This window comes from Ceratotherium simum, chromosome 8, assembly GCF_057802395.1.
Source record: "Ceratotherium simum simum isolate JZ-2026a chromosome 8, ASM5780239v1, whole genome shotgun sequence".
In the NCBI taxonomy this organism is placed as follows: domain Eukaryota; kingdom Metazoa; phylum Chordata; class Mammalia; order Perissodactyla; family Rhinocerotidae; genus Ceratotherium; species Ceratotherium simum.
In genome coordinates this window covers 38576126-38720304 of record NC_141907.1, presented here as the reverse complement: position 1 = coordinate 38720304, position 144179 = coordinate 38576126, and the positions used below count along the sequence as shown (strand labels likewise).

At 36.3% G+C, this 144179-nt stretch overlaps 1 protein-coding gene across 1 annotated transcript; it reads left to right on the top strand.

Annotated features, from left to right (window-relative positions):
• The first annotated feature begins 43176 nt into the window (after nt 1-43176).
• Nucleotides 43177-127381, top strand: COX7B2 (cytochrome c oxidase subunit 7B2). The gene is made up of 2 exons (XM_004419029.3): nt 43177-43232; nt 126974-127381. The coding sequence occupies exon 2, from the start codon at nt 127033-127035 to the stop codon at nt 127276-127278; it is 246 nt and encodes an 81-aa protein (XP_004419086.1). The 5' UTR covers nt 43177-43232; nt 126974-127032; the 3' UTR covers nt 127279-127381.
• The last annotated feature ends 16798 nt before the right edge of the window (nt 127382-144179 follow it).

Genomic DNA, 144179 nt, shown 5'->3' with positions numbered 1-144179 from the left:
TAGGTTTGTATAGAGGTACAGTTTGTGCCTTGAAGGAACATGTCTATGAATGAGGACTCAGGGCAAGGCTCGGCAAGATGCGGCTTATAGAAAGGAGCCAGGCAAGAAGATGAGTTAAGTCCAAGCTTAGATGGGCTAGATGTTGGTCTGATGGGAGAAAAGTTTCCTGTGTGGAATTATCCATCTGGGGAAGTGGGAGAGAAAAAATTTCTTTAAATGATAGATGATTTTAGTAAACTCACAATTTAGTGATTTCATAATTAGTGGTAGAGAAGATTCTGGAATTTAAGAATAGAGGAATATATTAAAAAAAACTACTATGTCTGGAAAAGATAAGATGGAAGACAAGTATTTATTTTCCACAAACAGCAATAATCCTATATGTTTTGGAGAAGAGACCAAATTAATAAGCGGGTTAAGCAGTTAGAAACTCAACTTCTGAAGCAGATTAAATATTTAAAAAATTAACTAAAATTTTCTGAAAGGTGTAGAAGGATAGAAGAAAATAAAAACTAGAGGGGTGTTTCATTGCAGCAGAAAAATATGTAGCAGAGAAAAATGCTATTCAAGGTCTGAACAATTCAGTGATGAAAGACAGTGCCAAAAGGAGCACACGGAAGAGGCATTAGTTCTCACTGGGCCTCTAGGGGCTCAGGCTTCAGAAGCATCCATTGCAGCTTTAGTTCAGGAATCTGTTGAGAGTGATTTTCCAGCCAAAACAAATGGGATAAGAGAGAAACCCTCCCTAAGAGGCAGGTTTCACCAGTTTAGCAATTCCGTGTGAAGAGGTGGTGGAAAGAGCCACTGTGGTATAGGATTGAGAATATCTGCTTACTGGAAATAGTAGGCCCTGTTTTGTAAGATAGAGTCCACTTCCAGCAGTACCAGAGCCCCAGAAACTGGGGGCTCAAGGAGGGAATGGAAATGAAGAGGTTTTTAGAACATGTGGCAGAGGAAAAGATTTTACTTCAAGTAAAATCTGGTGATGTTGACTGCAAATTTTTAAACTTTTCTGAAAGGCAGAAATGTTTCAAATGTCATTCTTTGAGAGGCACCAATGTGCTAAGTGTGTTTTGCTCCCAGATTTGGTGAATGCATAGTGTCAGAATTAATGTATTGACAGAGGTTTTCTGGAATCTATGTACTCACAAAAACTAACAAGCATCTTGGTGAAGCTGAAACCGAGAATATTTCCCTGTCCCCTTCTTCCTTTAGATGCCATTCAATTCTAGTTTCTAAGAACACAATGTGTTTTGGGATAAATGTTCTAGGATCTGGGAATGGCTTGAGTTTAAATTTCATGTGTGGGGCCAGTTTTGTTAAGTTTGTATATTCTTTTACTATTTTTTTGGAACCATACATCCAAAACTCAAACACTAATAGTTCAAAAACTAAAGTGATATAAAAAAGTATAGATTGACAAAGCTTACTTCTATTCTGTCCCCTACAGGTTTTAATTATTTAGTTGTTTGTTTAACAAAAGCTTCTGTAATACTTATTAAGTGCCCAATACTGTCCTATATACTTTGCAAAAGTTAACTATTATTTCGTGTATCAACTCTATGAGGTAAGAATTCTTATATTTCCCATTTGGTAGATAAGCTCAAAGAGGTTAATTAATTTGTCGGTGGCAGAGACAGACCAAGGCAGTCTGCCTAGAGTCAGACTAGGCAGGTAAACTATTTAGTAAGTCCTATACCGTGTATGCCTCCTGTGTCATTTTTTTAAATGCAAATGCATATGCATATGAATATATATTCTTAATTTTTCCCTTTTGCTACAAAAGAAAGCAGACTTTATACACTGTTCTGCACCTTATTTTTTTTACTTAACTGCATATCAGTTATATTTATTTCCATATCAGTATGTAGAAAGCTTCTCATTCTTTTTTACAGCTAGGTAGTATTAATATTTTATTATGTGAATATATTATAGTTTATTTAAATAGTCACCTCTTGATGGACACTTGGGTGATTTCCATTCTTTTGCAATTACTAATAGTGTGGTAATAAATAAACTTATATATTTGTCATTTTTGGCAGGAGTATCTGTAGTATAAATTCTTAGAAGTTGAATTGCTGGATCAAAAGATAAATGCATATGTCGTGTAGTTTATATAGTGCCAAATTCCATAAGTCTTTTACCATTTTGCATTCTGCTTATGACATGACAGTTCTGCTTCATCAGAGCCTCATCAACAGAGTATTATGAAATGTTTAGATTTTTGCCAGTCTAATAGGTGAAAAATATTATTTCAGTATTGTTTTAATTTGTATTTATTATTTAATAATGAGATATGAATAAGTTGAATATCTTTCCATTTGTTTAAGGCCCATTTGAATTTCTTTTTCTGTGCGCTGGCTCTCAATGTTCTTTGTCCATTTTCTAGGGAGATTTTAGTGTTTTATTTCCATTCAGTATCTAGGTGCTCTTTTTATATGAAGGAAATGGACCTTTTGCCTGTGATGTGAATTTCAAATATTTTTTTGGGGTCATCTGTCTTTTGACCCTGCTTATTTTTTTAATGTAGTAAAATATATCAGTATTTTCTTCTGTGGGTTTTGAGTCATATTTAGAAATGTGTTTCTCACTTCAGGTTTATAAGGAATTTGTGTGTTTTCTTTTAGTACTTTCATGGTGGCATTCTTCTTTCCTTTTTACATTTAAATCTCTGATTCCTTTTGAGTTTATCCGTGGTCACGGAGAATAATATAGATTCAACTTCGTCTTTTTCCGGATGACTATCCTTCAGACTCTTTAAAATGTAGCTAGTAAAAACTTGTCTTTGACATGATACAATTTCTGAATCCCTGAAGGAACTATACCCATTCCAAGCATTGGGAATGCCTCTGACTGAGAGGAAGTAGGGGAAATTAATCAGGATGAGTTTTGGACTTTCATCTAAGCAGTCTGATTTTAACGTCTTCAAGCTGTAGTTCACAAGGACGTGAGAATTTGACTATAAACTTTAATTCCTTTGACCCTTAATGTCTTTTTGTATTTGAACTTTCAAGGTGATTTAGTCTTTGTACTTTAATTTCTCCTTGGGAATTTAATAATTTAAGGAGATTATTTTCAAATTTGGGGTATTTCTATATTGTTAGAATTTTAATCTTAGAATTTAAGCTATTTGATCTAATTGCGGGATCTCTGATAGAAATGGTGGACAATATCCTGGTCATAATTTGGGATAAGAAATAGAATTAGGAATAAATTTTTAGCTTTAGATCTAGAATGACTACAGATTTAATTTAATCAATGTGTTTTTTACCTATTTTGAAGGATTCTGGGCTCAAACATTTCAACTGCCAACAGTGGTCCCAGAAGGATACCCAAAGTCATAGGTGGGGTAGGTGACTCGTAAAGGTGGGAGCAAGATGTCTTGATAGGCTGCAGTTTCCTTTCCCAGGGAGGAAGCCACTTCCTTGGCTGAGCTTAATGATTAAGCCCAGTGGTTTAGGAGAATAGAATGCTGGAGAATATTGGTGTATAGGAGGGATTATAGACTGCTTCCTCCCCACTCTGATGTTTCCTTTTATGTGTAAGATCCATTGTCATAACATGTCTGGCCTCTCAACCTAACTTCTACCTAAGTAGTAGTTCAGGAAGTTATTTGATTGTTGAATGGAGAAGAAGAAACTGGGAGCCCCTTCTTCTCCCCTTGTTCTTGGGATTGAGCTGTCCTCAGGAAGCGGCATGCTCTCCATTTTATAGGGGTAGAAGGACTGTTCCCGTACTGTCTTCCTGAGACTGAATGGAAAAGTCTGCCTAATTTTGGATTCAGTACTAGAAAACACATTAATAGATGAACTGCACTTTCCTCTATCTGCTTTAATCAGACACAGAGGTAATGTTTTGATCTCTCAGTAAGCCAACTCCTTTGTATCTCTTAATTGTTTGGACCTTGAGTAGGAGTGCTAATCATCCACCTTTTTCACCTCCAACTCCATCAATATGGGAAGCCAATGATAAGGACAATAGGGTGATTCAACTAAAATTTCAGATGCTTGATTATGCCTCATAACTGAAGTGGGAATCAATTCAGCAAGGACATCACCATTTCAATACATGCTCCAATAGCAATCTGTGTTTAATATCTGTGTGGAGGGAATATATGACAAGTTATATTGCCACAAGATATCTGAATAAAAATGAGCAAGGACCATATGCATACCACCCTTGACACCTCAATGTTACATATACTTTTTCTGAAACCAGAGTGAGATATCACAGGAAAGTCTAAATTTAAAAACCAAGATTGAAGTTTTGTATTAGGCTCAGTTACCAGAGGCAGAAATTACAGTGAGATGTAGAAATACAGTGAGTTATATGTTGAACACCTGAGTTTTCAGAACTGCTGAGACTATAAAGTTCACATCATGTTGGGTTTTGGGTTTTTAGTATTTATTTTTATTAATTTTATTCTGAATGCACACATGAGGTGCTTTGTATCAGTGACAGATTTTTCTTAATAATTAAAGCACTACCACTCCTGTCCCTGGCCTTACATTTGTGGTGACACAGTAAGAGCCAAGTCAGTTGTTCTACTCAAGTAGCCAAATTGTCTATAGGTGAAGAACGTAAAAAACCACTTTTTCTCTGCTTATGAAGGGGTGAGGAGGCAGCCTTCTTCCTTCCTCCTTGCAAGAGTTTCCTTGGATGAATGATGGGCCTGATTCCTAACTGTAACACTTTGGTATGTAATAAAGGCTCCCCAGAAGTCATACAGATCCCCTGTGTGTCTCAGACCTAGAGATGTCTCTAAGTCCTGGGTCTCGTTCCTCCTTGAAATGTAAATACCTAGGAAGAGTCTCCCCAGTACTTTCACCCAGTAGCTGGGTACCTATCCCAAGAAGTAACCTTTTGGCTTTGTGGGAGATAAGTTTTATTATCCTTTTGGATCAAAGCAGATTCTCTAACTTTATCATGAATACATTTCCATGTTGCAGGAGGCTTGCACTTTTTATAGGAATAATGAGAAATCAAAGAATGTTTTATTTCCCCACACATCCATTACGTGAATTTTTGTCATTTCTGCTGGTTGAAGATGTTAATGCCGTACCTGGGGCATAGCAAATACTCCACAAATGATAGCTATTGTAATAATTATTATGCTTATTATTTTAAGATCTTAAAAATGCCTGTGTCCATGTTGCAGAAAGAATCATGAAAATGGAAATTACTTTAAATTCACTTATTTCACTTAGGAAATGAATTTGTGGCTGAAATTTTGCTTGGCTGGTGTCTATGATAGCTTGAAATCTACAGAGAGGAGTCTACATTTTCCTCATGGAAGGCCACTATTTAGCTCACAACTCACTTTCCCTCCGTGGTGAGAGTACCCCCAAACACACATACACATATGTCAGATATCACATACACACACGCATACACAGATGTGCGTATTGACTTGAAGTGCACTTAGATTTCCATTCTCTTCAGAGCTTTATCGAAGTGGATTTTATGCCTACTAAGACATTGAGACTTTATTCTCTACTAGTAGCTAAACCCAACAGTTGAGAGATAATCTCTTATTCACTGCCTTTCTTGGCTTGTCTTTTAGATTCTAGTTGTAAGGATTCAAATTCTTTTTATTTCCTATCTAATACTATGATAGTTTTAAAATAGACAGGGTACTGTAGTGTCTAGCTGGAAAGACAAAGCTACTTCAGATGAAGTACAATATAGGATATTGTAAAACCCTAGTAGTAGAAAAAGGAGAAGGATCAATACAGGTTGGAGTGTTGATAATATTTAGTGGAGGACATAGTACATGAGTTGGACCTTGCTTTTTATAAGAAGCAAAGAAAGAAGACAGCATATCAGGTATGGAAACTAATATGAACTAAGGCCATTTTTTGAACACGTTTAACTTTTTTCTCCAAGTATAGTGAAATGCAGTGATAAACAAGAAATAATGAACAGCTTCTTCATAATTTTACAGTATAGTAATTTTATGGTATTCTGTGATTCGTTGATGACTTCTATGATTAGAGAACAGAAGGAGATATGCTGTCAGCAATAAGCCTATAAGGTTAGACCAAAGAGCTTAAGTTAGATTCTATGGGCAATGTAGAATCAACATAGTTTTTAAACGAAAGTGAAAGAATGAAAAACAATATTTTAGGAAAATTGGTTATTGGTAAGTTGAATGGAGAGAGACTTGAGTCAGGAAGACCAATTAGGGAAATACTGGAATAATCTAAGCAATAATTAATGAGAACATCTATTTTAATTTTGGCCTTTGGAACAGAGAATTCAAAAGAAGAATCAACAATTCTTCTAGACTTAATTTATGAATGGAAGGAAAGAGGTAATTCACAGGAATTGGAAAAAAGAATATAAATTTGGAAGGGAAAGTGGCAAATTAATCTTTATGCATATTTGGATGTTGGCCAATGACTATATCCAGGAGAAAAATTCCTATACTGATATTAAACATATGTTACTGGAATTCTAGGCAAGAGACAAAGGTTTAGAATTCGCCAACCTAAAGGTGATGAGAGTGAGTAAGCCTTCTGAGTTATAAGGCCAAAGAGTAGATATTAGAGGAATAGCTCGTAGAAGGTTAGAAAGGGAAGCAGAGAGGGGAAGGTCAGAGAGCATAGCCAATATAGTTAGGGAAGCTGAAGAAATAGTGATGTCAAGTTAATGTGATGTTGTATGCTGGTCTCAGTCTATCGATAACCATTGTTGTGGCTGGACCAGCCCTTGTGCTTCTTATTATGATTGCAAGATGCTCTCAGCAATAACCATAAGAAAACTTTGAAAAAAAGGTTTATTATTTACAAGTCTTAGAAATTACATGGCACAACTGGAGCACACAGCAAGGTCACAGGGACAGAGACTGAGAGAGAGGGCAGGCCTGGGGTTCTGTTTTTATTGGGTTCGAGGGTGGGGACCTAAGGTTTTGAGGGCTCACACTTTTTTAGTGAATTTAAAACATAAGAGAGGGGATTCAAAGTGCAGGAAGAGAAAAAAACAAGCGGCCGAAATGGTCAGTTGTTGAAATCAACAAAGATCTCTGAAACAAAGGAGCCTGGGTGTGGCTCTTGATCTAGTCCTGTGGCTGGCAACATGTTTACTGGAGCTAGCCATCTTTGAAGTGGATGCCTCTTTGAAGTCGATCCCTCACAATCAAAGCTTAAGCCAGGCACTGGCATTACAAAAAAGAGAAAAGCCAGCTGTCAGGGCTTAGACTACTTGTGGTTAGCTATAGCGAATTTTGATGTGAGGTAAAAGAAAATGAGGTCTGAGAAATCCTCATTAATCTTCTGGTTTAAAGTGTTACCCAGGGTGAGGTGGGTGTGAAATGAAGAGGCCTGAACTCTTATATCCATGTAAATTTGCACATTAAACCACTCACCCATTATTGCAGAATGATCTGTCAGATAAATTGTGAATGTGAAAATGTGAAATTAAAAGCTATTTAATTTGAGCAGTGGAGAGGGAGGTGGGGTAGGAGTGTGGGTGGTGATGGGAGAGCAGGGCTGAGTTGGCAGCTGTAGGGGTTCTCCTGAAGGGTGCTTAAAAAAACAGAATACTTGAGAGGGGATAATAATGGGCTGGTTCCTAAAGCAGTGTCTTCTGGTACTATGGGGGGCAAATTACTACTGTTTCTTAGCAGAAGCCCAAGTGATGTTTGTCTAGTGAGTGGAGATAAAGTAGAGATGACACAGAGAAATACAACTATTCCTAATACTCAAGAGGGTGAATGCTTAGCATTCTCCTGTTATCGGGAGAAAGAATCCAACTGAGTTGGTGTTGGATTGAAATCTGGAGAGAGATCAACTCCTTTTCTGTCTAAAGACCTGAAACAAGAGTGGTGGTAGGGGAAGGCAGGGGAGAAGGGAGTTGGAACCTTAATTTTACAAAAGAGCTAGCAGTTCATGACAGGGCCTGCAGCGTGAGTGACCTGTATTTCCAGACAGTCGCCCCTGTCTTGACCCTGTTTGTTTCTAGTTCTGTTGTCTGTGCCCCTGGGGTGAGGCTAAGGACAAAGGACAATTGAGAAGCCAGCCATGGCCTACAAAATAAGCCTTCAATTGTCATTTTAATGGGTCTACCATTTCACCTTAATTTAATTTCCCTACCTCCAAGAATATATCTTGTTTTGTAAGTTCACAAGCTGACACATCATCCAGAAAGACTATTTATTTTCCCTATCTTCTTCTCACAAAGGCTGAGATTATTCTTGCAACAGTAATCAAGATCTTCTGTCTTTGGGTTGCAAAGAAAATGCATTCAACTGTACTTGAAAGAGAAAATTGAAATTCGGCTACAGATGATAAAGCACATTCTCCTTCTCTTTCGGTTCTGTCTGCTCATATCAGCTGAACTGCATTAATAAAAGCAAAAGGTGCCTGTTGCTTGCTATTGGCAAAAAATACAATATTCAATTGCCCAAAACTGTGTATTAGGTGTGTTGAGGTTTACTCCTATTATAGAACCTGTGCTTTTAGTCTATTTTTTTTTGTTAGTGCTAGCATGGTACAAAATGAACCAGGAAAATAGTCCCCAGAGGAAGATTGTCTCACTAGCTTTAATAGCAGAGTAACTGTGAATCTTCCAGAAAACTGATTAAATCTCAAGTGTGATTGGCTTGCCTATCTGCCTGTTGTAACCTTTGTACGTTACTGGTGTAATTGTTTTAGGAAACAGTCCTGTAGATTTATTAGCATGCTTAATGATAGCTTTAATTATTTATTGCATTTATTGAGTATGCAAGTCATGAAGTTGCCACTGGGTACTTTACCAATAATAGCACAACCACCACAATAATAAAAGACATCCAAAAATAAAAGTAGATTGGTACCTCTGAGATAGAGATTTCCATAAACAAAGAATGTACTGCAGATTTTTCTTTTTCCCCATCAGACAATCTCATGGGCGTGCCAATTGTGAAACCATAGTCAAATTTATAGAAATGCAAGTGCGAGGACAAAATAAAAGCTCATACTCATGTATGCTCGATAAATAATTCTTTTTAGCCAGTCCTATAATGGCAGGCCAACCGCACACTAGGCAAAATTGTGAAGTAGGAATGGTTTATCTTTAAGTGTCTCTAGCCTCTTCTTTGTGTGCCTAATAATATCCCCTTCTTTAGAAGCCTCATCGATTTTCTCTCCTCTCCAAAATTATTTATTCTCAGGAGGAGATAAAATCCATTCACACTGAGGTTTAAATGGTGAAGGTGGTGATGGTGTTGTAGAAAGAACTCTTTGAGACCAAACAGTCCTAGCTTTAAGTCCACTTTTCATCATTTCCCAGCTATGTGATTTTAATGAATAATTTCTACCTCAGGGAGGTGACGGTTTGGTGCAGCCTGGAGTTTATATAATTTGGGGGGAACTTTTTTAGAAAATACAAAACTATGTGTATAAATTTAGGTAAGAAAGTAAATATTTTTAATGACACGTTGAAAATACAACAAAATTCAGAAAAATAAACTTTAGACATCCCTCAACCTTATTTGTCCATAAAAAATTTATTTCCGTCCTTGGTAAAAAAATTTTACCAAGATAGCTAGTGCTCTGGGATACAATGACCTATTCTGGTCCTTCTTTTCCAAAGATGTGGGGGCTACTTTGATTTTCTCTCCTTCTCATGAGTCATTTTTTCTGATAATAGAAATTGATGTGGGGGAAGAAGCCCGAGGTTTGGGGTGAAGGAGTCAGGCACCATTGAGTAAATCACCTCTTCAAGTGCACTAAGCTCTACCTTCCATATAAACTGACGGCAAGTTCCCAAAGAAACTCAGATACAAGGAATGCATGTCCTTGTGTGCTTCAGTTCTTGTGTCACGATCAAGCCAGTAAACACCTCTTGTAAGAAGCGTCATAGGGCCGGCTCCGTGGCTTAGCGGTTGGGTGCGCGCGCTCTGATGCTGGCGGCCCGGGTTCGGATCCGGATCCCGGGAGCGCCCCGAGGCACCACTTCTCCGTGCAACGCGAGGCCGAGTCCCACGTACAGCAACTGGAAGGATGTGAGCAACTAGAAGGATGTGAACCTATGACATACAACTATCTACTGGGGCTTTGGGGGGAAAAAACTGAATAAATAAAATCTTTAAAAAAAAAAAAAAAAAAAGAAGCGTCATAAATTCCATCATGGATAATAGAAATAAAGATACATGACAGTGATTTAAAAGATGTCCACTTATACTGTCTACTTGTGTTAATTCATGTGACATTCCTGATGGACTTGTCCCACTAACATTATCAAAAATATCAGTGAAGTCCAATAATCAATGTGTGATATTGCCTTTCTTTTCTTTTTAGTCTATACTATAATCTATAACAGTAACGCCGATAGTCCCTGCATTTAATGTCCAAGTCAGGAAGACTCCCAGGGTACTGAAGTTAGCAAAAGGGAGTGCTTGACTCTCCTGAGAGTACTTTCATTTGACACTGATGCGTTAAGTAGGCTATTCTTTGGAACCTTTGGGTTGTATGCGATTATAGTCCTTAGTATTTGCCTCTCCTGAAGGATGCACAGCAATAGCTAAAAATAAATTTAACTGAATAGGGTCAAAGAGCAAGGAAATAAATGAATACGTAAGAGGTTTATTGTATAGAACTGGAACAAAAGAAACCTACTTGCATCTGAGACTCATTTGCTCTTCACTGCATCAGAATAGCATGCCTGCAATTTAATTTGGTTTTACAGTGCTCACAGTCAAGCTTGGCTTTCAGTATGTGTTACCCTGAAAAATCTGTGGTCTCTTCAGTTTGTGCTGAATCCACTGTCATTCCCTAGTGACACAGGCTGGAGGAGAAGGGAAAGAAGCAAGAGTGGGCTGAGGGCTAAACAAACAAACCCATAATGGAATGGCCCGATGTTTGCTAGTCTACTACATAGATTTCAAAGGGATGTGGAAAACCTAAATTTGATGTAAGCTAATGTCTTTTCTCCAGGGCTCTGAGATCAGAGACAAGACGAGGAAATTTTACACGGTTGTGGTATTCAAAGTGCATTCTCTTAGACATTTTGTTCTCCTGGTTTTGGGGGCATCTTTCTTCTGATCTCCTCTTTGTCTCATTGCTCCTCCCTTTCAGTCCTCTCTGCTGGATCCTCTTCCTCTTTCTGACCTTAAATGTTAAGTGTCCTAGGACTCTGTCCCTAGACTTCTTCTCTTCTTTAGATGTGTTCACTCTCAGGTGATTTTTAATTACCATCCTTACACTGAAAGTTCCCCAGGGTCTATCTCTGGCCTGAATCTTTCCCTGGAACTTCAGACCCATATCCAACTGTCTGCCTAAACCTAACATATCCAAACTTGAGTTCTTGATTTTTTCCCTACCAAACCTGTTTCTCTCATAGTATTCCACTTCAAGTATATGGTAACATCTAGTTGCTCAGGTCAAAAATTTTGGGGGGCCGTCGCGGTGGGGTAGTGGTTAAGTTCATGCGCTCTGCTTTGGTGGCCCGGGGTTCTCAGGTTCGGATCCCAGGCATGGACCTACGCACCACTCATCAAGCTATGCTGTGGCAGCATCCCTTCATACAAAATAGAGGAAGATGTGTACAGATGTTAGCTCAGGGCTAATATTCCTCAGCAAAAAGAGGAATATTGGCAACAGATGTTAGCTCAGGGCCAATCTTCCTCAGCAAAAAAATAAATAAATAAAAATAAAAATTAAAAAATTTTGGCATCACCCCTGACGTCACTCTTCATTTCACATCCCACATCAGCAAAACTGTTGCCTCTACACTTTTGAAATTTATTCTTCAGCTGACCACCTCTCTCCATTTCTTTGTCATCATTTTTATTCAAGCCAGTATCATCTCTAGCCTGGACTCTTAACTGTATCCTCCTAACACTTGTGCCTACTCTTTCCTCCATTTAGCTATACTTCATGCATGGTCAGAAAGACCTATTTAAAATGTAAATATGCTGTTATCCTCTGAATAAAACTCTATAATGATTTCCTATCACACTCAATAAAATGAAAAATCCTTACTATGGCCCAAAGGCCTTACATCATCTGACTCCAGACTAACTAATTTCTATCCTTACTCACTATTCCCCAGCTGCCTTGTAGTCAGTGCTGGAAGGACTCTCTCTCAGAGTCTTTTCCCTTTCTATTCCCTCTATCCCGAAGGATCTTCATCCAAATGTCCACATGGTTTGCTCTTTTACTTCTTTCAGTCTCTGTTTAAGCATCAGCTTTTCAGAGAAAACTTCACTGCCTGTCTGCTCGAAGTAGCACTATTCCCCTGCTTTATTATTCTTTATATCTTAGTTTATTGCCTATGTCTCCCAGTAGAATGTAAGATCTACGTGGGAAGAGACATGGTCTGATTTGTCCTCTTTTATATGCCCAGAGTCTAAAATGTCCTAGCATAGGGTAGACAGTGAGTAAATATTTAGGGAAGGAATGAGTAAGGCATCATTAATGTCCTAGGGGCTCCTAGGACATTGCTTTGCGGTAGCACCCTTTCTGTTGGGATAGGCAAAGGGAGCATATCCGTATTCAGATCCATTATAGTTCCCAGGCAGTTGCCAGACCCAGCTTTTAGCAGCTAATCTGTACTAGAACAGAAGCCAAATCCTTGTGATTATGAAAACTTGGCATGTACTAAGGAAGGCCTGGACTTAGGCTACTTTTCTACTCAGGCACACCAGAGTAATATAAAGCTTCAGGACTCATTCCAGATTCTACTTAGTAGGGGCTTAAGTCGGCTGTTCTACTGCCTTCAGCTAGATCCATTATTTCTGGAACTGGGCTCAGTTGGCTGTTCAGGTTAGAGGTTTCAATGTTTAGGTAAATTTCCTAGCATTCATGCTTCTGGCATTTATTCCTTTGTATGAATCATGTTTTTCCCTCATAATAAAAGTAACACGGACTAGATTAATGAGGAAACATTGGAAAAACAGCAATTGTAGAAAAAAGCAGAAAAGTAATTTTTCAAAATTCCTCTTCTCAGAAACAACCATCTTAACGTGGTTTTTTTTTTTTTTTGAGGAAGATTAGCCCTGAGCTAACATCCATTGCCAATCCTCTGCATTTTGCTGAGGAAGACTGACCCTGGGCTAACATCCGTGCCCATCTTCCTCTACTTTATATGGGACGCCGCCACAGCATGGCTTGGCAAGCAGTGCATCGTTCTGCACCAGGGACCTGAACCTGCGAACCTCGGACCACCAAAGCAGAGCGCGAGAACTTAAAGACTACACCACTGGGCCAGCCTCTTAACATTTTAATGTATTTCCTATTGGTTTTATTTTAGTATGTGTGGGTATGTGTGTGTGTTTTTATATAGTTGGGGTAAGCCAACAATATTTATTGAATACTATTTGTGTTCAGAGCCCTTTGTTCCTGCCTGAATAACCTTAATAAAAAAAATGAGGGAATTTAACTTTCTATCCTCAGTTTGAACTACTACTCAGAAGGCATTCCTCTCACATGAAATTAGACTTCACTCTTTCCATGTTACCATTATCCTGTGCTAGAATGTACATTTGTTCTTTTTGTCGTACCTATCTAGTCTCGCTCTCTCTGAGAGGTAATGCCCGTGGTAGCCGGCTCAGACACACCAGAGCAACATTGGAAAACACAATTCAATCAGTGGAAGCAACAGAGTTCAAGTGTGTGAGAGAGTCCCTGACGTGAAGAAGAGTGATGTGGTACTGTGGTGTCAGGTCTGGTGGAGATGGGGAAGAGTTGAATGCTAAGACTGTTTGTGACAGAACCTAAGTCCAGGGAGCGGGTGGCAGGTGTCTAATAGAAACACACTTCTATATCCAAGGACAGACCTAACAAGGAAGATGTTAAGTCCTAGCCAGAGAGAATGCAGATAATGAACATAGTGAGTGATGAAAATGTGGGAACTTTTTATAAGGGTGGTTTAACTAGTTCTACCAAATGGGTCTCTCTCCCTGGGTTTGTTTAATTAATTATTACATGATCATTATAGGAACACTAGAAAGTACAGATAAGTAGCTGCCCACTTACCTTAAAGATATCTTTTCATGCTTGCTTTGTGGCATCAGTGGTATCTAGGGTGGAGGATTAGGGGAAGAGACAGAATTGGGAATTGGAGGAAGTAAAAATAAGAGACAAATAGGGAAGATATAGCATTGCAATATAATTATTCAAGAAGAAATATAGTAATCTGTCATCTTTAGAAATATAGTAACCTGTCCATAGCTGTTACTTGACTTATGTATTACTTTTGTGATTTGAAACAAATCTATTATTTAAAAAAAATACTTAAATTGGCATTAACAAGCTAGAAATAGACCAGGATTTAAATGCAGCTTATTTCCTATAATCCTGAAGGAATTCATTGAAGTCTTGGTGGAACGCAGTGTTTATTACCTGAAGGCACCCCTTTGAGATACCTGGAGTCTTTGCCTCCAAGGAAAGCACTGAGTTCTTGTGGCACTTTCTAGGGGACTCCACTTTGCTACTCCCATTGTGCTCCTAATGCACAGTACGCAGCATGTGAGTTACTGCTTATCAGGGAAGTTCTGATCTTCACTGTGACATGTTGTTTTCCAGATGTTTGAGTCATTAAGGGTGGTATCAGCACAGCAAGCGGGCCTTCTGTTTTGGGCATCGATGCCTGCAGCAGGGGTTTGCAGCCTACTGGTTCTAGCCTGATTAATAGCTCCAGATAGGAGTGAGGCACATCCAGGTGGCAAAGGAATCCCTGGACTAGGCCAAGTCCTGCCTTTGTTTTCATTATCCAAGCTGCCTGCAGGGTGCAGAGGCTAACTCTTTTGCTGTGAGGCGATAGGGGAAAAGTCAGACAGTAAGATGGCTTGCCTGCTTGGTATGAGTTGTCGAATAAGACCTGATTGTCTTATATCTCCATGGGATATTGACTTCGTAGTTTGAAGTACATGATCTTAGATGAAACCTCTGAGCCCTGGGTAGCAGACAGTGTGCAGATGAAGGACATAAGGCAACCTTTCTCCGTTTTCTCACACATGTCAAACTGGCTAGGACTAGAATGAAGCTTTGCTTCTTAAATGAGTGTATTTGCTTTTTTTAGCTAATACCTTTAGGCTAGGAGGACATAGTATCTTTCTGTGGAAAATGAACCTGAAAGTCTATACCCTGAAATGCTTCTCAGGAAAAAATGAATAAAATGGAACAGGAAGATTAGGAAAAAGAGATGGGATTCATTCCCTTCCTCCCTTCCTTCCTTCCGGTAGATTTGTATTAAGCCCTTCTAGATGTGAGGCACACTTAATGGTTCCAGCTTCTTTTTAGAATAGTAATGCTAATTGTTAAAAGAAAATCCAATTATATTTTCATATTGCTGAGAAGATTTCTGCCTAGAGTATAAAACACCTGTTGGTGATTTTTTTCCCACACCAATTAACAGTTCTGTCCAGTAGGTGGACTCCTTCATGTACACATACGTGTTTTCTTTTTCCTTTAATCGAGTGTTCCTTAAATCTGTGAAAAGGCATTTCCTCATATTGAACTTTTGGTTTCACCAATTTATTATCTGAAAGGCTAAAAATAGATTCTGGAATACTGCTTGTTCCTGTTTGAATAAACTTATCTTTAGTTATTTTTTCTATTTCGTTTTTGTTTTAGTTTGTATCTTGGCATTTTTATTTATAAATCAGGGCTCCTTTGCAGTAACTAAATTTACCATCTGCATTGGATTCTTTTAAAATAAACTGCCTTTCTGAGCTTATATTCATCACAGTATACGAATATGTGAATAATTATAATTAATATAATTATAAATTGACACCAAGGACCAATAACTATATTTATTCTGAGAATTAATTTTTTTATAGTCTCTGTAGTTGTTTTCTTCATATCATTGTGGAGTAAATGTTTTTTTTATAATGCGTCATTTAACAAAGAATTCAGCACATGAGTCATTTTTAAGCCAGTCCCTGCAACTTACACTAGTTAATACTTCTAGATTTACCGAAGTCGATGTCTTTGGCGATTTCTCTGTGGCCACTGGGACAAGTTCAGATTCTCATTCTAGGTTATCAGTTCCTTTGTCCCCAAATCCTTACCTTTCACCTCTATTCTTTGAAAATCTTATGTCATCATGGGCTTATAAACGCTGAGATGTCTGCATGGTGAAATTTCCAATAGTTGATTCAAAACGTTTATTCCAACATGGAAAAGAAATCTCTTGACCTGGAAATCTAATTTATAGGAAAAGCCTCACTTAGGTAACCTTTGTGGACTATTTCTCTGTGACTGGGCCTATGATGATAGCATGTGATCCAAAACCAGATTTTTCTAACAATTCATTACTTTCTCATATATTACAGGTTCCACCTCCAGAGAAAAATTTAAATGTTGAGATAAGTGAAAAAAAATGGCAAGCTCTTTCCCGAATAATCAGGCCAAATCTTGCTGTTTTTATGCTAGATTGTAAATTTGTTGAAGGAAAGGGTTGTATCTTATTCATCTTTATATTTATCATAGTATCTGATATCAAACCAGGAGGCATAGCTGAACAGAATGTATTCTGTTACTTCAAAAATTGAGATTACGTGGATTAGAGTCTTCTGTTAAGCAGAATAATTAAGGATGTAGTTATAGAACGGAAAATTTAAAAACACTCCATACACAGATATTTGGAACAGGCAGATATAGTTTTGGATCATGACTCTTTTTTTGTTAGCTGTCTGACCTTGAGCAAGTTATTGAACCTCTTGGAGCTTCAGGTTTCTCAATTTCTAAAATGGTAATGGCAATACTTAGAAGCAATTGAGGACAAGATATTATATAAACTTATCCAATAATATGTTATAAAAATGAAGACTCAAACCCAGCTCTTCTGACTTCTACTATATAACACTGAAAATATCATGCTATACTAGACACTTGTAAAGTAAGGACAAGAATTGAAAAACTCTCCATGCTGGCTATGATGATCCTGTTCCAGGAAGATATACGGAAAAGAAAAAAGACAGTGCTGGAAATTCATTCTGAAATATATTTAAATTTTGAGGCCCTGCTGTGGTCTCAATGTGTCCCCTCCACATTCATATGTTGAAATCCTAATGCCCAATGTGACGGTATTATGAGGTGGGGCCTTTGGGGATGCTTAGGTCACGAGAGTGGAACCTTCATGAATGTGATTGATGCTTTTATAAAAGAGAACCCACAGAGCTCCCTACACCCTTTCACCATGTTATGATACAATAAGAAGTCTGTGACCCAGAAGAGAGCCCTCACCCAACTATGCTGGCACCCTGGTCTTGAACTTCCAGCCTCCAGCACTGTGAGAAATAAATGTTTGTTGTTTATAAGCCACCCAGTTAATGGTGTTCTGTTGTAGCAGCCCACATGGATGAAGACAGACTCTGACATGAATTTTAAATTGATATTTAGACAGTGTAATTAAGTGTTTAATACTATATCAGTTGGTAGTTAAGAGTTAATTTTAGAGAAAATTTTAGTGAAAAAAAAATGTGGAAAGATAGGGGATTCTGAAAGGACCAAATTAGAGAGATTATTTTTTAAATTAAGTCAAATGACAAAGACATATACCAAAATATCAAATCTATGAAGTAATTTTAAGAAAGCATGAAGAAAATAAACTATTGGAATTGTTAAAAGACTTGAAAGCAGTTGATAATGTCCTTCATATGGTTAAACATTTCTTTCTAGAATTAAAAAATTTAATCTAGATGTGGTGTCAATTTGAGTATACTCAGGATTGGTACTAGCCTTGAGTATGAAAGTATAATGCACCGTGATTTTTTTTTTAATCAAAAGTTTAAGGTGGAGATTTTATTTCCCACTGTCTATCAAAAATAAGAGGAACCTGGCCTTATTTTATATAAAATTATAACCTTCAAATTAAGTTATCCAAGAGCTCAAGTAAAGGATATTCATTAAATATCTCTTCCCCATTGAAAAATTCATCACAGGTGGTGCGGACTAGTACAGGTGTACAGTAACAATGATGGTTGCAGGCAGAAAAAGGTTAAGAACCATTAAGTACTATTCAAGAAAATGACAAAGGTCTGCTATTTGATTCTTACTGTACTCTGCAGGCCACTATATCAAACGGCATTCAAAGGATTACTTTCTTTTAGGCTCTACCTAATATCTTTTGGGCCTTTGCAAATCTGCATGCTACGTTGGAAAAACTTCAGCTTGCGAGATGTCCTGTTCAAGCTGTACTGTAAAAGCAGAGGAAGTAGCAGCCCCAGGCTCTCCATCTTTGTCAGGACTCCTCTTGAGATATTAATGTAAAAATTTACTAAACCAAAAATTGAATTATAGCCCAGGTTCAATTGGACCCATTAAAATGGTTTAAGGTTCAGGGTAGTTTATCAGATTTATGTATCTATTGGCAGAGTTTATAGTGTCATATAGACCACATACAGGTGGAGTTGAGGAAAGAAATCAATCTCTGTCATCTCTTAGTCTCTTTTGTCTTTGAGTTGTGGCAGGAGTAGTGGTGAATAAGAGCCAAGCAAGCTGGAATCCATTCTTCCTTTTAGAGAGATTTGGGATAAGATCTCAATTCTCACATAGGTGATATTTATAACATACAGGGTTTAGAAAGAAGAGAGCTTCAGTTGTCAGAGAGATATTTTTGCTATCCTGGGATACATGCATCTAAAATTCCAGAACTTTCGGTAAAATTTTTCTGTATAGCTTTCAATCAATTGCACCAGCCACTTCTTCAGAATCTCTCTTGATCAATAAGCCCATGAGACTGGAATCAGTGGAGAGAAACTATCTGTGTAGTAGGAGTGGAATCTATTAAGAGATGTGTCTGGTTGCTGGCTCAAATTTTTGAACTACTCCATCTTTTCTAGTGTTTCTTCTTAAATTAAGAATGTCTATTTTTAAGGTAGTATTTTATTTATTTAAAATTTTTTTTATGACTCTTCTGGTTAGCAAGGACAAAGTCAGTCCACCACATTTGAACTTCAGCCAGCTATTACTCAGACTAACTGCCTATCTGAGATGATTTTTAAAAAGTAGATTTCGAACAACCAAAGTTTTACTTATATCATCAGTTGCATTCAGCACTAATTAGGTGTAACAGCTCTTCATAGTACAAACAATGGCAGATATATTTTCAGCATAGATAACGCTAGCTCCTTTTTGGTACTTGTATCAACCTTCCCTGCTCTAGTTTATTTTATATATGTGTGATTTTACATTAACATATTTTACACATTTTAATGATTTTCAAAGTATCTATTGTTAATAATTTTCCTATGGAATCCCAAAATTATAGAAAAATTGGAAGCATAGTACAAAGAATGTTTTTTTCCCCTGAACCATTTGTAAGTTACTAATTTAACTCCCTATCATTCCCAAATACTTTACTATTTAAACCCTAGAAACAAGGACATTCTCACACATAATCATGATACCACCATCAAAACCAAGAAACCAATTTTGGTACTTAAAGAGAAATCTCAGATTCCATTCAAGTTTTGCTAGTTGTCCCAAATATATCTTTTATAGTGAAAAGATCCAGCTCAAAATCACATATTGCATTTGGTTGTTTTGTCTCTTTTGACTTCTTTAGTCTGTAACATTTCCACAATTTTTTCTTTGATTTTCATGACCATGACACTTTCAAAGATGCAGGCTATTTTGTAGAATGTTCCATCAATATGAATTTGACTGATGTTTCCCCATGATTACAGTCAGATTAGGCATCTTGGTCAGGAAACCACAGAAGGAATGCTTTCTTCTTTTCATTGCATCCTATCACATGGTGCATGATTTCAATTTGCTCCATTACTGATGATATTCACTTTGATTACTTTATTAAGATGGTGTCTGCTAGATTCCTCCATTATAAAGCAATTCTTTTCCCTATTGTAATTAATAAATGTTTTGTGGGAAGGTACTTTGAAACTATGTAAATATTCTGGTCCTCATAAATCTTTTGTTAAATTTGTTAATTTTTATATATATAAACTAAAGGTTTTCTATTTTATTTTTATGCTCAAATTGTTCCCAATTTGGCAAGCAGTAGCCCACGTAAGCTGGCTTCTCTGTTCTTAGAGTATGTCCCATTATTTGAGCATTTCCTTACTTTGTGGCTTATCTTTAAAAAATTTTCTCCCAGCTTTATTGACGTATGATTGACAAATAAAAATTGTATATATTTAAGGTGTACAATGTGATGATTTGGTATAAGTATACATTGTGAAGTGATTGCCACAGTCAAGCTAATTAACATATCTGTCACCTCACAATTAACTTTTTTGTGTGTGCTGTGAGATGACTTAAGATCTACTGTCTTAGCAAATTTCAAGTATACAATACATTATTATTAACCACAGTCACCATTCTGTACATTAGATCCTCAGAACTTACTCGTCTTAAAACTGAAAGTCTGTACCCTTTGGCCAACATCTCCCTATTTCTCTCACCCCCCAGACCCTGGTAACCACTCTTCTACATTGTGTTTCTATGTATTTGACTTTTTTAGATTCCACATATAAATGAGATCATGCAATATTTCTCTTTCTGTGTCTAGCTTATTTCACTTAGCATAATGTCCTCCAGGTTCAACTATATTGTTGCAAATTGCAGAATTTCCTTCTTTTTTATGACTGAATAATATATATTTTATGTATAAAAATATATATAGATATAAATGTATATGAATGGATAAATAAAAATATATATGTGTGTATATATATATATACACCAAATTTTCTTTATCCGTTCATCCCTTGATGGACACATAGATTGTTTTCATGTCTTGGTTATTGTAAATAATGCTGTAGTGAACATGAGAGTGCAGGTATCTCTTTGAGATACTGTTCATTTCTTTTGGATTTATACCTAGAAGTGGAATTGCTGGATCAAATGGTGGTTCTATTTTTAACTTTTTGAGGAACCTCCATACTGTTTTCCAAAATGCACCAAATTACATTCCCACCAACAGTGCATGCACAAGGGTTCCCTTTTCTTCACGTTCTCACCAACACTTATCTTTTGACTTTTTGATAAAAGCCATCCTAACAGGTATGAAGTGATCTCAGCATGGTTTTGATTTGCGTTTCCGTGATGATTAGTGATGCTGAGCACTTTTTCATATGCCTGTTGGCCATTCGTATGCCTTCTTTGGAAAAATGTCTATTCAGGTCCTTTGCCCATTTTTTTAAATTGGGTTATTTCGTTTTTTGGTATCAAGTTGTGTGAGTTCCTTATGTATTTTGGATGTTAATATCAGATATTTGTAGCTTATCTTGTACTTTCTCTGCCTCAGGCCTAGAATTGGCCATTTCTTTAAGTAGCCTGATTCCTTTGAGCAGAGAATGGTAGAAGCTAAGACCGGGGAGCTAGATGTATTGATTGCTTCTGGTGTGCCACTACTTCCAGGCCTTACAGTGGATAGATCTAGGGAATATAGATATGTATAACACACGCGCGCACACACACACACACACACTCATGTCAATTTTTCTTTCTATATAGTGAAAGCCGTGAGTTCTCATTAGTTCAACCAATACCAGTCCAAAACCACAGGATTAATTCTAGTTTTCTCCTTTTGCAATGTGTAATTCTCATCTCTGATTCTGAGAAACGTGTCTTCTAGGTTTCTCCTAGGAAGTATATTATTTTTAATATACCAGTCTCCCATCTTCCCTTCCAACTCCTCCCCCACACACATGCCCTTCTCACCCTGTTCCAACTCTGACTCCCCATGTGTGGATGTCCTCTTCACTCCACTCAGGATCTTATACCCTATCCTAAGTCATTCTATGTGGGAATGACCTCCTCACCCTGTTTGGACTATGACATCCAGTGCTAGGCTTCTCTCACTTATAAATGTTCTCCTCATTCCATTTGAGCTCTTGATTCACCCTGCTGGACCACCTACACGCATGAAGATTCTTCTCACCCTACTCGAGCTCTGCTGCCTCATGCTAGGCCACACCCATGCATGGATGCCCTCCTCATCTTGCTTAGGTACTGACATCTCATGTCAGGCACCTTTCCACAGGGATCACTTCTCCCTCTGCTTGTTCTGAGTGCTGATGCTGGGCTTCTCCCTCTTGCTTGGATGCTTTCCCAACTGACACCTCACTCCAGTTTGCTCTCCCATGAGGATGCACTCCTCCCCCAGTTCAGACTCTGACACTCATCACAGGAGACTTCCTCTGTGGACACCCTTCTCATTTCTTCTGTGCTCTGGTGGACTGTTCTGGGTTACTGTGGGTATCCTCTCACAGCCAGCAAGCATGTCTACTTTGCTCTCCCCTACCTGTTTGTTTTTTTTCAATTCCTATTTTAGAAAATTAAACAGCTTTCTTGTTAAAAGAACAAGAAAGAAACCTGTGTTTGAAACTCCGAAAATCAGGTGATCCTCTTCTCTTTATAAAGAGAGTCACCAAAAGATTATTTAAATATCACCATCCAGTAATTTAACCTCTTAATTGTTTTGTAAAAGTTTGATCTCTACTAACCCTTTTTCACAGCACATGAATGTGCCCCATTCACGTCTCTTAGACAATCATCCATCTATCCTTAGGTAATAGTACAATTAGTAGAATTGCATTTTGTAAACCTTTTTTTTTTTTAAAGATTATCATATCGAGTCCACTTTGTGTCCTTGTATATCCAGTGTGTTTCCAGCAATGAAAAAAGCACAATGGGTTATACAAGGGAAAGACAGAATAGGGAATATTCCATGACTTCAGGCAGTTTATGATCTACTTGGACTAGCAGTAGTTCCAAAGGAGAAACAATGCAGCACAGCATATAAACTTCACTGAATTATACAGTCAGATGGTAAGTTTAGTGTAAATTCAGAGAACAGTATGACTTGTGGGCTGGAGCAGTTGAAATTTTTTATAGGATTTATGACACTTCAGTTGGCCCTGGAGGATAGATTGGATTTGGACAGCTGAAGAGATGGGGAAAAAAGAAGAGGTGAACATCAGAAAAATCACTGAGGCAGAATATGCAGTGGCACATGGGGGATGAAAAGGGATTTATTCTGATGGGAGAAACAGGAAGTTGGGAAGTGATAGGCAGTTAGATTGATAACTAAGATGGGATACTATTTCCTGGGCCTTGGAACCTGTCAGCAAAGGAGTACGGGCTTTTTCCCATGGTCGCTAGAACCACAGAAGGGCCCTGAGCAACACTGTGACATGGTGAAAGTGGCATTTAGGAAATTTAATCTAGAGGATGTTTATAGTGTGGATTGGAGGTGGGGAAAACTGTCATCTCGGCAGTTAAAAATGAGCAGCAAGTGTTCAGGACCTAGAATTGAGCTATGATATGGAGGATTGAAAAAATGAACAACTCTGAGCTCTTTTCAAGGACAACTGAGAACAGAGTGAAACAACAAAAAAGTGAAAGGTGGAAGGTGGCTCCGGAAGACATTAGGCAGTACCTGAGTGGGCAGTGCATTCTCTCAGAGAAACAGTGAAATCTAATTTAATTTTGCCCTTGCTCTTGAATTTAAAATGACTTTCTTTAATTTCCTTGTTTAGTAATTATTTTGTTTCATGACTTCTCCTGAAAATCTACAAAATGCCCATTAAAAAAGCAAAACAGAGAGAAAAATTAAAAAGAAGAATTAATAATGAATGGTTAGAAACACATGCTTGTGCAGAAGATACCTCTATATACAGTGTAGCAGTTACCCACAGGCAAGTACATGTTCTAGATAAGTTTGGCAGCCTTAATTCCCAGCCGTAGTCCTGGAAGCAAAGGGGATATTTGAAGTATTTTTAATAAGCAGTATTGGGAGGTGGGAATGAGCCTGTAGTTTTCAGAGAATACTTAGGAGACCAGCTGGTAACCACAGATATATCAGTTAGGGAGTACTTTGGTTAAACGGTACTATGGTTATGTCTGTATACAAACCAACACATAACAGAAGAGAAGCAACCAGCATAGACTTGCATTTGTCAGTCTTACAAAAATATCAATGTTGAGAGAAATTTCCGAAATCATCTGCTAGGTTTGCAGGTATTTGGCCAAGTTTACGATTTTCCTGATATTTTTAAAGCATCATTTCAACGTCTACATAGACAAAAAAGTACTGTGTGCTTTTAGAATACTTCAGAGACTATATAAAACCTACGTATCAAAACATAAACTTGATTTTGAAATATGATTAATATAGCTAAGAATACATTTTGCTCTTGGAACAAAAAAACATACACAAAAGAATAAAATGATTGGCCATATGTTCTTTGGTAGTGACAGAAATGGAATATAACATGAGGACCCGATCAGTTTCAGCTTGTCATTTGTTTTTCAGTTTTGCACATTAAATGTTGCAACTGAAAAACTATAGCCCCAGTGAAGATTTCAGGGGTGAAATTCTACTTGCCACTTCATTCCTTTGGGATCTTCTTGTATCTTCACTGCAAAGAAGAACACCTCAGCTTTGCCTTGTATAGTATATTTTGTGAATCTTAAAAGTATCACAAATTTAAGCAAATTCTGACTTTCCTCCCCTCTCAGCTATGTTGCTTGCTCTTACTTGAATAAAACATAAAATCAAATGTTGGGTTTTAGTTACATGTTGTAAATTATGCATTGAATTTAGTTTTCACAGAAATCTGAGCCAAATGTCCATGCTTTTTTAAAAAAAAAAATAGATGGATAAGCTGAAGTTCATAGACTAAGAGAAACTTTGCTTTAATTTGATTCGAGACACAAAATAAATTGTAATCTGAAAGCAAACATAGTTTTCTCTTTAGGGTCCATAGTATTTTAATCCATTTACCCACTGGACATCAATTTCAGTCCCTGATAATTTGACCAGCACAATTGACTGTGGTTTCAATGAAGAAGGAAATGATAATACCACTCCTAATAATAGCAAAATTTATTGAGCTCTTATAATTTTCTAAGTGCTTTCTCCTTTATTTAATGCCTATTTAATTAAATTAACACCAAAGCCATATAAGGTAGGTAGCATTGCCATCCCCATTTTAGGCAGAGTGAGTCACTAAATTGTCCACGGTTACACAGCTAGGAAGAAGTAGGATGTGAACTCAGACTCTGACGTTCTGACCTGAGTTCATTTCCTTAACTCTATGCTATGGAATTGCTCATTGATGTAATTTGTGAAGAATTGCCTTCTTGAGATAGAAATAAGAAACAAAGATATGTATTCCCAAAAGTCAGATAAGGGAATTGAGTGTACAAAAATGTCATTAACACATAAAATATAATAGCAATAGCTATCAGACAGACCTCTTAGGTTACATTTAGTTAAGTTTTTCACTTATTTCTCCCCCCCAGCACCATTTTCCAGATGAGGAAACTAGAGCTTAGAGACGTTAAATGCCTTCTCCAGGATCACAGAGCTTGTAAATGTCAGATTCAGAATGTGAACACAGATCTCTGACTTCTAAAATCTGTGCTTCTCATGATAGGAAGCTGCGAGTCAAAAAAGAGGGAGTGGAAGGAGCGGTTGAGTCAGGATTAGGAGAAATGGAACAGGCTGTACCTGTGACTAAGGCAGTAAGAGGAAGCAGGAGGCCCGGAAGGGCTGGGGTCTGGAGGTTAAGGTGGAAACAACCTCACTGTCAGGAAGAGACCACATTTGTGGTGAGAGACAGAGGTTTCAACAATCTCAACCCAGGGGTGAAGGCTTGTTCATCTAACCGTGCATTCCTCATCACAATCACCCACAATGCATGTTAAAGACCACACACTATCTTGAAAGAGTATTTTTTCCACCCTAAGTCAGCAGATCTAAGTTTGAGGTTCTAGCTCTGCTAGCTACTAGAAGAATAATCAGAGGAAAATCACGCACACACTCTTTGAGCAGAAACACATAAATCATCTCTTAAGGTTGTGGTAAGAAATACTCAATGATGTCTGTAAAATGGCTTTACGAAAGCGGTGCACCCTGCCCTACACACACATGGCACCCATCAGAATCTTCAGGAATTGAGGGAAGCAGAGCTGTATTGTTTGAAAAAGTTTCCTGCCCCCAGGAAATTCTTAGATATTCCTCTGGGGTGTGCCAACCTACACCAAACCAAATAATTAGATCAGGTTTAACTTTGATATGTGGTATTTTTAAAACCCTAGAATAATCTCTATATATTTCCTCTTTCTTCTCTCTAATATTTAAAATGTATTTAATATAGAGCTAATCTTTTCATGACTGAAAAATGTCTGAAATTCACATGCTGCTTGAGTTAGTCTATTAAAATATCTTAAAATATAAGTGATGCTACAATACTTTCTTCACTTTGTTGGGAAATTGTGGGGAAGGGGTGTGGTAAGGAAAGTCAAAAAGTGACAATTCTGGTTCCCACATGTAGTTAGCCGTCTCTTTCCTCCCCACCTTTGTGTCAGCCGTTTCTTCTGTTGGAACATTGCTGCAATTCTACCCCACTCTGCCCCCAACACTGGCTAATTCCTACATTTCCTTTAGGTGTCAGTGTACTGGTTGGTGGCCTTGGGAAGCTTTCCCTCTTCCTTAAGTCTAGGAGGGTGATCCCACCAATCTCTTGTTCTCAAATCATCTTTTATAATTTTAGTATTTCAATATTTTAACTGCCTACAAACATCTCTGTATCTTTCACTCAACTTTATGGCTTTGTGGGCAGGTCCTGTGTTTTGCTCTCTATTGTAGTCCTTATCCAGAGGTTACAAACTGTGGAGGTCTGCAGATTTTTTTTGCTTATAAATTATTTTTTTAAACTGAACCAAAATTTAAAAAATTAGGATACTTTACATTAAAAACGCCCAGCTTCTTTTGAAGAAAATAACTATCAGAAGTTCTAGCAACACTGGACCATTTCTCCAGTGCTAGTTCCAAGATAAATGACCTCCTTACTCATGTTTTATGTTGTTTATAATTTTCTCGCAAAGGGAAGTTTGTTTTAATGTTAAAAATGCAATTTGGATTTTTAAAGGAATCAGAGTCTTCTTTTTGTGGGCTTAAAACTAAGCAAATTATTTGTTTAAGAATGTAGACTAGTTTCTTCACAGTGATCAAGGCAGGTTTTTAACTCCTTTGAAGAGGAGATTCTTTCTCTGAGATGTCAGACAAGGCATTTTGTAGGGAGACTGAGTAATCTTCAGGTGAAATTAAGGAATGTAATTTTGTGGATAATTCATCTAAAAAGGACACTAATTTTTATTTGAAATATGGGATAAGTGTATTTTGGGATTGCTTTTGGATGTCTGAATTAGCAGGGCAGTGCATTAGATAACTTTGCTCATGTACATGTGTCAACATGATTTTCACCTTTTTTAATTGTCATTGAAATCTGTTTCTCTTAGGAAAATAGTAAAGACAATAAAGGATGTTGTTGATCATTGCTTGACACTGGAGATTAACATGAATAAATAAAAGCAATTTCTTTAAGTTTGTTAGCTTTTAATGTTCTGTTCTGTGGTGAATGTTAAATTAAATATTATTTATGTATTATAATCCATTTTCCCTGGGTTTCCCAATATGAAATGTCTACTGTCACCAGGCAGTTTCCAAGCTATACTCTAAAAATGCTGTACTCATTCCTTCCTCCCAGGGTTCACATATTGCCTCTGAGACCATTTCATATCTCCCCTTTGGTTGCCCACATCTTACCTACCCTCCCAGATCTAACATTAAGTTCCCTTTTTTCACACATCCTTTTTCGATAAAAAGAATTGTATATTAGAAAGGGTATGGGCATTGGAGTTGGATAAACCTGGTTTTGAAACCACATCTTCTGCTTACTGGATATGTGACTGTGTAGACATTACTTAGCTTCCCTGATCCTCAATTTCCCCACAAAATTGTAAAAATTGATATAATAGCTCAGGTTTTCATGAGAAAAAAATGTTATAGCATGCTAAACGTCTGCAGCATCATAAAGTGTCAGCAGATATTTTTATACAGCACTTAATAAACCAAAGATTGTAAACTAGCAGCTCACAGGCTGCATGTGCCTCAGAGATGTGTCTATTTGATTTACACGGCATTTTAAAATGTTTGAATTAGTTTCCAATGCTGGAAAAAAATAGAGATTTTACATAAATGTCTAGATTCTTGTTTCTGTTTAGAAAATTAGAAGATCTGGGAACCCTGGGCCTCCATTCATCCCCAAATGGCAGCAGTCCACGGGCACTTGGTGGGCAGCTTTTCCGAGAAAGCGAGCTTCTGTTTGCCTCAGCATCTGCTTTGCCCATTGCACTTGTTTACTTGGCCTTCTTGGACCTGATAATTATTTGAATTTATGATCCCGGAGTTAAGCCATTTATTTTTGTGTTTGAATACATTTTACCATTCATCTTTAACTGTGTGTATATATCTTATTCTATAGTATATAAAAATACCATATTTTTTATGTACCTGATTATATATAACATATATATCTTATTCTATGATATATGTGTGTGTGTATATATATATGTACTCCTAGAGGGCAGACATGAGATTTAAAATGAAATTTAAAAAAATTCTTCAAGATCTCTGCCAGCTTCTAATAGTTAAATTATCTAAGTTAATTAATACTAGATAAATTAGATTATGAGGTGAGAAGATGTACCTGTGTCCATTCATTTTATCTGATATTAGTATTTCTTCCATCTCTCTATGAAACTATGAAGGAAGAGAAAAAAGAAAAAAAAAAAAAAAAAAACCTTTGCTTATTGTTTTATTCCCTCTGCCCTTTCCAAGACCAGGACTGGTTTTTCAGGACTTTTGTTTTGTTCGCTGCAACTTTAGTACTGCATACATTGTGAAAACTCTTTGTTTTGATCAGTTTTTACTTCTGTAGCTCTCCCACTGGGAAATTGTACTCGCTTCTTGTTTAATTTAGCTGTTACATAAATATGTTGAAATGCTGCACTATTTCAGTTCCTACTGTGAAAATATTTTGTAAGCAGCAGTATTAAAACTTTTTTCTCCCAGCTATATAGATCATAGGAATTTGAAAGCAGCAAGAGAATGTAAAACTTATTCAATGCACCTCCTCATGACACACTGGGGCTTAGAAAAGAAAATGATGTGCCCACAGTTCACCTCGAGGTAGAAGAACCCAGCATTCAGGACCCCAATTGAAACTGATGTTTAAATTTTAAATAGAAATTCAGCTTTTTATGATGTTTGTAAACCGAATAAAATGGATTCCACTGAAATAGTTGTTCTCCACCTCACAAAACAAATCAACTCGTCCTTATTAAACTTACTATGTGGTATAATTTTATTCTCCTAAGAGCCGTATGGGGTAAGTATTGTTATTATCCTCATTTTACAATAGGGAAATCTGAGGTATAGAAAGGTTAAGTAACTTGTTGAGAGTTAGCTAGTGATGGCTGAAGTGAGACTTCGACTGTGGCCGTCAGTCTTCAGTTTCTGTGTCCTTAACCAGTAGGCCACCTGCCTCGTCATCATGCGCTTCTTTATTCTGTTCTGCACTTGTCATGTCCACGTGTAAGAACTAGTATAATATTGACGGCGTTTTTAGGCTTTCCACCTGTGATTGCTTGAAGTTTAGCCTTTATAAGGTTAAGACTTTCTGCCTGGGCCGGCCCTGTGGCTTGGTGGTTAAGTGCGCACGCTGCAATGCTGGTGGCCCGGGTTCGGATCCCGGGTGCGCATCGAGGCACCACTTCTCCGTCCATCCTGAGGCCGAGTCCCACATACAGCAACTAGAAGGATGTGCAGCTATGACATACAACTATCTACTGGGGCTTTGGGGGGAAAAAATAAAATAAATAAAATCTTTAAAAAAAAAAAAAAAAAGACTTTCTGCCTTCATTACACAGTTCTATCAAACCGCATTGCCATCGTTCCAACTATTTCTCTTCCTAGTCACCATTTCACCTGTCTCTGAAATTCTGAAGTTATTTTAGTTGCGATTTTCTTCCACTGCAAATATACCTTACTGATGCTTGCCTCTTTAAAAAAAAATAAAAACTTCAGCTATGATGACTTTGGATGGGGAAAAAAATTCTCTTAATAGCTTTGCCTCAAGATTTTTCTCAATTACTCAAAAAATCTCTTTTCCCTTAGGAATAGTTTTGGTCTTCAACTATTAATTTCACCCTTTCTATGAAAAGAGTGCTTGCTGGGATGAAAAATTTTGCACTTTCTATTCAAGGGAGAATATCCTGTTCAACTTTTTAATGTCCTTTTTTTGAAAAAGCTATATCCAGTACTGGATGAGGCACCACGGAAGGACACGAAAGGAGTGGAAACTGGACTTTGCCGTTGAGAAATAGAACATATGAACAATGTGACAAATAGTTGAGTCCATGCATGTAAGACAATCCTAGGCAGTGAAAGTCAGGGTCCCAGTCCCCCAGTGCTGAGCTGAGGTGAGTGTGTGGAGCAGAGCACAGCTGAGTCAGGTGATGTGAGTCAAGGGCTTTGGAAGGAAATTCTGTCCAATCCTGGTCCCATAGTCACACCCTCTGGCTGGCATTCGTTCCTCACTGATCTGTAGGAACTTGGATGAAGCAGATAGTTCAGAACTTGGGGCTCTTTTGTTTTGACATAATGTTTTATTTTTCTGATTATAGAACAAAACCAGACTTAACTATGAATATTTTAAAATCATAAGAAAAAGTATGAAGAAAAAAATTGTCACCCAACACCCAGAGAAATCCATTGTAAACAGTTAATTATGTGTGTCTCTGCGTCCATGTATTTAATTGCCTAAACACCTGTCTGTTGCCTCTACATTATATAAATAAGTCCAACAAACTTAGGATTGTATTGTCTATGTAATTTTCAGCTTATTTTTTCTCATTTAACCCATAAATCAGAGTAGCATAACATCTATGACCAATCTGCCATACATTTAATATTGTTCAAAAGCATGGTTTAACACCTTCGTTACGTTTTTTCTGTGATGTTTATCATATATTTTGTTATTCTCCTCTTACACTATTCTCTCTTCATTTTTGATTAGGAATAAATCAACATTCTTATACAGAAATCTTTGATTTCTTTCTTTATAATGAAATAAAAATTAAATAATTATTTTTGATACATAATATTTCATTAATTTCTTTAGGACTCAATCCTAGATCTGGGCTTTATAGGTTAAATGTATGAGCTTTAAGAAACAAAAAGTCTGTTTTTTTGTGTGACAAAAGTGAGACACATTTATACAAACTTTAGGAAGTACAAATTGACAAAATGAAAAATAAAATGTAATCTGATATCTAGATTCGTCTCTAACTCTTGGTGTTTATAGTTTCATAATTATTTCCCATTAAAATGTTACTATGGCTTATTTCACTGAACATGACTATCTTTCCAAGTCATTAATTTTTTCTAAACACCTATTTTAATGGCTTTATAATATTCCATTATAAGAATATATTATTATTTTGATGACTGCATTTTATTGGATATACAAGTTATTCCCAATGTCTTATATTGCAAAAATTCTGTAATAAAAATCTCTTGCTACATGATGCCAGATTTTGTTCCTGATACTATCTTCCATTTATTCATTCCTTTCACCATTATGCCTTGAGCTGGCACAGGAAAAATAGCCAGTAGCCTCATGGAACTTATACTGTCCAACATTGCTGTCCAGTAGAACTTTCTGCAGTGATGGAAATGTCTGCCCTGTCAAATGAAGTTATTTTATTTTAACTAATTTAAATTTAAATTTCAATGGCCACATATGTCTGTGGCTACTGTCTTGGATAGAGCAACTGTAGAATTTATCTATTCATATTCTAAAGTCTGCCAGCTATCTTGACTACTGTACTATAAGAACTTTCATGAGATTTGTACTAAGATTTCCTTTCATATAATCTGTGAAGAGAAATACCTTCACAGAATTATTCTGTTGCAGAGGTTTTACTAAATTCAATGGTATTTTTTTTAACTCAATGTTAGATGGCCAGTTACCTAAAGTAAATGTGAAAACCCAGAAAAGCTGTATGTTGATACACATTACTGCGCATGTTAACATAGATTATACTATATTAGTTCCAAATGATTGAGAGGAACTAGAAAATTAATTAGTAGTCTAATTTAAAAATAATCACCCTACACTCTACTCAGTATATCTTGCTTCTGTGATTGATATGGTTAAAAAATAGTTTTAAAGAAGCAGAGTTGACTTGAATTATCTAAAAGTAAGATATTTGATTCTGTTGCTTTTAAATTTTCTCATTTCACCTATATAAAAACCTATAGTTAGGGGCTGGGACGGTAGCATAGTGGTTACGTTCTCACACTTCACTTTGGCAGCCTGGGGTATACAGGTTCAGATCCCGGGCACGGACCAAGCACCACTCATCAAGCTATGCTGTGGCAGCATCCCATATACAAAATAGAGGAAGATGGGCACAAATGTTACCTCAGGGGCAATCTTCCTTAGCAAAATGAGGAGGATTGGCAACGGATGTTAGCTCAGGGCTAATCTTCTTTACCAAAAAAAAAACAACAAAAAAAACCCTATAGTTAAATAGAATTACATATAACAAACCTAGGTTCTAGAACTGAAATGAAAAACATGTAAATTCACAATTCGTAAATAACACAAATTCAATTGAATTAAAATATACCATAATGACACTTCTATGGGTATATCATCTTTTTTGTATAACTCTGACTCTTGGAATTAGAATAATATTTTATATATCCCTAATATAACAAATATACAATTAAGACAAGTGAGGAGGGGGGGAAGGCCAAAGTAGAGGACAAATGAAAAAATAAACCTAACTATATTACAAGTGAATAATATAACCACACTGCAGAGAGTAGGGAAGAAAATTAACCAAAATTACCGTGGAAAACAAAATCTTAACTGGATACTATATGGCTGAAGACAAAGAAAAAGAAATTGTACATAAATGCTGTAATCTAAATAGTAAAGGTATTTCTAACAGGGTTGGGTTGGCAAAGCATGTATTTTATACACACGTTATATATACTAGAATTTTTATATATATACTAGAATTGAAGAAATAAATAGATTTTAGATAATGAGAGCTGGGTTTCTCACTGTTGCAGAAATAATTACAAATAAAGAAAGGGAGAAAGGCTAAAACAAATCCTGTGGTGTTGGATTGGAATCAAAAGTATCAATATAAACTCACTGTTTTTAATATGTATACAAATAGACAGATAAAAAAATACAGTACATTTTTGTTATCCACAATAGCTATGATCTATGAAGTCACCATAAACACTGAGCTAAAGAATACCAAACCATTGCTCCTAGGAGAAATACAAGATTAGGTTCCTGTGAGCCTCTGTTCACAATATTTTCATCAACCGATTAATATGTAGCCTTGTTTTATGTGAGTTCTGTCTAAAGACACTTTATTTAATATCTATTGTTGATTCTTTAACATTAAACTCATGACCCAAAACACTACAACTCATGCTTGAACAATGCTTATCTAACACACGTTTTCTCCTTAAGGAACATCACAGCCTTCTTGTGCTTAGAAACACTAGATGGCACTTTAGCATTACCCTTTGGAGCCATTTTAAACAACAAAATCACCAAGAAAAAGCACAGAACTGCAAAAAACATAGTACTAAATAGACCACCAGAAGGACACGTGTTTACACTATGAAAGCTGAAACAAGAAGGCAGAAGCATTGCTTTGTTTTACCTCAGCTGAAAACATGCATGGTGGATGGCTCAGTTTTTTCACTGTTCTGCACATGTCTGAGCACCGCAAAAGTGATGCAAGTGTTGATTTGGGGATTACACATAAATTTTAATGAGTAGGTGAATTTGCAAATACAATCAGATCAACTGCGTGTGTGTGGGTTCGTATGCATACATATATAACCTAGCTATGTATGCTAAGAGGTTCAGAAGCAGTTATGCTCCATTAACAGTGAGTATGCCTAGCATCTAGATCTTGGTCCCAAATACCATTCTCCAATAAAAAGGAACCAGGGCTCCCTAGAGAAGTGGTTGGTTCCAGGGTTAGGACAGGAAAAATACAAGATGAGTCTGCAACATTTTGTGGTCCCAGAAGGTAAGTAAGAAAATGCTGAAAAAAAAAAAAAAAAAGATGATGGCTTGTCAAAAGAATGTAGAAGACAACTAATGAAGCTAGAGCAAACAGAGCAACAAATAAATAATAATAGTATTGAATTTTAACACACAGAATAAAAGAAAATATCCATGAGTTCCTACTGATATCAATAAGTAATTCCATAAATAAATAAATACATGAGGGAGAAGAGATAGCTCTTCCTCACAGTAGAATTTCAACTAATAAATATAGAATAAAATAGAGAAATAGAGAATCACCATTAGGCAAACAACACAGTAATACATGTTGCAGACAAAACCCTCTAAAATTAGTTGGGGAGATATTGAGGAGAAACATGATTTGCACAGTCTCAAAGTATCTCCCCAAGATACTTATCAACTACAAAAATGAACCTGTGGAGAAACCCAGCTAACACCAACTTAGTCGAATAATTAGTGTAAACATCATTAGTAATATGACGTATTATAGATATCATGAACTTCTTGGTATGATGTACTGAGAAAGTCACAACACTGTTTTTGTGATATTCTTAGCAAAAAATATATAACCGCATTGTAATCTTGTCACTTGTCACCGTTAATTTTCTCTTCTCAGTAATTTGTACTTTTGTTATGTAAGATGTGAACATTAGGGGAAAAGATTGAAGGATATAACAGAACTCTGTTACTTATTTTCCAAATTTTTTGTATGCTGAAATTAGTTCAAAATAAAAGGTTTTAAAAATACTATTAAAATTCATTGACTCCAGAGGCTGGCCCAGTGGTGTAGTGGTTGGGTTCGTGTGCTCCACTTCAGCAGCCCAGGGTTCACAGGTTTGGATCCTGGGTGTGGACTGACGCGCTGCTCATCAAGCCACGCTGTGATGGCATCCCATGTACAAATAGAGGAGGATGGGCACAGATGTTAGCTCAGGGTTAATCTTCCTCAGCAAAAAGAGTAAGGTTGACAACGGGTGTTAGCTCAGGGCAGATCTTCCTCACCAAAAAAAAGAAAAAAAAATTCACTCCATTCCTCTTCTTTCATGCCTGATTTGGAATTAGTTTTGTTATCAGGGTAAGTGAAACTGAAATTCTATGAATGTCTAAGAATACTTTTAAAGTAGTTTGCATTACCTTAGATATAAAATTGCTCTAGTTTACCTTTTCTGGTTTCCAGCAACTAATACTTATTCAGGTTATCTGAAGATAAAGTTGTTTTCAAGAGATAAAGAAGGTCATTATATAATGATAAGGGAATCAGTTCATCAAAAAGATATAACAGTTGTAAATATTTATGCACCCAATATCAGAGCACCTAAATATGTGAAACAAATACCAACTGAACTAAAAGAAGAAACAAACAGCAATACAATAACAGTAGAGAACTTTAATACCCCACTCTCAACAATGGATAGACCATTCAGACAGAGAATCAATAAGGAAATAGTGAATTTGAGCAACACTATAGAATAAAGGGACCTAACAGACATATGCAGAACATTCCATCCAACAGCAGCAGAATACACATTCTTTTATGATAAAAACTCTCAACAAATAGGGTATAGAAGGAATGTACCTCAATGTAATTAAAACCTTTTATAACAAGCCCATAGCTAACATCAAACTTAACGGTGAAAGGTTGAAAGCTTTTCCTCTAAGATCACAAACAATACATGGGTGCACACTCTCAGCATCGTATTCAACATAGTACTAGAGGTCCTAGCCAGAGCAATTAGACAAGAAAAAAAATAAAAGGCATCCAAATCAGAAAAGAAGAAGTAAAAGTGTCTCTGTTTGCAGATGACATGATCTTATGTAAAGAAAACCCTAAAGATGCCACCAGAAAACTCTTAGACCTAATAAACAAATTAAGTAAAGCTTCAGGATACAAGATCAACATACGAAAATCAGTTGTGTTTCTATACACTAATAATGAATTATCTGAAAAAGAAATAAAGAAAACAATCCAATTTACAATATCATCAAAAATAATAAAATATTTAGGAATAAATTTAACCAAGAAGGTGAAAGACATGTATGCTGAAAACTGTAAGACATTGATGAAGGAAATTGAAGAAGACATAAATGCATGGAATGATATCTCATGTTCATGGGTTGGAAGAGTTAATATTGTTAAACTATCCATACTATCCAAAGCCATCAATAGATTCAATGCAATTCCTATCAAAATTTCAATGGCATTTTCCACAGAAATAGAAAAATAATCTTAAAATTTGTATGGAACCAGAAAAGACCCCAAAAGGCTAATGCCATCTTGAGAAAGAACAAAGCGTCACACTTCCTGATTTCAAATTATATTAAAAAGCTATAATAATCAAGAAGTATAGCCCTGGTGTAAAAACAGACACATAGACCAATGGAACTGAGTGGAGAGCCCACAAATAAACTCACACGTATATGGTCAACTAATATTTGACAAGGGGGCCAAGAATACTCAATGGGGAAATGATAGACTATTCAATAAATGGTGTTGGAAAAACTGGATATTCACATGGAAAAGAATGAAATTGGACCCCCATCTTATACCCCTCACAAAAATTAATTTGAAATGATTCAAAGACTTAAATGTCAGACCAGAAACCATAAAACTCCTGGAAGAAAACTTAGGGAAAAAAGCTCCTTGACATTGGTCTTGGCAATGATTTTTTTGTCTATGATGCTAAAAGCACAAGCAACAAAAGCAAAAATAAAGTGGGACTACATCAAACTAAATAGCTTCTGTACAGCAAAAGAAACAATCGATCAAATTAAAGGCAACCTATGGAATGGGAGAAAATATTTGCAAATCATATATTTAATAAGGCATTAATATTCAAAATATGTGAAACTTATCCAATTTGATAGCAAAAAAACAAACAATTGGATTAAACAATTGGTAGAGGACCTGAATAGATGTTTTACTAAAGAAGGTATACAAACGGCCGACAGTCCATGAAGAGGTGCTCAGCATCACTAATCATCAGGGAAATGCAAATCAAAACCACAATGAGATATCCCCTCAACTGTTAGGATGGCTGTTATCAAAAAGACAAGAGATAAAAGTGCTGGGGAGGACGTGGAAAGAAGGGAACCCTTGTGCACTGTTAGTGGGAATGTAAATTGGTGCAGCCACTATGGAAAATCATATAGTGTCCTCAAAAAATTAAAAACAGAACTACATATAATCCAGCAATTCCATTTCTAGGTGTATATCCTAAATGAAATCATTTCCATAAGGAGAGATATCTGCACTCTCATGTTCATTGCAGCATTATTTACAATAGCCAAGAAATGGAAGCAACCTAAGTTTCTGGTGATGGATGAATGGATGATGAAAATGTGGTATGTATATATATTAAATATTATTCAGCCATAATAAAGAAAGAAATCTTGCCATTTGAAACAACATGGATGGACCTTGAAGGCATTATGCTAAGTGAAATAAGTCAGACAGAGAAAGACAAATACTGTATGATCTCACTTATATGTGGAATCTAAAAAAACTGACCTCTAGAAACAGAGAGTAGATTGGTGGTTGCAGCGGGCGGAGAAGGGGTGCATGGATGATGGTGGTCAAAGGGTATAAACTTCCAATTATATGATGAATAAGTCCTGGGGATCTAATATAGAGCATGATGACTATAGTTAACCATACTGTATCATATGGTTGAACAATGCTTTATCATGTGTTTGAAAATTGGTGAGAGAGTAGAGCTCAAATGTACTCACTACACACAAAAAATATCGACTGTGTCAGGTGATGGTTGTGTTAACTGGCCTTGTTGTGGTAACCATTTTGCAATATATATATATCAAATCATCACGTCGTACAGCTTAAACTCACTTAGTGGTATATATCAATTGTATCTCACTAAAATTGGAAAGAAAGGATAAAGCTGTTTTCTTATCAGAATACAGATGGATTTGTATTGAACTGCAAAGCCAGCGCTCTTGGGGGCCACCTGCCTTTTTGGATTCTATCATGGACCCAAACACCTCTGATGACAGCTCTACGCCTGTATTCCCAAATAATTTGTATTACTTTTTTCTTTATGCCTGTGTCACCTTTAATTCTGTCACTTCTTAATTTTCTTGGCATTTCTTAGTTCAAATCCAGAGAAAAAGAAATAGATTGTCCCCAGTAATTCTTTTTAATTCAACCAGTCCTCATCTAATGTCACAAGCCAACCTAATGGATTCACTGCCCTTGGACTAGATGCCTAGCCCAGGTCCAGTGAGTCTTGGTTCTGTGGGGGCATGGACACACGGTACAAAGCCTGGTGACCTAATGATTGCATTCATCGGGGATTGTGACTTTAGCAGCTTGTTATAGTATTGGCAGACAAGGTATTTGGCCTATGTAGAGTAGCAATTTGTTCTCACTAATATAACACTGGTAAATAACTATACTTCTTTACAATGTTAGTCATTAATTTACATTTTTTGCAACGCTTTACAGGCTGAAATTGTGTTCACTTATATAACTTAATGTGATACTTCACATTAAAATGAAGTAAAATCTTACGCTTTAGAAGAGTGAAAATTAGATATTAATATCATTGAGGTATGTTTTTTCATGTGAGATAGCTATACTGTGTGAATACATTGTGCATTTTGGAAAGTACAAGAAATTTATGTTCATTTAGCAGCCTGGTTTTTTTTTCCCTAGTCTTGAAAACGCTCACCATCTTGTCCTAATAAATAATAATTATTGATGTGTATATGCATCAATAACAGAAAGGGTGATACTTGGTAGATTCACAGGATAAATCCTGGAAGGAGCTGTATGTCTTATTCCATCCAACACCTTAATTTTAGCAATTCTAAGTCAATTTATTCATCTTCCTTGAGACCATTAAGGGAGACATGTGCTCTGATTTTGGCTTTAATCTAATGATCCTTGCAATAAATTCTTCTCAGAATTTATCAACCAGGAAAAAAGTTTTTCCTTTGATAAAATGAAATACTTCTTTTTGTTGGAAATAAGGTTACACAGTCTCTATTTCTGTCTTTGTAAAAGCTGTGAGAAAGCACAGGGCTGGGTTTAATTTTCAAATATAGTTATATGGCATATTTTAAAAAATAGCTATTATCTTCAGTTCATTAAACAAATTGTTGAGTGAAAACTATGGGCTAAACATTACGTAGGCCCTTTTTATTTAGCTGTAGTTTGTATATGTTTATCTAACAGTGTATTTACATTTGTTTGTATAAATGTATATTTCCGTTTTCATGCAAGCCGCCTCAATCATTTTGGAATGTAGCTAATCGGTCAAATAATGCTTACTGAGCACTTACTATGTGCCAAAATGTATATCAGTGAAAAGCTAATAGGAGTTTCTGCTATGGAAAAGCTTACAGTCAGTGAAGAGAGGCAGGAAAAGGAGAATAGGAAAGCTGTCAGTAATAAAATAGGGTGAAAACTCCTCCATAGCATGAGCTCATCTTATACTTCCCTTTGCCTCCCAGTGTCAAGGATGTTATTGAGATTAATGAAGACTGTTACACTTCTGAACAAACTGAAACATAGGAGCAATTGATTTAATATTTTAGCCTTGATTATGGAGCAAAATCTGGGGAAAAGCTGATGGTACAAGGGCAGAGTTTTATTGCTAGATTAGGCAGAGTATATAAATATACTATAAATATATAACATACATACACACTATGTATGTAGGTTAGGCAGAGTAAATGTAGATAAATGAATAAATAAATATATATACGTACACACACACACATACACGCACACACATATGCCTAGATCAAATATATCGAGGACGTAAAAGAAAAGGGACACATTTTGGATAATATCATTCTTACAGAATAGGAACTTTGAATACTTGTCTATTTTTTATCCAATTTGTCCCTCTATGTAACTAAGTAAGTGCTCAATATATCTTCATCAAATGAGGGAATAGAGAAGAAATTGCTTTCAAAGCATTATAGGAAAATAAGATGCCCACTGTAGATAAATCTAGATAAAAGCTGAATACTAATCAAGTTAGGGCATGACGTAGTATTTGATTGTGTGACAGTGCTTTATATATGGTGTGAGTTTGATATATGTTATAGCTGTACAAAAAGGCAAGAGGACACCTTCTTTCACTGAGCTCTACCTAGTTAATTCAGGGCCTTGCACATAATACATGCTCATTAGATTTGGTTGTATTGATTTTTTAAAAAAAAATAAAAGCCAGTCTAAGCATGTCTAAAAACAATGAAAAGTTTAGAAATGGGTTATGTTATCTACTTAGTAATTAAAGTGAGCTGACTTTGATTAGTGGTAAGTGTTAGCCAGTTTTGAAATACCAACTTTCAAAACCTTATGAACAGTGAAGTAGCACAACTCTGGCACTAATTGGTCTTCTTGGGAGCCTATAAGGCTGACTGTCATTTACTTAGCGGTGCCTCATACCACTTTCTCCTTGGAAGGAGACTAGAAATGGAGGTGGCTCAACCTGGCTTCTCAAGTCTCTTTCAATGGTGATTACCTCTGAGCTGGCTAGATTATAAGGACCCCTCCTCACAAAAAATAATCAGCAGGGAAATTCATCATTGCTAAAAAACAGCTGTAAATCTTTCAATGCAAGGGCTAGTATTGCTAGTAATGACCATCTAGAGCAGAAGAAACTGAACGTTCTGGCTTCTACTGATTCCCTTGCAGAATCACTGCCTCTTACCATTTACCTAGGAGACTAGGAAGGGATAAAGTAGTGGACCATAAGGTTGGCATGAAGGTGGCTCCACCTGGCTTCTCATGTCCCTTCCAATGGTGATTACCTATGAGCCTCTAGCAGGTCAGCCGACTCAACTTTCCCTCTTCTCTTTTTTTTTTTTTTTTTTTTTTTTATTTTTTTAATGATTTTATTTATTCATTTTTTTTCCCCCCAAAGCCCCAGTAGATAGTTGTATGTCATAGGTTCACATCCTTCTAGTTGCTGTACGTGGGACTCGGCCTCGCGTTGGACGGAGAAGTGGTGCCCTGGGGCGTGCCCGGGATCCGAACCCGGGCCGCCAGCATCAGAGCGCGCACACTTAACCGCTAAGCCACGGAGCCGGCCCCCCTCTTCTCTTTATCTCTGTTTCAGGTTTCTCTGAGGAAACTGGTGGTAAGCCCCTTGGAGAAATACTTTTCTCTTGGTTTTCCTCCTACCTCACTAACATCTCTTCTTTGGTCTTTTTTTGCTGCTCTTTTGTATCACCCTGGCCTCTCACTGTTGTAGTAACTCAGGGCTTGCATTAGTTTTCTATTAGTGCACAACAATTGCCACAAACTCAGTGGTTTAAAACAATACACATTTATTACCTCATAGTTTCTTTGGATCAAAAGTCTGGGTACAGCTTAACTAGGTCTTCTGTAAGTCTGTAGTCAGGGTGTCAGCTGGAGCTTGGGTAGCATCTGAATGCTTCACTAGAGGAAGATTTATTTCCAAGCTTACTCAGTATGTTGGTAGAATTTTCTTGAGGCTCTAGGAGTGAGCGCTTCATTTTCTTGTTGGCTGTAGGCTGGAGAATTTCCAAGATGGCAGCTAGACGCTGCGTTCGGTTTCTAGAGGCTGCCCTTGGTTCTTTGCCAAGTGGATTCCCCAGCACGGCTGTTTGCTTCACAAAAGTCAGCTGGCAAGGGAAAACCTTCAGAAAGATGGGTGCTATAATTTTATGTAATGTGATATAATCACACAGTGCAATTCATATACATCCTGTCACATATTCTATTGGTTAGAAACAAGTTACAGAGCCTTCCCACGTTCTAGGGAATGAGAACCATATAAGGGCATGACCAGCAGGAGGCAAGGATGATGGAGCCAGCTAAGAGTCTGCCCACCCCAGGGCTGGTCTCTGTCCTCTCTCTTCTCTGTCTGCACTCACTTCCTCTTGTATCTCATAGCTTTTAATACTGTCAGTGAGTGGAAAACCCTCAGTGTTATATTTAGACCTTGATCTTCTCCTCTAAACTCCACACTGATATAACCAACTACTTACTTTATATTGCTCCCCTTGGGTGTATCTAATGGGCCTCTCAACACTCACATATCCAAAGTCAAAATAATTTCCCCCGTAACCTGCTTTTCCCATAGTTTCTCAGTTCCACTAAATGGCAGGTCTATCGTTTAGTTGCTCAGATCAAAAACCTTTATGTCATCCTTGACTCTTCCTGTTCTCTCATACTCAACACCCAATTTATCAAGTCTTTTTTTAAAATTGCCATTTCTTGGTTAGTATCCTTATCTTCAGGTGGCTCTAAGACTCGATCTAAAATATAGGTCACTTGGTGGCTCTCTGGCAACCATTCCAGTCCTAGTGGAGAGTAAACTCTATCTCCATTTTCTAGCAACTGGCTCGGGTCCTGCTTCTAATAGGATGGACCACGTGGAACCCCAACACCACTGCTCTCTGACTTTGCTATTGATTGAACCCATGCAGCTTTCCCATATGCTGGATTGGTTTATGTCAGATGTTGCCTGTCGCCAAACAAGGCTGCATTTGCCTTGATGAACCTCTCAGTACCTGTTGCACTCCAAAGATCAAGATGGAGTAATGCAGGTAAAACTAGTGACTTGACTCCTCTGCTAACATACTCTTCCTGCAGGGTTTTCTCCTCTGTGGCCTGTCCTCTTTTCATCCTATGTTCTTTTTTTCTTCCTTCTCCCTACATCCTTGAAAACTGTGTTAAAATCTACTTCTGAGTAAGTGGGACGTCCCATTGTTCACATACACTTTGGTCTAAAGTAGTAAATACATATATCATTTTCTCCAAGTGTGTTTTTACTTAAACCCTTGCTTTTGTTAGAGAATGAAAAATTTGTTCCTATAAACAGGATTTGAGACATTAGTATGCTGGTGAATTTGATTTAGGGCACAAACAGTACAGAGATTCATTCCTCTTTCCCTAAACTCACATCAAATAGGTGGCTGCATACCTTGCATACACACTAGGTGAACCTTGGCCAGAACTCTACCTGTTGGGCTTGGGCGCAAGGAGACGGTGACTCATAGAGGCAGCTGATAGAAAAGAGGGGATGATTTCAACTACATGGGTTGAGAAAAGTTTACAAACTCCTTCTCTATAGAAAGACAGGTAGCTGTGTCCTCTTCCTTTCACATACTTTGTGATTCTTTCCTTTCAACTTTAAGTTGTTTCTTAAAGTTCATTAAATCAGGTGTCTTTTGTATAAAAATATTTACTGTTGATGAAGTAATATATGGCAATTTTCTATGAGTAATATAGCCCACATTTACCTTTTTGCCTTTTTCTATTTCCTTGAAGCCTCACACTAATTATCTAATCCTATTTTTAGGAATCTGAATCTCGAACTTTCTGAGGAGAGCGTCCGGGCTTCTGAGTTCCTCCCAGGTAATGAGAAAATATGGAAAAGTCCTATACTGCCCAGATTAGAATTTCACTATGACTGTCAATTTTAGATAACCCCTTTTTTGTGGGGGGAAAAACGTTAAAGGTCTGGTAGGAAATTTCATAAAAAATAAAATAAAATTGACAATGAAAGCATTTTTTAAAGTTATATGTACTCTTCAACACTCTGTTTATTATTGAGAATTAGCCTAACCACAGACAGAATAAGAGACAGATGCCAGTCTAAGCAGACAAATGTTTCCAAAATAAGATATTGCCTATCAGCAGAAAATGTTTTACTTGATAGACTGACTTGATAGTCTTAACAACACAAACAGTTGGATGCAAAAGAAAACGTGTGTATTGCCAGAAAACATTTTCTAGAGATAAACGCTTGTTGCAAGTAGTACATGCTTAGAAAAATCTTTCATTTTGGCCAACTGAGGCCACCACATGTTTTAAGATGTCATCCATTATTTCAGTGTTAAGAGCGCCCCCTGGTGTGATTGTATAATCATATGTTTATGAGAAATTTAGACACTTTTAAAATCGCATTTTGCTATTATATGGTGATGGGCCTTCTTTTTATGCTAGATTGGCTTGATCAGTGTGGTGTGTAACTATCTAGAAATACGCGTTTAATTTATTTCTTGCCCTTATCCGTGGTTATTTCTAGTGTCAGTGGTCAGCTTGAAAGGAGAACTTGGGACTATCCCTAAACTTCTTCAGTTCAAGATAATGACCTTAATGTATCATTGAGTAAGTGTTAAATTATATACTGAGATAAACTTTTACAGGATAATCAAATTCTTTCTGGTAATAACTTTAAGTGGCAAATTGCTGTGAAAAGTTTCTCTGTGGTAAACTTATGGCCATTTTAATAATTAAACATGAGAATTCAGTTATTACATTTTGTTTTTGAAATATCCATGGTGTGAAAAAATAAGCCAAGTTTTGAGATAGTCTTACAATCCAGCAACCCTCCTACAGCTGTAGAACTTGCAAATATAAACATGATAATTCATCCATGAATCATAAATAGAGCTCTCCTGTATCCCCTGAAATCACCCCCACCCCCATAAATTATCATTCAAAATTGGCAGTGGGGTACCTATTTTATAACTGTCATTTTTCCTTACATTTAATTTTTAGTCCTTTGGGAACAATTAAACCATCCTTGCAAAGTGAAAGAGTGCATAATATTCTAAACTACATTTCTGTATATTTGATAATTGCAATTATATTTCCCCCTACTGTCTCTTCTCCAGAATAAATTTTCTTGATTATTTTAACTATTTCTCATAGGTTCTATCTTCTAAACTTGATCATTTACAGGGCTGTAGTACTGAGTTGTTTGCTGTAGACTGCTTCTGTTTTCATTTTCTTCTCTATGCTTCTTCTCTCATTTAATTCTGAAGCCAGAAGCTTATCACAGTATTTACATTAAGTCCTGGCTTGTTGGGAGGGTATCTTCTAAAACGTAGAATAAAAAAAAACTAGAGCAATCTACTGTCTACCATAGTAGACCTGTGTTTGAATCCTGGTCCTCATATTTACTAGCCTTGTGACCTTGGACAAGTCATTGACCCTCTCAGAGCCTCAATCTCTCCTCCTGTAAAAGAGGAATGCAAATCACTACTTCGCAGGATGTTAATTCATCCTTTATATTAATATGTATTTTAGACTTACTATATGCCAGATTTGGGGTGGGTGCCTCATGAGCATTTGCTTCTCACAACAATTCTGTGAATGAGGTGCTATTATATTTATATTATTGATGAGGCTTAGAGAAGCTAAGTAACCTGATAAGCGCAAAAGCCAAGATTCTAATCTCCCAATGCACAAACATAAAGGAAACCAATCTTTTGAAAAAGAGGAAATGCATCCTTTAATTCTTGTGTGGAAATCAGAATTGCTTTGGGCATTTATTTTTCTATACAATTTTTTCAAACCAGGCAGTGCATTAAGGGATTTTTTTGTCATTAGCATGGTTGAGTTGGTAAGAGCAGTGACAAGGACTATTGGGTTAGTGAACCTTAAGGCACCTTTATGCATAATATAAAGATAGGATAATAGAATGCTAATTTTAGAAACTGTTGCATGCTTTCAACTCACTGTTTCTGTTGTTTTTCTCTGGACCTTGGGCCATAATCTATTCCTATGTGCATTGCTATTTTATTTAAGTATCTAATTGCTTGGATTGGCTTTGTGAAGCCCATATCATTTTCCTTATGGTTTAAGAATTTTTTCCTGATATTTTAGATACCAGATTTTATTCTTTAATTGCTTCGAGGCCAATGTAATAAGTTTCTCCTTTTGTTAATAAGTCATTTTGAAGGCTACTAAGTAACTCACCATGGAAACATGGTGTGAACAGGCCTGTTCTTTGCTTAATAAAATCCGGTGTTTCACATTATTCCCTTGGTCCTCGAGATTTGCTCTAGGAAGTAGGCTGTTCAACCAAGGTTCCTCAATGGCTGAGTGACTGTTTTCTTGTTCAAGTTGCCTCATGTTGTGCTGGGGTCAGGTGTGTAGGCATTAATATGAACAGGTGTGTATGGTATTATGTCTTACTAAGGTAGTGCGTTACCCCCCCCCACACACTGTCCTTAGGAAAATTGGCTCAATCATCGTTAGTGAATCAATAAATGAGAGAAGTGGGGGTTGTCTTAGTTTTCTACCCTCATTTCTGCCCCGTCTCTACAATTGTTACCCTTTCCTGCCCACCACACACACACACACACACACACACACAGGCACACACACACAGGCACACACGCATAGCATTTGGTGAATGTGTTCTTTAACTTTGACTTGTTTAACGTCTGTGCAATCAGTCCCTGTTTTTCCAAATCTTCTGATTTGTTTTGGGTTAGGGCCTCATATTTTTCACTTAAACAATTGAAATAGTCCTTTGACTGAATTCCCTGTCTCCAAAGTTACCTGTCTCCAATAAACTGTCCCCAGTGGGACCAGGATAATTTTCCTGAAGTATAGAATTAATTTAGCTTAAAATCATTCAGTGTCTCATTTTCCAAAAAGACTCTTTGGTTCTTGCTTACCTCTCTTCTAATTTGTCTCACTACCATTGTCCTCACGCTTTGAATTCTGTGCTTTGTGCCACTGAAAAAATTCCAAATCTCAGAATGCTTTTTGCTTTCTTTGCCTCCCTGTGCCTTTATGTGCTCACTCTCTATGCCAGTAACCCCCTTCCTCACCTGTTTGATGAGCTCCACTTTTTCCTTCTGTGACGGTCCTTCCGTGACTAAACTCGCACTCCACAAGCACACACTCAGTCTGAGATAAGTGCCTTTTCAGTGGACCATTGTAAGACCCTATGCTCACTTCTGTCATTGCAAGGTTCAGTTTAAAGTGGGCAGCGTGAGGCCAAGAATTATGTTATATTACTCAGTGTATCACAGTGCTGGGTATAGAGAAAGTGCTTGGGGAAACTTTATTTATGAAGCCCATGAAGATGCTGAATGAAAATAGAAAGATACTGTGTTAGGAGTCCCATTAAGCCCATGCCTCAGTCAGGCTTTACAACTGGTAGATCAAAGTGCCTGACTCCCGTCAGCCATTACTGGGTGGGATGGTGAGCCAGCCATCTGCTGACTTTATATGCTCTCTTCCATTTACACTGACTTTCTCCCAGCAGTCATATACTCCTCTGGGCACCAAACTACGCCTCTGTGACAGAGAGTTATTGTGGCTTACTCAATATTCATTCTCCTCTCCTTCTTATGTACAGAGTCCCAATATTGTTGCAGGCTAAAGAAAAGCAAAAAGAAAAAAAACCTACAAGCCTCTCATTTTCTCATCCTCTTTGTTGTTATGGGAGACAATCTGCCATAATTCTGTCCAGTGAAATATAAAAGAAGTCTGATGGAACTTCTGGGAAAGTTCTGCTTTCTTGTTATAGATGTTGCCTCATCTTCTTTTGGGCCTTTTCTTTCTTCCTCATTCCTGAAAGGTGTACATGATGACTAGAACTAGAGCAGCCACCTTGCAATCTTGAAAGGCCGGGAATGTTACTGTGATTTTAGCCTTGACATCCTTGAACTTCAAAATTGATACTAGCAGTTTCCTTCCTTTGACTTCTCATTATGTGAGAAAAATTCACTGTGTCATGTTTAAGCAGTTGTTATGTGGGTTTTCTGTTGCGTCAGCTGACTCAGTTCCCTAACTGATACTCATTAGTATCACGGTCAAAATGAATGCATTAAAAGTTAATGGTGTAAGTTTCTCACCTCTCTACCTATATTTTATATTTGTTAACTCAACAACCATGTATTTAGACCTACTGTCACCGTGTACTACTCTAGACACTAACATATAAGGACTGGAACACGATTCTTATGCAGACGGCTTACGGTCTCGTGCAGACTCAGAAACATAAAATTAATTATAATATACACTAGAACATAAGATAGAATATATAGTATGGTAAGCACCACAGTAGGTATATGTAGAAAAATCTAAAGGTAAATTTAAGAGAGTATCTGCAATTTGATCAAGATCTCCTAAAAATATTAAAAGTTTTAAAATCAGAGAAATAACTCTCTCATCTGGGATTTCAGGCACCCTGGACAGCACTAATTCCTTGTGCCTTTACAATGACACAGTGTAGGTGTTCACCTACTTTTATGTGTCAGCCTTACTGCCTCTTACTAATAATTAAAATGAACACAGTCTAAGAGACCAGAGATAAAATCCACACTTTGAACTACTGACAGGCTGTCTTTGAAAAGTCAAATTGGTGAAAAGCAATCTGTGGAGAAGGAGGGGCAAGAAATGACACAGGACGTTGCCAAGGATTCTATTGACACAGACTGAAGCAGTAAGCCAAGAGCTGTGACAAGGAAGGCAATAAACAAAGAACTAAAGCTCAGTGGTTGAAAGGCAAGAGTTAGTTAAGGGAGAAAGACATCAAAACATCAGGCAGCCAACAGCCCGGAACAAACTCACAATGAGGGAGGGCTAGGGAACAAGCCTCCTCAAGAGAGCACAGAAATAGGCTGCTCTACTCCGGGACTCTCGGCAAAGTCTGTGAGGAAAGCCAGAAGCAGACCATAATAAGGACACTATTTATAAAATCACAGAGACTGAAAAGAATTAAAATGAGAAAATGGTATCAAAATAAAGCATAAAAATTATAATCAGTTGATATTTTGAAAAGGCAATAAGTGCTCAAAGAACCTGATTCAGAAAGAGGGTCCAAGGACATTGGCATTGATTTCAGTGCTTGATCGTGAGGTGATTTTTTTTTTTTGGTATGGATTTGAAGTGAAAGGAAAAGCCCCAGGAAAGGCAAAATCAATGTGAAGTAAAATTTCTGGGATTGGGCCAGATTCCGAATTCTCAGGTCTTGGGATAAGCTATAGTAGGAAATTTGAGCACATTACCATTTCTTCTCACTGTGACGCAGGGTTTTCCCAGAAGATGAATGAGAGGAAAGCTGCCAATGATCCAGGTTTGAATAATAAGGACTGACCATCTCAAGTCTAGCACACACTTGAGAGAAGCTATGAATACCAATAAGGCATGAGGACATGTTTGTGCAATCACAAAATGCTCCACACTTCTACTCTACCCAGGATTAATGGACCAAGTTATGCTTTGTTGCGTGACCACCAGGGTCTGGTAGAGAATTATAGATACTCTCTATGGCACAAGTCCAATCTGCCTGAGAAAACAGAGAACAGTTAACATAGATAACAGATATTTTGGCTTCTATGACCGTATTGCATCTGCACTCTTCATCTAATGAGGAATACTAATTACTTCATCTAACGAAATTTGACTGAGAGTGGTTTTCTGAAATATATATGTTATGTATTGTTTGTATTTTATATATTTTTTAATCTGAAATACATTAGATCACTTATAGTATTATAATATGTAATAATAATGTATAATATAATATTACAAATGATCTAAATTATTTCCATTGTAAGACATATAAGTAGTTCATTCATGATGATTTTTTTTTTTACTTTGAAAGTGCTACCTCTGAGGCAGCATAACTATTTCACATGATGTCAAAGCCATGGAATATGGATGTCACCTAAATACCTTTTAACTTGCCTTCATAATTTCATGCTGATCTAGAATGTGTAAATTCAACTAAATTTTTCTGGAAGCTATTTTGCTTGTAGTTAGCAGGCTGCTTTGCTTCATCTGTGAAACATAGTAATGTACTTGCAAAGAATATGCTGTTTTCCAGATTTATATTCTAGGCCTCCAGGATTCATTAAATACCCATGTTCCCCTTACCCATGTCTTCTTTGTTGAGAATAATTTCAGTTATTTTGACCTCAGTCTTCTCGTATCTCTCTTCATTCATAAATCTATTCTATGATTTATTATTATTATTGTCCTTCTCCATACCTTACCTTGCTCTTTGGTATTTCTGAAATGTGGCAACGAACAGCATGAGGCAGTATAGGAACACATAAAGCAAAATGTTACAGAAAAATCCTTCATGGATATTTAATTGTCATTACTTTTCTGAGAGCACCATCTCATCCTGATGATGAATCCAATTCCCAAAATCATATAGTCTTGATTTTTATAAACAAATGTATGATTATAGTGAGCCATTAATATTTGATGAATATGACTTGAAGATTGCATTAGATTTCCAAAAGAGATCAGGGACATATAATAATTAAGAGTTAGTTATGAATTTGCAATGGAGTTTGATTTAAAGAGATTTTTTTTTAACTTTTCAATATCCTCATTAGATTATTTATATAGGAAGAGTTTTTTTTCTACCAATAATTTTCATCTATAGAAAAACCAAGTTAATTATTTTCATTCATTTATATCTATACTTGTATGTTTGGGTTAGATCTCTTTTCTGTGTTGCACAGCTTTCCCTAGGTGAATCTGATGTACACCAGTATATGAGAACATTCTAAAATATTCAATAAAATTATGCAGAGTGACAATTGTTATAATGAGATACTTAGAAATGTGTTTAAGGTCTATCTTGGCTTCAAATTCAATATAATTGCAAAGTATGGGTTATGGACTGAATGTTTGTATTCCCTCCAAATTCATATGTTGAAATCCTAACCTCCAATGTGATGGTATTAGGAAGTAGGGCCTTTGGGAGGTACTTAAGTTTGGATGAGGTCATGAGAGTGGAGCCCCCAGTAATGAGATTAGTATTAAAAGTATAAGAATTACAATTAGTAGAAGAAGAGGAAGAGAGTAGAGCTCTATGTGAGGACACAGTGAGCTAGCACACACTGCAAGCCAGGAAGCGAGCTCTCACCAGGAACCAAATCTTCTAGCAGTTTGATCTTGGACTTTCCAGCTTTCAGAACTGTAAGAAATAAATTTCTGTTATTTAAGCAACCCAGTCTCTGGTATTTTGCTGTATTATAGTGTCCTGAGCAGGTTAATGAAGTATGAATTGGAACCCAGAAACAATTTAAAGAATTTCAAATCTTTTTCTAGCTAAGGTTGGCTACTAAATTCACAGTTGCCTTTAAGTATCAATAAAGAATGGTAACCAAATGACCAATAGTGGGCACTACTGAAATGATGACCTATTAGGAAATAGCATGTTTGGAAAATGTCGTGCAGATAGTCTCTGTAACTAAATTGCAGAATGGAAAAACTTGGTTAAACAGAATGCCTAGAGAACGGTATTCTAATTAATTGGCTCTTTGATAAAAGTTGAGCTGAATGTCCTTTGTGACTTAGTTGTTGTTGAAAATCTTCTACTAATGCTATCCTTATCTTTTCTCTCTTAATATCAGTCATAACTGGATCTTTCTTTGCATTTGGAAACTTCTACTCTGTAGCAGATTTCTCGTTCTATAGTACTATAGAGGGATAAAAATGAAGAAGGTATAGGCATTTGTCATGCAACTCTCTAATATCAGCTTTTTGTGTGTATGATTTGCCATTTTATGTCACTAATGGAATACAGAAAATTCTAGATAACTAAAATGTTCAGTTAATGGTTTTATTGAAGAAAAGACTGTTTCAAATCTCAGTTGTTAAGTGTTTTCCAATAGTTGAATTTATAATGGAGAGATCGACACTTTCATCATAGTATTTATTAGATAGTCTGGAGAAAGAATGTAAAGGAGGATTTAGGAGATTGACATAGTATAAAATAAAGTATTTAAAATTTATCCTGATTCTGCCTCCTATTTTTTGAAGTGAATGTAGATCTAAACAGAACTCTATCTATAGTTTATGTTCTACATATACCACAGCAGTGCAGTACTAAATACTTATTCAGTGCTGGGCATTGAGTGTAATGGTATAAGCATACACACATACTCATATATAAAATCTCATTGTTACATATTTTATATAATTTAATTTCTATAACAGCCTAATAAAATTAATACGTTTGTGAAATTAACATGAGTTTGTCTGTTTGTGGCTGTGTGAGTGTGAGTGTTCAGAGCAAAAGTCAACAAAATGGTTCTATTTTATTATCAAGTGGAATATATATTTTTTTATTATTGTTGTTAGTTAAGCCTGTTCTAAAACTGGAGTAAATAAAATTGAAACTTAATTGAACTCTCTTAGAAATGAAGTGCTTGAGATACAGACTGTCAGAAGCATTCTAGGATGCTTTAGAATCAGGTAGAAAAGAAATGAGTTCATCAACTGGATAAGTACAAATTAATTAACTTTAGAATGGCAGTCAGTTGTTATAAACCACTTTTTGTACACTCTTTTTGAAACATTGTTTATTGTGGTAAAATATATATGACAAAATTTTCCATTTTAGCCATTTTTTAGTGTACAATTCACTGGTATTAATTTCATTTATAATGTTGTGCAGCCATCACTACTATCTATTTCCAAAACTTTTTCATCACTCCAAAGAGAAACTCTACCCATTAAGCAGTAACTCTCCATTTCCCTCTCCCCTAAGACCCTGGTAATCTCTAATCTACTTTGTGTTTTTATGGATTTGCCTATTCTAGATATTTCGTATAAGTAAAATCGTACAGTATTTGTCCTTTTGTATCTGGCTTATTTCACTTAGCATACAGTTTTCAAGGTTCATCCATATTGTAGCGTGTCTCAGAACTTCATCCTGTCTTATGGCTGAATAATATTCCACTGTGTATACCCACTGCATTTTGTTTATTCATTCACTGTTGATGGACACTTGGGCTGTTTCCACTTTATTATTGTTTTTAAAGTGTCTATATTTCTTAAAATAAGACCTTTTATTGAGCTAAATCTCAGAGCCTTTTAAAGATCTTTAAGAACTCTTTGGAAACCTGGATCTGCACTGAAGCCAACATGTTAAAATGAATATATCCCAATTAAATGTTACTGTATCTAAATATGAAGTGAGTTAAATTGTTTTCTAATTGACATACAAAATTTTATAGATATTTACTTAAAAATCATTCGTTTTAATTATGTAGTTTTCATACTTTAGTGTTGATATATTTATATTTTTTATACCTTACACATTTTCAAAGGCTCTTGAAAAAACTTGTGCCCTAAGATATAAATGGACTTATATTACCTAACGCATTTAAGGCTGGGTTGATAGCTGGGTTTTCTTTAAGAAGCTACAGCCTATGTAGTCAGTTTTATCCAGTGAAAGCCGTTTCTTTCACTATTTCTAAATTCACTCAGAGGACTAGGCAGGCTTACTTGTCTCCAAATGCAACCATCAGACCTTTCTTCCACCACCATTCTCCAGTGGTTCCCCTTAGCCTGAGTGAGGATGTGTGTGTATGTGAGATGTGTCTGTGTATCTCAAAACGGTTATTTCATTTTTTTGATTTTGAAAGTTGTCCATTTTCATCATAGGATGTTTACAAACTAGAGGAATATTTGGTTTGCTAACTTTGCTGTTATAAACAATGTTGCAACAAATAGTTTTGTGCATATAGTTGTGTCTGTGTGCAAGTATACCTGAAGGTAAAAAAATATGTGCTTTTGTAATTTGGATAGACACTTCCAAGTTTTCCTTTATTAAAGTTATACTGTCATACACATTCCCACCAGCAATATGTGAGAAGACTCATTTCCTTACACCGTCCTCATCAGCACAGTGTGTTATCAAATTTTTAAGTTTTTACCAATCTATTAGATGAAATGATGTTTTCAGTATACTTTTATTTCTCTTATTATGATTGAGAATATTTTCATGTTTAAGAACCATTCATATTTACATTTTTATGAATTATCGGTTTGTATACTTGACCATTTTTCTTTTGAGGGATTATTTTTTTCCAATTATTTTATTGAAGTCATAAAGGTTTATAACATTGTATAATTTTGGGTGTACATTATTATTTATCAGTTTCTGTATAGACTGCCTTCTGCTCACCACCAATAGTCTAATTTTTTTTTTTTTTTTAAATATATTGCTGGTGAGATGTTCTTTTAGTCCCCGGTGATTATCTTGCAGAGGGAATGCCCACACTGTGGTTTCCTTCCCCCTGAGAGAGTTTCTCTCAGGATCCACCCTGGGTCTACTTGTTGGGTTTTTTTTTGAGGAAGATTGGCCCTGAGCTAACATCTGTTGCCAATCTTCCTCTTTTCTTTTTCTTTTTTCTCCCCAAAGCCACAGGACAGAGTTGCATATCCTAATTGTCCTTTTAGTTCTTCTATGTGGGATGCTGCCTCAGCATGGCTTGATGAACAGTGAGTAGGTCTGCACCCAGGATCTGAACTGGTGAACCCTGGGCCGCCAAAGCGAAGTGCGGCAACTTAACCGCTATGCCACTGGGCTGGCCCCACCAATAGTCTAATTTTTATCCGTCACCATACATATGTGCCCCCCCACCCCCTTTGCCCACCCCCCAACCCCCTTCCCCTCTGGTAACCACTAATCTGTTCTCTTTATCCATGTGTTTCTTTATCTTCCACATATGAGTGAGATCATGTAGTATCTGTCTTTCTCTGTCTGGCTTATTTCTCTTAACATCATACCCTCAAGGTCCATCTGTGTTGTTGCAAATGGGACGGTTTTGTCCTTTTTATGGCTGACTAGTATTCCATTGTATATATATACCACATCTTCTTTATTCATTCATCTGTAGAAAGGCATTTGGGTTGCTTCCACATCTTGGCTATTGTAAATAATGCTGCATTGAACATAGGGGTGCATGAATCTCTTTGGATTGTTGATTTCAAGATATTTGGATAAATACTCAGAAGTGGGATAGCTGGATCATATGGTATTTCTATTTTTAATTTTTTGAAACATCTCCATACTGTTTTCCATAGTGGCTGCACCAGTTTGCGTTTCCACCAGCAGTGTACAAGGGTTCCCTTTTCTTCACATCTTCTCTAACATTTGTTATTTTGTGTCTTGTGATTATAGTCATTCTAATTGGTATAAGGTGATATCTCATTGTAGTTTTGATTTGTATTTCCCTAATGATTAGTGATGTTAAACATCTTTTCATGTGCCTGTTGGCCATCTGTATATCTTCTTTGGAGGAATGTCTGTTCATATTAAGGGATTATTTTTTGAAAGATTTGGAGACTTGCACTTTGCCTGTGATATTAGTTACCATTATTTTTCTCAATTTGCTTGTCTTTCGATATTATTCCTGTAGGATTTCGCCATTCATGAATTTTTTAATGAAGTTAAGTTTTTTCTTGTCTGCTTTTGGTGGACAGAATGGCTTCTGGGTGAGATTATTTTAAACATTTCCATGATTTCTTTTAGTAATTTTATGCACATTCATGTTATATACTTAAATCTTTGATTTATGGAGAGTTTATCCTGTTGGACTGATGAGACAAAGTCACAGTCAAGGTGAAGAAGAAAAGAGTTGGGAGAATAGTTAAAATAAAATACCATGAAAGAAGGATGGGTCAAAAGCAATCAAATTGGCAACCTAGTTGTCCTATATCTTTTATTGAAAAATCCGTCTTTTTTACATGAATGTGCAATGCCACCTTTATCATATACACAACCTCCAAATGTGTTGTTTATTTCCAGAGCTTTTTATGCTATTGACATCATATATTCATGCTTAGCACTACAGTGATTTAGTTGTTGTAGCTGAAGATATGTTTTAACATTTGAGAGAGATATTGTTCCCATATTTCTTTTTTTGTCTTTTAAAAAAAATTTCCCATCTTTTTGTGCTTTTTTGTTTTACTGTCTGAACTCTAGAATCAGCATGTCTAGTTCTCCAAAACAAAACAAAACAAAACCTGTTGGCATTTTTAAATTGGGGTCATATTACATTATATTTTGACTTAGAAAGAATTGTCATCTTTATGATGTTGAGTGTTTCCACCCAAGAATATGTATATCTTTCCATATTTATCTTATTTTTATCTTTCAATGATTTTAATGTTTTCTTCCTAAAGAATTCACGTATTTTTTGTGAGGATTTTGTTGTCGTCTGTTTGATTACTTTTTCTGGATTTCTTAAGCATTTTACTCCAGTTATTCTCCTAACTCTTTCCTCCTTCACCTTTTCTGTGACCTTGCTTATCAGCCCTACAATTTATAGCTACATCTTTATACTCTTCTTTTGAACTGGATTTTTGTCTTCAAACTTAAAATATTTTCATGAAATTCCAGTTTGCCAAACGAAAAACACTCCCTGTAACTCATCATGTCTTCAACATTCACATTCTTGGGCACACTCCTTTCTTTTTTCTTAAATTGCTGTTATCTATAAAGATTAATATCTACATAGACTGGAGTTTCTCACAATTCACTTATTTATTTATCCTTTCTCATATGGTTTTTGTTCTCAGAACTATTAAATTCACATGATTATAAAGTGACGTAATAGTCTCATAGTCATCAATTCCCATCAATTTTTCTCTCTGTTCATCTTGCTTGTTCACTCTTCCTGATTTGATACTATTTATTGGCTCTTCTTTCATGAAACCTTTCCCTTAGATTTAGTGACACTGAGTTCTGAGTTGTACTTCTCCTTCTAAATCTTAATGCAAAAAGTGTATGATCTCTAGGAACCTGTATTTTGACTCTGCTTTTTCTGTACTTTCTTCTTTGGAATGTCATCTTTTCTTTTGAATTCTACTTTAAGAATATGCCTCCCAATGCCCAGAGAAACATTGAAGCCATATGTGAAAGACGGTGGAAACTTTTCAGACAAGACTCCTAACTTCCTGTGGCGCAGAGTCCCTCCCTCCTCCTACGTTCTTACTAGGCTTTACACAAGCAAGAAATAAACATTTATTGTCTTAAGCCACTTAGATTTCAAGGTTTTTCCATTACAGCAGCTGGTATTACCTTAACTAATACAATTGCACTTTGAACATTTCCCTTTAAAGATATCTGAGATGCTTCAAACTCATTATGTCCAGAATACATTTTCTTATCTTCTAAACCTGATGTCTGGAAAGGAAAAACTCTCCTGTTTCCTTTGCATTATTCTGCTGCTCTGGCCACCAAATATGTGAGTTTTTCCCCCACACTAACCAATTCTCTAACATCAGCGTGATGTCCTACAATTCAATTCAATCCTAACACTAACCGGAGTTAGCACAGACTGCACAGGTTAAGGTCTCAGTCCCACAAGACTTCCCCCACTTCAGGAGCCAGATCCAAGTAGTAGGTCCCTAGGTTACCTACGACTTCTGTCTGAGTTGGCTACAAATCAGAGGTTCCCATGATACCCTCCTCATGTTTGATAATTTACTGGAGTGGCTCCCAGAACCCAGGAAAACAGTTTACTTACTATTGCTGATTTATTATAAAGGATATTTTAAAGAATACAAATGAACAGCCAGATTAAGAGATACCTAAAGCGAGGTCTGGAGGGGTCCCAAGTATAGGAGCTTCGGTGACCGTGGAGTTGGGGTGTGCCACCCTCCCTGCATGTTGGATGTGTTCACCAGCCTGAATGCTCTCTGAACCCTGTATTTTGGGATTTTTATGGAAACTTCATCATGTGGGCATGATCAGTTATTAACTCAATTTCCAGCCTCTCTCTCCTCTTCAGAGAATGGGGGTGGGGTTGAAATTTCCAAACTTCTAATCATGGCTTGATCTTTCTGGTGACCAGCCCCCATCCAGGAGCCACTGAGGGTCACCTTATTTAAACAAAAGATGTTATGTCACCCAGGAAATTCCAAGGGAGTTAGGAGCTCTGTGTCAGACACTCCTATCAATCCACAATTCCAAAGGATTTAGGAGCTCTGTGTTAGGAACTGGAGTCAAAGACCAAATATTAGCAGGAACCTGGAGCAGAGACCAATATATATATTTATGATTATTTCACACCCAATATTCCTCCTTTTCCCTCTTCTTATTAATGAATAAAGTATACTACCAGTCACCTAGACCAAAAAAATCATTCGTTTTAACTTCTTATTTCTGATCTCTCTCACATAATTTCTTTCTGTTTCCTAGAAAATCTTCCCCATACACATTTGTTCCTCTTCTCTCCATTTGTCTAGCATCTCCTCTATTTCAGACTCTCATTATCTCTTGATAGGACAATTGTCATAACTTTCTAACCAGTTTCCCTATTTCATTTCTTCTCCATGCTCTTCCCATGCGACTGATTAGTATCCCAAACTGTTTCTGATATGCCATTACCTTTTACCCAAACTGTATTAATAAAGTTCAAATTCTTTATCTATGATATACCCTTCAACTTATGCTGTCTTAGAGCTTGTGGCTCCGCATATGGTACAATGTATTGTGTCAACAGAAATGGTGCAGTTCCTTTACCTACTCGTTATTTTCCTTCTGCCCTTTGTTCTCTTTACTTGGAATATCTGCCCCACCATCTCACAATTTTTGAAATCTCCCTAACTTCAAGGTCCAGCTCAAATGTTATTTCTTCCACAAAGCTTCTCTGAACCCCTTCTTTAATAATTTTGTTATCCTCTAAAGGATGGAGTGTCGTTTAGGACACATTGCTTTCCTTATAGTTATTCTTGTTTGCCTTCTCTCATCCGGTAGAGACAGCTTCATGATGACACTCTTTCGTCAACTGTCACTAATAGAATTTTACCTGAAATAAAAGTATCAACAGTTTTTGGAAAAGAGTAAAACTCGGTGTAAGCTGAGGTAGAAAATAGATGTTCAAGGGATTTGTAAATGGATTATTCTTAGACAACGTAAGATACCTTACTTCACCGTCACCAAGTGATTGTTATGAAATGAGAGACGTTATTACCTTATAATGTTCAACTAAACTGAATCACGAAACTTGACATATTTTTCAATTTAAAACAAGATGAGTCTTGGCAGTATGTCACACACCATGAAAAATAAATATATTCTCTTTATAAAGAAAAAGTTCTGATAAAATGATCCTTTGATGTTCCCCAACGAACGCTGTATCCATTTTGATATGCAGAAAGATAGTAATCCAAAACACATGCTTAGAATACTGGTGGTGTCTTCAAAGTCTAGGCTATCATTTGAGAAGGAAGTTATAGCTCAGATATAAGGATATGGACAAAACAATATGAAAGTGTTGAGAAGCATGAACATACACAAATACATTTTTACTTTGTGTGCAGAGACTTAATTATACTTCTCTGATATCAATCTGTGCAAGGCCTCTCTCCTTTTATTTTTTCATAATTATCTCTTTTACTTGATTCCTCATCTACTGGCATTCCTGTCCCTTCCTACTCATATTAGACATTTAGGCTATCTTTGAAAATTATATAGCATTACTCTGCATATGTATGTGTTCATTTGTTTTTAGTTTATGTAAATCATTTTGATTCATCTTATTCTGTTTAATAGGTTTTCTATTCAGCACTTTTTTCTTATGATTTATTAATTCTACTCTGTTCATCTAATTTTATTCTTCAGACTGTTGCCTTGAGTTCCATCTCATGCACATACCGCATTGTACTCGTCTTATCTCCTATGATTGACACTTTGTATTACCAGAAGAGGGTTTTCTAGGTCACATGCACATATAATTTCACTAAGTACTTCTTGATTGCTTTGCAGAAAGGCTGAATCAGTTTACAGGCCTAGCAGCAAAACGTGGCAGCTTAATTTCACCCTTACACTTTCTAACATTTGGTACTATCCAACTTGCTGATTTTTGTCAATTTGAAAACTGGCAATTTGAAATTTGTGTTATTTTAGTAGTGAAGATGAGCCTCTTTTTCATAGATGCAGCCTTTGTCCACTCTTTCTCTTGGGTTTCCTGTCTTTTCCTTGTTGATTTTCAGGAGTCTCTTGAACATTCTAGATTAATACTTTGTTAGTTTCAGACATTGCACACATCCCTTCTAGTCTTTAATCTTTATTTTAACTTTGCTCACAGTATTCTTCACTGAACAGAAATTCTTCTTTCTATTTTGTCAAATTCATTAGTTTTTTGCTTTATGTCTTTCTTAATCAAATTTAATAAAGTATAATTTATATATGGTAAAATGCATCCATGTTAAAGATAGTTTGATGAATTTTGACAAATGTATCCATCTGTGTGCTCCTCACCACAATCAGGATGTAGAAAATTTCAATCACCCTAGAAAGTTGTCTTGTGACCCATTGTAGTCAATTTCTGCCTTTGATCCCCAACCCAGGCAACCAGTGATCTGTTTTCTGTCACTAAAGATTAGGTTTGCTTCTTCTAGAATGTCATATAAATGGGATCATGCAGGGTGTATGTTCTGTGTTTTGAAAGAAATTAAAAGAAGAAAGTGTGTATATGTACATACATACATGCATGCATATACACACATACACACAGATATATATATATACAAATATACATGTACGTGCACATATATATACAGTTTGCACTTCTTCTTAAGTATCCGAGTTGCTATTTGGTATCATTTCTCTTTAATCCTCCAGACTTCCTTTAGCATTTCTTTTAGGGCAGATCTGCTGCTAATAACTCATTTTTTAAAAAAATATTTTTATTTTGGCTTTATTTTTGAAGGGTAGTTTCACTGGATATAGATTGATTCTTAGCTGAATTTTTTTTTTTTTTTTTTGTCCCGTACTTTGGACATGCCATCTGTTGACTTCTGGCCTCCGTTTGTGATATAAAAATCCTTCACTGATTATATCATTGTTAACATCTATATGATGTGTTATTTTTTCCCCTGCTTCCAAGATTTTCTCTTTATCTGTAGCTTTCAGAAGTTCACTATGAAGTACCTGAGTGTAATTTTCTTTATATTTATTCTCCTTGGTATTTGTTAAACTAGGATCTGCAAGGTGATTTTTTTTTTTTCTCTTTTTTTCCTTTATGCTAAATTTGGGAAGATTATAGTCGTTATTTCTTCAAATATTGTTTTCTTTCACTTTTGTCTCTGCTCTTAGAACTCCAGTGATGTGTACATTGAATCATTTGATATTATCCCACAAATCTTTGAGCCTTTATTCATTTTTCTTCCGTCTTTATTCATTCCATTGTTCTGTTTTCAAATTCATTGATTCTTCCTTCTTCCATCTTAAAACTGATGTTGATACTGTTTAGTAGATTTTACTTTTCAGTTATACTTTTCAGTTCCAAACTTTCCATTTCATTCTTTTTTATAGTTTCTGTTTCTCTGCTACGATTCCCTATTTTTTCACACATTGGATTGTATTTTCCTTTAAGTTTTGAATGTTTCCCTTTCTTTGAACATATTTTTATTAGCTGTTTTGAATTCTTTGCCTAGTATATCCAGCTTCAGTGCCCATTCAGAGTCAGATTCTATTAATTGATTATTTCATGAAAAAGGATCACAGTTTTTTGCTTTTATTTTTACTTTGTTGCTTGTCTAGTAATTTTTGATGGAAAAGTCGACATCATACATAATATGTTTTAGCAACTCAGAAACTGCTTTTTTCTTTCTATTATTATTATTATTTTGTCCTTCTCCTTTTCCTCACACGTTAACCTGTCTGGACGCAAATTGTGAAATCTATTTCTTCTGCGATGTTCAGCAGCTGATGTTTCTACTGATGTTTTTTCAGCTTCCAGCTGCTGTTGCTACTTCCCCACGCCCCCTCCTCCTCCTCCTCCTCTTCTTTTCCTCCTCCTCCTTCGTCCTTATTCTTTTTCCTTGTACCTCCCGGGCTTCTTACCTGAGCCTGAAATTTATCCATTAACCAAAGATTTTATGTGTAGAATTTATACTCAGATTCTGGGGCTCACCGAATCTGATAGCTTTTTCTTCACTTATTGACATAAATTTTATTTTTCTACTTTATTCTGTTATTGTGCATTACATTGGTTGGTTTTCAAATTAAAAGCAACCTCCGATTGTGAGGTAATATCCACTTACAAATGATTTATTTTCCTTTTTATACATTTTTGGATTTGGTTCATTAATATATTGTTAAGTGTTTTAGTGTTGATTTTTATGTAGTTTTCTTCTCCAAAAAATTGTAAGTCTAATTTTGGTTTCAGGGTAATGCTGGACTCAAGGAATAAGTTGTGATGTATTCTCTCCTCTCTTTGTAAAATTGTTTTTGCAGGATTGGTATTATTTATTTCCTATATGTTTGGTAAAATTATCTGTAAAGCAATTTGGCATAGAATAGTCTTTGTGGGGGGGTTTATAGTTAAAATGCATAAAAATTAGTTTATAGTTAAAATGCATTAAAATTTCTCTAGCATATATAAGGCTACTTAGTTTTACTATCTCTTCTTGAATCAGTGTTGATAACTTGTATTTCATAGGGAATATCTCCATTTTATCTAAATTGTTGAATTTATTGGTATAAAGTTATTAATAATATTCTCTTATTCTTTTAATATCTGTAGTGCTACTTCAATTTTGTTTCTGTTATTAGTAGTTTGTGTCTTCTATTTTCTTGATCAATCTAGCTAGATATTTTACAATGTTATTGATCTTTTCAATGAACCAGTTTTTTATTTCATTTATTTTGTCTTCTATTTTCCTATTTTATGTATTCCTCCCTTACTTTTATTACTTCTATGCATCTACTTACTTTGGACTTAATTAGCAATCATTTTCAACTTTTGAAAGTACAAGCATGTCATTGATTTTATACCATTTAAGATAAAATTTTCTTCTAAACTTCTTTAGGTGCATCTCAAAAATTTTGATATGTCGTTCTTCAACTTGTGATTTTTTTTTTTAACCCAGTAATGTGTCACTTTTTTGCTATAATTTTAAGGTAATTGTGTTGTGGTCATAGAACATAATCTTTGTAATGCAAGCCTTTTAAATTTACTCTGACTGGTTTTATGGTCCAACGTATGATCTATCTAATTGAATGATTGGGTGAAGTGTTCCATGAATGTCAGTGAGATCAAGTTGATTAATAGAGTTGTTCAAGTCTCTCCTATCCATAGTGATTTTCTGTTATTTAGTGTAACACTTGCTAGATCCTATGGTATGTATATGTTAAACCTTAAGAACCTGCCAAACTGTTTTCCAAAGTGGCTGTATCATTTTGAATTCCCACCATCAGTGAATGCGAGTTCCTGTTGCTTCACATCTTCACCAGATTTTGATTTTTCAGAGTTTGTTCATTTGTTTTAATTTTAGCCATTCTAATAGGTGTATAGTAATACCTGTTGTGGTTTAGTTTGTATTTCCTAATGTCTAAGAATGATGAGAATTTTTTATATGCTTATTTACCACCTGTAAAACTACTTTGGTGAAGTATCTGTTTAGATCTTTTTGCTTCTTTTTTATTGTGCAATTTCTTCCTTATTATATTGAGTTTTAAGAGGTTTTCATATATTCTGCATTCAAATCTTTTTTCAGCTATGTGAAATATTTTTTCCAGTATGTAACTTGTCTTTTAATTCTATTAACAGTGTCCTTTGCAAAAGCACATTTTAAATTTTGATGAAGTCCTAATTACCAAGTGTTTTTCTTTTATGTATATTACTTTTGGTGTCATATAAAACTGCTTGTTACCAAACCAGAAGTCTTATAGATTTTCTTTTCTTTTCCTTGTTTTTTCCTAGAAATTTTATTGTTTTATGTTTTGAATTTACATCTATGACTCATTATGAGCTAATTCTCACATAAGATATGAGATGTATGTTGAGGTTCATTTTTCTGAAATGAGGATGTCCAGCTCTTCCCGCAATGTTTGTTGAAAAGACTGTGACTATCCTTTTTTCATTAATTTGCCTTTTCACCTTTATAAGAAATCAATTGATTATGTTCATATGGGTCTATTTATAGGCTTTTTATTCTACTCCACTAATTTGTGTTTATCCTTTCACCAATACCATACTGTCTTAATTACTTTAGCTTTATAGTAAGTCTTGAAGTGGGGAGTGTGATTCTTCTAACCTTGTTTTCCTTCAGGAATGTTTAGTTAGTCTAGTTCCTTTATCTTTTTATGTGAATTTTGGAATTAGCTTGGCAAAATCTACAATGCTTTCTGTGATTTTGGTTGTGATTGCATTCAATTTGTAGATCAATTTTGGTAGAACTTATTTCTTAATATTGAGTCTTCCAATAAGTATGTGGTATAGTTCTCCATTTATTTAGAGCTTCTTTGATATCTTTCATTGGTGCTTTGTAGTTTTCAGCATACATATTGTGATGATTTATTTCTTGTGTTAAAGTAGCTAAGCCATGGTACCTAGATACTTAATAAAACACCAGTCTGAATGTTGCTGTGAGGGTATTTTTTATATGATATTAACATTTAAATCATTAGACTTTGACTAAAACAGATTACCCTTCATAATGTGCGTTCATTTAATCAACTGAAGTCCTTAAGAGAAAAACAAACTGAGATCCTCAATGAAAGAAGGAAATATGCCTTCAGATTGCCTTCGGACTTGAGCTGCAACATTAACTCTTGCCTGAATCTCCAACCTGCCAGCTTACCCTGCAAATCTTGGACTTGCCAGCCTCTACAATCATGTGAGCCAATTGCTTAAAATCTCTCTCTCTCTCTATGTGTATGTGTGTTTGTGTGTGTGTATATATATGTACATATATATATATACACACATAACAAATGGGATTTTCTTTTTAAAATTTCATTTGTTCATTAATGCTATACAGATATTCAATTCACTTTTGTATATTGACTTTATCCTGCAACTTTGCTCAATTCACTCAATAGTACCAGGATTCTTCCTTTTAGATTCTTTGGGGATTTTCTCCATAGATATTCATGTCATTTATGAATTAAGGAAGTATTATTTGTCCCTTTGCCATCTGTATGCCTTTTATTTTTTTTTTCTTATCTTATTGTACTGGCTAGGGCTTCTAGTAAAACAAGGAATAAGAGTGATGAGAGAAGACATGCTTGTCTTTTTTCTGATTTTAGGAAGAAATAATTCAGTCTCTCATCGTTTTATATTAGGTTAACTGCAAGTTTTCATATATTTGTTTCATTAAGTTAAGGAAATTCCCCTTCTATTCCTAGTTTGCTGAAAGCTTTTTTTTTTTTAAATCATGGATGATGTTGAATTTGGTTGAATACTTTTTTGGTATCTATTGACATGGTCATATGCTTTTACTTATTGAGTCTGTTAACATAGTGAACTACAGTGATTGATATTTGAGTATTGAATCAGCCTTGAATTCATGGAATGTTATAATGTGTTATCCATTTTATATATTGCTGGATTTTATTCACAAATATTTGTTGATCATTTTTGCATCTATGTTTATGAGGGATATTGGTCTATAATTTTATTTTCTTGAAATATCTTTATCTTGTTTTGGTATTAGAATAATGCTGGCTTCATAGATAGAAGGGGAAAGTGTTCCCTCTTCTTTTATTTTCTAGAAGAGATTGTATATAATCGCTATTATTTCTTAGTTTAGCAGTGGAACTTTCTGGGTGTGCCTGAAGTTTTCTTTTTGGAGGATTATTTCTCTATAAATTTAATTTCTTTAATAGATATAGTATTATTTATGTTATATTATGTTATCTGTTTTTCCTTTAGTGAGTTTGATAGTTTATGTATTTTAAGGAATTGGTCGATTTTGTTGAAGCTGTTGGATTTCTGTGTATAGAGTTTTGTAGTATTTCCTTGTTGTTTCCGGATATGTGTGGTATCAGTAGTGATGTTACCTCCTTCATTTTTGGTATTGGTAATGTGTGTTTTCTCCCTTTTTTCTTTGTCAGTCTTGCAACAGGTTTATCAATTTTACTAATTTTCCAAAGAACCTATATATGGGCCTTTGATTTTTCTCTGTAGTTTGCTGCTTTAATTTCATTAATTTCTGCTCTAATCTTTATATTTTCCTTTCTTCTGCTGGCTTTGTATTTAATTTGCTCTTCTTTCTTTAGTTTCTTAAGGTGGAAGCTTAGGTGGCTGATTTTACATCTTTTTTAATATGAGCATTTAATGCTATAAATTTCCCTCTAATCAGTGCTTTAGCTACATCCCACATATTTTCATATGTGGTATTTTTATTATGTTTTAGTTGATCATTTAAAAAAATTCCCTTTAGAATTCTTGTCTGGTTCATGAATTATTTAGAAACGAGCTGTTTAATTTCCAAACATTTAGGGATTTTCCAGATATCCTTTTGTTATTAGTTTTAAGTTTAACTCCCTTATGGTCTGAAAATGTACCTTGTTGTATTTATATTTTGAAAAATTTGTTAAAGTTTAATATTTGGCCCGGGACATGGTGTATTTTTTTGAATGTTTCATGTGCACTTGAGAAAAATGTGTATTCTACTGTTGTTGGGTGGATTATTTTATAAATGTTAATTAGGGCAAGGTGGTTCATAGTGCTATTCAAGTTATTTATATATTTAAAGATTCCCTGCTTAATTTTTCTACCTATTACTGAGAGAAGAGTGTTGAAATTTCTAACTATCATTGTGGATTTGTAATTTTCTCCTTTCAGTTCTATCAGTCTTTGCCTGATATATTTTGAATTTTTTTTTTTTTGTGAGGAAGATCAGCCCTGAGCTAACATCCATGCCAATCCTCCTCTTTTTGCTGAGGAAGACCGGCCCTGAGCTAACATCTATCGCCAATCCTCCTCCTTTTTTTCCCCTTTTTCTCCCCAAAGCCCCAGTAGATAGTTGTATGTCATAGTTGCACATCCTTTTACTTGCCATATGTGGGACACCACCTCAGCATGGCCGGAGAAGCGGTGCATCGTTGTGCGCCTGGGATCCAAACCTGGGCCGCAAGTAACGGAGCGCCAGCACTTAACTGCTAAGCCACGGGGCCGACCCCTTGAAATTTTTTGTTAGGTTCTTGCATATCTCATCTTCTCAGAGAATTGATCCCTTTCTAATTATGTAATATCTCTTTTTTATATCAGATAATCTTCTTTGTTCTGAAGACTACTTTGACAAAAGTAGTCTTTTTAAATAAGGCTATAACAGCTTTTTAAAAATTTTTTGTTTTCTTGGTATACATTTCTCCATCCTTTTAGTTTTAGCTTATTTAAGACTTTATATTTAAAGTGGCTTTCTTGGGTCAGCCCCGTGGCTTAGCGGTTAAGTGCGTGTGCTCCGCTGCTGGCGGCCTGGGTTCGGATCCCGGGCGCGCACCGACGCACCGCTTCTCCGGCCATGCTGAGGCCTCGTCCCACATACAGCAACTAGAAGGATGTGCAACTATGACATACAGCTATCTACTGGGGCTTTGGGGGGGAAAATAAATATATAAAATTATAAAAAAAATAAATAAATAAATAAAATAAAGTGGCTTTCTTCAGACAACGTACAGTGGATCTTGCTTTTCAATCCAATCTGATAATCTCTGTCATTTAACTGGTTTGTTTCAACTATTCATGTTTCAAATGATTCTCCATATAATTGGATTAAAATCTACCATTATGCTGTTTTGTATTCATTATATTTGTTCTTTGCTTCATTTTATGTCCTATTATTTATTTCTCCTCCCTCCCTCCCTTCCACCTTCTTTCTCTCTTTCTTTCTTTTTTGTTTTTTTGGCTCTAGCATCTACAGTTTACATTTAATAATAATCTGTGTCTACCTTAAATACATTATGCCACTTCACGTGCAGTGTGAGGACCTTATAACAGTCTATTCCCAGTTCCTCCCTCACATTGCTTGTGCCATTTTTTATCATACATTTCACTTGTACATATGCTATTAAACACACACTATATTGTTACTATCATTGATTTAAATAGTCATCTTTAAAAGCAAATAAAAATATGATGAAAATTTTGCTATTTTTTATTTCTTTTCCAATGCTCTTCATATCTTTGTGTAAATTCAGGTTTCTGACCCATATCATATTTCTTCTACTTTAAGAACTTCCTTTAACATTTCTCGTAGAGGTCTACTGGCATTGAATATCAGTTCTTGTTAGATTGAGAAAGCCTTTCTCCCCTCCCTACTTTCATTTTTGAAGGGTGTTTTTGTCTGTTATAGACTTTTTTCATTGACAAGTTTTTGTTGGCTTGTTTAGTTTTCTTTTAACACTTTAAAGATATCACTCTCTTGTTTTCTTGCTAGCACGGTTTCTAATGGGAAGTCTGTTATAATTCTTATCCATATTCCTGTGGCTCGTGTTTTATTTCTCTGGCTGTCTTCAAGATTTTCTCTTTGTCTTTTGTTTTTAGCAGTTTGAAAAAGTACATTTTTTAGAATTTTTCTTTGTTGGTGTCCTTCAAAGCTTTTAGATCTGTAATTTGGTGTCTTTCACTAATTTTGGGAATTTCTCAGCCATTAGTTCTTTAAATATTTTCTCTACCTCATTCTCACTTTTTCTTCAGGGATTCCACCTACACGTGTATTAGTCCGGTTGATATTGTATCACGGCACTAATGTCACAGTTGTGTTTTGTTGTGGTGGGTTTTTTTGTTTTGATTTGTTTTATATTTTCATTCTTTTTTCTCTTTGCTTTTAAGTTAAGGTAATTTCTATTGACGTATCTTTAATCCCACAGATTCTTTGGCTGTGCAAGTCTACTGATAAGCCAGGCAAAGGCTTTTTTTCTTTTTTTTTTTTAGTGTGCCCAATTCCTTGCATTTCCATTTGATTCTTTCTTATAATTTCCATTTCTCTTCTCAAATAACCTATCTGATATTGCATGTTTTCTGTATTTTCCATTATAGCCTTGGACATATTAATAATTATTTAAAATTCCCTGTTATTCCCAATATTTATGTCATATCTGATCTGAATCTTGTTCTAATGATTGTTTTCTCTCTTTAAACTTTTTTTTCGAAGCCTAATAAGCTATACAGAAAAGTAGATACAGAAAAAAGGTTTTTTTGTTTTTTTTCCTTTGCTATGCCTAGAATTTAACACACTTTTCCTTCTGCTAAGCCTGTAGTGTGGGGTTTGTGTTAATCTAGTCAAGAGTTGTGCTGTATTCCAGTGTTATTTTACACTATCCTTATTACCATGGTGGTGAGTATTAGGGGAACTGGTGATTTTGTCATGTTTTTATTAAGCCTGTCTTGGGCTGACACTGTAAACCTAATTCTCTGAGGTGGAATCTTCACAATTCTTCCTGCCCCTTCTCCAGATGTAATCCTGAAGATAGCACATATTCTTGTCTCATCCCAGACTCCAGAGATAGAGCTTTCCTTTTTTTAATCCTGTTGCCCTCCCCCAGCTTCAGTGTCTTTCCACCAGTGCTTGAGGCTTTAGTTTTATTGCCTTTCCTCCTGTAGATTAAGGCTTTTGTTGCTGAGGAGACATAAGGCATGTGATGGAGTTTTGGTGTTGGCTGCGGTCCTCTCCACCAACTGTAGTGGGTTTCCACCAGTTCACTCAGGCTACAGGTTTTTGTTGTTGTTGTTTTAATCTTCTCTCTATAGATTAAGACTTTTTTTGGTAGGAAAAATAATGATGATTTGTCTGGATAGAATTTGAAAGTGGCTGCTGTTCTCTTCTAGCTAGTGCCATGGAGAAAGCTCTTTCAGGATTTTCCCTGATCTTCTCAGTTAGCATCAGGTGAGTTTCCTGGAACAAAAGCCTGTAAAAGCGTGGAACACCTCTATGTCTGTAGGCCTTCAGAGGTTTCACACTCTAACACTGGCCTACAATCAGCCTTTAGAAATTTGTTAAATATTTCTAGCTGACTCATCTTACCAGCTTATATGGCATACAGTGGTATCTGTACCAGGTATGCAACTGCTGTTCTTGTTTCTCACTACAGGCACCCATTTCTCTCCAAATTTTGAATTAGTTGTTTCTATTGAGGCCTCACTTGTCTGATGGGTTAAAGAAAATTGTTAATATGCTGTTTGTCTAATTTTTGTTTTTGTTTTGCAAAGATAGGAGTCAGGTTTCCTTTAGCTCTTTTCATCTCTAAGCTGTTATTTTTTAATATATTAATGTATTCTAATAATTTATGTCTGTATTCATGAACACTCTCTTTATTCACTTTTAGCGTTTGTGTTTTACTAGGGCCATGAAATAAGTTGGGTAGTGTCATTTCTTTTTCTGTAGGAATTTATATGAAATAGATATTATCTGGTTTTTGAAAACTTGGTACACTTGTGAAAACATCTAGGCCTTTTTTATATTTTGGTAAGGGAAGGCAGTTCTTTTAATAAAATTTCAGTTTGTTTATTGGTTTTTTTATCTAGTTAATGTTTCTATTTCTGTGACAATTTGGTATGGTGCTGTTTTTTCCTGCCTGTTACAATGGGTGGGCAAAAACTCATTTAGGTAATGTGAGGGAGAAAAAAATATGCAAGTAGATACTTCTTTCCTACCTGGTGCCCTATAGCCCTTTCCCCACTTGCACCCCCTTCATGTTATCTTTTGTCTCCCTGGGGGTTTCTCATAGTTTTTAATGTTATATTCTAGGCTCTTTGAGTCACACCTTCTCACTTTTTTTTTATTTTATTGATGTCACATTGGTTTATAACATTGTGTACATTTCAGGTGTATGTTGTTATATTTCAGTTTCTGTATAGATTGCATTATGTTCACCACCAAAAGTCTAGTTTACATCCATCACCATAAATATGTGCCCCTTTGCCCCTTTTGCCCTCCCTCCGCCCTCTCAGCCTCTGGTAGCCACCAAACTGTTCTCCTTATCCATGTGTTTGTTTTTTCTTCCACATATGAGTGAAATCATACAATATTTGTCTTTGTTCTGACTTATTTTGCTTAGCATAATACCCTCAGGGTCCATCCATGTTGTCACAAATGGCAGTTTTTTCCTTTTATGGCTTATTAGTATTCCATTTTATATATATACCACATCTTTATCCATTCATCCATTGATGGACACTTGGATTGTTTTCAAGTCTTGGCTATTGTGAATAATGTGTTGAACATAAGTGGTGCATATATCTTTTCAAATTAGTGTTTTCATGTTCTTTGGATAAATACCCAGCAGTGGAATAGCTGGACCATATGGTGTTTCTATTTTTAATTTTTTGAGAAATCTCCATACAGGTTTCCATAGTGGCTGCACCAGTTTGCATTCCTACCAGTGGTGTATGAGGATTCTATTTTCTCCACATCCTCTACATCACTTGTTATTTCTTGACTTTTTAGTAATAGATATTCTGACAGAAGTGAGGTGAAATCTCATTGTAGTTTTGATTTGTATTTCCCTAATAATTAGTGTTGTTGAACATCTTTTGATGTGACAATTGGCCATCTGTATATCTTCTTTAGAAAAATGTCTGTGCATATCCTCTGCCCATTTTTTGATCAAGTTTTTCATTTTATGGTTGTTGAGTTGTATGAGTTCTTTATATATTTTGGAAATTAACCGCTTATTGGATATATGATTTGCAAATATTTTCTCCTAGTTGGTGGGTAATCCTTTCATTTTGTTGATGGTTTTCTTTGCTATGCAGAAGCTTTTCTAGTTTGATGTAGTCTCATTTGTTTATTTTTTCTTTTATTTCCCTTGCCTGAGGAGACATGGTATTCAAAAAGATACTGCTAAGACTCGTGTCAAAGAGCATACTGCCTATATTTCATTCTAGGAGTTTTATGGTTTCAAGTCATATATGCAAGTCTTTAATCCACTTTGAGTTAAATTTTGTGTATGGTGTAAGACAATGATCTACTTTCATTCTTTTGCATGTGGCTGTCCAGTTTTCCCAACACCATTTATCGAAGAGACTTTCCTTTCCCCATTGTATGTTCTTGGCTCCTTTGTCAAAGATTAGCTGTCCATAGATGTGTAGTTTTACTTCTGGGCTCTCAATTCTGTTTCATTGATCTGTGTGTGTGTTTTTCTGCCAGTACCATGCTGTTTTGATTACTGTCGCTTTGTAGTATATTTTGAATTCAGGGAGTGTGATGCTTCCACCTTTGTTCTTTTTTCTCAGGGTTGCTTTGGCTATTCGGGGTCTTTTGTTGTTCCATATAAATTTTCAGATTCTTTGTTCTATTTCCATGAAGAATGCCATTGCGATTCTGATTGGGATTGCATTGAATCTGTAGATTGCTTTAGGTAATATGGACATTTTAACTATGTTTATTCTTCCAATTCATGAGCATGGAGTATCTTTCCATTTCCTTATGTCTTCTTCAATTTCTTTCAATAATGTCTTGTAGTTTTCAGTATACAGGTCTTTCACCTCCTTGGTTAAATTTATTCCTAGTATTTTATTCTTTGTGCTGCAATTGTAAGTGGGATTGTATTCTTGATTTCTCTTGCTGCTAGTCCATTATTAGTGTATAGAAATGTAAATGATTTTTGTATGTTGATTTTGTACCCTGCAACGTTATTTGTTAATTATTTCTAAAAGCTTTTTGGTGGATTCTTTAGGATTTTCTATAGGTAGAATCATATCATCCACAAATAGTGACAGTTTTACTTCGTCCTTTCCAATTTGGACACCTTTTATTTCTTTTTTTGCATGATTGCGCTCGCTAAAATTTCCAATTCTATGTTGAATAGGAGTGGTGAGAGTGGGCATCTTTGTCTGTCCCTGTCCTTAGAGAAATGGCTTTCAGTTTTTCACCTTTGAGTATGATGTCAGCTGTGGATTTGTCATAAATGGCCTTTATTATGTTGAGGTACTTTCCTTCTATATCCATTTTATTGAGAGTTTATATCATAAATGGGTGTTGGATCTTGTCAAATGCTTTCTCTGTGTCTGAGATGATCGTGTGATTTTTATTCTTCATTTTGTTAATGTGGTGTATCACATTGATTGATTTATGTATTTATTCGAGGGTTGCAGGGATGGTTCAACATCCAGAAACCTTCTTACTTTTGAGTCATATCCCATCTTGGTTTTGTGGAAGGGATCCAGTTCATGTTAGTGACCTCTTCTTGAGAAACGGAAGCTCCCATATTTTCTACTTAAAGCAATTGAAGAAATTGAGTACTTAAAGTGTATTAAACACTTGGCAGCTATTTTGGCAATGTGAGAGACACATATGACATGATTTCTGTTTCCTAGGCTTAGTTTATAATATAGTTAATGAACAGAGACTCCCTCAGTATTCCGTTATAATCCCAAGTATTTGACATTGATTGTAAATATTTGTGACAATGATTATTATTCAACTTATGTATTTAAATAAAACTTAGGTTTATACAGTTTATGCTCTTTATTCAATTTGATTCTCCTTCCTACAAGTGTAGGATAGGTACTGTTGTCCAACTATCAAAGATTAGGGAACTTGATGCTCAGAGATCTTAAATGATCTACTTAATATAAAAAAAGTAAATGGTAGAGTTACCAGCAGGGCTGCATATTCCAAATCCAGTTCTTGTATCCCTAAAAATTCTGCTACATGTGATCACCCTTCTTTGCTTATCATGTGTCGTAATTTATGTCATTTCATGCATAGGCTGTAACACATAAAGTCAAATGTATTAAGGTTACTTTAAGATTCACTGAAAACTTGAAAGAATGTTGCTGCCAAATAGAGTTCATGTTTTCTTCTGAAACAGTAATTTCTGTCACAAGGAATTATCTATGCTATCTAATATTGTTTTCTTTGATGAGAGTGACTGAATTCTCTCTGTTGCGTCTTTCAAAGTGCCTCTCATGGCTTTCAACTCATGATTTCCTATTGAATTTATATGACACCTTGTTAAAAAATAATTAATTAAAAATCCATATTTGAGTTGAATTCAGAGCAGAAGAGTTTCAGCTAAAACAACCAAGTATGAAACTCAGAGTTGTGAGCAAGGTCAGCACGAGGTAGTGGATCTAACTTTAGCATGCATAAAACCTGCTGAAGAACCTTTGAAAATTCAGATTCCCAGACTTCAACTGTAGTAATTCTTGTTGACTTCCTGTGATGGTCTATTGAATCTAAATTTTTAATTTTTACCTTGGGTTGGACTACGTCTTGAGATACATTGCCTGAGTGCTATTATGTGTTAGCAAAAGCAAGTCATCAGATTAGATAGAGGGTTATTTCAGTCTGAATACCTAGCAGTCAACCTTGAAGAAATGGTGCAGTTGCCAGTTGGAATGAGGACAGTTAATTGAAAGGTCTGGAATTTGGCCCTGATCATCCTCATCCTTATATGGGATTAGGTCAGAATTTTCTCTCACTACTCTGCTTTACTTGAGCATTTATCCATGGTTTGTAATTTTCATTCATTGCTCTTATTTATTTCTCTACCTCTAGACTGTAAATTCACTGAGAATGAGGTGTTAGTTTGCTATTCTACTTCCAGCCCTTAAACAGGTGTTTAATACACATATGTAAAAAGAATAAACGAGGTGTGACCCTGAAGTGGTACCACAAAACAGGCTTTTGATGAATAAAGAAGGATTAGGAAGTTCTCCAAATCAAATTTACCCTCATTTTACAATTTTTCTTTGAGAAGTAGTCATTTAATAATGTGTATTATGTAAGAAACTCTATCACTTGTCAGCTCAGAGCAGCTAACATGGGTAAAAGAAAAGGCTTTGTTTTAAAAAGGGCAAAATTTGAGGTGATTGCGAACATGCCTCAGTGACTCAGAAGGAAACATTCTATTCATTTATTCAGTCATTCATTCAAAGATTGTTATTGAGCATCTATAATATGTAAAGCACCATATATACATTAAGAGGTAGAAATAATGGTCGTTTCATTCTTGAAACTTACAGTATTTGGGGAAGAAAGCCAAATGAGTAATTAAAACAAAGTGTGTGCTGTCTGTAACATTGACACGTCTGAAGTGGTTAGCACAGAACAGAGGCTGTGTGTTTGTAGCACAGATAAGACGGATATGCCCTCTGGGACATTTCATACAGATGATAACGCGTTTGTGTGCCATGTCAAAGGGCACTGATCATAGCAATGAACACATTTCTGTGAACTTGTTCTTTCATTACATTTAAAGATGCTTAAAAGTCTAGAAGTCTGTCTTCTATGTTCATGTATTCTTTACAAAGTTCATTGCAATACTCTGAACATAGTGGACCTCCAATGAAAAACATTAACAAACTGACCCTTCCTACCTTTTGCTGGATATGCAAAAGATTAATAAGACAGTTAATTCAATAAAGGTTACTGAGTGCATACAGGGACATTGCATAATTGAGAATTGACATGTAATTTTTCTCTTTACTCATTCTCACTTGTCCAACCATTCTGGATGTTTTCAAACAGTCCATTCCGTGTGGATGTCAGTGCAGTTACCCTTTGTAAGGGGCGTAATAAGACTCACTGGAAGCCACTGCACAGTATTTTGGGAAGAAATTTCTCTTTTGCAATTTTGAATGTTTCTGAAATTTAAATTTCTAATCAGTTCTTTTTCTATGTTCTGCTGAGAAATGCGTAGGTTCAAAGAGTTATTCAAACATCTCATATACAAAGCAAGTTTGAAGCTGGGGGAGAAAATGTGTTTGAAGAGAGTCTCAATAGGGTGACCCTCCGACTCTTCTCAATAGCAAAATTCTAATCTACTGAGATGATTAGAGAATCTGGCCTTCTTTCAGCTGCCCTAGTTTGAGGCTTTTCCCCCATCTCCTGGTTTTCTTTAAATTTCATTGAGCCTGATTCGGCAACCAGACTCTAAGCCTCTTTGTGCTATTTTTGCTTTAACTTGATCGTGTTTCCTCAAGAGGGGAAAGTATTTAAGAAAGTGCTATTTACCCTGTGACCTAGGATTATGCCTTGATTATGTAATTATTCAGAACGTTTAGAGCTTGTAGTTAGATAGTGAATTTAAGTTACTCAATTAAAGAATGTCAGAAAGAAGTAAGAAAAAAAAAGTACAATGAAAATGTCAATATTAAGATCATACTTGAGTTTATTCAGTGTGTTAAAGTGGAGAGATTATAGACTTGGGGGGGTGGGGTGGTTGATGAGCTGAGATGTAAACGCTGGATTGACTATTGACCTTGTAGCTATACTTAAATCCCCAGAGCCTCAACTTCCTCATCAACAGAAAGGGGATAATGATTCTACCTATGTCACAAATTGTTGTTTGAATGGAATAAAATAATTCTTGCATATCACTTGGCCAAGTACCTGGCTCTTGGTAATAATTTAATAAATGTTAGCTCCTTTCTAATTCTTCCTAACATCCATCCATAACACAGGTCAGACAAAATAGCCTTGAGCAAAGAAGGGTAACATGTTATCAGTTAACCACTTAATTTGTATAATGGAGGTTTAAAATTCACTTGCTTCCCTTCTATACCCTTTCTTCTTGTCTGTCTTTTCTTTTAACTTCCCACTCATGAGCTGCTGCCTGAAAACACTGAGCTAAGATTGAATCACTCTTTCTTGCCATACACTAAAACTAAAAGGCAAAATGAAGCAAAATCCTGAATCTAATTCCCACTTTTAAAAAATTGTCAGAGGCTCACAAACAAGCTACAAGGCATTCAAAGTAGAATCTTAATCAATAAGTTGTGACAGCATGGCGACTGCTTACTGCCTGCATGCCCCTTACATAGGTCTGGTTCTCGTCCACACACAACCAGCATTACAATGAAGACAAATCAGTGAGATATGTAATATTATGCTTTAAGTGAAAACTATGAGACTTTGTGATTTCTTTACTATTATGCAGCAGATTATTTTTTTGTGGGTGGAAAAACATCCAAATGCAAGCAGGATGTTATTTTGAAATTAAATTTTTTTTGAAATTAAATAATATTTTCAACATTTGATTGAATTCCTACTGTGTACAAGGTACTTTACTAGGAATTGGAGAAGATTTAAAAAATTCAGACACCAATCATGGTTTCAAGGCGATTATAATATAGTAACAAATATAACTGTTAAATAATTATAATCCAGATTAGATCATTTTAAGATTTCTAATTACTTTGAGAATTCAATGATTACTTCAGTTTAGGTTTAAGGAAGGGTGGAATTTTTTGGAAAGCGGTGGCGTTTTAGATGGCCATTAAAGTATAGAAGACAGAAAAAGGAATAGAAAAAAGAGAGGGCATTCTAGGCAAGTGAACAACCAAAGCAAAAAACTGGAGGCCAGAGAGGATGAAGCATATATTAATGATGGCAAAGAAACCCAATATGCGTGAGGCTACAATTTGTTTCTTTCACATGTATTCATGAATACAGCAATTTTATGTGCTGTTGTAATTGCAGGATATAATCCCCGTCTTGTATTCAGTGTACATTTATATATATATATTTTATTGTCCGGTGGACTGACTGAGGCTTGCTGACATTAGTGGAGATGATATAAGGAGAGCCTACATATCCATTTTTCTTGACGTCATTGAGTTTTTATTTTCAGTGAGATAGATTCTCAGACTTTTTATTTATGTCAAAAATCTAACAGTCATGAGTCTCACTTTATTCCCATGTGTGAGAAAGAAGAGGAAAGTGTCACTGATCTTGTGGTATGACAAAGATTACAAATATTTATTTGGTACCTTTCCAAAACAGAAATGTCAATTTAAATATTATTATCAGGGAAACAAAGTGTTATTTGTCTACTAAAACAACTAATCTGTATTACAGACATTTTAGAGGTGAAAGCTTGGTTTCACAGGGCATGGCGACATTCTCAGGAGTCCTGATATTATAAGGATACTTTGTTGAACTAACACTTCAAAGGACAGTTGTTTTGTTTGTTTGTTTGTTTTGCTGGGGAAGATCAGCCCTGAGCTAACGCCTGGGCCAGTCTTCCTCCACTTTGTGTGTGGGTCGCTGCCACAGTGTGGCTGATGAGTGATGTAGGTCCACGCCTGGCATTGGAACCTGTGAACCCAGGCTGCCTAAGTGGAGCACACTGAACTTAACCACTATTCCATGGACCCGGCCCCCAAAGCACAGTTTCAATAATAGAAAATAAAAGGATTATGTATTTCCCCTAACCTGAACAAGAAAGTAAGATTCGTACGTTCTTAATTCCCCACTTGAGCAGAATTGAATCTGCATTTCTGCAGTTGTAGGTAAAGGCAGACATATTCTCTTCCTTCATTTGCAGAGATTTCTTTACTAGCAGTTAGGGCAGCCTTTAATTTCCAAGGCCAAGCTCTGGAATTTTCTTGGTTAGCACTGAGGAGAGACAGAGGGAAGGCAGATCTGAGATGCACAAAATGCACAATATAAAAAGGGAAAGGCTATATTAGAATTATTAACAAGTAGGATTGCTAATTATCAAATTTCAGGCCACAAAGATGAATATGACTATATTGTGAGTTCTATCTAAGTAGAGCTAATGCAATGTGAATTTATATACTTATTTTATAACATTAATTAATAATAACTCCATAATTTAAAGGAAGAATCTAACTTCAACGCCAACTGGAGGTAATTTTTATTTATTATCTGAATAATTTGTGTGCTTCTGAATGACATTTTCTTAAGCCAAATCTAATTTCCTAGAATATACTAATGAAATAAAAAAATGATGTAATCCTTAGAATTATTTTACCAACACATACAAATTCCTTAACATGTAAAATATTATAACTACTATAGACAATCATAAGTAATGCTGATATCTCTTCAACAAGAGTGTCCAGTGGCAGCCAGCTCATCAGTAATAGACATAAAAAGTGATGAATCTTGCAATATAGTCTATGAAACCATTCATTGCCAAGAACCTTATCATTAGTATGAGTTATGACTCTTACTTTACAAACACATGTCTTTAAAGAAGAAAGCTTTTCTAAGATACTTTTAAAAAATAGCTATAGGCTTAGTTCATTTCCTAAAGGAAACATTTTGTTTTATAACTCTCTTATGGTTTGCACCCCAGTCAACTACGGATTTAGTAATTCTCCTAGGAAGATGATTGCATCCAGGAAGGATACACTTAAAGAGACACATTACAGATCACTTTTCCCAGGTTGATCTACCAAAAGGAAAGAATCATATATTACCTTGCACAAAGTAACTTCTCCAGTGAACTGGAGAAAACAAAATAGAAGTCTAGTGCTGAAATCTACAATGCTACAAGTTCGGTATCCAATGACTGACAAAGAGTTAGGCAAGTATGAAGTGTTTAAAAAAAAGTTTGTCATATGACTAAAGAGGTATCATCAAATTAACCTCAAAAATTTAGATTTAGCTAATTATGTTGTGATGGAGATTGCTGGTTGCTGAACCAAATCCGTGTTTTAATCTTCTTTCTTGTCATACTGGTAGACATTTACCAAGCTTTTTTGCAAATAGGCATGGCCATGTAACTGAGTGCCAGCAAAGGAATGGGAGCAAAAGTGGTACATGCTACTTACAGGCCTCAAAATGAGATAAAACTTTTCATGTATGTGTTTCCATGCTCATTGCACCTTTCAGTGGCCTGGTATTGAGACTTCATTTTGCATGAGGTCAGTCTCACTGTTCACCTGCCTAATGCTTTTCTTTTTGTGAGGAAGATTCGCTCTGAGCTAACATCTGTTGCCAATCTTCTTTTTTTTTAATTTTTGCTTGAAGAAGATTAGCCCTGAACTAACATCTGTGCCAATCTTCCTCTATTTTGTATGTGGGTCGCCACCACAACATTGCTTGACGAGTGGTGTATGTCTGTGCCTGGGATCCGAACCTGCAAACCCAGGCCGCCGAAGCTGAGTGTGCCAAATTTAACCTCTATGTCATGGGGCCAGCCCCATGCCTAATGCTTTTAAATGAGCAAGAAATAAATTTCTAATGCGTTGTACTCATTCTGTATTTTGGAGTATATTTGTTGTAGTCATTAGGCTACCCTAACTCATATATAAATGTTTATTATAATAATTGGACAGAATGCTATCCTGATTCAATACTGAAAATAGGGAAGCCATACAGTTTAGATCCACATTTATCAAAAAGAACAAAAAACAAAACTAACTCATAATGGTTACATGAAGACATGGAAGGGTATTTCTTTTCTTTTCTTTTTTCTTTTTCATCATATGGAAAGTCACATGAGGTATATGAGGTATATGATATGTGCATGTGTGTGCATGTGTGTGCACACCTGTCCATATTGATTAGGCATACATGCTCTGCCAAAAATTAAAAAGATAAAGGAAGAAGAAGAAAAAGACCTGGACCCAGGTGATCAAATTGTAAGGTTATTCAAGACATCTAGTAAAGGGCTTGTGTCTTCCCATCCCTTCAAATATTTAGAGATTACATGAAGACCTGGAAGGGTATTCTTTTTGTTTTATTTTTTTAAAACAACATCTAATAGCAGAAAGGAATAACAGTATATAAAAGATTATATTGATCTATGAAAATCTACAAAGTGGCTGAAAATATGAGGGGAAAGGAGGACATTGCGTGAAGATAAATAGAGAACAAAACAGGACAAAAATGAAATCATTAAAAAATTAGACTTGAAATTTTTTAAAATCTGGGTTCCACCCCTATATCTCGCATTTGTTAACCCTGTAACCTTGCATTTCAACAGTCTCACTTTTAGTATTTCCATCTGTAAAAAAGGAATAAGAATTTTTGATGTATTTACCTTGCAGGATTGTAATGCAAATGAAATAAGATAATAGATGTGAAAGAACTTTGCAACCTGTAACATAGTCTCACACACACATAAATAGTTTTTCTAGTACATTGTTTAATTAGCATGTAGTATTTTGAATAATTTTGGAAGGAGTATATTGATGATATTTTCCTAAGAGAAACCTCAAAAGTAGCACAAGGCAAGATTAAGTAGGGAAGATAGCTTTAGAAAGTCCCATTCTGATTTTTAAAACATGAAAGGGTGTGTAAACTATAATAAATATTTGACTTTGTGTACAACTTTATCTGATGGAAAGTAGAAAAAGCAATCAAGTAAATCAGGCTTAATTTTGGCTAATGAGCAAGAACAGTGGTGATATGAAAGCACTGGGACCAGAGAGAGAAAATGTCCAAGTTATCTGAGAAGAAAGACGTGTACTATATTTGTAAGCGCTAGACATATTTGGGGGAGAGAAGTGGGAGAAAATGTAAACATCTGATTGTGTGATCTTAGATTCTTAAAGATACATTGGCTTAAGACAGATGAGAATCTTAAAAATGTTGACTCTAATAAAATAAAATTTTTGATGGAGAAGTCCAGAAGCATAGTAACTGGATTGTGATAACCAGACAGGGAGCACTAATTAAACTCAAATTTTTTTTCTTTTTTTGTTGAGGAAGATTAGCCCTGAGCTAACATCTGTTGCCAGTCCTCCTCTTTTTGCTGAGGAAGATTGGCCCTGGACTAACACCTGTGCCCATCTTCCTCTACTTTGTATGTGGGACACCTGCCACAGCGTGGCTTGATAAGTGGTGCGTAGGTCCACACGCGGGATCCAAACCCATGAACCGCAGGCCACTGAAGCGGAGTGTGCGAACTTAACCACTAGGCCACCGGGCTGGCCCCCTAAACTCAGATTTTTAATAAAGGATCCAGAAAAAAAGATGAAAGGAGGATCAGTTAACCACAGAAGGAATAGCAAACAGAGCCCAAAATGAGCTACAGTGTGAGAAAAGTGCTCAATACAAGAGGCAAGAAATTTTATCTATAATAAGAAAGGTTGGACAGTATCTTAGCTAGGTAAAGATCTCATGATGTTAACATATGAAAGCAAGAAGTCAGACACACTGTGATCTTATTTAAATTCCATCTTCTCCAGTAAGTAGGAAGTGGTTGAAACGCAGAATCTGTTAACTCCACATAGTGTATTAGAATCAGTATAAAAAGATCCCTGAAGCAGATATAGTACAGTGAAAGATGGGACGTGCTAGAAATTTACAGTAAGGGAAAATTTGATTGGCTGGCTCAGAAATAATAAAACTTCCATTCCTAGAAGTGCTCAAGTAAAGGTCATGGTCTCATTGTTCATATTATAACTGAACAGAAACTTGAGTTAGAGTAATTCTAAATTCCCTACCAAAGCTAAAATTCTGCAGTTCTAATTGAGATTAGGATCAGTTTATACTAGAGTAGAATTGCCAAATTTAACAAATAAAAATACAGGACTCTCAATTAAATGTGAATTTTAGATAAACAGTGAATAAATTTTTTAGTAGAAGTATATCCCAAATATTTTATCTGGCAACCTTCTTCCAGAGGGCAACATGACATTTTTTTTCCAATGAATCTTTGGCTTAATTTGTGCTTTTTTCTGGGGATGCAAGAAGTTGAGAATGAAGAAATTATCAGCACAACCCAAAACTACTCAGAGACCTGACCTCAGGGACTTTGCCACGATTATTTAATGCTAGAATCCATAGAATCACAAGGCTGAAAAGAACCCCTATATGATATCTGAGCAATTCCTTAATTTTAAGAGCAAAACGGATGATTTGGCTTCTCTAAGACAGAACATAGTGAAATAGTTGTTTGCCACAGATACTCGTTGCTTTACAGAATCTTCTTTATTTAGGTGATTGAAAACCATCTGAAGGTAATCCTTGCCATGCATGTGGGAGTGGAAGATGGACTTCTCCAAGTACCTTCTAGCTCAGGAAGCCTATTTGTAAGGCTTACCAGAATTCCCCTCAGGTACACTCCCTTCCCAGTGTTATAGGACTAAGTTTTCAGCTCATCAATCTTGGAGGTCCCAGTAACTTCACTACGGATAGTTGTGGGGATAATTTAAGCAAGTCCCCCATGCCTCCAATTTCCTTTTCTACAGGTTGTCTACAAAATAACCCAACCATGAGACACTTTGCAAATGTGAAAGCCCAGTTTTCAACCTCTCCTGTGGTTAGAAACTCTTGTGGCTAACCTTTGGATAACTAACTCAAAGTAGGACTCCCTAAATAGATTACAATACTATAATTAATTCTTTGTTGCTTGGGTAACTTATATGAAATGACAGTAATGTTACTGGGGGTGGTGGTGGTGATTACCTGACTTATAATTAGAGTCGTGTGCCAAAAAAATGGCATTTTAAAAAAAATTCTGCAGAATTTTCTATTATGCATGATTTTCTCAACATCAGCATTTCCATAAAACCAATGTTCGTTTGATGTTGCATGAAAGAATCCATAGAAACTAGCTAAATAAGCAAGTTCTTATCATGTTGAAGGACACCTTCCAAGATGTTTCATACACATTTAACCTAATTCCCTTGTCTAGTTCTGCGTATCTCTTTTAATAGTAGACCTGCCCATGTAACATGCAGCCAAAACTACTTAATATAACCCCAACAATCGTTTGGGCTCCTGGGATTCTGCTCCTCACCTAATCACTGGCACTTCACACTGACGTACTTGCTTAGTTTGTTCTAATTACACAAGTGGAAACCACCTCAGACTGAATCTCATTACTGAGGTGCCTTTTGTGCTGGTTGTCATCTATCAAAAGGTCTCTTATAGTAGGAAAGAACTATCTCCAGGAAAGGGCTGTCTCTACTCTATTGACATTGTGTCTGGAGCTCCCTTTCCTGCACCTCAGACTGAATCTCATTACTGAGGTGCCTTTTGTGCTGGTTGTCATCTATCAAAAGGTCTCTTATAGTAGGAAAGAACTATCTCCAGGAAAGGGCTGTCTCTACTCTATTGACATTGTGTCTGGAGCTCCCTTTCCTGAGAGTAAATACATCTTCTCTAAGCTCTAAAGACTTATGCCTACAAAGGATACATTTAGAGCTTCTTGAAGGAAATTTTGTATAAGCCCATTGATCTTTCTGGCAAAGGCCCCGATATTTCTGTGTTAAGAAAACAAACGGGAAACTCTGAGGCATGAAGAGTACTAGGTACTTAATTTGGGGGCTGGCTTTTTCTTCAACCTTCTCACACGTACTCATTCTCAATATACTGTGTCAGATGGGGTGGTGATGATTAGAAAATTCACAAAACTAGACTTCCAAGGTGAATCTAACTCACTGATATATGGGAGAGCAATGAATATTAGAGAAAGCATTTAAGGTCTGATTTGGGTGACCTCAATGCCAAATACTTCATTTGGGTTATGCGATACTATTGCAGATTGCCAATGCCTAATGAATCATATTCTCCTTGGCTTCCCAGATTCTGAAATGGGAGTAATTGATTTTGAGAATATCTTGCAAAAATACTTGATTCAAGTAGAAGTAATTTCAGTGACATCTCCTTTGGGTCAATGTAGACCCCTTACTAGATTCTTGTTTAAGCATCTGAAGGTCAAGATCTCAGGCAATCTGATTGAGAATCTGGAAGATTCAAAGCAAAGTATTTGTCATTCTAAGAAATCCCTGACCTATTAAGGATACAATAGGGATTCTTTTTTTTTTTTTTTGTGAGGAAGATCAACCCTGAGCTAACATCTGGGCTAATCCTCCTCTTTTTGCTGAGGAAGACCGTCTCTGAGCTAACATCTATTGCCAATCCTGCTCCTTTTTTTTCCCCAAAGCCCCAGTAGATAGTTGTATGTCATAGTTGCACATCCTTCTAGTTGCTCTACGTGGGACCTGGCCTCAGCATGGCTGGAGAAGAGGTGCGTCGGTGTGCGCCTGCGATCCAAACCTGGGCTGCCAGTAGTGGAGCGTGCACACTTAACCACTAAGCCACAGGGCCAGCCCCACAATAGGGATTCTTACTACAGATGTTGAAACCTACTCTGTAAGTTAATCAGGCATGTGTCATTGGGTCTTTGTGATAACTGAACTATTTGGAGAATTTGAGATGCTCTTTGGCTGTGTACCCATTTGAACTATGTTATCTCATTTAACCAGTATATGCTAAAGGCAGAATTGAGAATAGCTGTTAATTATAATACCATATTTTTTCTTATAGTGTGTAGTAAAGACTTGGGTGGATACCAATAAGCATCATTGGTTACAAGCTGGAGGGTCAGCAGATACAGAGGTCCCCTGTTCTTTCAGCATCCTGTGGAAAGGAATGCTTGGATGAGAGTGCAGCTGTATGCTCTATGGGTTTGGATTCCAGGAGAGGGACCCCAATACCTATTATTTTCTTTAAATAGGGCAAATGTGAGAACAGCCTTGCATGGGAAGAAATATACAGTTTGGGCTTAGGCGCTAGCCATTTAGTTGAGTGTTAGAAAACCAGCTGTCCAGCACTTTGAGATCTTGAAGGCTCCAGATCTCTTTGGGAGTTTAGTTTGGAAGAAGGAGAGCTCTTGGTCTTAGCTAACTAATTGCAAAGCAGTCCATAGGAAACGCCCAAGGTCATTCAATATACAGTCGTATCCAATGTGAAGTGAGAGACAAGAGTCATGATTCACCTACAAATCTATTTAAAATCCATCACTTTTGTTCAAAATAATGTTATTTTGTTAACATTAGAATTATAAAGTGTCATATGTATTTCTTGATACTATTTTTACTCAAAAACCTGAGTAATTAGTGAGTACATAGTACTGGACTTTAGGCGTTTGCCGAGGCTAAAACGAAGTACCCCCGTGAAATGGACTGAAGTTCGCAATGGAATTCCATTCTCACTGAGGAAGTTTTGGAGAAAAAAATCAGAAAAGTGAGAATAGGCTAGGGTTTGATTCATAAGCAATAAGAAACAGGTGTTTTATCAACAGAGCAGGGAGTTAATAGATGGTTCCAAATGATGGTCAGGCATGTGCCCAGAGGTCATATGGTAGTGTTTACCTCAGCAGACTCCAGTGAAACTGTTAATTTATTGCTTTCTTTGAACAGATTTGTCTCAGGAATAGTAAGAGGCTGAGCTTGGAAGTGCCAGGAAGATGTAGGTAACTAGAACAGATATGGGCTGAAAATAATTAGAATGTATTGGAAGGTGTGATACTAAGGCAGGGAGTATAGTTTGGGGTGATTCTGATTGTCTTTGTCTGAGATGCATGGTCTTGAACTGGGATAGTAGTAGTGACAATGAAAAAGGAGCAACAATAAGACAAACATAACAGTAATAAAGTAACAAATTACCTATATACATAAATTTGAGTTTTGAAAATGAAGTGACCAAACTTATTGATCAAAAAATGTCACTCAAGGGGCCGGTCCTGTGGTCTAGTGTTTAAATTCAGCACACTCCACTTCAGTGGCCTCGGTTTGTGGGTTTGGATCCCGGGCATGGACCTACACCACTCATCAGCCATGCTGTGGTGGTGACCCACACATAAAAAAGAGAGGAAGACTGGCACAGGTGTTAGCTCACGGCTAATCTTCCTCAGGAAAAAAAAAAGTCACTCAAAACACTGTAAATGTTATATGTATGAATAAAAGACTCAGGAGTCTGGCTCTTCAGGAACTATTTAGCTGCCCCCTTCTGAATGAAATAGAACCCATACATTTAGGGTACAAACTGTGAATCATTCACAGAGCCTAGCCTTAGGCCAGGGCTTAATAAACATTTGCTGAGTAAGTTAGTAGAATCACGAAGAACACACCTAGGGCAGAAAAATTGCTTTACTCCATTTCTGCCTCAAATTTCCCTATGTTTCTTGATTATAAGCATACATTGTGGTATAAAGATGTACTTAGATGACAGATATAAAAATTATAGACATTATACCTTTTCAGATAAAGTATACTTGATTTTAAGATGTGTCACTGTCTAAACCAATATAGTTTTTGTTGTCTTTTTTTAAAACAAACATACAAAAATAGTTTTTTTATGAAAAATGTACAATAACCTTTAGTTACTAAGTGGCAATTCCAGAGAGGGTCTCACTTTTCTCACATTGTTTTTAAAATTCCAAGGAGTGTCACCTACACTGGAAATGTTTCCTAAACCCAAACTTTCAGAATGCCAGTAAGATACACTTTAATTGGATCTATAAAAGTAATTCCCCAAAGAGTGTACCTGGGACCAGTTTACAGAAACCAATTCAGGGTTTACAGAGGGAAAAAAATAAAACACTGAAAACCTACTAATATTGCCTTGCTCAGCTTGATGTTTAGAGGAAAGACTGATGACTGAAGCTTTAGTGGTTCATTTAGATGACAATTCATATTTTTTTCCCTTGGGTTGAATGAATCGTATAATCTTATTTCATTTTATATGGTTGTCTCCAGTGTTCCAGAATCATGACATTATTGCCATGAACAGTAACATGCCCACCAAAAATAGCTCATTCTAGGATTTCTATAGTAATGGTAAACAGTGGTAGATCAATGAAATTAACAGATAACTCAAAAGGAACTTTTCATTCAATAAAAAATTTCAACAGTCCTAGAGAATACAATTTTTGAATCTATTTTCTGTTTTGAGATAGTTTTTTTTGTAATGGTTGTTTTTAACCAGCACTAACATAACAAGTTGGAGAGGCACAGTATTGATTTGTTATGTTCTATGATTCAGTAGCCTGTTTACTTGTTTATTTGGGACTTTCCTATACTGGGGTCTTTCTCATCTGGTAGAAATGCAGGTAGACGATTGAATAGTCAAAGGAGAGGCAATCAGAGGAAGAGAAGTAAATGGTCTCGATAATCCATACACTAGCTAATCAACCTCCTAATTTTTAAGCGTTGATTGGATTCACAGGCCGTGAAATGGAGTCCTGTAAAGTTTTTCTAACTAAACCTCAACTTAATTTTGCTTTCCAGTAAAAAACTTTGTGAAGTTTAGAAACCAAATAGTGAGTTAGAACACACCAGTGGTCACTTAGGGCCCAAAGCAGAAAGTAGAACAAGCAGATATTTTGGGAAACTAGCTGAGTCAGCATGGTGCTTGTTAGAAATGGTGGCCTCCACACGCAAGTCTCTCTCCAATCCTGAGGATAAAAAACTTTGTTCCATGGATCATTGATGGGCTGACTTAGGTCAACACAGTTTTCTGCTTTATACTAAGATAGATAAAATCATGTTTTATATGAATTTCTGGGTTTTTTTCTGCAGCGTTTTATTCACCTGGAACAATATGACTTTACTATTAGTTTTGCTTTAATTATATTTCTCCTTTTGTGACTTTTTTAGTAAGATTTATTTATTTTTAATATATACCTGTGTGTATATATACACACACATATGTATATATATATATTTTTTTTCTTTCTTACATGACAAGCATCAGGTGTTTTATTAATCCTGGTGATTCTAAGAATCCTAAAAATTATCATTTAGGTCAAAGCATGCTGGCTAGAAATTCTTTTTAAATTTCTAACTTCTTATTTTAGATTTCTGACTCTTATAAAATATCTATTTCCCTTGATATAGATTTTTTTAACTGAGAAATGACTTCTAGATATTAAAAAATAGCATGGTTTTAACAAGATAAGTCTTTTCAAGGACACATTAATGTAATCAAAACTCTCAAAAGGCAACTTTGCCTTGTATTATCCCATTATACGTATAATGTTTTTATTGTTTGTCATAGAAATAAAATTGATTTTTCAATTCAGTTTTTAAGTGTTATGTAATATCCATTGTTGTTTGGTTCCATTTTTAGTGATTTAAATATAATTGGACTGAATATAAGTGACTAATGATATCCATCATGTTAGACTATGGAAGTTGGGGCTTCTCTCCTATGTGATACTTTGTTCTGCAATGCTATTCTACAACTTTTCCCTTTGCTTTTCTTTCCTGGGCTTTTACTCATGCTATTTTCTCAGTCTGGAAATATTCTTTCCAAGTATAGGTACCCAGCTCAATTTGTTGAAAGCCTTGTTCCCTGAAGTCCTAAGCTACAAGCAAGATAGCCATAGGGTGAAGAGCTGGTATCAGATTTAACAATATTGTATGGTACACTTAAAGATTTGTTAAGAAGATATGTCTTATGTTAGATGTTCTTACCACAATGAAAAAAAAAAAGAAGAGAGAGATAAAGAAAAAAATTGGGGATCACAGGCCACATACATCAAGACTAAAAGCCATCCAAGAGAAATGGAGTGAGGGAGAAGACACACTTCAAGTGGTGGGATTATAGGGGCGATCAGGACCTGGATAAGTAGAAACCACTAAAACTAGAGTAGACTGAAGCCCCAGGAAAGAAAATAAGGAGAACACAGAGGAAGTAGAGCCAAGGCAGGGTGTGAGAATAATTTCAGAATTCACCTCTAGCCTCCTTGCAGCTTAATGAAGTCCTGCTGAGCAGGTGCTGCGGTCTTCATATATCAAGGCTCTGCCAGACACTGCCTCCTAGGATTCTCATCTTAGATGATGTCTCTCAATAGAGTCTCTTCAGTATCCCCCCTGCTACAGTTAATATGACCCCTCAATACTTTACCAGTGTTCCCATTGTGTTTTTACTTTCTAATTCAGTTCAATAAATATTGAGTGCCTGCGATGTGCCAGGCTTTCTGCTAGGAAATTCCTTATCAGTCTTTATTGGTCTCCCATTCCCTCCTAAAATCACACAAGGAGAATTTGCAATGATTAGAAGATGGAAGAAGGCCCCTGACTGTTCTCTCTGTCGTGGTTGTTAGTATCATCATCTTTTCCAACCCACAGCAGACACTTGAAGTCCAGGAGTTTTCTCTATTATCCTACATGTAGAGTGTGGGTTCTTTGCTATGATTCAAGTTTCTTAGATATTCTATCCTGCTACCATACTCTCCAAGGTCTGGCCGCCTCCTTGGGGACTAACTATGGTCTGTACTACCAAAGGGACCTACAGACATCTCTTTCTCCAACCAGGCATCCATACTTTTGCTTTCCACCCCAGGATATCTGACATAATCTCCTCAGTGGTTTTAGGCTTTTTATAAAAGACAGGTTTCTTCAGCCGCTTCCACTTTCTACCAGGCCATAGGCTCTGAGGCAAAGAATTACAAAGCCAGGTTATCTCAGTAAGAGGGGAGAAGAGAAAATATATCTGAACTTCTTAAAAATTTCCTTGCCAGTCTAAAATGGAAGACAGATGTTGAACAAGTAGCTATTATAAATGAGAAAAATAATTGTAATTATAGCTACCAATTACAATTAGAGGATTTAGTCCCCCAAAATAAGCAAACACGCTATTATTTAGCTACATTTATGCCTATGACAATGTCACTTATTAGGGGGAAATAATGGGATCAATATTAGTGCTCAATAATGGGAGAGTGGTCAAATAAAGTATGTTACATCTGTACAAGGATGTACTATGTGGGTACATAAGTGTTAAAATGATGTTGATATTGACATGAGGAGATGTTCATAATATATTTAGGTGCAAAATGTAGGCTACAAAGAACACAAACAATGAGATACATACCAAAGTTTTACCAGTGGTTATGACTAAGTAGTCCAGTTGGTAGGAATACGTTTTCAGCTTTACTCATTTTGTTCACTTGCACTTTTTCATTTTTCTCCAAGGAATGTGTATTTCCTTTTAACCATGAACATAAAACTAGAAAGAACTATTTTGAATTTCATAAAGATCTAATTGCTTCCTTCTACTAAATGTTGACTGTGTGTCCCTCACTTTGGTAGGCACTTTACATACATTATTTCTATTCTTCTCACCAATGCTGAAAGATAGGTATAAGATGAAATTTGTTTTTTGGTCTCCCTTCTTTATTCCTAGAGGAGGAAGTATTAATCAGGTTGGCAGATAGTAGAAGAGCCATGTTTCCTACTGAGCAGGATTGTAGTGTGGTAGCAGGCTCGTCTCTTAGGGGTAGCCCCTCTTCTACTCCATCTGTGTGGTTAGGTGAAGAAGATCCCCTCCCGCCCGAAGGCTCTCTTTTTTACTTTCTCTGTGATTAATATCTTAACATGCATGTCATTGCTGTTAATTTGGGTAGAATGTGGTCATGAAGTGAGAGCAAAAGGACTTTGGCATGGGAATGAGAAAAAGAAATCTGATTTTTGAAAAGATAACGGTTGAGGAATTTCCACACAAATTGCTGGATTAGATTTTCTGGAATTCTTTTGCATTCATTTCCTAACAAGAGTAGATATTTCTCAGGAAAGCAGTATTGTGTTAGGTCTAAACCTCTGGCAGTATGTTGCACACCAATGATGGTGTAACTTTCCTTAACAGAGTATCATCTACTCATTTAATGTGCATGTGAGGGACTCAGACAACAACTGCACAAGCAATGAGACATCAAGGGATAAAGTCTATGCCTTATGTGATGATTTTTTTTTTTATTGAGGAAGATTGGCCCTGAGCTAACATCTGTTGCCAATATTCCTCCATTTTTTTTCCTTTTTTTCCTCCCCAAAGCCCCAGCAGATAGTTGTATGTCATAGTTGTACATCCTTCTAGTTGTACAACTAGAAGGTAGATGCCGCCTCAGCGTGCCTTAATGAGCGGTGAGTAGGTCTGCGCCCAGGATCCGAACCAGTGAACCCCAGGGCACCGAAGTGGAGTGCACGAACTTAACTGCTACACCACCAGGCCAGCCCCCCTTATCTGATGATTTTTAATGCTATTGAAATATATTTTTAAAACCCAGAGTATTGAAATATATTCTGAAAGTTTATTGGGATACTTTTTACATTTCTTTTTCCTTGCAATTTGATGCCAAATATTTTTCAAGTGCCTTAAATGTATTATATTACTGCGTAAATGGTTCTCCTTAATAAACATTTTTAGCTAAAAAAATGAATAAGAAAATAAATTATGTGAATTGAAAGATGATAATCCTATCAGGATCAAGGAGCTAATAATTGATGATCTTTAATATTTTACAAACATAATACTGTGTGTGAGCAGCTCTTCTAGATGGCAGTAAAGATAAAGCTAAATAGTCAACACTTACTGGTAAGACACCCATTGAGTTATGAGAATTAAAACCTGTCATGACAGAACTAATCCTTCTGTGGCTGGCATAGGTCCTGGGGTTGAGAATTCTACTTCAGTTGGTTTTTAATAATAAAGAAGTAGATCATTCACTTGATTCACATAGCATCTTTTATTTCTCTAAGCCTTTTCAGCCTTTATTATCTAAGGCTAAATTTGTATAGTACTTTATATTTTACAAAATAATATTTTTTCCTAATACACAGTTCAGTTTTTGTCTTCTGAGTATCAGTTTTGCTAATATCAGTATCCTCTTTTTTGTACTTTCCCCTCTCCTACTCCATGAGATTCTGAAGGGACTGCTCGTCACCAAGGTAATTGGGTTGTGCAGGAGGGTTGTACCATAACTGAGGTCTGGCTGTGACTGGGATGAGCATATAACCTAAGATGAGTGAATTAGAAACTTTTGATGAAGTATTATATACAGACACTGGAAATAGAAGATAAGTTCATGGTTATTGTCTCAATCATGTCCTCTGCCAAAGAGAAGACTCCCACTTTTAGTAGAAAAGAATGAGGACACCACAGAGAGAATCAAAGCTGACAGATTCAGAGACCTGACAATGATGTCTGATGTAGGTACCGCTCCTAACCTTTCTAGTTAAGTGAATTTGTAAATTCCTTTTTTCTTTTGCTTAAGCTAATTTGAATTTGGTTCATATCATTTGCAAAAAAAAAAAAAAAAAAGTGAATTGACCTCATGAAATAGGCCCAGCATGTGTGAGTTTTTATTAGCAAGACCTTGCTTCAAAGAAAACTCTAAGTAAACAGGTAAATAGGATGACCCACTTTGTAGATGTAGTCATTCTCCTTCCTTAGTCAACCCAGAGTTTATTCAGTGGGCTTATTTCCAAAGTGGCAAAATAGAGTTAGTATGGAAGTGATGCTGTGTTCAACAATATGGATTTGCTCTCACCAAGACTGACCTGGCTACTGCCACTGCCAGTGCCTAATTTTCCTAAATCATTGATAAGCATCAGGGCCCTAATATGAAATGACATTTCTAAGAGATCAACCAGCTACCTAGTTATAGGTGAACTACATTGGGCTTTTTCCATTTTACTAAGGTCAACAATCTCCAATCTCTAATCTCCAAAATACTTATTTTGAATTTGGTTTTGTTTTCCTACCTGTTATGTTTCTGTCAGATTCGTTACTCATAGGTTTAATGAATGTTCTAAATATTGTCAAAATATTCCACACAAATCATCTGTCATCTTCTAACTCACTTCACAGTGGAACAAGCAATGCAATGGACCCATGCCTGTTTGTTCCCTAGTCTTTTCCTATACCCCACTTGTGATATCAGGTTACAATTTATAATCATTTTAGTAGTGAGCAAAGAACTAAGTCCAACAGAATATGTGGGAAAGGATTGAAGAGAAGGTTTGGAAACCTAGCCTTGAGATGGTTAGAAACCAGGGCAGGTCTGGTTTTGTCTACAGTAGGTGATGCAGACTGAACCTTTAAGGTACTGTCATCAGAAACTCAGCTCTAATTTTGGTTTCTGAATGTGTTTGGTTTTCTTTTCCACTAAGACTAAACTTTCTGGAGAAGAGAATGTGGTTGGCTTAGCTTGGGTCATGTGTCCACTCCTGTGATTGGGGGTGGGCAGTGGAGTCCACTATCAGAAGAAAGTAGTATATTAAATATGTGGCATCCAAGGACTGGACTGTAGTAGCTTCTACTGTTGCTTTCTCAGTGTATATGCTATGTGGCTCCTGCTCACCTTCTGATAGTAAATCTCTCCCCCTCACGATACGGTTGAACATATTATTCAAGCTATTGATAAGCATGGCTGGCTGCTATTAAGGTGATTTTTTCTAGTGTCAAAATGATAACAGTCATCCTATGTCTTTCATATTGAAATCCATCGCCAGCTATGAAATCCCCTGTGCAGGGATAATTATAATAAAAATATTTTCATATTTTAAGTAAATTTAATGGTTTCTTAAGTGTAATAAATGAAAACATTGACTTTACATCATGAAAATGATACAGTGTTGTGAAGTAATGCCCTGTTTAAATTTCAGTAATTTGAAGATGATGAGTATGGACCAAGGCCAAATGTTGCTTATGGTATAATGTATAAACAAAGATTTTTGCAGTTATTCAAATAGATTAAAAATGGGAGCAAAAGTGGGTCTTTGTATGGCACATAGAAATATAGGCATACCAAACTGAAAACAAACAAAAAAGCCATGATAATTAGGGTTGTTTTATGTTTCAAGTGTATGTAATCACAGACCTGATGTTTTAAGTTCTTAGAGAACCAAATTCTGCCAGACAGAGATAATATGCCTGCATCATTCTATACTTTTTTTCTTAAAGTAATTTATTATATTCTGAAATTTTTGGTTTTATAATATATGTCCCTCAAGTAGACTGTGGGGCAGGGACTGTGTCATTCATTTCTGTGTCTCATAACCTGCTCTTTAGTTGGGGACTTAATAACACAGAACATGATAGTCACAGGCTTAGAACAAGGGCTTCGACATTAGTCACAGCTCAAGTCGGTTACTGGATTTGCCAGATTCTAGCCATATAACCATAGGTAAGTCATTGAATCTAATCAAGCTTGTTAAATTTTTATTTGTGATTTGGTAATAACATTGCCTCTTTGGGTAATGTGAGAATTCGATGTGATAATGTAAGTAAATTTCTAATCGTAGTCTCTGACATACAAGTTTTAAATGAATTGTAACTAGTAGCATCAGTTATTCAATGAACATTTGTGGATTGTTAGGTAAATAACTTCTAAGCTCTTTTTGGTAAAAGCCATGCTCTTTGTCAAAAGAATTATATCAATGAATGTAAATATTTCCAGTATCTACAATGCAAGAGTAACATCTAATATGTGTTTGACATTGTACTTTTGAATGTATGCAATTATAAAAATTCAGTGTTTTATTGAATAAGAACACATGCATACTACATAAAATATTGTTACTTGAAAAGAATGGGAGTCTCACAATTGATTAAACTAGGCAGAGGAACTATTGAGTTACTACAGTGAAAATTTAGTTTCATTGGTTATTCTACTAGCTGAATTAACAGATGCTAAAAATACTAGCAAATATTCTAATGCTGATGGAGCTGATTGATATATCAAATTATTCAATGGATCATCAGCTGATGTGATTAAATATGCAAGACATAAGCTATATTTAAAAAGGTCTACTGATTCTATGTGCTTCCTCTCACACATTAGCATCAAATGCCCCCCTTTTTTTTTTTTTTGAGGAAGATCAGCCCTGAGCTAAGATCCATGCCAATCCTCCTCTTTTTGCTGAGGAAGACCGTCCCTAAGCTAACATCTATTGCCAATCCTCCTCCTTTTTTTCCCCAAAGTCCCAGTAGATAATTGTATGTCATAGTTGCACATCCTTCTAGTTGTTGTGTGTGGGACGCGGCCTCAGCATGGCCGGAGAAGCGGTGCGTCAGTGCGCGCCCGGGATCCAAACCCAGGCCGCCAGTAGCGGAGCACACGCACTTAACTGCTAAGCCACGGGGCCGGTGCCCCACACATTTTTTGAATGTAACAGTGGGAAGCTGTTTAAGCAGGTCACTTATAATTGAATTTGATATATAGTGTTTATTTTTCTTGTTCTACTAGACAACGAATATTTTCATTGGGTAATCATGAAAAATAATGAAATTCAAGATCTGCATGTGTTTACCTATAACTGCAATATGACCAGAAGAAAACACTGATAGCATAGAGAATTCAGAAAATAATCCAGTTTGCCAAATGCCTGTTATTGTCATGGTTACTGTGTATTGAGAAAGGAAAATTAATAACAATAGGAGATATTGTAATTCCCTTTAGGAGAAGTGTTAACAGAAGTGATAGTGATAGGAAAGGTTCTAGTCTTGTTCATGGATGCTGCTGAGAAAGGATCTGGAATTTTTCAAAGTAACTATTACAGAATTTGATTTTCAGATCACATCTCTCATACCCCCGCTCCCCCTACCTCACACGCACTTCAACACCAGAGAAATGTCCTTTGTCTTTGTCAAGGAAGGGATCATTTCACTCCAGATCACTGAAGATGTCGTTAAAATTAGTAACTGGTAGTAATAATAGAAGGTCACTATATGCCAGGTACTGTGTAAGTACTTTTCAGGTGTTATTTATTCATTATTTGGTATGTGCGTAGTAAGTCTTGGACACTTAAACACTAGGGATATAATGTAAAAAGAAAAAAAAAGTGGAAATTAATTTCCCCCTGGAGTTTATATTTCACCGGGGGAAGACAAATACATGTCATTTAATCCTTTTCAACTATATGTAGTTGGCACTAGTATTATCTCCATTTACCGTTGAAGAAATCGAGGCATGGAGAAGTTTGGTAATTTGCTTTAAGTCATATGGCTAGTTAAGGACTGAACCAGGAACTAAAGCCCTGCTCTACCATGAAATTCTGCTGTTCCTAGTCTACTGCTTCTTCATTTACAGCCCTATGCATTTCTTGAGAAAACTGAAGCTGTCTACCTGCCAGCATCTGTACCCATATACTCTATCTTCATTCTTATAATACAAATAAATTCTCTAAGTACCACTCTGAGGCCTGCAACTTCTTTTATACCCAGGATCCCTCTCTTCTTGTCTAGTCAAGGAACTTGTTCTAGCAATTTTCTTCTTTCTCTTCTGCTTTAGTTTTCCTCTCTCTCCACTGGATCATTCCCAATTAGAGGCTGTAAATGCTATTATTCTCCATTATTTAAAACACACACACACATACACACTTTCTCTACCTCACTTTCCCTTTCAGCTATGGACCTGTTTATCTGCTCTTTGTTAAAAGCAGAATTCCTAGAATTCCTCAAATTCCTCGTGAATTATCTGTGTTAACTATATGCGATTGTACTTCTTCCATTTTTTTCTTAAAACCATTGCATTCAGCCTATTTCTCCCTTTTACTCCACTGAAATTTCCTTAAGTCCAAAGACTCCCATGTTGCTAAATCCAGTGGTCATTTGTCAGTTCACGTTAATTTATCATTGACATTTGATACAAATAATAACTCTCTTCTTGAAATTCGTTCTATACTTGGCTTCCAGTTGACCACGCTGATCTGCTTTTCTATTTCACTGGTAGCTTCTTTTCAGTTTCCTTTATCAGTTTTTCCTCATCGAGTCACCCTTCTAATGATACAATGATCCAGGGCTCAATCCTTGATAAATTCTCTTCTTTTGCTTTACTTTCTTATTTGATGATCTCATCTAATCTTGGGGTTTTGAATACAATTATATAAACTGTGATAGATTATACCACTGCACTCCATCATTCATTCCTTGTGTCCCTGTAACAAGATCTCACATTCTCTTCTCTTGCAGTGTAACTAGCATTGAATGGTGCCTCCTTGTAGGTGCAGTACACATCACTACTCCTTTCTCTGGCTTGATCATGTGATTGACTGGGTTAGGCCAATGAAATGTGAGTGGAAGTAACAGTATGCCTGTTCTAAGCAGAAGCTTTATGTGTCAACACTTTTGCTTTCTTGTTTTTTTAATAAGCAACAAGAGTAGCATATCCCAGAGAGAGATTCTTTCAGCCAGGATGCTAGAGTAAGAAGACAGAAACAGGAGTACAGCATAAAGCTCATATAGCTACCAAGAAGTAATGTGAATGAGAAATAAATATTTATTGTTTTAACCCAGTGAAATTTGGGGAATGGGGTTGTTACTGCTGCAGAGCTGACTAAAGTACAATCTATGTGCTCAAGACTCCCTAATTTCTATCTATAGCTCAATCTTTCCTTGTACTCCCAAACTACATTTCCAATGTTTACTCAACATTTTTATTTTTATTTATTTATTGTTTTTGGTGAGGAAGATTGACCCTGAGCTAATATCTGTTGCCAATCTTCCTCTTTTTCCTTGAGGAAGATTGTCCCTGAGCTGTCTGTGCCAATCTTCCTCTACTTTTGTATGTGGGATGCCAACACTGCATGGCTTGATGAGTGGTGTGTAGGTCCACACCCAGCATCTGAACCCATGAACCTCGGACCACCAAAGTGGAGCGCGCAAACTTAACCACTACACCGGCCCCTGCTCAACATTTTTAATTAGATGACTAGCAGACATCTCAAACCGAACATATCCAAATTCCTCCCCTTTCCTCAACATACTCCTGGCCTCTTCCCCATGGATGCCACCCTTTCACTTGCTCAGGCCATGGAATCATCCTTGATTCTTCTCTGTATCATTATCCCCACATTACCATCAGAAAATCCTCTTAGTTCTACTTTGAAAATATATCCATAATCTTACCACTTCTTATCACTTCCACTGCTACTATCCTAGTCTAAGCTGCAATTATTTATTGCCTGGATTTAAAAGAATCTCCCTGCCTGCACCCTTACTCCTCCATAGCCTTTTTTCACACAGCAGTCATATTTTGAAATGATCATTGAAATTGTCATTTTTTTGCTCATTACTCTTCATTAGCTCCCCATCTCATTCAGAGGTAAACCAAAGTCCTTTAAATGGCTTATAAGTCCCTACCTGATCTCGTCTCTTATCTCCTCTCTAAATTCTACCTACTCTCTCTGTTGTGTACTTCCATCCAGCCACACTGAATGTTTCTTTTGTGTGTGTGTGTGTGTGTTTCTTTCTTTCTCTTTCTTTCTTCCTTTCTTCCTTTTCTTCCTTTTCTTCCTTTTCTTCCTTTCTTCCTTTCTTCCTTTCTTCCTTTCTTCCTGCCTTCCTTTCTTCCTTTCTTCCTTTCTTCCTTTCTTCCTTTCTTCCTTTCTTTCTTTCTTCCTTTCTTCCTTTCTTTCTTTCTTTCTTTCTTTCTTTCTTTCTTTCTTTCTTTCTTTCTTTCTTTCTTTCTTTCTTTCTTCCTTTCTTCCTTTCTTCCTTTCTTCCTTTCTTCCTTTCTTCCTTTCTTTCTTTCTTTCTCTTTTTAATTTTCTGTTTACTGCAGTTACTTTGGTTTATAACATTGTATAAATTTCAGGTGTACATCACCACACTTCTATCTCTGCACAGACTACATCATGTTCACCACCCAAACACCAATCACAACCCATCACCACACACTTGTGCCGAATTATCCCTTTCACCCTCCTCCCTCCCCCCTTCCCCTCTGGTAACCCGAATGTTGTTTCTGAAATACATGAAGATCACTGTGCTCTGAAGATTTTATTCTTGCTTTTGCCTCTATCGTGAACGCTTTTTCTCCAGTTAACCATGTGGTTTACTGTCTCACCTCCTTTACGTCTTTACTTAAATATCATCTTTTCAGTGAAGTCTTGCTTTAACACCCAGTGCCCAATTACACACACTCTCTGTAGTCCCTATGCCCATCTCCCTTGTTTTTCTCCATAGCATTGACCATTTCTGTTACTTTATAGGACTTATTTTATTGGTTGTTTCTTCCTCCTCCATTAGAATGCATGCTATAAGACTGTAGAAATTTTTCTCTGTTTTGATCATTTCTATATCCACGATACCTTTCATATGTATGCACAATAAATATTTGTTAAATGAATATATTGAGGTCTTTCTGGATACTCCCATATATGCTTTTATAGACTGAATGTTTATGCCCCCCCCCCCAAATTTATATGTTGAAGCCTTAATCCCCAATGTGATCATATTTGGAGGTGGAGCCTTTGGGAGGTAATTACATTTATATGAGATCATGAGGGTGGGGCTCGCATGAAGGATGAGTGTCCTTATAAGAAGAAGAGACCAGATCTTGCTCTTTCTCCAACGTGTGAGGACACAGTGAGAAGGCAGTAGTCTGTAAGTCAAGAAGAGGGCTCTCACCAGGCACCAAATTGGCCAGCATCTTGATCTTGGACTTCTCAGTCTCTAGAACTGTAGGAAATAAATATCTGTGGTTAAGAAATAAATATCTGCCACTCGGTCTCGGGTTTTTTGTTACATCAGCCTAAGCTGACTAAGATTTAGATATTAGGAGTAGGGTGCTGCTGTACCAAATAGCTAAACATGTGGAAGCAGCTTTGGAAGTGGGTCGTGGGTAGAGGCTGGAAGAGTTTTGAGGTGCATACCAGAAATAAGGATGTTAAGGGTGATTCTGGTGAGGTCTCAGATGGAAATGAGGAATATGTTTTGGAGACTGGAGGAAAGGGGATCCTTGTCAAAAAGTGGCAAAGAACTTGCCTGAACTGTGTTCTAGTGTGTTGTGGAAGATAGAACTTGTGAGTGATGAAATTGAGTATTTAGCTGAAGAGATTTCTAAGCAAAGTGTTGAGGAACGACTTGGTAAAATGCAAGGAGAGAGAGATGAATTGAAGAAGGAATTATTAAGCAATACGAACTGGAACTTGAAGATTTGGAAAATTCTCAGGCTATTCTTATTGCAAGAACTGAGAAAGCATGTCCTGACGAGAACACCAAAGGTGGGCTAGACTGTTACTTGATAAGGAGCTTATGGGATCATACATACAGAAACACTGTGAAATTGAACTGAAGAATACGGAGATGGGATGAAATGAAGGAGATTATCACACTCCTTGGATTTGACAGGATGGGATGATAGAATTACTCAGCTGCGAATATGCGTTATTCTTCAAGAAGAGGGAAAAATGCCCACAAAGGCAATTCAGAGATAGGCCACTACCTCAGTTTCGACAGACCAATTGGCCTCCAACTGAAGCCTTGGGACCAGACCACCCTGCAGAACCTTGGGGCAGAGCCATGGAGACAGCACTACCACCCCAGTAGGCCTGGAGGGCAGAGGATCAAACCAAAGAGGATTATTCTTGAGCCTTAAGATCTGATGGAATTCTCCTTGCTAGGTTTTAGACTTTCTTGGGACCCATCACCCTTTCCTTATTTCCTGTTTCTCTCTTTTGAAATGAGAATGTCTATCCTATGTCTGTCCTACAATTGTATTTTGGAAGCACATAGCTTGTCTGATTTCACAGGTTCTCGGCTGGAGAGGAATTTTGCCTCAGGATAAATCATACCTCCAGTCTCACCCATATCTGATTTAGATGAAACTTTGGTCTTTGGACTTTAGAGTTGATGCAGGAATGAGTTAAGGCTTCTGGGGCTGTTGGAGTGGAATGAATGTATATTGCATGTGAGAAGGACATGAACTTTGAGGAGCCAGGGGCAGAATGGACTGAATGTTCGTGTTCCCCCAAAATTCATATGTTGAAGCCTTAACCCCCAATGTGATGGTATTTGGAGGTGGGGCCTTTGGGAGGTAATTTTGTTTAGATGAGGTCATGAGGATGGGGTCTCTATGATGGGATTAATCCTTATAAGAAGAGGAAGAGAGACCAGAGCATGCTCTCTGACATGTGAGGACACAATGAGAAGGCAGCAGTCTGCAAGCCAGGAAGAGGGTTCTTACCAGGAACCAAATTGGCCAGCACCTTGATCTTGGACTTTTCAGCCTCCAGAACTGTGAGAAATAAGTGAGTGTTATTTAAGCCATCCAGTTTATGGTATTTTGTTATAGCAGTCCAAGCTGACTGAGACACATACCTTCTTCAACCATAAAAACTCTGCATAGCCTTCTAGGTTACTAGACTGTTTCCTCATGCTTTGTTCTTACCATGCATGAAGATGAATTTCAGGAAAAGATCACTTCCAAATCAGTGTATTTTGACACATCAAACAGAGATTTCCTGAAAATTTTTGATTTTCAATCAGGTAGACATTAAGCAAGTTACTACATGACCTTGTCTTTCAGCCTAAGAGATGGATTTCCTTGTGCACAGGAACAAGGGTCTAACAATAGTAGGGTAATTATATTAAAGATTCATGTTTTTATCCTATAGAGTAAATTTAAAAATAATAATAATAATAATAATTCTCAGAGCCAGAAAATTTTTAAGAGTTTAGTATCCTTAGTTCCATACAGGACTAGTTTTTTTCCATGGCCTAAGCTTACCAACACACACATCCATCATATTCACTCTGGATGATGCAGCAGTCACTCTGTACCTTTAAAATGTTTGCATTTAATATGCATCCAGTGGAAGGCCATAAATGGTAAGAGGAAATTGGGATGTTGACTTAAAAATCATGTTGAGTAGGACCGCCTTATTGCCATCTGCTGCAGATTATTTGCTTTAACACGTAGGTTAAAAGAAGGAAACCAGTCTATAGTGCTTAACTTTAAACTAGCTATTCTACGGTGATCAAGAGAAACCCTGGTTATGTGGCATAGAATTCTTGGAGATCCTATCCCGCTTTTATAAGGTCTGAGTAATGGGCAATGGTCACGATCTTTACTGAGCTCCTCCGGGGTGCATGGAGAAGTTCAATTGCTTTGTTTCCACCTGCTGAAATAAAATGACTAAGAAAAGAGCCGAAATCCAAGAGACATTATTAATTTCTCTTTTGTCTTTCTTCTCTGTATCTAATCAGTCACCACATTCAGGAGAAGCTAATATTTATTGATCTTCTCCCCTTCTCTGCATTCCTGTTGCCACTACCTTAAACTCTTAATCATTTCCCACTGAGTTTATTACAGCGGAGCTCATCTTGCTTCTGGGTCTGCCCCTTTTCGCATTGTACACACAGTTATCTTTCTGTAACATATATATCATCAGACTACTCTCCACCTTAAAATTATTTAGTGGCCCATCATGGCCATCAGGATCTAGTCGAAACACCTTAGCAGGAAATGGTAAAATAAGTCCCATATTTATGTTTGTGCCATCATGACTACATCGCTGTTTTATATCATGTGCAAATTCCTTTTAAAGCATCTGTTTTTGGGTCCTCTGCTTTCCTGATGCTGCAAGCATGGGCTTTGTCTGTCTGCTAAATGATTCTTCACTGCCCCATACTCTTATAGACCAAGGGCGTATGCTTTTCAACTTGTATGTAATAATCTGTTGTCAGTTTTCTCCAATGGACTATAAGCTTTGTGAAGTCGGGAAATAAATCTTATTCACTGTTTTATCTCCAAGGCACCGGAAAATTCCTAATATACAATAAATATATGTTTAGATAGATATTCTTCAATTTAAATAAATATTCTGCTATCTTTTCTAAAATTGCCAATTATTGATATTTCACCTTTTGACAGGGACTTGGAAATAATGTTGGCCATTGTCCTGTCTAGTATTTGAATTTTCCACCGCCATCCGGCCTCTTTGAACACCTCAGATAATGAGAATCTTACTACCTACCAAGGAGTCCTGTTTCTTTGTAAGATAGCTTTAATATTTATAATCTTCTTCATGTTGAACCAAAATCTACCTCTAAAGTTCTATTCTTATTTGTCTTACTTTTGCCTCATTGAAGCCCATCTACTCTTCTTGCAGACATCATTAATAATGGAAGGTTTTGGCTCTCTATTTATCTTGCTGCTGTAACAGATTTTCCTTTGTATGTGGAGAAAAAGACATTATTCAGAAGCTTCGTATTATACATACATACATAATGCAGGGAGCTGTTCAATGCAATATGACCCAATTAGATAAAGGCATTTAAACAACGTATTTATCACTGAACAGTAAAGGATTATGCTTACAAAATTAGTGCACAGTAATGTGTAATATACTTCGGAGAAATGTAAAATTCTAAAAACTGGGCATTATGCTTTCCATGATGAAATATTTAAAGTCATCCTAAAGTACAATGACTTTTTGCAATTGCATTAGAACACCAAACTGAATAGAGATGATTCTTTTACAATATTGACTATAACACTTAAATTTGGCTCTAGAAATCGTGATACTCTGGTTTGAAAAATACAATCTCATGAGATATGCTTTTTATAACATATTGGAAGTCATATTTGTACCTTCCTATAAAGAATATAACTTCCCTTTTCTTAGTCATTATCTTAAATAATACGAAAGAATCTGACTAGCAAACGTGTATATTTGCAGTTTATTTTTAAGTATCAAGCAGCATCACGTATAATGTCTAGAGTTGAGGTAATTATGTAGTTGAGGTAAAAAAACAGAATATTAAAATTTACAGAAACCTAGTTTTATTTCAAATATACGGAAACATCAATTATGTATTTGAGAATTAAATGATACATCTTTATTTATATTTCAAAGTAAACATAAGCTGTCTTCTTATATAGTGCCTTATGTTTCTGAGTGAATGACTTGCTGTGGTAATTGAGTAGTGAAAATGTAAATTTTATATTTAGTCGAATTTCTGATCCATTTAATTGTTTTCCCTTTTGGAGTCAGGATCAGCCCTAGGAAAAATTGTCCCTTCACCACTCCCAAGAGGGTTTATTATCAGCTATGATTTTTACCCACCAACAATAAAATTTGAGGGGAGGAGAGGTTGAGAGGTAAAAATTGAGTTTTCAAAATGGTTGGAGATATGAAAGAGAAGTAGGGTGTATAACAGAGAAGGAGAAAAGAGAAACAATGGGTAAACTCTATATAGCCATCAATATGAACAAATGATGCTTTACATACGGAATTAGGGGAAATGGACAACAGTCTACCAATGGAAAAAGGATAGGGCAGACATTACCTTCCCTTTAAAGTCGAGTACTCCACTTGCTGCCAAAGTAGTAATACTATCCACAAAAGATTGAGAGTGGAAAGTTGGTGATATACATGAAAAATTAATCAAACTAGAGCACGGGAGCCGTACTGAGTATGGTCAGACAGGGAGTCAGCATGATTTCTCTGAATTTGAGGACCAGGTCAGGCAAATTTAAAATCCAGCGCAGAATCATCGAAAGTAGCCATTGATAGAAGAACCAGGTTCTAAGATAGTGAATTATAAATGTATTGCTAGCCAAGGCAAGTAAGGAAGGTGGCATTTTCAAAGAGAATCACTTGCAAAAATGGGAAGCACCTTCCAAGAAGGAAATAACAGCTATTTGAGCTATTGAAATCATTAAAAGGGTGAACCTCTTGACTGAAAAGTAACCTCGAACGGCATAACCTGACCAATTCTGTATCTGACTTTTTAGAAAGAAATTGTTAATGGGCTGTCCATAGATTTCTGAAAAACCAGAGCCTGAGAGCAAAAATCCAGGTCAGCCCAAAGAGAACAACAGAATGAGGGAATTAGGAGGGACACGTGTTTCCCGTTACTGTAGGAGGCATAGCCTTCTCTGGATCATGAAATTAAGTTTAGTCATTGTCTGGCTGAAACATCTATCTTAGGCTGTTCGGGCTACTATAACAAAATACTACACACTGATTAGCTTATAAACAACAGTTCTGGAGGTTGGAAATCTGAGGTGAGGGCCCTCTTCTGGGTTGCAGATCTGCTACCCTCTTGCTGTGTGCTCACATAGTGAAAGGGGCTAGAGATCTCTCTGGAGCCTCCTTTACAGGGCGCTAATCCCTTCGTAAGGCCTCCACCTTCATGATTTAAGGCTCCTCCACCTCCCAAAGGCTCCATTTCCTAATACCACTACCTTTGGGGGTTAGGATTTCAACATATGAATTTTGGGGAGACACAAACATTCAGACCACAGCAACATTCCTCTAGACAAGAGCCTTAAAATGGCAGTCCATAGACTGAATATACCTTATTTTTAGGAACTATCTACTCTTAAAAATCAGGATATTTCACCTTCATAATCCAAATGTTCAACTTCTCTTAAAAAATTGGATTTGTAAACTCAGCTCAAGTTCCAACAAGGCAACAGTTAAGTACAATTGCCTTTTGCGGAAAGAACGATCTAATTAATTCACCCCAGTTTCCAACATAGCCTGTTTCTCCCCAGTACTAGCATGTAGTGTCAGTTCTCATTTTTTTATCATGATTACACCATGAGTTCTCTTTGTAATAGCAGAGAAATATTTCTCTGTGCTCATGTCATTTTCTAGAATGGAAAATCAAATCAGCTTAAAAATAGACATCATATTTCATGTGTTTCAAGAAAACAGAGAATACACATATTTTTGTTTGTGAAAAAAATTTATACCTGATTCTTATGAAAACCTTCAGCCCCTTTGCCACTTTTCCATTATTTTTCTAGCTTCTGTGGACATTTAAGTCCATGCCCTGTGCTCTAGACTCAACAATCCAAATTAAAGAAAAAAAAAAAAAAACTATTTAAAGGTCGCCACATAAATGTCTTAGGTAATTTTGTTTCCTAGAGTCTCTACTTATAGGTAATAGGTACCCTAAATTCTGCGTTACATAGGCACTAGCAGTAGGTCATCCTGGTGTCCAAGAGTGTGAGTTTGGACCGTATGATCTGAACATCTGAACCCTAAACAACCTGTATAAGTTGTTGAAAAAAAAGGAATTTCTGTGAGGATGAAGATCAGGTACTGGATTGTGATCACTCCACTTAAACACCTAAAGTAGCTGACAGTTCTGTTCCTTGGCATTTCTTTAAGTGAAAAAATGCATTTTATTGTTCAGAATGTTTTGCACGTCAGCATTTCTGAAATCTGAATTTATCTGACAATCAATGTATACATTTAATGTGGCAGTATTTTCTTTTTAAATATATAAATATGTGTTATTAAATTGATAGCATCTAAGTAAAGAGGGAATTAAGTAATACTCACTGCATTAATGTATATACTTAAAGATCCTAAATAGTAAGCAAAAATGCTAAAGAATTCTGGCATGGTAGCAGTTCCAGAGCGAAACAGTTTGGAGAGGTAATTTTTCAGTTTACCTCAAATCAGCCATGTAGGTGGTTGCCCACTCCCTGAGTGAGGCTGACTTGAGTGTGTTGTCATTGGCCATATTTTTAATTTCAAACTGTTTTCTGTCTTCCCAATATGCTGCAAGAGTTTGAATTACCTTCTTCATGTAGCCAAAGTATATTCAGGCTACAGGAAAAGATTCAAATATTCACTTAAGTAAAACCTGGATAGAGAATTAATTAGTTGCTGTGTGTATTTTGTGTGTAAGTGTATATGTGTATATGCATATATGCTTATACACACACACACACACACACACATATTTGGCTGCAACTTCAAATGCAAATAATATTTTAATTCTCTGGTGGTTTTATCCTTAATCCATATGCTTGAAACTTTGATTTTCTACTTAAGAAATCATATAGAACATATACTCCATACCTGCCTTGTGCTGGATCTCTTGTCTCTTAAGTTCACATGATTTGGCAGGGGTGGGGAAATAATTATGTATGTGCATGTAAAGTCTGGTTAAATAAGGGCTAAATTTGGCTGAATTATAATCATGTTCATGAACTCTGATATAAATGGTCAGAATCAGGATGAGAGGCCTTATTTTGTGCATAAAGATTTAAATGTAGTCTTCTGGAAAATATATCAGAGAAAATTTTAAGACCAACTAGACCACCTGGGTCACCATTGGCAGGAATAGGATTATATCCTTGGGTCTGCTCTAACACCATCTAACGTAAAGATCACACACATGAAAAAATGGGGAAATGGGAAATGTCTTGCCCTCTAAGTTCATGAAGTTTTATACCCTTTATAGAAATAAGCAATTATCTATGTCTATATCTATATCTATATCTATATCTGTATCTATATCTATATCTATATCTATATCTATATCTATATCTATATCTATATCTATATCTATATCTATGTTTCCCTTTTACTGATATGACTTGTGAAAACTGTGATGTGTAATTCTACTCTTACTCCCCCATTTCCTTGTCTTCTCCAGTATGGCCCAATAGCTGGATACCTATCTTGAATTAACTCTTATCAGAATTCATTCACTCAACAAACATTTATTGAGAACTTTTATATGCAAGATACTCCATAGGTACTGAGAATTCAACTATGAATAAAAGAGTCCCAGTTCTCAATAAGTTTATGAGTAAGTGAGAAAAAATCAGAGGGCAGGCATTGTTAATAAAGTTTAGTATATGCAATTATAGAGCCAAGAGGCCTTTTGTTCTCCTCTGCTAGGCACTGTATTCTATCGTCACCTATTCCTACTTTCATTAAACCTCTTATAAGCCATTTCTCCTTAGACTACAATAGTTATTATTCTTATTTATATGTGAAGAAAATGAAGCAAGGAAAGTTTGCAGCTTACTCAAGGTCACAGAGTTAATATAGCTGCAGAGCTGAGACTAGAATTTCCTGGATCCTGCATCCAGGATCATACTGTTCATATGGTTATTTGCAGTCTCACCAAGGTGGTTTAAAAAAACATAGACAATAGACAAATAGATGACAGTCTTGATTAAAGAGATCAGTAAGGTGCCTTAATGGATGATGGAATTTTTAGGTCTCTTATTTATAATTCACTCCTCTCTACAACTTCTGACCTATAGTTAGAATTTCTGATTTCTCCTGGGCTTTCTTGATTTTTAATCCCTAATACTTCCAAAGGTCTGAGAAGGGCATAACAAAAAGCAATTCATCATGTGGGCCAGCAGAGATCCATATTTCCCTGGGGCAAAGCAATGAACCTTTGAGTTTCAAACAGCTTAGGATATTGAGTCCAAACATTCAAATTTCAGACGTAAAAACTAAAAGGAACTAATAGTCTCTGGAAAATGAGTTCTCAGCCTTCATTCTACTCATACTTCCTCAGCAAGAAACAGTGGTACCATAACACATACAGGAACAGTTCAGCTCTCTCTCCTGTCCTGGGACCAGTAGAACACAGTAGGAATGATGAAACAATTAAAGCAATATAATCTATATGTGGAAGGAAGAGGAGACTGTGTATTTAGTAAAGGCCATTTCTAATGTGCCTCTGGAAGCTGTGCCAGCTCTTTAATGGATATCTTGGCCCCAGGCAAACAGCAGGAAATTATATTGCACTCCAGATGCTACCATTTAGGTGGCCCCCTGCTACTGGTTCTGCTGACAAGCAGGTTGTACACATAGAAGCAAGGCGCTACTTCTTGGGGAGCTCTGGCTTCTGCTGGCATAGCATCCCTTTTAAAGCTTTTTCTACTCACTTAAAGAGGCTCTGATTGAGGAAAAGCTGAGGCCCCGCTAAGAGAACAGCTAGCTTGCTATGTAGGTAACTTGCCTACCTTGCAAGAAGTTTTCTGGTGTTTGATTTGCAGTCAGCTCAAGTGGCTGAAAAATTAAGGGCCAGAGTGGTTTTAAGGGTCAAAAGAAGGAGGAAATCCCTAGGAAGCCTAATTGGAAGGCATATTTTACTGTAATTTTCTGCCATGTACACTCACCAGTGTGATTCTGAGTTCTCTTCTAGGCATCTGAAAACATTTAAAACCTTTTTTCATATTTTTTTTCTTTGTTTCTCTCTGCTGAATTTTGAATAATTCCTCAGATTATCTTCTTGTTCACTAATTCTCTCTTTAGTTGTGACTAATTGCCATTCAACCCATTCACTGAATTTTTAATTTTAATTATTTATATTTTTAGAAACTTTTTGCCTCCTTTTCAAATCCTCTTAGTCATTTTTTCTTCAAGTCATAGTTTCTTGTTCGCAGAATATATTTTAAGATTTAAAAAAAAAATTCTTTAAATGTAATAATTATGTTTATCTTGGAGACAGACTCTGATAATTCCATTATCTGCAGTACTTGTGAGTTGATTTCTTCTATTATTTCTCTGGCTCTTGCCCATGGTGCCTTGTTTCCTTTGTCTTTGGTATTTTGTCTGTGAGCTGCTCATTTTCCTTAAACTTTTAATTGTGAAAATCCTGAGACCTGGGATAGAAGTGTGTTCTTCCAGAGAGGATTTTCATTTAACTCTGTGAGTCTAGGATCTCTAAATTATATTCTCAGTTTGAGGGCTTTCAGACTACCAAGACAGTGTGAAACTGGGCTGTAAACCTGCAGGAGGGCCAAGTGTGTGGTTCCAAAATCTTCATCGCCATTTTAAACCAATGCCCTCTAGACAGTTTCAAGGTTTGAGAGAGTTGGTTTTCTTGCAGTTTTTTGCAGAGTGGATTACTTCTGGTCCCCTCTTTCCCTGAAGAGATAACTCTTTGGAATCTCAGTTGTAAGAAGATAGATTTCTCACCTTGGACAGGTTTGGGCTGTGGTTACAAGTTTCCACACACAGTGAAACCATGAAACCTGAAGTTCAAGTTCACTTTTTGGGGAAAAGATCTCAGAATAAATGCTGGCTAAACTCCTGTGTTTATTTGACTGGATTCCTCCATCACTAAACCTCTGCTTTGAGAATATATATACTTCTGTGTATCCTGCCACATTACTACAAATAGAAATCTTTTTTTTTTTTTTTTTCGGTGAGGAAGACCAGCCCTAAACTAACATCCGATGCCAATCCTCCTCTTTTTGCTGAGGAAGATCGGCCCTGGGCTAACATCCGTGCCCATCTTCCTCTACTTTATATGGGATGCCACCGCAGCATGGCTTGACAAGCGGTGCATCAGTGCATGCCTGGGATCCGAATCTGCGAACCCTGGGCCGCCAGAGCAGAGCGCATGCACTTAACCACTTGCGCCACCGGGCCAGCCCCTACAAACAGAAATCTTAATCAACACTCTAGGAAAGAGATCTGGACTCATACACAGCTCTTCTTTCAATTTACTCTTTTTTTTGCTGAGGTAGAATGCCTCTTTGTTCTTTTCTCCATTTAATGTCAGCTTTGTTACCTGCACGTCTGGAGATGGAAATATATAAAACTTTCATTAATAAAAAACACACACTGACTATCTACACATTTAAGCACTTTCTGGGATGCAGAGATATGAATTGACTATTATCCAACTAGTGCCAAATATATGGCTGAGATAATGGCTAACTGTGAAAGAGAGGGAGACGGACTCTCTCCAAGGGCCATGCCACCTGACCACTTCTCTAGATTTTCTATGCTCTATGACACTCAGTTTAGAACATTAGAGAGTAGTATATCTAGACTAGATTATCTTAATTGCTATAGGCAAATTTTCACTGAATTCTGATTGAATAAATATTACCCTAGTTTTTGTAGAATATTATAGGAAATGGCGATATAAAGAAATTACAATAAAGTATTGTACTTACAAATAAAATCCAAAATCCCTTGGAGGCCTGCAAGGTTCTGCATTACTGGCTCCTGCAAGCCTTTCCTAACACACGTGGTGCTAGCTTTCCTCCTGTTCACAGTGTTCCAGTCACACTGGATTCTTTCAGTTTCCACCTCAGGGCCTCCATGTGTTTTGAGCTTCTTAGAATTTCCTTCCCCCTTTTCTACTGGAACATTTTTGGTCATTGTCTGGTCTTTTTCTAAATGTCTTTTCCTCAGAGAGATCTTTCCTACCCACCAATTATAAAACCACTTTAATTTTATTCCCATTTTTATAATTCTTGGCATTTTTTATAGAATTATCACATTGTGATTATATATGAATTTGGTTGTCTAATGACTTGCTCCTCCACTGACCTGTGTAAGCTCCTCGAGGGCAGAGAATGTGTCTGTTTTTTTAATGCTATTTCAATAAATTCTCAAATTTACAAATAACAGCATGGATAAAATCTCATTTTCATCAGCTCTAAAATGAAGATAATAATTAACTTCCACATTTTTTGATAGAAGTTAAAAGAGAATAAGATTGATATAAGAAGTGGATTCTAAAGTAGACGTACAAACGTTCACTAAATGGCATACCATGCACTCCACCGCCAGCAATAAACAAATTCATATGTAGGCCTCAATAAAATTGTTGCTTTTAAGTAGTTGAAATAAATGAGAGAATATAAAGATCTCTCTGAGAACAGTTTGAGCTGGTAACAGAGGGATGAGTTAGAATTGACTGCCTGAAGTAAGAGGAGAAAGAACAGCAAATCCAGTGAAGAGAAGGAATAGGGTTCCAGAAACTGAAAGAAGGCCACATGTAACTGGAATGAAGAAAGTTAATAGAAGTTTTGTGGGAGATGTTGCTGATTAAATGGTCAGTGATCATATAAGCCTTTTGGCTGTTGTTATGGTCTAAATGTTTGTGTTTCCCCAAAATACATATGTGGAAGCCCTAACACCCACTGTGACTGTTTTTGGAGATAGGGCCTGTGAGGAGGTGATAAAGGTTAAATCAGGTCATAAGAATGGGGCTCTAATCTGATAGGGCTGGTGCCCTTATAAGAAGAAAAAGAAGACTCCAAAGCTTCCTCTTTCTCTGCCATGTGAAGACACAGCAAGAAGGTGGCTGTCTGCAAGCCAGGAAGAGAGTCCTCTGGACCTGCTGAACCTTAATCTTGGACTTTCTATCCTCCAGAGCTGTGAGAAAATAAAATTCTGTTGTTTAAGCCATGTAGTCTGTGTTTTTTTTTTTTTTTTTTTTATGGCAGCCCAAGCAGATTGGGACAGTCATATAAAAGACATTGGTCTTTATCTTAAAAGCAATGAGAAGCTATTGAGTGGTGCTGTCCTGACCTAAAATAATTTGGCCTTTCAACCAGTCAGGTTCTTTTGGTAAATATTTGTGCTCACTAACAGTTTGAGTAGGTTGTGCACATAGATGCTATCATAATGAAAGAAATTCTTAAACTTTATTCTCTCAAATATATGGAATTGAGTGTAGAAAGAAGACATGAGAACATAGGTTCAGGAACTGTCCTTAGGCACTTTGGCACACTTCTTACATTAAAACAAAGCCGATGATATTCTTTTTATTTTTTTTTAATTTTTTTGTGAGGAAGATCAGCCCTGAGCTAACATCTGATGCCAATCCTCCTCTTTTTGCTGAGGAGACTGGCCCTGGGCTAACATCCATGCCCATCTTCCTCTACTTTATATGGGATTCCTCCACAGCATGGCCTGAAAAGCAGTGCATCTGTGCATGCCCGGGATCTGAACTGGCGAACCCCGGGCCGCGGCAGCGGAGCGCGCGCACTTAACCGCTTGCGCCACCGGGCCAGTCCCGATATTTTTTTTAAAGGCAGGAACAGCCAATCAGATAGTTTAGTTAGACAGAATTCTGAGTACAATAGATAAACTCAGAACCAATAGAACTCTAGATCTAAAGCCAGTATATCAGCTCCTGTGCTTGCCAGATGATTCTCATTCTTCATTAATGTAGAATTAGGCCTGATGTAACCTTTCTAGTCAACCAGGTATCTTGAATACAACTCATCAATGAAAAATTATTTCCAACATTCTTTAGGCTAATTAACAAACCCTCTGATTTATATTTATATAGATATGAGTCAGGTGCATCTATAGCCATTCCTAAAGTGTGGATTTCTGATTAGTGTACTTCAAATGCTAACAACCCCTAGGCTGTAAACTGAGATTAATTTATTCACATGTATATCAGACTATTTATATTTAAATATTTTTAAAGTAAATCATTACACAAACGGTATAACAAAGGTTTTTCAGTGTGGATGTGATACTGTCATATTTCTGCTTTTAGAAGATCACTTGTGAAGGAGAGTTCTACATACACAAATCAATAAATGTGATACATAACATTAACAGAATGAAGGATAAAAATCATACGATCATCTCAATAGACGCAGAAAAAACATTTGACAAAATTCAACATTCTTTATGATAAAAACTCAACAAATTGGGTATCGAAGGCCTCAATGTAATAAAGGCCATATATGATGAGCCCATAGCTAGCATTATATTCAATGGTAAAGTTTGAAAGCTTTTGCTCTATGATCGTGAAAAATACAAGGGTGCTCACTCTTACCAATTCCACTCAACATAGTAGTGGAAGTCCTAGTCAGAGCAATTGGGGAAGAAAAAAAGAAAGGAGACAAATTGGAAAGGAAGAAGTAGCATTGTCTCTGTTTGCAGGTGACATGATCTTATATATAGCAAACTCTGAAGACCACAAAAAAACTTAGAACTAATAAACAAATTCAGTAAAGTTGCAGGATACAAAATCAACATTACAAAATCAGTTGCATTTCTATACACTAATAATGAACTATCTGAAAAAAGAAATAAAACAATCCCATTTACAATATCATTGAAAACAATAAATATTTAGGAATAAATTGAACCAAGGAAGTGAAAGACTTGTACACTAAAAACTATGAGACACTGATGAAAGAAATTGAGGAAGACACAAATAAATGGAAAGATATCCCATGTTTATGGACTGGAAGAATTAATATTGTTAAAATGTCCATACTACTAAAGTGATTCTGTGCAATCCCTACCAAATACAGAAACAGAAACAGAAAAAACAGAAACAGAAACAGAAAAAAAAAATCCTAAAATTCTTATGGAACCACAAAAGAGCATAATTAGCCAAAGCAATATTGAGAAAAAAGAACAAAGCTGGAGGCATCACAAGTCCCGATTTCAAACTGTATTAAAAAGCTGTAGTAATCAAAACAGTATGATACTGGCATAAAAATAGACACATAGACCAATGGAACTGAGAGCCTGCATATAAACTCACACATATATGGTCAACTAATCTTGACAAGGGCACCAAGAACACACAATGGGGAAAGAACAGTCTCTTCAATAAATGGTATTGGGAAAACTGGATATTCACATGCTAATGAAGGAAACTAGACCCTTATCTTACACCACTCATGAAAATTAACTTGAAGTGGTTTAAAGACTTAAATGTAAGACCCAAAACCGTAAAACTCCTGGAAGAAAACATAGGGGAAGAGTTCCTAGACATTGGTTTTGGCAATGATTTTTTAATTTTGACACCAAAAGCACAGGCTACAAAAGCAAAAATAAAGTGAGACTACACCAAAGTAAAAAATTTCTGCACAGCAAAAAAACAATCAACAAAATGAAAAGGCAACCTATGGAATGGAACAAAATATTTGCAAACCGTATATCTGATAAACAGCTAATGTCCAAAATATATAAAGAACTTATAAACTCAGTAGCAAAAAAAAAAAAAAAAAAAATGGGCAAAGGACCTGAATAGACACTTCTCCAAAGAAGACATACAAATGGCCAACAGATACATGAAAAGTTGTTCAGCATCACTAATTATCAGGAAAATGCAAATCAAAACCAGAATGAGATATTACCTCATACCTTTTAGGATGGCTATTATCAAAAAAGCAAGAGATAAGTTTTGGGGAAGATATGGAGAAAAGGGAACCCTTGTACACTGTTGGTGGGAATGTAGATTGGTATACCTGTTATGGAAAATAGTATAGAGGTTCCTCAAAAAATTAAAAATAGAACTACCATATGATCCAGTAATCCCACTTCTGGGTATGTATCCAAAGGAAACAAAACTAGTATCTTGAAGTGATATCACAGGGAAAGAAGAGATTGCACATGGAAACAACCTGTGTCTGTGGACAAATTAATAGATAAAGAAAATATCTGTATGTGTAACATATGTATGTATTACATACATACACAGACAATAGAATATTATTCAGCCATGACGAATAAGGAAATCCTGCCATTTGAGAAAACATGGATGAACCTGGAGGGCATTATGCCAAGTGAAATGTGAGACAAAGAAAGACACATACTCCATTATCTCAGTTATATGTGGAATCAAAAAGCCCTAAACTTATAGAAACAGAGAATAGATTGGTGGTTGCCAGTGACAGGGAGTGGGGGAAATGAGGAGATGTTGGTCAAAGGGTACAAACTTCCAATTGTAAGATAAGTTCTGGGGCTCTAATATATAGCTTGGTGACTATAGTTAACAATGCTATATCATATACTTGAAATTTGCTGAGAGAGTAGATCTTATATGCTCTCACTACACACACACACACAAAATGGTAACTATGTGAGGTGATGGATGTGTTAACAAACTTTATTGTGGTAATCATTACACAAAGTATACATATCATATTGTACACTTTAAATTTACACAATGTTATATGTCAATTATACGTCAATAAAACTGGGGGAAAAACAACAACAAAAAACCCTCAAACAAACAGAAAAAGATCACTTGTAAGCCTTTGGGAGAATACATAGGGAATGGGGGATGGCAGAGGTGTTGTGGGAACACCATTGAAGGAAAGCATATGAAAAGAAGTTGAGCTATGATGGAAAGAGTTTGGATAGAGAGAAGTTAAGAGATTTGAGATATTTTTAGGATGAAAAATTAAAGGAATCCAATGGTGTATTAAAGGTTTCAAGGAAGCTGAGGGTATCAAGAATGATTGCTGAGTTTAACTTGCTCAACTGCATGGGTGGAGGTGTTATTTACTGGGTTGGGGAACATTGGTAAGGACGAAGTTTAGAAGTGGAAGAGTGTGGTTGTACACTTAGGCCTGTTGATTTTGCAGATGTCAAATTATTGAATTATCTTGTGAATATCTTAGAATTTGAATTATCTTAGGAGATATGTTGAGAAGACAGTTTAACGTATTGCCCTGGAACTAAGAAGAGGGTTTATATGTCGAGATATAATTTGGGAGTCATCTAATCACCCATGATAATTAAGTTTATTAGTATGGCTAGGAATACCTAGAAAGAGAGAGCATGTAAAGTGAAAACAAAAGGAAACCTATGCCTGAGCCATGAAGAACTCCTACATTAAGGACTTGTTAGAGGAAGATGAGTTTTTAAAGAAGAAATAGCCATAGAAATAGGAAGAAAACTAAGAGAATATCATAGAAGCTAATGGAAGAGAAGGAATCCAGAGGAGGGATGCTTTATTGGTTACTGTAGCTGAAAGGAAAAGTGATTTTAATGTATCCATTTTCAGGACAGAGAGGTCGTTATTGACCTTTGTAATACCTATTTATATAGAATGATGGAGTGGAAACTGGATGGAGTGCGAGAAGAATGAATGGAAGCTCAGGAAATGCCCGGGGTTTATTAAATAGTAGTTGGAAACTGGATTCCTTTTTCCGTGGGGTAGTGTCCTTCTACACTTTCTCACACTGTGTACAGTTTGCATGGTATAAATTGCTGTTTTGGCTTAAAGTATTATTTTTTTTGTTCTGGGACTATTTTCTGCAGTAAAATAAATGAAAGTTTTATGTAGGGAATTCCCAGCATCACCTAGCTGCTGGATATATGTTGTATCAATAGTTTTGGACTTTGTCAATATTTTGGCAGTTATCATTTGTAGGCTCTTAGATAACATGTGACAACGGTTGTAAGAATACTTAAGGGAACACCTTCATAATCTAGCTTAAATCCAGTCCTACCTGAAGCATGTGCTTATGAAGCATGGCTATGATTTATTTTTCCAGTATTAATTCCAAGATTTCCTTAGTTATTCTTCCTGGCTCTTTAATGTAAATTATAAATTTATAGGTGATAGTGCAACATCATGAACTTTAAAATAAATGCAGAAAATGGCTCCACCTTGGACATTATTAATTCTAAACACAATTGTATGCTAACTATCTTAACTCTGATTATTTGGTGTCTATCTAGTCTTATAAATTGCCTACATTTATTCTCAAAGAAGTCTCTGAAGCTTATCTGCTATTATTTCTTAGTAACATTAACAGCAAATTTTTCTGGTGATTATAATATGATGTTCAATCAAGATGAAAATGTATTATAGAGTTGGCAAAAAGCCAGAAGGAGCTTTATTCCAATATGATGCTTCTGTGCCACTGTTACATGTGCTGTTGTTATGAATTTGACATTAAAGGAGAGTCTCTTGATTTATATGTGATTGGAGTTGAAGGTCACTTTTAAAGAGGAAGTGTTTGATAACTAAATTTTAGCCTTGAGAGTTGGAGAAAAGCCTTTAGTAAACCTTTTCACCCTCATTCCTTTTCATCTGGTTGAGCCTATTTAAGAATCTAGCTCATTAATCTGTTACTCCAGGAAGCTCTTCAGGAGCTCTTTGGATGGGAAATGTACCTCTTATTTTTGGTGACATAGCTTCCTGATCACATCTGTTATAACACTTTTCACATTGAAACCTTATGATTATCTGTCTGTCTCTCCCACTAATTGAGCATTCCTGGAAAGAATGGATTGTTCTTATCCATTTTTGTAACTCCAGTGTTTAGCAGGCTGCAGTCACATAATTGGAGCTCAGTTGAATTATGTTTAAGCAGCAAAATAATCACAATGCTATTTAGGGTTTTCTAGAAGATATTTTCATTATGCAAAAAACTTGAAAGGGCATCTTCAGTTCTGGAAATAGATAGAAGAAACTAGAGAGGATCTAGTCCACTGGGCCCTGTCATTTAATGAGTGAATCTCTGTGTTTCCACCCCCAGTCCCAATGGACCTATAATTGGATCAAATTTTTCTTCTAGTATAGTGGACAACTTTTTTTTTTGTCCATTCATTATATATGCCACCTTTTTCTGGTAACAGCATCCTCCTGCTCTTAGGAAGCTGTTCATTTTCCATTCTCAGTCATGTCCTGATTCTAGAGGAGGGCAAAAGATTCAGGTCCCTCATCTGTTTCTACACTTAGATCTTTGTGCCACTTTATTATTACTAGCTTGCATTAGAAAAATACATACATGAGTTTGGTTCTCTGCCTCTCCATCAATTAGCATGTGAATCCTATAAAGGAATAGCTGGATCTATATATTTACTGGCTGCTCCCCATCCTTCTATTCCTGCCCACCTTCTTCCTCAACATATATTTATAATATCAAGTCATGAATGGCCAGTGACCAAAAGATTACTACAAACATTAAATACTACAGACATTAAAGGGCAATTTAAAGTGATGTTTGGGTCTTTCAGATCTTCTGATTTAGATTCGATGAATATGATAAAATACATTATCTATATAAAGAAGCCCACAGTTCCATCATCAGCAGTGGTTCTAAGCTGTATAAATTGTATGTGTAATCAAAATTATGGCCTGTTTGCAGAGAAATCTTACTTTTCCAATTAACAAATGTTCAAATGATTAAATTATGCTAATTTAGTTTAAGAATCCCCTTTTAATCTATGAAATGTTAGATTCCATTAGATTAAAGAAAGAGAAACTGAAAGTAACCTCTTTGAAACTAGAATTCTAATTGGAAATCTTAGGATTTCAAAACAAGAATCTGTGTTCTGAATTTCTGTGGTATATGTTTAGATGGCTAACCTCTTTCAGACTTGCTTTCTTCTTTAGCGTCCTTCCCTCAGGAACTTAAAATAAAAACTAAAATGAAATAGCAGTTTACTAAAGCAGGCACCCTGCCCCAAGGTTTAGGAAAGTACATCCTGTCTCACTGTTTCTAAGGCATCTACAAGGAAAAAATATCAGTATACCAAAGTCAGCCCCTCTGACCAAAGTCTTTCTCACTTCCAAATAATAAGTCCTAAATGGAAGGGAAAAAGAAGGTAAAATGCTAACATCTTTTTAAAAGTTTTCGAAAAGTTTCCAAACTTGTATGAAAGTGAAAGAAAAAAAAATTATACTGAAAGACAGAACTGGCCTGGTAAAACAACTTGCAGAGTGATCACAGTTACTACCTCAGGGCAATGAAGTGCTCTGCTCCTCAAAGGGAATTTCTCTGCAAATGCTCCATAAGTTGCCCAGATGATGGCAATAACAGAAGCCTGACTCATAAAGGTTTTATTTGCAGATATGTTTTGAGAAGAGTTTAGGAAGACAGAGATAGTCCCAGTCAGAAATAAAAAAACTGGAGATTTCAGAAGCAAGGAGGAAAGGATTATTTTTGCAGCTCTAAATATTCCAATCTGCATTTGGAATTTGATCAAAATTAACGTCTGGAGTAGACCTTTACTGGCCTAATTTCTGGTTAGCAACTGAAAACAATTTTCATGAAAAATGGAAACACTTGGTAAATGTGTCTTTCAAAATTAAACTGTCTTTAATAGCTAAAAGTTAAACATTTTAATTTTTTCCTTTACTTTTATGTAAATATATCAGTGACATACTTAGATTAAAGTCAGGAATGACATGTGTATTTTCATTTCAAGATTTAGATGAAAGTTTCAAATTATGCAATGAGGAGTCATTGATGCAACTCCAATGGCGGCTGCAAAATCATGTGATCTTTCTATTCATAGAGCATTTAATGAGTAAAGGTAGATGTGGAGAGGAGAGAAACATCTACACAAATATTAAAACTGCAGAAGTCAGAACCACATAATGAAGTCTAGAGTTAATTGCTACTATGAGGGTTGTTAAGACACCCTGGGCTTACCACACACTCTCCACTCCTTGAGTCATATGTTAAAAGTCCCCACAAGAAAATGATATAGTTTGTGAAATGCCTCCTGGAACTATTAAACCATTGGAAATGAGTACAATGATGTAACAGCATTGAGAACACAGAAACATCCTTCGGTGTTCTCCAAAGTGTGTTCTGGAAAACACTAATATGGAGATATACTCCAGGGGAGAAAAAGCACGGCATGTTCAGCTAAGTTTGGAAAGCACCACATGCCATCCGACTCAGAGAATCGCTGTACGTTAGCACAATAGAAGTTTGGAAAATACTTCAGTAAAGAGGAATTTGACTTTGTTACCTGCATATTTCCCAAACTTAGATGACATTGCAGCCCTTTTATTACGTAACACCCACTAACATCAAACAGAACTAGTGAAATAGTCATTTACCAGCTTTTGGGAAATACTGATATAAAGTCACTTTATGATTGGAATCAGTGTCAAGCTAGTAAAGCTAGGAGATAAATTGTGTATTGCAGTCACTGGAATGGAATATCCTTCTTTTAAAGTTAATAAAATAAATTCCCACATTCTAGTTTATACATCAAGTTCTGAGAATTCCATTGGCATGAGGTGGATCCTCAGAGGCTGTCACTTTTAGGTGCCTCTGCAAAAGAATTATGGTCTGGCTCTGCAAAGCTAAGGATTAGATGCAGAAATATGATGACTGCAGGTATAAGGAACTGGCACATTCTGAGACCTTAATTGGGTGAAGTGTCCAAGTTCAAGTCCTTATCATTACTCATTGGAACATTTGCAGTATTCCCCTGCAAACCCTTCCCCACACTCATACCTGAGTAATGTCTAAGCTGCAAAATTGACCATGTAATTCACATGCTTAATACCTTCCATGACTCCATATCACTTTCTGGATAAAATTCTAAAAGTTTCTAGAATTTATTATAACCATGATCTCTTTCTTTTCCAAGATTAGTTTGGAGAAATGCTGTGCATTTATCCAGATGTTTGTCTTACCTGATCCGCTGAAATAGACTCTTCTAGCAGCACCTGACTATACTACCATCTATGAGCCATGGAATGCAGTTAATATAAAATCTTTTGAGCATAACCACATCAACCCACTTTCTAACACTTAATACATTGCCTGAAATAACAGGGTCACCTATTTCTAATGTTTGAGATGGATTGTAATGTAAAAATAACATGGTCATCCACTTTGAGGAAATTTTCTGGGCTTACTAAAGTTTAGTAGAAAACAAAATAAGAATTATTGCATAATAATGCCACTGACTTACAGTACGGCATGGAGAAAAGCTCTCAACCTCTCTGTTATTGTTTTGTGAGTATATTTGAAAGCACTTTGCGACTAAAGAAAACACAATGGGTATTTAATGAGCGAACAGCATTAATGTGATCAGGTCTATAAAAGGAATGGCCTGAATGAACTCTGTGATTATTCTCAAGATGAACATTATTGAATACTTTCAGCATCCTATATAGGATAGAAATGGCCTGTTCATTTAGACTTTGACTGTGGGAAGAATGTGAGGGAGAGTACATACCTTATATCCCTCTTCTCTTCAGGCAACATTTGCCATTTTAGGACCTCAACCCATAAGTTGTCCACTCTGTTATTTCTCACTCCTGGCATAATAATTCAGTATTGTGATCTGCCTTTTTATTTGTTCGGGTAACATCCATTTGTGTAACTTTTTCGGCTTAATAAAGTGGCATAATACACAGCCTTAAGCAAATGGCTGTATCATCCATCACTTCAGTATCTCAGGAGATGGTGCCATTACATATGAAATAGAGCCATCGTTCAGCGTTTCCACCAGCAGCATTGCTTCTTGCAGGGTTCCCATATTTCCTGTGACGAAAAGGCTGAAGGTTTAAGGAGTCGTGATGGGAGACACTTTGCACTGTATACACTTAATCCCTCCTTGAGCAGCACAGTCTTCTGAGAAATACATAAATGAAGGGAAGACACTGCAGGTTATGTGCATTTTCATTTCAAGAAGATTGCCTTTTTATTGTTTCTTATTTTGCATCGATATTCTGAAGCTGTAAAAAGAAGAGTAGAAGTAAAAGCGGGTAGAAATGAAGGTGTTAACAATTGAGTAATATAGTCTAGGAGCCTTAGCTTTGAAAGTGTATAATTCATTATACAGCAAAACACCAGGAGTACTGGTACTTTTAATGCTTTTAAATGCTGCCAAGTGTTTCTGTTGACTAACTTCTTCTCCAAGAGTCCCTGTAACTCTTTTAGGTCACTCAGGTACTGCTTTCTAAATTACCATGGTGGTGAATTCAATTACTACTGCACTCTTTCAGTGGCCTAAAAGAATAAATGGTCTTCCTAAAATGTTTTTCTCTTAGGAAACATCTAGAGTGTTAGGGTTGGAAAGGACCTTAGAGATTATCTGATTCAGTGTTCCATAAACTTCTCTGATCACAAGACTCTCCTGAGAACTTGTTTAAAAAATACAGATTCTGAGGCTACTCCCTTGGATACTCGGTTACAATCAGGAAATCAGAGCCCAGGAATCTACATTTGGTAACAAAGATTCCAGATGACTCTTAGGATCAGACAGGTGTGGGAAAAGCCAAATTGGTTCCACTTTTTTATTTTATGAATGAGGAAGCAGATGCCCAGATAGATAAAGTGATTCATCTAAGTTGTACTACACAATATTTTTTTAAAAATTAAGATCAGTTCAGGAAAAAATGTTGATGGCAACCTGTATGCATCCCATGGTAGGGAATGGGAGAATGTATTTTCTTAGAATTTAAGCCTTCTGTATTGAATAGAACAATGTCATTTAGAAGATTGTGGGAGAAGTGACAGGAGACACTTTGCTCTGTATACAACAGCGGTTCTCAACTGGGGATGATTTTGCTCCCCAGGTGACATTTGGCAACGTCTGGAGATCTATTTTTGGTGTCACAGCTGAGGGGAGGGAGGTACTTCTGGCATGTAGTGTATAGAAGCAAGGATGCTACTAAACTCCCTGCAATGCTCAGGACTTCCCCCCACAACAAAGAACTACTTGGACCAAAATATCAGTAGAGTCCAGATTGGGAAACCCTGGTATTCCCTTAATCCCTTCTTGAACATCATCTCCCTGTGAGATACTTAAATAGTAATATCTGGGCGTATTTGAGAAGTAGGATATAGTTTCCAATTTTCTTCCAGAAATTAGATAGAAAGTCTTATATCAAAGCTAAGCAGATCATTTATTGGTTCATGTTAGGCTATACTTAGATGAAGTTGATTTTTTTCCTCAAGACCATATAGTAAATCCTTTTAGGATCCGTCTCGCTTCTTCTACTCAGTTTGTCAAGACATGCCTATTCCTAGAGCACCTCCATTATGTCTGCTTTGACCTCCCTGCATTCTGTACCTAGATCACCCATACTCTAATTCCCTGGGTCAGCTACAAGCTACAGTGTCAATGTCTGATGATTTTTATCAGAAATTGAGACAGTTTTTGGCCAAAATCTTAACCCAGAAGCTAAGTGAATGGATTACTTAATTTGCTTAGAGTAACTTATTTTTCAAGCAGTCTGATTTTATTTTCCTAATATTTCTCAATTCTATCTCCTTTTTGTCTCCATTGTTAGTACTTAATTCAGATCCTCATCATCTTTTTTATGAACCATTGAAATAAACACTTACTTAACCTTTTGACTTTTCTGCCACTGTTGCCATCTTCCCACCCATTCTTCACCTAACAATTATCTTTGTAAAGTGCTTTTTCCCCCAGATTTTTCCCTACCCCAACTTTTTCCTGATTAAACCGATCAGTAGTTTCTCTTCACCTATAAGACCTCACCTATAAGACTGTTTCTCAAACTTGGATAATGTATGAAATGTTTTTAAAGGAGAAACAAATTATTTCGTATCACTTGTACCATCTTAAATTATTTTATTATAAAACCACTTATATATGTGTAAACATAAAACCAAATTCATCCTCTTTATGTTTAAAGCTTAATGCAACTATGAAATCAAAACATATTTTTAAATTAAAAATGAACCAACTATACAACAAAGAAAATTCTAATTTGCAATATTAATTCAATATGACAGTTTATATTGTCCCGAAACTATAACACTACTTGCAGTGGCCATAAGTTTTTTATTTTCAAATGCCTGTGCTGTATAGTGAGCTGTGACATGACTCCATTTGTCTAATTCTTCGCTTTGTCCCTGGCGTACACACATCATTTAAATATAAAAGCCACTTCCATTCTTTTCACATTAGCCCAGGACAAATAAATGTTGTACACTAGTGCAACCAAAATGCAGAACAAAGATTAACACAGGCACTAGAAACTGATAAGCTACATCATCCAGGTCCCATATTATTTTCTTATATTTCTTTGTATTTTTGTGAAAGTGAAAACGTGGAATTAAGAATTCTCATTGTTGCGTCAGCCCTGATGGCCTAGTGGTTAAAGTTAGGTGCGCTCGCTGCTTTAGCGGCCTGGGTTTGCTTCCTGGTTGCGGAACCACACCACCCGTCTGTCAGTTGCCGTCCTGTGGCAGTGGCTCACCTAGAAGAACTAGAAGGACTTGCAACTAGGGTATACAACCATACTTGGGGGGACTTTGGGGAGAAGAGAAAAAAAAAAGAGGAAAGATTGGCAACAGACGTTAGCTTAGGGCGAATCCTTACCTGGAAAAAAAAAAAAAAAAAGAATTCTCATTGTTAACTCACAGAAAAAGCAGCAGCGGGAAATACTGACCCATAGAATTGAGTCCAAATGCCGTAGCAAAGCCTAGGAAGTCCTCAGGGTGCTCTTGTCCTTTCCTCGTCCCTCAGGCTCATCTGTGGGCATTTGCTGCTTGCACACTTACTAGCTAGTGTGTTGAACTCACCAGATTGCCCTGCCCCCATACTGTTTCAGCCCTCTGTGCTTTGGCTTTTGCTTCTTCATTTATGTTTTTTCCCCCAACTTTACTTTTTATATTTCTTAATCATCCTTCAAGATCTAGCCTAAGTGTTATTTCCTCTAAAACGGTTGTTAGAACTGCAGGTTGAAGTGTATGTCTTTGTGGACTAAGGGCACCCTGTGCTCACCTCTAGCCTGTCTCCTCCCTTAGAACAGTGGCTCTGTTCATTCCCTCACTCCACCATAAGCTTCTCGAGAGCAGGCACAGTGCCACTGGCACCCAGCCGGGGTCTTGACACATCAGTAGCCACTCAATAAATATATAGTAAATGGAAGTGAACCATTTTCAATTAAAGGGCCATCTCTGGTAGCCACGCTGGGGTTTTTTGTTTTATTTATTTCCAATACTCAGAATTGAATACACTTTAAGAAAACATGATATAGTTGAAAAATGCGCTGGGTTTAGGATAAGAGGACTTGAGTTCACATCTTGTCCTGTCAGTTGTTCTTGTGTGTAAAATGGAAATAAATAATCGCTATCTCACACCGTTTTTGCAGATGTGCAAAATTCTGGCACAATGTCTGGTAAACAGGCATATATTCAATAAATATTAGTTTCCTTCCTGCATTATTGCTTTACTTCTCTTTATGGCCTTTAGTAAGTTGAAATTATTATTGTTACCAGTGAAGCTGCAAATCTATATACATCCTTATCGCAGTTAGATTGAGATCCAGTATTAGTTATTTTTCTTGAAGTGAGCTTCCACATTACTGTGTAAAATAGATGACACAATCAATCTTTCCTTTTCATCCTCATAGGATACTTCACTCTCTTTAACTATTTATATTTATTCAGAATATTTCTTTTCTTTTATTGCCACAGGCATGAGAGAACCTCTGCTTTGTTATTACCCAGAAAAATCTGTCTTCTTCCATCTTTTTGCAGTCTGTTTTCATCAGAAAGTATCTACTTTGAGAAGCATTTTCTTTACCTGCATTATATTATTGAATTTCCCTTTTTTATGCTTTCATATGGATATTAGAATCTTTAGCTTCAGTTCTTTGGGTAATAGGCTCAGGGCTCTTCGATAACACAAAATTTATTGTAGAAGTAAGTCCTGTGGAGTTTAGCAATTTGGAAAATTTCTCTGATCAATGGGTTCCTAGCTCTTACATGTGTTGTGTAAACAAAAATAGATATAAGGTAGATGTGAAAGCAACTGAGACAGATGTAGCTGATGCCGACAAGGAAAAACAAAAAAGGAATGAAAAGATGTCAGTTTGTTTATTATAGGATGAAATGCCAACTACAAACTACAGAAGGAGTTCCTAAAAGAAAATTCTTAGTAATGGACACATTGGTGCAAGAAAATTCAGGCTAGATGGAAAAGAAAAGCTTCACAGATATGGGAATAGCCAAAGGATGGACTAAACTACAAAGGGATGTGATCAATATCACTAGAGACAACATATCTGAGTTTCAACTTAACATCGTGAAGATAGGAATAGTGACATCAGTTTGTCATAAAGTAACAAGTGTGACTCAATGACCCACAAGAGATCCCTGTTATCACAACTTATTCTCTCATTATGTGCCTTCCTAAAGACTGAAAGCAATGAGTGGCGCAAGTGCTTTTGTATTGGATTAAGGCTGCACCTGTTACACTCTGACCCATTTCACCTTCAGCCTAAGTGCCTTTTGGTAGAGAGATTCCTAACTAACAGGAAAAAAAATCTTTGAATATTTGGATCCTCAGAAGAACTGCATTTGGTTCTGTTTTGGCCCTCTTTGTCATAATCATGAAGAGTACCACTTCACCATCTGGTAAAAGAGAACCTTAGGGTCTTATTTTCTAAGTTGGGAGTAAAGTCATTTGAGTTGGCAAATCTCAGTGAACAGTTACAAGTTTACAAGTACTGACCTCAGGCCCTTTGTATCCATGTTGCCTACACTGGGGCCGTAGTTAACATATGTCATTGTTAGAGACTGAGCACTGTTTGACAGCTTGCACAAAAAAGAGAAACTGACAGAACTCCTCCATATGTTTCTGCTTCTAGATCTCTTGTTCGGTGTAACTATCTGTTGAAAAAAATTATTAGGACTTTTATAACATGTACATCTGATTTTTTGACTTACTCTCGGTGTTCATTTTGACTTCTTATGAGGGCATCAGTGTTCATTTATATTTCAGATTGGTTCAGAAAAGTTCTTTCTATGCTTTTGTGTCAGCTACTGTGTATGCAAAGTTATATCCCTTGCTCTTGAAGACCTTGCAGTCTATTGGAGCAGAATATAATTCTTCAAGAGAATGACAAGACAAGCCACAGGCTGGGAGAAAATATTTGCAAAAGACATATCTGATAAGAGACTTATGTAGACTCATTGTTTGTAACAAATGTAATACTATACTCTGGTGCAGGAGGGAGAAGCTATACATGTGTGGGGTCAGAGTGTATATGGGGACTCTCTGTACTTTCTACTCAGTGTTGCTATGAACCTAAGACTGCTCTAAGAAAGCAAAATCTATTTTAAAAAATCATAAATCCAATGCATCATGTTAAATACTCTGAAAGAACGATTATAAGAAGTATAGTAGCCTGGAGAAGAGGGGGCTCATTCAGCCAAGGGAGGTTTGGAGAAGACTTCACAGAAGCAGTGACTTTTGGACTGGGATTTAAAAGCCAAGTAGAATTTTACCTGTAGGAAGGTGCATGGCAGGAATTACAGGTAGAGAGGGAGAAGAGGGGAGGAGAGAGAGGGAGTTAAAAGGGAGGGAGAAAAAGAGCAAGGGGACAAGGAGGTATGACATATGCTGTGAATGCTTTGTCATTCTGACTGAAACCAGAGTTTATAGTAGACATAGGCAGGCCATTGGTCTAGTGGGAGATGTTGGGAATTTTAGCCATTTTATCAGGCATGCTAGTGAGTTTAGAGTTTATCTAGGAAGCAGCCATTGGCTGTTTGTGAAGAATAGAAAAGCCAACACTTATTGTCTGTTTACTTTTGTTGTTGTTGTTGTTATAGATTATCACATGTAATCTCACAACACCCCTTGGAGCTAGACATTATTGTCTCAGTTTGCCATTGAAAAATATAAGGCAAAGAGAGGTTAAATAACTGCTCAAGTTTGTACAGCTAATCAGTGGGAGAGCTAAGACTCAAACCCAGACATCATGATTTCAAAACTCACATGCCTTGTCACAATCCAAGGGGTGGTGTGGGTGACAAAGAGGGAGGAACTGAATGTAGATCAGATATCATTGCCCATCTTTTGTTTTTCCAGGTCTCTTTGCAAGAAAATAGACCAGCAGCTGCAATCAACTGCAGTCGTATCACACCTTCATGATGTTTCCCTTGGCCAGAAATGTACTAAGTTGTCTCAGGATTCGAAGCATTCAGCAACTTAGGGCAAGACAGAGTCATGCAAAACACTCACCAGATTTTCATGACAAACATGGTAATACTGTGCTAGCCAGGGGAACAATTTTCTGTATTATTGCATGGCTGTTTACAACCACAAAGATTGGAATAGAATGGAACCTATCCCCTGTTGGCAGAGTCACCCCAAAAGAGTGGAATGATGAGTAACTATCACAGTTACTGTAATACAGAATTGTTTCAAAATCGACTTGTCATTTAAGGGCTCTGCTGCTCATTAAAATTTAACATAATTGAGAAATAAAATACATTTGAAACCTTAAAAAGTCATTGAGAATAGTCTTTATAGTGCCTGGAAGCAAGGCAGTAGCAGTGGGTATAGATTACAGGGGATTATGAATAATAAATATTTGAAAGTAGAATTAACAAAGCATGTATTCTTCTGGCTTAATGATTTACAGTAGGTATCCTTCAGTAGATATACACACATATGTACTTTACAAGTTAATTTAATTGTCTGGCAAATCCCATTGAATCTTTCCTTAAAACATATTCATAATCTGATCATTTTTAAAATTACAACTCCTACTTAGACCAGGCTTTGTCTATCCTGCTTCCCTGCTGTAATTTTCTCGGTACCAATTACCGTCATGTGACGTAAGAAATGTTTTATTGTTTATTGTCTGTGTGCAAAACTCCGTAAAAGCATAGGTTGGGCACTGTTTTTCTCATGACTGTATCCGTACAAAAGGGCCTGATAGATTAGGCCGTTAGTAATTATTGGTTGAATTAATGAATTAATGGGTGACTTTAGCTAATTCAGAGTCCCTATTAGTCTGAAAATAATGAATTTGTTTACTACTGTGGGTTTGCAATGATTATTAGTTTAGGTGTATTATTAGAAGCTGTATTAGTTGTCTATTGCTATTTTACAAATTACTCTAAAACTCAGTGTCTTAAAACAACAAACATTTATTATCTCACAGTTTCTGTGGGTCGAGAATCTGAGCATGACTTAGCTGGATGCCTCTGGCTCAGGATCTCACACTTCTGCAATCAAAGTGTCAGACAGGGCTGTAATCATCTCAAGGCACAACTAGGGGATGATCCATGTCCAAACTCACTCATATGGCTGTTTACTGGCCTCCAGACCTAGCTGGATATGGGCTGGAGACATCAGTTCCTTGTTGTGTGTGTTTCTCCATAGGGCAGCTCACAATGTAACAGTAAGAGAGGGTGACCAGGACAGAAGCCACAGTCTTTTTATAACCTAGTCTTGCAAGTAGCATTTCATCACCTCCACCATATTTTATTCATTAGAAATAAGACACTAAATCAAGGCCGTATAAAAGGGGAGAGGATTATACAAGGGCATGATTACCTCAAGATGGGTCATTGGGGGCTATCTTAAGGGCTGCCTATCACAGTTGGCTGTGGAGACCACCTCCTCCTCCTGGATGAGTAACTTCAAGGTAAGTGTACTGTTCCTCAAGCTCAAAAATATATTAATACCATTATTCTCTAGATAAAGGACCTTACATATTCCTCTCCATTTTTACTATGTGAGAGTTCCTGTAGGGTCATTCCTAGGTAGAGTTGGTAGGTCTTAAGAAATGCCCATTTTCAGCTTTATCAGTATTGCTAAATTAGTCCCAAAGTGGTTAAATAGTTTACAGCCTCAACAGCAATATGTACAACTTCCTCATGTTCCCCATCCAAACTCCCTCTTAGAGTTTTCATACAGTTTAATATTTGCTACTGTGATGAGTGTAAAATAGTAGCTCATATTTTACTTTGTGTTTCTCTGATTACTGATGAGGTCGAGCAGCCTATATTAGCTTTTTGGGTTTTTATGTGTGTGTGTGACTTTTCTGTTTGTTTCTTTTGCCATTTTTCTATTCAGTTGTTTGTCTTACTCATTTGTAGAAGTTTTTTATGTATTCTCCATACTAATTGTATCAGTCATGTTTAATGAGAGAGACAGAACCAGTATGAGGAGTATAGAATATAGGATTAGTTATGGGAATTAGTTCTAATTCCCATGCAATTGTGATAGTGGAGAAGTCTTCACAAGGCTATTGCTCTGTATCTCATGCTCAGTAAAGGAGGAAAGTTGAATGTGAAGTAGGACCTCCTGGAATTGGGAAGGATGCACTGGAATCATGAATATGAACTGGAACCTGTGCCTGTTTCTCACTGTCTCACTGACATGATGATTTATGGGAGAAGTTGGTGCCCTTCACTGTGGAAGTGCACATTCACCTGGAACAGGACTCAAAAAAGCTAAAGAAGAACTGGTAGGAGTTTAACTATCTAAAGACCTAGGTGCTATTCCATATCAATAAAGTCAACAGAAGATCAGCAACACCATACGCAAGCTGCCGCAGCACCTGGTGTTCTATGCCAACCTTGTAAGCGTAAAATGATTGCTGTCTTGTGTCCACTATCCCTGTCTCATGCATTTCTCTCTTGTGGCCAGCCCTAACCTGAAACCGTAGAAGGACAGGAATTCTGGAAAAAGTAGTTCAAGCCTAGCTAAGGTGACACTTATAAAGTCACAGTAATCCACCCCTTGTCAACTTGACATCAGTGCGTATATTTCCTAACCATACCTATATTTCAAACAAAGACAATAGCAAAAATATACTTTCACCTAACGTAATGCAACTTTTCCTCAAAAACGAACACGTTAATCCTATCCCCAAAAGAGGACACAAAGTTTCTTTACCCATAGCAGGGTGGCACTCTCATCTTCCAGTTTAATAGAACCATTGCTGTGATTCGTAGAGGAAGTCTAAAACTTCTAGACCAGCAAAACTCAAAGTTATGGGAACAGGAAATGAATATTTCTCTAGTGGTTTGCTAGGGATAATTGTGGAGTAGCCACTCCCATCTCTACCTCTTGATTCCCAGACCTGTAAATCCCAGCTCAGGGAAAATGGCCATTATTTAGAGAGTATCCAACATCCTGGAAGACGTTACCTCAGCCTGGCAAGGTGGTATTATACAGCTGTTGTTGTAACTTACTCTTCAAAAGACCATTGCACCAATCTATCAGTGATGGGAAACGTGGTAAAATCAGTGACTCCCATAAGTATGAGCCTATGCTATGAAGTAAGTTTCTTGGTCAGAATCAGTGCTGCGTTGTATACTGTGGTGCTAAATAAGGCTTTTTGCAAGTTCCTGGATGATGGTATTCACAGAAAAGTCACAGGGAGAGAAGGTAAATCTATATTGTTAGTAAGTGTGTATTCAAGTGAGAACAAAGTGCTGCCCTTTCCATGATGGAAGTGGTCCAATGAAATCACCCTGACAATGATGGCTAACTGATTCCCTCCCTTCCTCTAAGGAATGGTGCCAAATGGAGGTACAGTGTTAGTCTGTCCATTTAGTAGATTAGGCACTCAGCAGTGTCTATAGTCGGAGTAGCCTTGATGAGTGCAGGTCCATGTTGTTGAACCCACACATAATCTCCATCCCTGCTGTCATGACCACTTTGTCTCTGAGTCATTGTGAAAGCACAGAGTGGCTGAGAAAGAGAATGATAGCCATAAGAATGGATCATCTTGTCCACCTGATTACTAAGATGCTTCTCTGCTGAGTATCATTTTGGTGAGTATTTATATGGGACCTGAATACCTTCCCACTCTGTACCCATTTAGAAAAGTCTGTTCACATAATCCATTTGCAGATTTGTTGTCACCAATTTTCCAGTAGTGTTCCTTCTAATTCCCTGACCAGCCAGCCAAGCCATTAGCTGATACCCATGACTTAGTGTAGAATTGTACCTCTGGCCATTTCTCCTTCCAGGCAAAATTAACAACCATGTATGCTACTTAATGTACTGCCCACCAGGAAGATTTCCCTTCTTCTTCATGGCCAACTTGAAATTAAACTGTATTGTTGAAGCTGTCTGCTTTCAGGTACGGCTAGCATATTTTGCAGAACCATATCCAAATTCTTTCTTTCTCAGTCAGGTGGTAATAGGAAACTCACCATGGAGCCATAGGTTTACACACCTATAAACTCTAGGTTCAGAGTGACATGAAGCTTGTAAATACACAACTTGTAAACAATGGAGCCAGGAGTCAAGCTTTAGAACCTGGTCTTTTAATTCCAAGGTTAGACTGTCTAGGAGCCTTTCTTTGGGTATACAGGTTGGAAGTTCTGCAGAAGGATTCAAGCTGGAGCTGTAGAGATAGGGAGCCATCACAGATTATTGTGGAAACCATGGGAGTGAAAAACATTATCAAGAGAGTATATCAACAAGGAATAAAGGATAAGAAATGCGTGTGGCATGTAATAAATATTTTAAAACGATAATTACTTTCTTCCGTATCTTCACCCTGAATATTTTCTGATTTGAAATGAGGATTAAAGCCTACCTCTTTGGGTTTATATATGTATATGTAAGTAAGCATGTGTGTGTGTGAAAAGAGAGAGAATGCATATGTGTGTATATCTATATCTATATAGATATAGACATAAATATATACATGTACATATATCTATATAGATATACACACGTACATACACATATATATTTTTAAGAGTACGATTATTTTAAGGAATGTATATTTACATATATATGTTTAAGTTATTATGGTATTAAAACTTGTGGCCACTGATGTTTTTATAACAAAATTTAGTTATTGAATATTTTGCTGTTTCTGACCTTTCTCACTGGGTATTGTATCGATCATATGTAAAACTTCTGAGGCAAGCCATTTTGTTGTTCTTCATGTGTCTTAAAACTAACTTTTGAGTTCATTTATCAAATTACCAGCCACAACGTAATTCTTACATTGTCTCACACACTTCTTAGAAAGTTATATTATTATATATTATTATTCAGAGGAAAATATTACTTGGCAGTTATTGAATACATTTGTTTGCTGTCAGCAGAGAAGGGAAACCTCATTTTGACACATCGTCTCCCTTTATTTGGATAAACTGTACTGCCAGGGACACATTTTGCTACTGGGCTGTGAGTAAGTATGAATAATAAGTGAAGAATGAATAATTAAAATTTTCTATATCTGTCTGCTGTTAAAGTTGTTAAAGGATTGAATGTTTCTCTCATTTGAAATTTACAATAATCCTGTAATGTCCATAAACTGGTCATATATCCTATTGAATAGACGCTTACCCATGATTAGCCATGGTTTGGTTAAGTGACCTGAAAGTCACTTAGAAATGAAGATAGAAATAGAATCCACACCTCTTGCTTTTGGTCTGCTGCACCATTAGGAATTTCACATGGTTTCTAAGAAAAGACAACCCTGATCTTATTTCAAGTGATGATGGTAGGTTGACAACTAAATAGTGTGGCTGCGTGCTGACTGCTGGGAAGATTGGCGAGTAAAAGAGTCAGGCTGGAGAAGAGGGCCGAATGGCTGGTGTGTATTTGATCAGTCTAATTTGTGTGCTGCCACTTTAATCACTTTAATGGGATTTAAATATGACGACCAGTATTTATTAGTTCTTGCTTCATGACGCAACTTTATAGATACATTATCAACAATAACAAGAACCTTCCCCCAAACTATATAAATTCTGGTCTCAGGTATAAACAACGAATAAAGAAGTATCCCTGTGTCAGAGTTTTCCCTCGCGTCCTTAACTGATTTAACAGATGCACTGTGTGACATCTTTAAGGATGTGATGTAAGAAAAATGAAGTGGAGATTGCAAGCCAGTTATTAGTAGGCATTGTTAAAACAGATTTCAAGAATGAATTCATGCCTTTGAAGATTAGTTGCTGCTAATTTTGGAAATTGTTTAAGTATCATGATAGTTCCTCACCTGTTACAAGTATAGGAAAGTGCATAGAAGTACGACATACATCATAAAATCTTTCATGTTTTGCAGTAACAGCAATTGGTTTCCTGGGGGGATGACATTAATTTGAGCAGTATCTCTTATTTTCCAATAACCTTTTATGCTACAAAAAAAAATCTGCAACTTCATTTTCTTCCCCTATCTGGAAACCATAGAAACCAATGTGAAATTATAGCTAAGAAGTTCGTCACTGGGCTATCTCAAGCTGATCTCCATGGAAACATTTCGCATTTTCTTGAAATGAAAGATCTTCCAATCAGTCACACAACCATAACTGATGGCTGTCTGACAAATATAACAACAACAACAAAGAAGTATATAGATATTTTATTAGATAGCACATGCAGGAGAGTTTTAAAACTACTTCATAAATGAGAACATTTAAATGGTAAGTATGATGCTCACTATAGAAATAAAAATACAGTTTTGAAAACAATATCCTGTCACTCTTCTAAAATATTGTTTTTTCTACATTTTTACATTAAAAGCAACTTCCTAAAACAGTATGGACTTTGAATTCAGAAAGATCTATATTCAGACCCTAGCTCTGCCCCTTAGCTATCTGGCTCATCTCTCCCATTTTCTTATTATAGAGTTGAAGGAAATAATTCCTGATTTATAGAATTTGTTTGCAGATTAAATGAGTTAAGTCAAATGCTTAAAAGGCAATTACAAATTTTTATCTGGTAAAATGAATAAATGAGTGATGGACGTATTGTTGCTGGTGACGAGAGATTAAATATGAATGCCATGTTCTCTAATATCAAGAACTCTGACTGTGATTTAACTTTGATAATACAAAGGTTATCCCCAGTTCAAAATTCAGATAATCTCCAAAAATTCATTTTTAAGATTGTTGTTTGGAGCTTGGTTCACATGAATGGGGTGGGAGAGGGTCTCCATCATATTGTAGGAATTGGCTCTAACATAAGACTGTAAGATAAAAATCATATTTTCAACATTATCTTAAATTGCACATAAAATTAAGTACTCATTTAATGTAGTTTTCAGTTATATATAGCATGTATAGAGTAATATACATTTACCAAGACATATACATGACAAATACAATTGTACAGTAGACCCACACAGAGCATGAGGATACACCCTTTTGTGAGAGCAAAGGTAAAACCCAGAAGCCACTCAGGATCATATAGACTTATTGAGCAGAACAGTACATGGAATGTTCTGCCCTATGTGAATTCTTTTTTCTTTCTTTTTTGTCCCTGTCATTCTGCATCTATGTCTCAGTCTCTTAGTTTCTCCCCACTCCTCTCTCTGTTTGCCTTTCCTCTGTTCCTGTCTCTCTCTTTGTCTCCAAGCCTATATAGTTGAATCTGATTAAGTTAAATACATATATGATGTGACTCCACTATGTTACCATGGAAACAATATTAAAATTAAGCAACTTTTAAACTTTTTCTGCTGCAACACATGCCGAATGATGGATGTAAAACAAACTTCTATGGATGTATTCAGAATTTGATTTTTCAAAATACAGGGAAATAAAGCAATAGGAACATGGATATTTTGTGGGTTAAAAAGTCATAGGCATTCATAAAAATATTTTAAGCATACATAATTACATTTATTATAGAATTTCTCAAGCTGTTTTTAAGGAAATAACTGAGAATTCACAAGCCATATGAGAATTTATATTTACCTCAAGTATCTTAAAGAACTATATTTTTAAAATTTTGCTTACCTCAGGTTAAGATAGGCTTGCAGTTATGTCATACTTTCAAGTGCGTTATATTTGGTCATGCACCATTTTCTCTCTCAATGAAACACATTTAAATGCTAATATGTATGAGGGGCATATACTAGGAAAAACCCTAAATTCACTCCAATTTCTTTCTTTTTCTCTATATGGCTACCTCCCCTACCTACTAAATAATTTGTGAACTTGAGTTTTTAACTGTTGCTACTGTAGTACTCAAGACATTACGTTATTAGCGTGTCACCCGATGTTATAAGAATGGTGGTTAGTGTCATACACCACCCTGCCCAAGTTTGTTTACCTCATAAATTCTCTAAATTGTGGCACCAAGAAAATTTTTGCAGTTCTAGTAACTGTATAAATTAGTCCCTAAGAGTACTGAATAAGCAATGGAAGCAGTTACCCCAATGGAATGGGATAAGACTCCTGACTTCACACTTCTTTCAAAAAAGGTATTCATAAACTAATTGCTGTAAGTAAGAAACTACCTAGTTCATGTATGAGTGAAAATTCAATTTGCAACATATTTCGAAAGTATTATATCTGGAATACAAATAAATTTGAACTATGCTTGTTATTTTCCTAATGCAACAACATAGAATGATTTAACGGGAGTGAGAATCATTTTGTAAAATTAAAAAAAATAATCATTTTACTTCATCTTGATGGAACAAACTGCATTGAAATTTGGACAATTAAAGAATCTAACCAACAGGAAAAAAATAGAGTTTTTGTTATTTGCTAAATGTTATACAATTTCAAAATAGTCATTCTTGAGTTGTTATCTAAGAAATGAGGAAATTTGGGATGTTTGCTTCTATAAAATGAAATAAAGATGCTATTAATAACACTTAAAAGGAAGTTTCCAGAACAACTGAAGAAGAATTTTACATTCCTCACAACTACTTTTTCTGATATATCACGTAAAATTTTTAAGCAAGATTATTTGCTTGGTCTTTACTTATATGTTACTTATTTATATAGTCATTTAACTAGTAGAATGTTGCTATAGACTGAATGTTTGTGTCCCTCCAAAATTCATGTTGAAACTTAATCTCCAACGTGATTGTATTTGGATATGGGGCCTTCAGAAGGTGATTAGGTCATGGTGGTAGAGCCCTCGTGAATGGGATTAGTGCCTTTATAAAAGAGATCCCAGAGAGCTCACTTTCCATTTCTGCCATGTGAGGACAGAGTAAGAAGACCACCATCTATGAACCTGGAAACGGGCTGTCACCAGATGCTGGATCTGCTGGCATCCTGACCTTGGACTTCCCGGCCTCCAGAACTGTGAGAAATACATTTCAGTTGTTTATAAGCCATTCAGTCTATGGTGTTTTGTTATAGCAGCTTGAACACACTAAGACAAATGTTTTGTGTTCTTTACTCATTCAAAATTAATAATTTATTGGATTGTGTTATGAATCTCCTCATAATACAAGATCATTAATTAGTTTGTGGAACAGAATTATTAGAACTTGAACTGGCCGTGGGAAAGAGAGTGGCAAAATAGCAGAAAGCATCCTCCTTTATGAATTAGTCCCAAATGAGTGCCACATTTTATTTCCGTTAGTTGGAACTGACCATTTTGTAAAGCTACCTGTCACTGAGCCAATCTCTCTTCAGAGCTACAAACTTGTCTATGATTAGTTAGATACAGTAAGGCAAAGCCAAAGAGAGAGATCTGAAATGCAGTCTCAAGAAAATAGAAGTTATATCTCTCTGATTTAGCAGTTCAGTTTAGGCAAATAGTTCAGGGAAATAGGTTGCACACTAGAGCAACAACTTTCATGAAACAGAAGCCACAAGAGACACAAGGACAAATAAGAAACATTAATAACAGGAAGGAAGTTTACACATCTTTGAAGCCAAAACAGATCAAGTTCCCCCTTTCTCCCAAAATTGTGTGGTTATAGAAACAGTAAGAGTGTGTGTTTGTGTGTGTGTGTGTGTGTTTGTGTGTGATTGAAATAATATAAATACTATGACCACATTGCATTTAAAACCAAAAAACTTCCTCAGGGCGAGCCCGGTGGCTGAGTGGTTCAAGTTCCACATGTTCCGCTTCAGTGGCCCAGGTTCTTGGGTTCAGATCCCAGGCACAGACCTACACCACCCATCAAGCCATGCTGTGGCAGCAACCCACATACAAAATAGAGGAAGATTGGCACAGATGTTAGCTCAGGGCAAATCTTCCTCAAGCAAAAAAAAGAGGAAGATTGGCAATGGATGTTAGCTTAGAGCGAGTCTTCCTCAGCAAAAAAAGTAAAACTAAAAAACTTCCTAAATTATAAAGCAGAAAGCCTCTTTCACCTGGAATTTTTTAAAAAAGTTATTATGGGATATTTTATGTATATGTGTGTGTGTGTGTATATATATATATATAGAGAGAGAGAGAGAGAGAGATTTATTATAAAGAACAGGTTGGCTCGTGTGATTATGGAGACTGACAAGTCCCAAGATCTGAAGGGTGAGTTGGCAAGCTGGAGACCCAGGAGAGCTGAGATGTAGTTCCAGTCCAAGTCCAAAGGCCTGAGAACCAGGAGAGCCAATGGTGTAAGTTCCAGTCTGAAAGCCAGCAGGCTCAAGACCCAAGAAAAGAAGATATTTCAGTTCAAGCTTGAGGACCAGAAAAGACCAATGTCCCAGCTCAAACAGTCAGCAAGAGGAATCCTCTTTTATTTGCAGGAGAGTCAGCTTTTTAATTCTTTCAGGCCTTCAACTGACTGGACCAATTCAAATATTAATCTCATCCTAAAACACCCTCACAGACACACCCAGAATAATGCTTGAAATATCTGGGCACTTCATGGCCCAGTCAAGTTGACACATAAAATTAACTATCATACAATTCTTGGGTCAAAGAGGAAATAGAAACCAAAATTTCAGATCTTGAAAATAAAGATTTATGAGAACACAACATATCAAAATTGATGAGATATGGCTAAATTAGGTATTAGAAGAAAGTTTATAGATTAAATACCTATGACTGTAAAAATAAAAAATGAATTAAACACCTAACTGCTTGGTATAAGAAAAAGAAACTTTAGAAAGAACTAGAAAAACCAAACAAAGCAGAAAAATTAAATCAACTCCCAAACTGAAATGTAACAAAACATTGTCAAGAGCTAATAAATTAATCCAAAAGTGAACTCACTTGTTTGAAATGATCAATACAATAAGCAACCACTAGTCAACCATATTAATAAACAAAAAATGTGTGGGGAGGGAACAGAAATTTAGAAATGGCAGTTTCCTTCAAATTGTGAAGAAAAAAACCCAGATTATTCTGCATACCTCTATGCAAATGTATTTGAAAATCTAGATGAAATGAATAATTTTCTAGAAAAATATAATTTATCAAAATAAATTTGTCTCAAAAGATATAAAGTCTAAACAGACCAATTACCATAGAATAAATAAGAGAAGTAAAGAAATTATTCCAATTAACAAAAAAAAGGGACCCTGAATGGGCCCAGATGAGAATTTTGCCAAAATTTGAAGATAAGAAAAATCTCCAGTCTATTTAGACTATTCTAGAACAGAGAAAAGAAGGAAAATCAAATTCAAGAATGAAATAAGTATATTATTGACCCAAACATTAGAATTGTACCAAAAATAAAATTACAATTCAACCTCAATATCAGCATTGAAATAATACTTAATGATCATGTAGATTTCTTCCAGGAATGCAAAATGCAATGATAGTTAAATATTAACAAACGCATTTATATAACCCATGCTATTAATAGAGCTAAGGAGATAAATCATATGCTCATGTTCATAGATGCTTGAAGATATTTAATAATGTTAAAGTTTATTATGCTTTAAAGACAAAATAAAAATCTGATTTGCGTGTGCACACACACACACACATACACACCTTGGCCCTAAAGTCTGTATCTTACCTAATGGGAAAACATTAGAGGCTTTCTGATTAATGTCAGGCACAAGGCAAATATATTCTCTGTTTCCATTTGTATTTAACATCTTTATTGCAGGTGTTAGCTTATAAAAGTAGTCAAGAAAAACACAATTAGAGGCATAAGAACTGGAAAGGAAGAGTTAACTTCTATTTGCAGATGACAGGGTGGTCTTGGATTATAAAATCATAAAATTAACATTCAAAAAGATGATATACATGAGATGATTCCATTTACAAAAGAGAAAATAAATAAACACATAGAATACCTATATGTAAACTTATGTCCAACAAATGTACCTGTGTGTCTGTATGAAAAAATGAAAACACATACTATGTTCTTGGACAGGGAGACTCAATATCATATAAAATTTAATCTTCCCTGAGATAACTTATAACATTAAAACTTTTCCAAGAAAATATTAATAAACTATTTTTCTTTGGAGCTTGGCAAGTTAGTTATAAAATTCATTTAGCAGAGCAAATAATAATCAGGACATGTGAAAATTTCAGAAGTAGTGGCTGACTCGCTTGGTTATTAAAACATTTTCCAGAGTCTCTATTTCTAAAGCACTATGCTATTGTGTACAAATGGCAGCTAGACTAGTATTATAGAATAGGGAATCCATAAATAGACCTTATTGCATATGGAAATTTAATATATGATAAAGGCAGCATTTATACAGTGGGGGGAAGATGACCTTTTAATAAGTAGTGTTGGGATACTAGTTAACCATAAGGAAAATAGATAAAATTTCATCCATTTTTGACACTGTAGATAGGATAAATTCCAATTGGTTTAGAGCTCAAATACAAAAAGTGAAATTATAAAACAAGAAAAAAACATGGGGGAACTTATTTATAACATGAGAGCAAGGAAAATTTCCTAATTATGAGTCAAAATTCAGGCGCAATAAGAAAAATATTGATAAATTTAACTATATTAAGAAATAATATTTGCATTGCAAAAAATCCAATAAGCAAAGTAAAAAACACAATGACCAATCAGAAAAAGTGTTTGAAAATTATGTCAGTTTAAAGTGCTACTATCCCTAATATATAAAAGCCTTCTGAAGGTAGAGAGGTAAAAGACCAATGGGCAAAAGAGATGTGAAGGGATAGTTCACAGAAAAAGAAATGCAAATAGCTCTTATATATATGAAAATATTCACAACTCTCCATAATAAGAGAAATGTGCTAATTAAAGCTAAACTGAGATACTGTTTTTCACCAAGAAGATTGGCAAAAATCCCAAGGTTTGACTAGATGTTGATGAGGCTGAGGGAAAACAGGCACTGTCAAACATTGCTGTTGGGAAAGCAAAATGGTATATCTCTCTGGAGGAAAATTTGGCAATATTCTGTATTTATCCTTTGACCCAGCAATCTGATTTCTAGGAAGCTAGCTCAAAATGCACTAGCAAATATATGAAAAGGTATATGCAGAATGCTATTTATGGCAACGCTCTTTTGTAATAGCAAGAGACTGTAAATAGATAGTTACTAAACTCTTGTTTCTCAGCTTCAAAACCCACCCATGTCTAATTGACTAGATTTGCAATCTGGGCCTCTGTTAACTACATTTCTGTTTGGGCACTGGCTCTGTTAGTCTCTGCCTGCTGGGGCCACTATCGCAAGACTGGCACTCAGAAGAGGAAATAAAGGATGCTAGCCTTTCTCTGTTTTACTTCTGGTTCCTTGGTGTCGCAACAGCAACACTTCTTCACTCCAACAACAAGAATTTGTTTCCCATTGATATAAATACTGCCTTTATGGTGTACTAATTGCTATTGTCTGGAGCTTGACGTTTTGGTTATACAACTCATTTGGAAAAACTAACAATATCGATGAAAACCTGGACTTTTTAATAAGTAGTGTTGGACTAATGGGTTAATCATAGGAAAAATAGATAAAACTGATTCCATTTCTGGGACTAGTCACAAGACTGATTCCAAATTGTTCTGAGATTTAAATATTTAAGAAATGAAATCATATAGCTAGAATAAAGTGGAAACAGTAAGGTATCACATAGGTAGTAACTACAGGAAACAACAATCACCTTTGACCAGGGAAGCAAAGGGAAAAATTTGCAGTTATTAGAACTTGGAAGCATAAAGAGAGGGTCGGCAGAACTGGTGCTTAGGCCTCTGAAGAAGGGGCACTGCTTGGCTGGTGCTGCCATCTTTGGGCTTGGAGTCCTGCAGAACTGGCACCCAGACCTCCAGTGGGGGGCACCCAGCAGGCTTGTGCTGGTTGGTATCTGTGATAGCATGATAAGTATCCATCTGTGGGAATTAGAAAATCTCTAAAATGGAATTCACTGCTCCCTTTGAAGAGTATTAGAAGACCATCTCATTATAGATGGTCCCTGACTTAAGATGATTCAACTTAACGATTTTTCGACTTAAGATGATGCGAAAGTGATATGCATTCAGTAGAAACCATAATTTGCTTTTTAAATTTTGATCTTTTCCTGGGCTAGCAATATGCGTTAAGATACTCCCTCATGATGCTGGGCAGTGACAGCGAGCCCTAGCTCTCAGCCACGCCATCACAAGGGTAAACAACCCATACACTTAGAACCATTCTGTACCCATCAACCATTCTGCTTTTCATTTTCAGTACAGTATTTAATAAATTACATGAGACATTCAAACTTAGTTATAAAATAGGCTGTGTTAGATGATTTTGCTCAACCGTAGGTTAACGTAAGTGTTCTGAGCTTGTTTAAGGTAGGCCAGGCTAAGCTATGATGTTCAGTAGGTTAGGTGTATTAAATGAATTTTTGACTCTTAATATTTTCAACCTATGAGGGGTTTATTGGGATGTAACCCCATTGGAAATAGAGGAAGATCTATATTTCAAAAATTGGAATATATATATATATATAAAAAGAATCTAGCATTCATCCTGCCTGTTCTATATGAACTCTAACAAAGGATAAACAAATGGTGAGGAAAAGTTTCTTTTCGTATTATTCTAGTTAGTAAGTAACAAAGTGACAGAATTAGAATATTGCCATTCAAATGAAAGAGGAGATCTAGCAACAATAGTTAGTGACTACTTATATCAGAAAGAAAGGGAAAATCAGACATTATATGCCTACCAGTGAAAGTACAAATACCATCTACAAATTACTCTTGTCCAAAAAAACAAAGTTGAATATAAGTCTAACTACCAATTTACAAGAAATAAGGAGATAAAGGAACATTTTGGAAAACACCATGGGGCTGGAGTTAGCAAAATCAAAACTGGGAAACTCTTTTGGACAAATATTAAGTTTCCTCTGCAAATAAATGGCAAAGAAAGAGAAAGAGGGAGTGGGTGGGAACATATATATTAAATGAAACTTAAGAGCCAAAAAAATTGCAGTGTGTGGACCTTCCAATGGATCCTGATTATTATTATTGTGTGCCAGGTCCTTTTCTAAGGGCTTTGTGTGTATTTATTTGATACGTTTATCCATCTTATGAAGTAGGACGTTTATTATCTAAATGAATTTTATCATGCTTGGAGAGCTTGCATGATTTGAGAGTCACCTATCCAGAATCTATTGAAGTCATTTCTCTTCTGTTAGGCATATAAATTCCTCCTTTGTTACTATCAGAAATGATACTGTATTAAGCAGCCTTATACACAAACCTTGAATTTGCACTTTTGATATTTTGAAGTAGAGTCCTATGAGAGAAATTGCTAGGTATAAACATTTTTAAACTTTTGATATATATTATCAAAATGCTTTTTAGAAAAATTTTGCCAGTTTCCGCCCGTCGTAATAGCAGTTTTGGCATTATATGGAGTTCAGCATACTTTAGTCCAACTTAGTCATCTCATTTTTAAAAAGCAAAATTGAAAACTGAGAGGTAAAAAATGCCGTGTCTTTTTTATGTTTTCCTTTCTTTGATTATTATTAGAATCAGACATTTTAAAAGAAGATCGTTTTCTATGTGAATGTGTGTATGTGTGTATAATATTGTCTATTATTTTCCTTCATCTGTTTTTTTGACTGACATTCTTGTCCTATTAAATTGTAAGATTTCTTCATATAGTCAAGTACCAGTTCTTTTCAGTCATGTATGCTGCAACTGTTTTCTTCTTTTATTGTTTGCCTTTTAAATTTGTTCAGGCTATTTTTGACAGGTGAATTTTCAATTTTGATGTTGTCATTTAATCAATCATTTTCTTTGACCTTTTCCGATGAGCTTTTTTCCCTTGGGCAGTCTTTTGGGATCACAACATCAGAGAAGTGTTTCAGAGTTGTGCATTAGTTGATTTGTTTTTGAGACATTATTCTCCTCTCTGTTAATAATGCTCTAGTCAACTGGTTTCCTTTCATATACTTGAATCTACCAAGCGCTCTGCCAACTTGGGTTGGGAAAGGCATGTTGTAGCGCCTTTTCTCTAGACAGTTCAAAGTTGGACCCACTTGTCCAAAGCTGTTTTGTAGTCTGAATTGGTTGAAGAATGCTGGCTTTCAAAAAACCTGATCTCAGCAGGGAATTCCTGGCATTGGGCTGAGGAGCATTATTAGTCTAAAGCCTGCAGAAGGCAGCTTGTGACGAAAGAATCACCAATGCCTTACAGTATGAACACGTGGCTTTGATGCAAATTGGTCATGGGTAGAAAAGACAGAGGGGAATTAATTGAAAAGCATCAACATTTTTAAAGTAGGTTTTAATTTTTGTTGACATCGCCTCTTTATGATGGCATAGGAGATATTTAGCAAAATGCTTGGAGAATTTCGTTCACGGGCATAGCTTATCTAAACCACTGAAATCCTGAAGTTTCCTCTCACTATTTAATTCACATACAGTACATATTTGACTATAGACTTTCAATGACAACAACAAAATAAACCATTCCTGTTAATACTTGAGAGATGATTTTCCATTTCTATTTTCACTACTCAGAACTGGAGTGAGATTTAAAGCAAGTGTGAATTTAGAAACCTGACTTTTATTTGGAAATCTTGTTATTTTGAAAAGTAACATTTTAAAACACATTTTTCCCTATTTTTAACATTATTTTTTTATTTGTAACAAAATAATGTAAGTACATGGTTTTAACAACTCAAGCTGTGTAGAAAGGCTTAAAAGAAAAATAATAGTCTCCCATACCACCTCGTTCTATCTCCAGTCTCCCTTTCGTTAGAACCATTTTAAAGTTTTCTAATTGTTTTTCTGTTTTTATTTCTTCTTATATCTCTACATCATAAACTTAAATTGATATTTCTTGATTAATCCCTTTCAGCCATTGTCTAGGGATGTCTTGGTATGACTGATGAATATTTAGCAATTCCTTTCTGTACCACCTGTTCTCATTCTAAGGATTGAAAAATCTTTCAAACCTCTGTGCATTAGGGTTAAAATTCTTTTTTGTTTAAGTTTTCTTCAATTCCCTGATAATTGATATTTCCACTGTGATAACCTTTTCAAATTTGTTTGTCCTGATCTTTCTCTTGCTGCAGATTTTTCTTTAATTTCTAGCAATTCTTGATTATTCTTTCATATTGAAAATGACTGGCAATTCGAGATGTATGGATAGGGCCTGTCAACTGGCAGGCTTCATTTTGAATAATTAATGGGGTGGGAAACTGGTACTTTTCTGAATAGTAGAATTTGAAAAATTTT

Excerpts from the sequence above, each read along its gene's own strand:
- COX7B2 (XM_004419029.3), top strand. The coding sequence starts at position 127,033 with ATGATGTTTCCCTTGGCCAGAAATGTACTAAGTTGTCTCAGGATTCGA.